This window comes from Dendropsophus ebraccatus, chromosome 1, assembly GCF_027789765.1.
Source record: "Dendropsophus ebraccatus isolate aDenEbr1 chromosome 1, aDenEbr1.pat, whole genome shotgun sequence".
NCBI classification, from domain to species: domain Eukaryota; kingdom Metazoa; phylum Chordata; class Amphibia; order Anura; family Hylidae; genus Dendropsophus; species Dendropsophus ebraccatus.
Window position 1 is genome coordinate 150,417,848 of NC_091454.1, and position 144,179 is coordinate 150,562,026.

At 42.2% G+C, this 144,179-nt stretch overlaps 5 protein-coding genes across 8 annotated transcripts in view; 3 read left to right on the top strand and 2 right to left on the bottom strand.

Annotated features, from left to right (window-relative positions):
- The first annotated feature begins 5,440 nt into the window (after positions 1-5,440).
- Positions 5,441-42,437, top strand: BNIP2 (BCL2 interacting protein 2). 3 transcript variants are annotated; one of them, XM_069981921.1, is made up of 11 exons: positions 5,441-5,644; positions 19,466-19,582; positions 20,879-20,940; positions 27,710-27,895; positions 31,214-31,390; positions 33,738-33,840; positions 36,873-37,004; positions 37,956-38,042; positions 38,171-38,269; positions 39,651-39,686; positions 41,591-42,437. In XM_069981921.1, the coding sequence occupies exons 1-11, from the start codon at positions 5,583-5,585 to the stop codon at positions 41,640-41,642; spliced, it is 1,113 nt and encodes a 370-aa protein (XP_069838022.1). In that variant the 5' UTR covers positions 5,441-5,582; the 3' UTR covers positions 41,643-42,437. The 3 variants fall into 3 exon arrangements, with proteins under 3 accessions (XP_069838022.1, XP_069838029.1, XP_069838036.1); XM_069981935.1 differs by lacking the exon at positions 5,441-5,644 and adding an exon at positions 8,853-8,919; XM_069981928.1 differs by lacking the exon at positions 39,651-39,686 and having other exon boundaries at positions 5,442-5,644.
- A 7,472-nt stretch (positions 42,438-49,909) lies between these two features.
- GTF2A2 (general transcription factor IIA subunit 2) lies at positions 49,910-54,379 on the top strand. Its single transcript, XM_069956537.1, has 4 exons — positions 49,910-50,181; positions 52,467-52,571; positions 53,806-53,932; positions 54,105-54,379. The coding sequence occupies exons 1-4, from the start codon at positions 50,110-50,112 to the stop codon at positions 54,128-54,130; spliced, it is 330 nt and encodes a 109-aa protein (XP_069812638.1). The 5' UTR covers positions 49,910-50,109; the 3' UTR covers positions 54,131-54,379.
- A 3,846-nt stretch (positions 54,380-58,225) lies between these two features.
- Positions 58,226-68,389, bottom strand: MPHOSPH10 (M-phase phosphoprotein 10). The gene is made up of 11 exons (XM_069981940.1): positions 68,237-68,389; positions 66,656-67,385; positions 65,596-65,762; positions 63,224-63,428; positions 62,973-63,114; positions 61,891-61,958; positions 61,247-61,384; positions 61,011-61,121; positions 59,823-59,930; positions 59,496-59,726; positions 58,226-58,525 (listed from the first exon to the last, which is right to left on the bottom strand). The coding sequence occupies exons 1-11, from the start codon at positions 68,317-68,319 to the stop codon at positions 58,376-58,378; spliced, it is 2,133 nt and encodes a 710-aa protein (XP_069838041.1). The 5' UTR covers positions 68,320-68,389; the 3' UTR covers positions 58,226-58,375.
- On the top strand, positions 68,193-88,518 carry FAN1 (FANCD2 and FANCI associated nuclease 1). Of its 2 annotated transcripts, none has more exons than XM_069981938.1 (14): positions 68,193-68,618; positions 70,077-71,210; positions 72,466-72,606; positions 72,966-73,167; positions 73,257-73,490; positions 75,178-75,309; positions 75,824-75,932; positions 78,588-78,707; positions 82,094-82,258; positions 82,345-82,510; positions 83,098-83,201; positions 83,366-83,560; positions 86,402-86,530; positions 87,866-88,518. In XM_069981938.1, the coding sequence occupies exons 2-14, from the start codon at positions 70,103-70,105 to the stop codon at positions 88,001-88,003; spliced, it is 2,943 nt and encodes a 980-aa protein (XP_069838039.1). In that variant the 5' UTR covers positions 68,193-68,618; positions 70,077-70,102; the 3' UTR covers positions 88,004-88,518. The 2 variants fall into 2 exon arrangements, with proteins under 2 accessions (XP_069838039.1, XP_069838040.1); XM_069981939.1 differs by lacking the exon at positions 68,193-68,618 and adding an exon at positions 68,894-68,954.
- Positions 88,519-100,376: 11,858 nt separating this feature from the next.
- Positions 100,377-144,179, bottom strand: part of MTMR10 (myotubularin related protein 10) — a 57,159-nt gene continuing 13,356 nt past the window's right edge. The window contains exons 3-16 of the mRNA XM_069956539.1: positions 132,255-132,391; positions 130,888-130,960; positions 128,346-128,488; positions 124,388-124,478; positions 121,788-121,944; positions 119,428-119,515; positions 119,136-119,224; positions 118,836-118,966; positions 114,530-114,599; positions 113,589-113,659; positions 109,706-109,875; positions 105,711-105,881; positions 103,338-103,520; positions 100,377-101,853 (exon numbers count right to left, since the gene is read on the bottom strand). Of these exons, the coding sequence (XP_069812640.1) occupies positions 101,251-101,853; positions 103,338-103,520; positions 105,711-105,881; positions 109,706-109,875; positions 113,589-113,659; positions 114,530-114,599; positions 118,836-118,966; positions 119,136-119,224; positions 119,428-119,515; positions 121,788-121,944; positions 124,388-124,478; positions 128,346-128,488; positions 130,888-130,960; positions 132,255-132,391 (2,177 nt within the window). The 3' untranslated portion in view covers positions 100,377-101,250. The remainder of the gene's footprint in view (positions 101,854-103,337; positions 103,521-105,710; positions 105,882-109,705; positions 109,876-113,588; positions 113,660-114,529; positions 114,600-118,835; positions 118,967-119,135; positions 119,225-119,427; positions 119,516-121,787; positions 121,945-124,387; positions 124,479-128,345; positions 128,489-130,887; positions 130,961-132,254; positions 132,392-144,179) is intronic.

The window sequence follows — 144,179 nt, forward strand, 5'->3', positions numbered from 1 at the left end:
AGGGGGACGTCTTCTCTGATCGGAGTTCTTCCCTTTTCATCTTCTTCTCCATTTGCCCTGGGCCGTTATGAGAACTTCTCCGAGCCACGAATCCACAGAATCTGCCAGACAGACATATTAGGCTCCACACTCTGGCACCATCCTCATCTATATACACACTGCACATCTGTATTGCCCCCTTTACACACTCCTTTAGTGGGTAGCCCTGACTCTATGTGACCCCCTAATAATATATGCCCCCCTCTGTGTATTCCCTCTCCCCCTATGTTGCCCCCCCCAAATAGATGGCCCCTCTCCCCCCATGTTGCCCTCCTTATAGATGGCCCCCTCTCCCCCCACCCTCCCTTATAGATGGCCTCCTCCCCCCTCCATATAGATGGCCCCCTTTACCCCCTCCCTTATAGATGGCCACCTCTCTCCTCACCCTCCCTTATGGATGGCCCCTTCTCCCCCCACCCTCCCTTATAGATGGCACCCTCTCTCCTCATCCTCCCTTATGGATGGCCCCCTTTCCCCCCACTCTCCCTTATAGATGGCCCCCTCTCCCCCCTCCCTTATAGATGGTCCCCTTCCCCCCCTCCCTTATAGATGGTCCCCTTCACCCCCCCCCCTGCCTTACAGATGGTCCCCTTCACCCCCCCCTCCCTTATAGATGGTCCCCTTCACCCCCCCCCCCCTCCCTTATAGATGGCCCCCTCTCCCCCCCCCTCCCTTATAGATGGTCCCCTTCACCCCCCCCCCCTCCCTTATAGATGGTCCCCTTCACACCCCCTCCCTTATAGATGGTCCCCTTCACCCCCCTCCCTTATAGATGGCCCCCTTCACCCCCCCTCCCTTATAGATGGCCCCCTTCACCCCCCCCTCCCTTATAGATGGTCCCCTTCACCCCCCTCCCTTATAGATGGCCCCCTTCACCCCCCCTCCCTTATAGATGGTCCCCTTCACCCCCTCTCCCTTATAGATGGTCCCTTTCACCCCTCCTCCTCCCTTATAGATGGTCCCCTTCACCCCCCCTCCTCCCTTATAGATGGTCCCCTTCACCCCCCCTCCTCCCTTATAGATGGTCCCCTTCACCCCCCCTCCTCCCTTATAGATGGTCCCCTTCACCCCCCCTCCTCCCTTATAGATGGTCCCCTTCACCCCCCCTCCCTTATAGATGGCCCCCTCTCCCCCCCTCCCTTATAGATGGTCCCCTTCACCCCCCCCTCCCTTATATATGGTCCCCTTCACCCCCCCCCCCTCCCTTATAGATGGTCCCCTTCACCCCCCTCCCTTATAGATGGCCCCCTTCACCCCCCCCCTCCCTTATAGATGGCCCCCTTCACCCCCCCTCCCTTATAGATGATCCCCTTCACCCCCCTCCCTTATAGATGGCCCCCTCCACCCCCCCTCCTCCCTTATAGATGGTCCCCTTCACCCCCCCTCCCTTATAGATGGTCCCCTTCACCCCCCCTCCTCCCTTATAGATGGTCCCCTTCACCCCCCCCCCCCTCCTCCCTTATAGATGGTCCCCTTCACCCCCCCTCCTCCCTTATAGATGGTCCCCTTCACCCCCCCTCCTCCCTTATAGATGGTCCCCTTCACCCCCCCTCCTCCCTTATAGATGGTCCCCTTCACCCCCCCCCTCCTCCCTTATAGATGGTCCCCTTCACCCCCCCCCCTCCTCCCTTATAGATGGTCCCCTTCACCCCCCCCCCCTCCTCCCTTATAGATGGTCCCCTTCACCCCCCCCTCCTCCCTTATAGATGGTCCCCTTCACCCCCCCCCTCCCTTATAGATGGTCCCCTTCACCCCCCCTCCTCCCTTATAGATGGTCCCCTTCACCCCCCCACTCCTCCCTTATAGATGGTCCCCTTCACCCCCCCACTCCTCCCTTATAGATGGTCCCCTTCACCCCCCCTCCTCCCTTATAGATGGTCCCCTTCACCCCCCCCCTCCTCCCTTATAGATGGTCCCCTTCACCCCCCCCTCCCTTATAGATGGTCCCCTTCACCCCCCCACTCCTCCCTTATAGATGGTCCCCTTCACCCCCCCTCCTCCCTTATAGATGGTCCCCTTCACCCCCCCCCCCTCCTCCCTTATAGATGGTCCCCTTCACCCCCCCCTCCTCCCTTATAGATGGTCCCCTTCACCCCCCCTCCTCCTCCCTTATAGATGGTCCCCTTCACCCCCCCTCCTCCCTTATAGATGGTCCCCTTCACCCCCCCCCCTCCTCCCTTATAGATGGTCCCCTTCACCCCCCCCTCCTCCCTTATAGATGGTCCCCTTCACCCCCCCTCCTCCCTTATAGATGATAAAAAACAAAACTTAACTCACCTGACAACGCGCTCCCACGTTGATCCTCACTCCTTCGGTCTGTCCCTGGCTGCTGCGCGGCTGCCGGGGGTGTTGCGTCTTATCCCCGGCAGCGCGCGCATCCCAGAGCTCCCTGCGCGCCGGAACCGGAAGTCAGGGCCCAAGGCGCGCAGGGAGCTCTGGGATGCGTGCGCTGCCGGGGATAAGACGCGACATCCCCGGCAGCTGCGCAGCAGCCGGGGAAAGACAGAGTCGGACTCTTGTGACCGCAAGCAAAACAATGCTTGCGGTCACAAGAGTGATTGAAAAGGAGGGCCTTGCGGGGCCCTGAGGGGCCCCCCTTTGTGGCGGGCCCGGTCGCGGCGGCGACCCCCGCGACCATGGTGGCTACGCCACTGGTATATAGCATGTAGTCTGGCTGGGACATAATAAGCCCGATGTAACACTTTCAGGGCTGTTTCAGTCAGAGATATCTGCCAACTCCCTTTGCTAAGAACCTCACTACTCAACCGCCACTGTAGTGGAGTTAGGGTGATGTGCAGATCAGACTCCCACTGAACCATATACAAACATACATTACACTGCATATAACACACCATACACCCCACATACATTACACTGCATATAACACACACCATACATACATTACACTGCATATAACACACACACACCATACACCTCACATACATTACACTGCATATAACACACCATACACCCCACATACATTACACTGCATATAACACACCATACACCCCACATACATTACACTGCATATAACACACACCATACACCCCACATACATTACACTGCATATAACACACACACACCATACACCCCACATACATTACACTGCATATAACACACACACACACCATACATACATTACACTGCATATAACACACACACCATACACCCCACATACATTACACTGCATATAACACACCATACACCCCACATACATTACACTGCATATAACACACACACACACACCATACACCCCACATACATTACACTGCATATAACACACCATACACCCCACATACATTACACTGCATATAACACACACACACCATACACCTCAAATACATTACACTGCATATAACACACCATACACCCCACATACATTACACTGCATATAACACACACACCATACACCTCACATACATTACACTGCATATAACACACCATACACCCCACATACATTACACTGCATATAACACACACACCATACACCTCACATACATTACACTGCATATAACACACACACCATACACCTCACATACATTACACTGCATATAACACACACACACCATACACCTCACATACATTACACTGCATATAACACACACCATACACCCCACATACATTACACTGCATATAGCACACACCAAACACCCCACATACATTACACTGCATATAACACACACACACCATACACCTCACATACATTACACTGCATATAACACACACACCATACACCTCACATACATTACACTGCATATAACACACACACACACACCATACAACTCACATACATTACACTGCATATAACACACACACACCATACCCCTCACATACATTACACAGCATATAACTCACACACCATACATACATTACACAGCATACAACACACACCATACATACATTACACTGCATATAACACACACACCATGCATACACTCACCTGCCACTTTATTAGGCACACCTGTCCAACTGCACGTTACCACTTAATTTCTAATCAGCCAATCACATGGCGGCAACTCAGTGCATTTAGGCATGTAGACATGGTCAAGACAATCTCCTGCAGTTCAAACCGAGCATCAGTATGGGGAAGAAAGGTGATTTGAGTGCCTTTGAACGTGGCATGGTTGTTGGTGCCAGAAGGGCTGGTCTGAGTATTTCAGAAACTGCTGATCTACTGGGATTTTCACGCACAACCATCTCTAGGGTTTACAGAGAATGGTCCGAAAAAGAAAAAACATCCAGTGAGCGGCAGTTCTGTGGGCGGAAATGCCTTGTTGATGCCAGAGGTCAGAGGAGAATGGGCAGACTGGTTCGAGCTGATAGAAAGGCAACAGTGACTCAAATAGCCAACCGTTACAACCAAGGTAGGCAGAAGAGCATCTCTGAACGCACAGTACGTCGAACTTTGAGGCAGATGGGCTACAGCAGCAGAAGACCACACCGGGTGCCACTCCTTTCAGCTAAGAACAGGAAACTGAGGCTACAATTTGCACAAGCTCATCGAAATTGGACAGTAGAAGATTGGAAAAACGTTGCCTGGTCTGATGAGTCTCGATTTCTGCTGCGACATTCGGATGGTAGGGTCAGAATTTGGCGTCAACAACATGAAAGCATGGATCCTTCCTGCCTTGTATCAATGGTTCAGGCTGGTGGTGGTGGTGTCATGGTGTGGAGAATATTTTCTTGGCACTCTTTGGGCCCCTGGGTACCAATTGAGCATCGTTGCAACGCCACAGCCTACCTGAGTATTGTTGCTGACCATGTCCATCCCTTTATGACCACTATGTACCCAACATCTGATGGCTACTTTCAGCAGGATAATGCGCCATGTCATAAAGCTAGAATCATCTCAGACTGGTTTCTTGAACATGACAATGAGTTCACTGTACTCAAATGGCCTCCACAGTCACCAGATCTCAATCCAATAGAGCATCTTTGGGATGTGGTGGAACGGGAGATTCGCATCATGGATGTGCAGCCGACAAATCTGCGGCAACAGTGTGATGCCATCATGTCAATATGGACCAAAATCTCTGAGGAATGCTTCCAGCACCTTGTTGTATCTATGCCACGAAGAATTGAGGCAGCTCTGAAGGCAAAAGGGGGTCCAACCTGTTACTAGCATGGTGTACCTAATAAAGTGGCCGGTGAGTGTACATTACACCTCACATACATTACACTGCATATAACACACTGCATATAACACACACCATACCCCTCACATACATCACACTGCATACACCTCACACCCACCAGCCATGCACACGTTACACACACACCACTAGCGCCTCTCACTTCCTTTTAGTCATATAACTGTATCATTTTCTTCCCTCTTTTTCCTCAGTACTGACTGAACAGTCTACAATAAGCGGATCACGTGGTACTGACATCAGGGTCATGTGGCCGTGACGTCATCAAGGTCCTTGTAGAGGATAGGAACCCGGGCTAGCCTGCCGGAGGCCGTGTGTGCGGAGGGGTCCGTGAGGGAGCCGCCCGGCCACTCCTTGCAGTGGTGTGCGCCGCCGGAGTCCGCTACTGATGACATGATTCATGGGGACGGACCCGCAGACATGTCTGCTGAGGAGCCAGACGTCCAGGATGCCGAGTAAGTGCTGCAGTGACCGTGACGGGAGCCCGGGGCGGGCGGCCGCCTGTGCCTGCTGAGCCGCGGGTCTTCTGAGTGGTGGCCGGATAGATTGGGCAGTGGGGTATGTGACAGGGCCGGGAGTCTCTGCTGCTGCCGCCAGTCCGCACCGGGCTCCTGATTGTTACTTACCGTCTAGTCTGCTGGGACTCCCGGGGTGTAATACGGCGCCGCTGCTCGGTGACATTTGTATTGATCGGTATATAGGGAATTCAGTGCCAGAGGAGCACGGGGACCTATTAGTTACAGTAGATGTCAGTGGGCAGATGCTACAGTGCACAGGTTGGCATACTTGTTTAGAGATGGTGGAGACCCGGTCACTATGCGCACGCTGCTCACCGGGAGACCCGGTCACTATGCGCACGCTGCTCACCGGGAGACCCGGTCACTATGCGCACGCTGCTCACCGGGAGACCCGGTCACTATGCGCACGCTGCTCACCGGGAGACCCGGTCACTATAGGGAAGATTTGTCAAACATGGTGTAAAGTGAAACTGGCGCAGTTGCCCCTAGCAACCAATCAGATTCCACCTTTCATTTTCCAAAGAGTCTTTGAGGAATGAAAGGTGGAATCTGATTGGTTGCTAGGGGCAACTGGGCCAGTTTCACTTAACACCATGTTTGATAAATCCCCCCCATTTGCACACTTCTCACCAAGAGTCACTGATATTTAGAGAACCTGCCGGATTTCTTGTTCGTACGAAACAGAAGTCTCGGCATCTGACTCCCGCTGTCTGCTGGCTCCGTGCAGCGGGTGGATACAGGCTAAGGAACTCCTAGCCTATGCCATAGGCTGTATCACAGTTTTCTAGGCGTTCCTTACGCTGTATCCACCCGCTGCACGGAGCCAGCAGACAGCGGGAGTCAGATGCCGAGATTTCTGGTTCGTGCCGACGTCCTCTCTGGCTTGCGGAGGGTACAGGGGGATGTTTGGGAAGCGTGCTGGGTGAAATACCAGCACGTTTCCTTATCAATGGGGGCAATTTCGGCGTGATTGGTTCCCTTTAAGGGATATCTACGTCAATAAATATTTTCTCTGCTTTAAAGGGGTACTGCGGATCAAACAAAAAATGAAATTGACTAGTACCAGAAAGTTATACAGATTTGTAAATTAGTTCTATTTAAAAAGTATATCAGTACTGTATGCCCTGAAGGAAGTGGTATATTCTTTCCAGTCTGACACAGTGCTCTCTGCTGCCACTACTGTCTGAGACAGGAACTGTCCAGAGCAGCAGCCAATCCCCATAGAAAACCTCTCCTGCTCTCCTGCACCAGAAATCTGAGGGTATGTCTCTGATTTCAGCTTTGGATTTCATGACTAGCAAACTGAACAAGGGTGGACAATTTGTTGTTAGTTGGAAATAATAAACAACATGAGAAATTAATGAAAGATTAGTAAATACTTTGAACAAACTTCCAGCTGATGTGGTTGGAAGATTTACATCAGGGGTAGGGAACCTCGGCTCTCCAGCTGTTGCAAAACTAAAACTCCCATCGTGCCTGGACAGGAAAAGCTTTAGCTGTGGCTGTCCAGGCATAATGGGAGTTGTAGTTTTGAAACAGCTGGAGAGCCCAAGGTTCCCTACCCCTGGCCTACAGTAACTAAATGCAAGCATGCCTGGGCACAAGATATATCCTAACGTTGTGCATGTCTGCTGATCGTGGCCTTCTAACATGTCCTATTACACAAAACAAAAGTATGGTTGATAATCGCTGTGTGTAATATAGCCTTTACTACTTCCGACGTCTGGAGCTGTAAGTGCAGCAACACTTGTAAACAAGGATGGCACAATACATTCTTTGAACTGTGATGTAGTAGTCTGTCGGCATACACTTTCTTTGGTTGTCCTTGTATTGCACTCACATATTCAGATGCTTCTGTTCCTTTTATATATCTACTTAATAGTGGGCTCCACTGCTAAAAGTAACGGAAGTCATGCAGTACTGTATATTCCCCTGCTCAGTTATGTGGCAGTATGCTGGTCTCTGGAACTAGGCAGTACTATGATGCACGACTGTATGTTGTGACTGCTGTAAAAGCAAATTTAATGTCACTTTGCCTTTCAAGATGCAGATATAACTGGTGTTTTACATTTGTTGCAGTGCATACCCTTATATTAGATCAGATATGTGGTCAGACTGGTTGCCTCCCTACCAAGTTGCGTTTGTAAGCATTCTTAGTATGTAAGCTGCCATTAGGGCTGACACTTGTTAGTGACATTGGGCTGCAGCACGGCCAGTCAGGCCGTCAGGTTCTATAGACTTACACAGACCATCAGTCGGAGCCCAACTGATCACGTGACACAGAGCTGGGAGAGCGGCCTTCTCCCGGGGGCTGAACACCAAAACTTTTGACGTGTCTTAGCTGACAGTGACACTTGGGCAGAGTTAATCAGCAAAGCGCCAAATAATTGATCAATGCTATGCAGAAGCAAAGTATTGATCAGTATGTGCAGGATAATGAGTAGGGCTGGGCGATTATGGCCTAAATCAATATTGCAGTTAATCGCACATGTAGCCGCGGTAACAATAATTGAACGATAATTATGACACGCACCATTTATAAGCCCCACCTGTTTTGAAAGCCACACCCATTTGGGCAGGCCAAACAGAAGAATTTTTTTCTTTTGTTTCATTTTCACGTCATGTTTTGCTGTGTTGCATCATGTAATTTGCTGCATTTAGAATAAATAGTGGTTTTTCACTTATCTAGAGTGCCATGGATCATTACGCTGCCTAATTATCTATATATCTCCTATCTGTCTATCTGACTCCTATCATCTACCCCTGTCACTGTCTGCTCCTGTTCTGCACTGGCCCCCCTCTCCCGGACATATGGTGGCTGTAGGGGGCAGGTATGGGTTGGCACTGGCTGGCACCTCCTTGTTCCCCCGGACACTGCTCTCTCCACACAGGAATCCTCAGCTCTGCCAGGACGGCTCTCTCCTCCTAGCTGGCGGCTCCAAATGCTGCACACAGTGTTATGAGGCACAGGGTCTGCCCAATGTGTGACACTAGGCCCAGGACACTGCCAACAAGAGAACATCACACATTAACGTCTCCTGCACAACGTGCTGTGCCAACAGACAGAGCATCAAACATGAGGCGGACCGTGCGGCATCTGGAGCCGACAGCTAGGAGGAGAGATTTGTCCTGGCAGAGCTGAGGATTCCTGTGCGGGGAGAGCAAGGAGGTTCCAGCCAGGGCCAACCCATACCTGCCCCTCTACAGCCACCGTATGTCAGGGAGAGGGGGGTCTGGTCTGCCCCATGTTTGACGCTTACTTTGTATAGCCCTCTGCTGCCACAAGTGTGACGTAACCGCACGGCTGCTTTCAGCGCTTCCATCCTGTGCCATGATGTCAGCTTCAGAAGACGTCTCTCGCTTCAGGCTGTGCCGCCTTCCTCCTTAGACACAGCAGTGTGCCATGCTCTTGCGATCAGCACTGGTCTGAAGAGGAGGGCGGCTAACAAAGAATAATCTGCTTTTTATGTGAAAGATGATTTCAGACATGGGAAGTGTAGGAAGCGTGCAGGGCTGCACAGGGGGAGGAAGATCCCTGAAGCTCCTATTGTTTACAAGGGGAGCATAGAGGCTGAACCATGTTGCTACTTTTCAATGTGTTGAAGTCAATGGGAGGAGGTTTTTGAGCAGTTACACCTTGCTGTTTTGGGTGTGGAAATCACAGTTTTTTCTACATGCAAAACAGCATGGCTTATGCCTGTGTGCGGGTATCCTACCACTTACGAGTCACTATGGGTCAGTTGACTTATTAGGTGACTACTTTCATGTCTAACACTGATATATAAAGACTTTTTTCATTATTCGTCTCTACAACCAGTTGGGTCGGAGTCATTTGATGGGGCTATTTTTAGTCGGCTATTTTGTCATGAGAGGTGAATGGAGACATAGAAGGGTTACATCTCCTGCACAGGGAACATGTGTTACATTTACCACCAAATGTCCCTGTCTAATGTCCTTAACTTTATGTCCAGTCCCCTGCTTGTCCTTAAACTATTACCCTAGCTTGCTGTTTTCCCAGAACTGAAAGCTTTGTACATGAGGAAAGAGTGATCTGCTATTGCAGGTGTTTGTAGTGACCAGGAATTGTTGAGGGACCAGTGCATAACAATAGATGTTTTATTGCTTATACTGGGACAAGAATCCGAATCATCTGAGCAGTGAGTCACATAAATGCAGAATTCCAGTGAATTTCAGGAAAGTGTAAGGGTACTATTACATGGAACGATAATCGGACGAATTGGCCGATTCGTCCGATTATCGCTCCGTGTAATAAATGCAACGATCAGCCGATGACAGCGATCATCGTCTGATCGTTGATATAGGTTAGACCCTATTTTTGTCGGGCGCCGACCGCGCACCGCTACGTGTAAAAGCGGTGCGTGGCCAGCGACTAATGATATACATTACCCATCCACGTTCCAGGGCTGCTCCTGCCGTCCGCTTCTCCCGGGGTCCCGCACGCTCTCTAGCTTCACATCGGCCTGTCAGCTGGTAGGCCGCTCAGCCAATCACAGGCCACGGCGGTCCCGGCCTGTGATTGGCTGAGCGGCCTACCAGCTGACAGGCCGCTGTGAAGCTAGAGCGCGCACGGGACCCCGGGAGAAGCGGACGGCAGGAGCAGCCCTGGAACGTGGATGGGTAATGTATGCCAGTTTAGCAAGGGCTGCAAGGACATCGATAACTATGTCCTTGCAGCTCTTGTCAAACGATTATCGGGCTGTGTAATAGGCCCAGTAAACGAGCAACGATCTAGCAGATCGCTGCTCGTTTACAGGTATTATCGGGCACTGCTCGGCCCGTGTAATACCACCTTTACAGTCACAGGGCTGATAGATGGTCTCCTGTCTCTTAGCCAGAAAATAGTGAAATCCTTGTAACTCAAATAGAAACATAGAAGATTGTTGGCAGAATAAGAGCACCTGCACCATCTAATCTGCACCTATATTACCTCCTTTATATTAAAGGACAAGTGCCATGAAAAACTTTTTCCCAGTAATTGAAGCACATTACAAAGTTATATAACTCTGTAATATGCTTCAATCACCTATCTGCCTCCCTTCCCTGTCGTTTCCCCCCTCCACCCCCCACCAGGAAGTGTCCTGACTCACACAGACCTGATGACTGTCGTCACCGTCACCAAGCTCTTCTCTCAGCTCCTTCTCCTGTTACACTAGCCTCCCCCCTCCCCTGCCTTGTCAGGTGACAGGCTTGCTCAGCTCCCATTGGCTGAACAACTGCAAGCCATCACTTGGACTGGGGAGAGGGAGGCTGGTGTAACAGGACCTAGACCAGCCCTCCTGCTGATGACTCATCCTCACAAGAAGAAGCTGCCTGGTGACGGCAGTCATTAGGTCTGTGTGAGTTAGGACACTTCCTGGTGGGGGTGGAGGGGGGGAAAGACGGGGAAGGGAGGCAGATAGGTAATTGAAGCATATTACACAGTTATATAACTTTGTAATGTGCTTCAATTACTGGGAAAAAGTTTTTCATGGCACTTGTCCTTTAAGGATAGCTACAATATGGGGAAGATTTGTCAAGCAGTGTTAGGCTGGGTTTACATACTGCCGTACTGGCCGGATGAACCTCATTTCTTTTGATTTGGAATGTGGGCACGTTTCGGTGTGGCTGCATTTCAAAATGCTGTAGCCGGCAATGTAAAGTGCGTCCAGAGCTGGACTTTACATTGTCTGTTCTGTCAGTCTTGTGCGTCGGCACAAAACTGACATGTCAGTTTTTTGTGTAGCTGCTTGGAATCCTATAGACTTGGATGGATTCTATAGACTTCAATGTAATCGGCAATTTTACCCGAGCGGTGATTAGTAACCTAGACAACAAGCTGCTAACAAGTGGAGGAAAAGAATGGATATATTAGGAGACTAAGGAAATGTTTGCTTATAGAATCCATTTGCAAAAATATTTAAAGGAAACCTGTCACCCCCTGTGCAGACCCATATACTCACCGCTTCGGAGAAGTCCCGCTCCTGGACCCACTTGCGCCGCCGAGATATCTCCTTACAAAGCCGTGCGCGCGCTCCCAGATATGAGTCGGATACCTATAGAGAATGACTGGAGCCGTCATTTTCTTTGGGCGTCGGACTCATCTCTGAGAGTGCGCGCACGGCTTCTGACGGAGATATCCCAGTGGCGGTAGTGGGTCCAGGAGCGGGACTTCTCCGAAGTGGTGAGTATATGGGTCTGCACAGGGGGTGACAGGTTTCCTTTAAAGGGGTTGTGCAGGATAAAACAATGATTACCTATTCACAGGAGTGGCAGTGCTGGTGTATCGCAGCCTCTGCTCCTATTCATTTCAATAGGATGAGAGTCTGCGTTAAATCTGCACCGCTGCTACACGGGTACCAGAGCCAACTACTTCTGGTTCTATTCTCACTGTAGTGCTGGTGCTGCGTGGACACCCAGTCTTATAGGCTATAAATTTCTTTCTACTGGGAAGCCTCTTTATAGAGAGATTTCTATCTCAGCTAATCTAGTTATACTTGTAGGACACGTCAATGTAATTATTTTAGCAAACACAATCATTTAGCAAACTTCCTTCCTGATAGATTCGCTCTTTGCCTCCCATTGTTGACAGCATGCTCTCTAGGTTAGGGTATGTGCGCACTACAGACTTTGCGCGTATAACTTCCAGCGGATTCCATGCACACTCCTGCTTGAAGTTTCGCCTGTCCCATAGGCTCCTTTCAATGCACAGGCAGATTCCGCCGTACGCCCAAGGAATTGACATGACAGCTCTTTGGGTAGACAGTGGAATCTGCATGTGCTTAGAATGGCGCCTATTAGACCAGCGGAACTCCAAGCGTGGGGGAATCGTGAGTGATTGAGTGAGTGAATCCGCTGGAAGTTAGTGTGCACATACCTTTACCAACAATCTTTCTGCTCCATAAGCAGTGGCCTGGCTGGTATAAACATAGCTAGAGTTTGTATCTGCCTCCTGGCCATGAATTCTCTTCATGTAAAAGGACCCCAGAAACTTGGAGTGAATACTCCTTTAGTTTTATTTATGGCTATGGTGAATAGCTAAGTATAATAATTTTAATATTGCATCACAGTATATAGTCAGGTAACCATCCAATCTTTAGACACAGTTGTAGAATACATATTTGCCATTTTCCCTATAGATTTCTATATCAGAGGAGTTAAGCAGAAAGAGATTGGAGCAGTTATAAAGGGATCTACATTAAAGGGGTTATCCAGCGAAAATCTTTTTCTTTCAAATCATCTGGTTTTAGAAAGATAATATATATATATATATTTGTAATTCAATTCCATTTAAAGTGACTCTGTACCCACGATCTGTCCCCCCCCCCCCTCCCCCCCCAAACCACTAGTACCTTCAGATAGCTGCTTTAATTCAATATCTGTCCTGGGGTCTGTTCGGCAGGTGACGCAGTTATTGTCCTAAAAAACAACTTTTAAACTTGCAGCCCTGTGCCAAACGGCCGTTGCCTAGAGTGTCTGAGCATTAAGGCCCTATTCCACTGAAATGATTATCGTTCATAAATTCGCTTCAACGACTGCTCGTTAACAATAATCGCTTCGTGGAAGAGGTGTAAACGAGCGAACGACAAAGGCGAAATCTTTATATTGTTGTTCAAAATTGTTTTCCAGCATGTCGAAAAAAAATCGTTGGTCTTTGAAAGATAACTCGCTAATCGGTTCGTAATATTAGAAATCTTTCAGTCGTTCGTAAAAAGGTTTTTAAAAAGTAGGTGTGTCATATGGTCATAATCACCCCGGCGAACGTTTTAAACGACCATGTAACAACCACAAAATAATCGTTACACTACATTTATCGTTCACGTTCCCACGTGTGTTGTGTTAACATTGGCTAAAAAAAATTTTGTGATCATTAACGAGCGGTCGTTGGAGCGAGTTTATGAACGATAAATGTTCCGTGGAATAGGGCCTTTAGGCTTGCACAGCTTCTCCGTCCCTCCTCCCCACCCTCTTCATCATTAGGAATGCCCCAGGCATTTTTTCTCCTATTCATCAGCTGTGTGAATACTGCACATGGGCTGGATCGTTAATGCACCTGTGCACTGTTCAGACTGGTGATAAATAGTAAAAAACCTGCCTGGGACATTTCTAATGATGAGGAGGGATGGAGGAGCGATGCAGGCCTAGGACATGGGTACTCTAGGCCACGCCAATTTGGCACAGGGCTGCAAGTTTAAAAGTTGTGTTTTAGGACAATAACTGCATCACCTGCCGAACAGACTCCAGGACAGATCTTGGATTAAAAGCAGCTATCCGAAGGTACAATTGGTTTAGGGGGGGGGGGTCAGATTGTGGGTACAGAGTCACTTTAAAAACCTCATGTCTTCCCATACTTATTAGCTACTGTATGTCCTTTGTGAAGTGTTTTTTATTCTTCCCAGTCTGACACAGTGCTCTCTGCTGACACTTCTGTTCAAGACAGGAACTGTCCAGAGCAGGAGAGGTTTTCTTTGGGGATATGCTGCTGCTTTGGACAGTTCCTGATATGGACAGAGGTGGCAGCAGAGAGCACTGTCAGACTGAAAAGAAAACACTATTTCCTGCAGGACATACAGCAGCTAATAAGTACTGGAAGGCTTAAGATTTTTAAATAGAAGTAAGTTACAAATCTACATAACTTTCTGAATGCCAGTTGATTTGAAAGAAAAAGATTTTTGCAGAATAAGCCCTTTAAGATGAGCCAAGATATCTGTTAAAATGGTGTGGTTGTGCAGACATAGAAGGCTGTTCCCAGTGTAGCTGGACAGTCCCTACCGCTTTCCTGCTTCCTCTTAGGCATACCAGTGCTCTATAGCTGTTTTCCTATTGGGGTTTCCTGTTTTACAGCTGTACAGCTGATAAGTGTGTTTGAAGCCTAAGTTCATTGTTTTGTCTTGTTCCCATAGACGTCTCTTCTTCTTCTGTCAGTATTCCTGGATGTCTTCTTACCATGCATGCCTGGCCTTTAGCTAAAATGAAATAGTGAAAAAAATAAAACATTTAGCAAATAGATAATTATATGTTGGGAAGATAAAAACATCAATCAATTTAGCCGTTTATTAGTTATATTTTATAAGGACTTATACTGTAGCTGTGGAGATGCTGTCTGATAATAGGGAGATGGTGGGCGCAGTAGTAGTATAGCAGGTAACAGCCATCCTGTCAGAGATCACACATGTCCTAGGAGTATAGTACATGATGGATTTGTGTCATTAGCATACCTGAGAGCTGAGAGAGTCATACCCTTGGTGCTGTGTAATGCATTGGTCAGACAGTACAACTGTGGGTGTGAAATGTCATGTCTGTGCTTGTGGTAAAGATTCTTTTAAGTAGTTTTTATTTTCCTTTCTCAAACAAAGACCTGCATTTCTTGCTTTCAGGTTGTGTCTTGATTAGAGATGTGCGAATCTTGAGCACGCTCAGTTCTGTGTAAACCTGAGCATGTGCCATTTGATTACTGGTGACTGCAGAAGTTGGATGCAGCCCTAGGGAGGCCATAGTCTGTATCCATGTATTCTAGAGAGCCTTAGGGTTGCCTCCAACTGGTATCAAATGCCAAACATTCTGGTTACGGTGGTTTTACACAGAACGATTTATAGTTCGAATTTGCACGATAACGGTCGAATTAGAACGATAATCGTACGTGTAAACGCAGCGAACGATCAAGCGACGAGCGAGAAATCGTTCATTTTGATCTTTCAACAACTTCTCAAATCGTCGTTGATCGTTCGCAAAAAATTTGTAGATCGTTCCATGTAAACAGTCTTTCAACGATTTCAACTATGTGTGAGATAGGCTTAAGCGATCGCAAAATGATTTTTCCGTACGATGTATCGTTCCGTCTAAAGGCTGATCGTTATTTTAAAAAAATTGTTCATTCAAAATCGTTAATCGTGCAATCGGGCAAATTATCGCTCCGTGTAAAACCACCATTAGACGGATACCTTTCCTGCACAAGGACTCTTGATTTCCCCCTATAGAGCCATTAATAATCTGGAATCTTTTCAGGAAGGCTTGTACGCAGCTCTGTGTCCTGTAAGTGATGACAGATCTATTTAAAGAGGTTATCCAGAATAAGAAAAAGCTCAGCTACTTTCTTAGGGCTCGGCCACACTAGCGTTTTTCTTTGTTTATAACGGATCCGTCTATATTAACTAAACGGATGAGCATAAACTGATGAGCAGACTGATGCAAACTGATTGCAAAATTTCATCTTTTTTTTAATTGTCCGTTTGTATTTTGGCTTAAAAAAAACTGACTTTTGTACATCAGTTTGCCTCAGTCAGCATCCGTTTTTCTATCCGTTTATTTTTCTTCTTTGGTTTCTTGCTGCTTCTGCGCATGCTCAGTGCAAAAACGGATGAAAAAAACTGATATGAACGGAAATACCTTCCGTTTTAGATCCGTTCTCATTGACTACAATGTAAAAAAAAAAAACGGAAGTGCACTTTCCGTTCGTGATCCGTTTTTTTTAAGCGGAAATAGAAATACTGCAAACACTTTTTTTCTTCCGTTCAAAAAAACGGATCTTGAACGGATTGCATGCAAACGGAGCACAATTAGGGCAAACGGAGCACACTAATATATCATGGGAATCTATGGGGATTTTAACGGATCTGATATTTTCCGTTTTGCTTACTCTAAAACGGAAAAGGTAGACAGAATGGTGCCGGATGGTCAAACGCTAATGTGAACGTAGCCTTACAAAAATGTTCCCCTGTCCTAAGGGTATATGTGCTACATTAAAGTTTAGCTCTATTCATTTAAAGGGGAACTTTGACATAAGATAAAAAACTAGTTGTAGAAGCACATAGCATTGATTACCTGGCTGCCCCATTTCTGAAACCACCACAAATCCATTTGTTTTGGGGGTCCTAGTTCTACTTTGTGCTGGGGCAGTTGCTCAGTACTACAGGTTCTGTCACACCCCATGATCAGCATGTTCAGCACCCCCACTACACTGTGAATGAGGCCGGAAGCGGTTATTTCCATTCTCCATAAATTAGTGAAAATTTACAGCAAAATGACATAACCAGGACATCTTAAAATACACAGCTTGCAAAACTGCATGGCCATTGCAGTCAGAACACTGCTCTGCCTGGCATGTTGGTGCAGTTTCCAGATGCATCTGTTCTGCATCTGGTAACATGACTACTTAAGCTGGGTGAGAGGTAGTAGAGGAGACCCATATGAGACAATCTATGATAAACAGGTTGACAACCTGAAGGGTGTTTAACTGCAGAAAGGGAACATTGACCTCTAGGGCTGGTTTCATTTACACAAGCCTGTGCAAAAAGTCCCTTACCCTTGCATGACTAAGACACATTTTCTAAATCACGCAGTCACTTCCTATGAGACCAAAATTACCTAGGCTCCTAAACTGAAAAAATAGCCAAATAAATATTTTCATCTAAAAATTATTTTGTTACCTTGTGCAGTGCTCCACATCTTCCTCCTCCTTGTGAGTCCTTTTTTGCTTCTTACAGCTGACGGTAAACTTTGAGATTGGTAACATGAGCTAGGGCAGGCCTGCGCTTTCTATTAAGCTATTTGGGCTCTGGCACTGACCTGTGCAATAGTGCATGTTACATACAGTATCGAATTCAAACTGAAAATTCTATGGTACTGAAACTTGGATTTTTGCTATGGATATACCAGTGGCTCCACATGTGGATTAGTCCTTGTAATCTGCTATTAGAGGTATATATTGGGAGTAATGTATACAGCCACCAGATGGGTCTGCCATATGCCATAGGTTCTTACTTTTAAAATTATTTTTTTAATGTAATTCTGTATAGTAAAATAAAAGGTATACAGACTGACAGAGGCAAGAATGAAGCTCTTCTGCCTTCTGTTGGGTAAATGGAGCCAGAAGATCCATTCAACTTATCTGCCCAGAGCTTGTCAAGCGCACATGCTGAAAGAGCATTTCAAACACAGTGTGAACAGCGCCTTAGGAAACAACAACTTATGTATGCTGCATTGTCACACTTATCATCTTGCCTATGGTTGCAACCTTCTATGCAGTGTGTAACCTGAGCACGCCATATGTTCTATCTGTGAATGCTCCACACATTGTTGGCTGTATCAGGGTGCGTTAACATTGAGAAATCCATGTGGAGAACATCCCGCGGATTCCGCTATTCGCCCCCATGCACTCTCACTTGCATCTCCGCCCTTGTCATAGACTTCATTCTAGGCTTGGATGAATTCCGCTGTCCGCCCTGTCGGCCCCCCTGACTCACCTGCTTGCTGCCGCCTATTACACACAGCAGCAGCGAGTGGGGAACGAGGAGGAAGCGCTGACAGCGCTCGTTTGCTCCTCAGGTCGCCCCGTGGAATACAGCCTTGAGGGACCGACAGAGATACGAGCGATAGAATCCATGGGATGTTCCTCAATGTTCCACTTATACCAAATCTGTTTAGCTTCATTAATTGCATAAGGACATGATACCAGCTCATGCTAGGCCCGTGTGTATAAAAAGGATAGGTGTTGACTGCTAGAAGGGTGTACTGCATCCTATTCCTGTTACATGTTATAGTCATTCTCAGTTCTTTCTTTATAGAAGCTTCAGTGAACCTTATTTAAATATTTCAATCTGAGTTCATCAAGCAGGAAACTGGGGCAAAGCACATATGTACACATTCTCTTGAATGGGGAAGTACGGCCAGAATTTGTTAAAATGTCAGTGTGTTTTGTGATCTCTGATCAGGTTGTCCAGCGAGATGAAATAAAGGGGGCGCAGTACTCTCCTCACCAGTTCTCAGATGGCAACAATCAAATGATGCCAGAGTATCCACTGATCCTGCTGATCTCCACTTTGTGCCAAGTCAGGGTAGTGGAGATGCTCCTACCGTTTTTTTAATGGTATCCCACCATACAACCCATTATTTCTAGGACAAATTCATATTCCTGATAATCAGACACTGTATTAGGCAATCTGCAATTTGAATGGGATCTTTGCTTTGAATTTTGAGAAACAGTGAAGTCCTGACCAGTCTGCATTGTTGCTTTTCTTTTTACTGGGCACCCTTTGGCCATTAGGTCACAAGAGGAGAGAATCAGTTGTACTGGATATTTCTCATCTGATCCTCTTTTATCTATCCTTTTTGCTTTTAGAAGGTTTTTATAGTGATGCTTTCAGTTCCAGTGAGAAACCAAAGAATTCCAGGGCAGTTCTCAGTATACTCAGAGCCATATAGCAGGAAAATTAAAGGAGAATTCCTATGAAACTAAAAAATGGCAGGAAGGCAGGAGGAGGCAGGAACGTAATAAGGTATACTTACCTGTCCTTGTGCCTATAGCGTCCCTCTCTGGTCCTTCTGACAGCCGCCACCCTCCGGCAGCTCCTCCAGCTGCACAGTCACAAACCCGACTGATCAATTGCCCGCTCAGCCAATCAGTAACTAATGTGGGACACCACTACAGCCACTGACTGGCTGACCGGACAATCAATCAGCCGGGCAATGACACTGCAATGGGCCAAGCTGGGTACATGAGGTACCCAGATGCTGGCGGAAAATGACAGCCGGTGGCCACCAGCAAGACCTGGTGCTCCCACCTTTCCTGCCTTCCCTTTTAAATTCCCATGAATGTGCAGGTGTTTCTTCTATAAAGCAGTCATTTTGTTTGGGCTGCCTGTATGATGTATCATTTCACTTTTTTTTATATTTTCCAAAAATTTTTATAGGAAAAAATGAATATATATATATATATATATATATAATATTATATTATGTTGTTTGTTTATGTTTTTATTTTAGCCAAGACACGTTTTCTGGATCCTTTGACAGGCAGGAATCTGTGGCTACAACTGAAGCAAGGCTTAGGATGGAGGGTGTAGAGCTGAAAGAAGAATGGCAGGATGAGGATTTTCCAAGGTAAATGCTTAGTTCTTCTTCTTGGTATATTATGTAGTTTGTCATTCATGAATGTTCATTTTGTTATAACTTAAAGCATTACTGTTTAATTAACTTTTAAAATGTAGTCAGATATGTCAAAACTTTAAGGGGTTGGCCACTTCATAGTAGAATTATTCATTGTACAGTATTAGTCAGTGTCCTCACAGCCCTTACTGACAGCAGCTCCCTGTGTACCTCACATTGCTAATATCATGCTCCCTTTCTGCAGGCCGTTCCGGCTCCCATCAGGGGGCTGATGCCGGGGAGCTGTTGTGCGTAAGGGCCCTATTACACCGTACAATTATTTTGCGAAAATCATTATATTGTTCAGTGATCATCATCGATCACATATTTTAAGCCGACCATAAAATCATTGTTAACTATTAGCTAAATATTTGATAGATGTACACATTGTTTGTTCTTTAGCTGGGATAAGAAGGAGTCAACTATTGTTGCAAGTTGCAACTATCATTCTGTGTGTTGTGGTAAATGATTTCAGGTCGTGCCAAAAAGCTCTAGTTTGATAGTTTTGTGTAAATCTGTGATGGTTAAAAATCTCTTTGTCTAATAGGAGCCCAAGTGCAGTGACTACACTTATTAATACTGTACACTAAACAATTTTACGATAAAGTGGCCAGCCCCTTTAAAGATTGCGCCAGGTTGGACTCCCAAAATCCACTACGATCAGACGCTATATGTGGTCACTTTACTCCCTGGTCAGCTATATTGGAACAAATTTGTCGGATTTGAATGATGGCCATACACTTGATCTGACTATATCTCATGATCGCAGCAGGCCTCCCCATTTACATGCAAGACACGTCTGACATCACCTTGGTAACAGGTTTCCTTTAAGGAACATGACAGTGTCTCAGGGCAGCATCTAGTAGCTAGACATGCTGCTATATTTTGCCTAAAGGACCAGTTTATTAGTTGATATGTGCACAGACTGATGTGAGCTAAAAGGCTCCTACTGCCATTGATTGACAGCTTCCTCTCTATTTCTATGCAGCTGGAGATAGAAGAGGGACTAATTTAATGTACTGTAAATATTTTGCTATAGTTATGTTATATATGAAATTATTTATTTTGTCATTTAGTATTATATGCTTCAGTTTTTCTTTTACAACCTCCTACTAGTTTTATCAGTTCACTTGTACACAACTTGATGATTACTCCATAGCTGACTCTTGAAGGTGTTTGTATTTGTACTAGAAAAATACTTGCCTTGCTTTTAGCTAAACATTCTTTGAGTTTCTTTATATTTTTCATTAGACCACTTCCAGAAGATGATCATATTGAAGGAGATTTCCTATGTGGAGCAGATGGCAGGCCAGGTAAGAGCATCCAGCAATAATGATGAGTCCTGTACATAAACATTCTGAAATGCTAATAGTGGTTCTTTTTTTAAAGGGAATTGGTCACCTCCCTGGAGTATAAACCGGATCCAGTACCTTATAGCTGCCGCGCACAGCTCTCCGATATTATCCTCGACAGTCTCCCATGGGGCGGCACATAAAACAAGGCAATCTTTATTTGTCGGCCCCGAACTCCAGTAACTAGGCATGAGGGCGGAGCTGCAGCAGCATGTAGTTATGCTGTCTTCCCCCCTCTTTTCAGCTACTAATGATTGATTGACAGTTGGGAACTTGAAGTGACACTGTCACCTCCTTTTTGCATTCTGACATCTCTACACAGGTGTAAAGGGTAAATTTAGCGTTTTTCATACCTTATTTTATCATACGTCATGGTGCTTGTTCAAGTAAAAAGTGATCTTTTATCAACTTCAGATTGTGGTAAGTGGGCGGGGCCTCGCGGCATTAGCGCCACGTAGCCCCGCCCACAATGCCACAGTTGGCCCCGCCCCTCGCCGGCCATTGGAACAGGCTGGCCGAAAGGTCTAGACCCCACCCCCTTTACGTCGGCCAACCAATGGGCGTCAAGGGGGCGGTGTCGACTGTGCCGTTGTGGGTGGGGCTAAGTGGCGCTAATGCCGTGAGGCCACGCCCACTGAATTCAGTCTGCAGTTGATAAAAGGACACTTTTTACTTGAACAAGCACCATGACGTATGATATGAAAAACGCTAAATTTACCCTTTACACCTGTGTAGAGATGTCAGAATGCACAAAGGGGGTGACAGTGTCACTTTAAATATAAAGCCTTTGCTCAGGCTGACAATCAAGTATGAGTGGCTGGGAAGAGGGCAAAGGCAGTGTGACTACCTGCCGGATACTGATGTGCAGCGCTGGAGAGCTGTGCGCAGCAGCAATAAGGCGCTGGAGCTCGTTCACACTCTCTAGTAGGGAAGTGACAGGTTCTGTTTAGGTGAATGCATATCAAGTGTTTTCCTTCTCCCTGGAATATTTCCGTAATCACTTTGGTCACTATGGCAGTTCTCTGCAGCTTACTTGTCAGCTTAGCTGTGTAGACTGTGGCAGAATCACAGCTGTTTCCATTATTTGGGCAGCTTCTCTGTTTAGTCCCCGTTAGTGTTTTAGGTGGTATGGGGTTAGGGGTTCACATTCTGGACATAAATTCAGGTCCCACTACTGTGGATTTACATAATTGTCTAACGCGTTGCTATGAACTAGTTAATCGCCATAATGGACAGCTTTTATGTACATCTCAGCATTTTTGTTTGTGAAGTTTTGGTGGAATTAAAATGCAGCATGGTCTAGTTCTGTTGATATATTTTTTTCTTTTCAGGCTTTTATTTCTCCATAGGATTTTTTTTTAGATTCCTATTTTGTTCATTTAAATAATACCTTAAAAATGTTTGTACGACATGTGACGTTATGAAAGTTATTAAAAACATGTGCTATAAAAAAGGCTTCAAAACCAGATGTTAATTACATGTCTTGTTGGTAAAAGAATGTCTGAACCTGCTTTTTAGCCTCGATTTAGCTAGATCTGCCAAGTCTAGGAGGAAGTGTCCGTGTTGCCCGTAACCAGGGACAATTCCTTTGCTACGTTCTAAATGGCAGTGTGCTATTCATCAATCAGTCGGTGTTGGTATAGCTGACACTGTTCTCTCCATCTCTTCTACTATGGATTGGCATGCTGTGGTGCTTTAGGCTGATTCCTTTTGAGCCTTCAAGAAACTTTCAAATGTATTGTTTCCTGGTATTTGAAATTTTTTGCATTTTCTGAAATTTTTATTTATTTTTTCGACTTTCAGTTAGCAGGTCAGCAAGATTTAGCAATGTCGGTCTTTTTAGGTGTTGAATCTCATTTATTATGTATCACTATTACTAGGTGATTTATACCTATGCACATGTGGTTGTGGAAAAAACTTGGAGTACTTACTCCTACTATAATATACGTCATTAAATGTCTCTTGTTTTGTGTCCCTTTATTGTCTGTGGACCCTGTCTGTCTGCTTTAGCTTGGGCATTCCCAGTGCTGGATCAGTCAGTTTACTGTACCCCTTACTCAGCATCTCATAACTCACGCAAGTATCTACCTCCTAGCTATATCTGCATGTTACTCAATCTGCCTGTCTGTGCCTGCTGCATTTACAACCATCTGTGGTTTTTCCTTTTGTCTGCACCTTTCTGACTCATTTCCTTATGATGGAGATTGACGACGACGTTTGTCAGCTTTTATAGACACACACCTGCACTCTGAATCCTATCGTGCAACATATATATGAGTGTAGTGTAGTATACATATATGTGAGCTGCACCCTGGCTAATCAGACTCCATATTATAGCTATAGTTCAGCCTACAAGCAAAGCTTCTAGGGGAGAATACCTTTCTATGGATGCTCTTACATGGTACAGTATTGCTGCAGTCCTAAAGCCCAAATCATGTGTGGATCATAAGGAATTAGATAATATAAGGAACGCATGCTGCTTCTAACCTTACTGACTTCACTCCTGGTGTGGAATTGATTAAAAAGAAGCAAAGAAAATGTAGACGTTGCATCTTTTCTTCATATTTATTTCATTATAATCCACAAATGGTTATGGCTTTAAAACAGCATCACACAACTGTACTGTGTAAGAGCACCCTAATAAGGTGCCGTACAGAGGCATCATCATACAATATTATGACGCTGCAGACCTTAAAGGGGTTTCCTGGGTTTTTAAAACTGATATCCTTTATGTTGGATAGGTCATCAATATTTGAGTAGCAGGGGGTTTGACTTAAAGGAGAAGTCCGGTAAAAATGTATTATTAAAGTCTTGTATTGCCCCCCCAAAAGTTATATAAATCACCAATATACACTTATTACGGGAAATGCTTATAAAGTGCTTGTTTCGCTGCACTTACTACTGTATCAATGCTTTACTTCCTGGATAACATGGTGATGTCACAACCCGACTCCCAGAGCTGTGCGGGCTGTGGCTGCTTTAGAGGATGATGGCAGAGGGATGCTCAGTGTCCTCCAGCGCCCTGTGTCCCTCAGTGTCCTCCTGCAATCATCCTTTCCAGCAGCCACAGCCCGCACCCCTCCGGGAGTCGGGTCGTGACATCACCATTTTATCCAGGAAGTGAAGCCTTGATGCAGTAGTAAGTGCAGGGAAAAAAAACGCATTTACCGTAATAAGTGTATATTTTGGTGATTTGGGGGGCAATACAATACTTTAATAAACATTTTCGCCGTACTTCTCCATTAAGGCATCCCCACGATCAGCTCTTTGAAAGGGCCACAGTACTTGTGTGAGCACCACAACCTCTCCAATGTTTGCCACTGCTCGTCTTTTCCATGCCATACTTTTAAATGTGTGATGTTGCAGTGTTTTAAGTTTAAGGGTACGTACACACTTACCGGATCCACAGCTGATTTTCTGCTGCAGATCCGCAGCAGATTTCATTTAAATAACTGAACACAGCATTAAATATGCAGCATCAAATCTGCTGCGGATCCTGTAGGTGTGAACGCACCCTAAAAGCGTCATGGCCTTTTATACAGCTTGGTGGGGATATTGCGACTTCCACTAATTTATTCAAAGAAATAAAGCAAGTTTGCAATTTACACTTATGTTTTTTTAGTTATCATGCTGTAAAACAAAGCTATACTTATATCCAGGTCCAGTCTCCTGAAGGCAGCTTTTTAGTTTTGTGCTGGTTGGAAAAAAAAAAAAAAAGAGACTAAACACAGGAAGTCTTGGTAATCTGAACGTTCACAGAGAAGGCAGTCATTTGATTGATGGACACATTGAGCCGTGACTCTCTGTACTGGCCGTGACTAACTGCCTTTATAGTTTTTTGTTGTTGTTGTTTTTTTTTTTTTGAATCAACCAGCACAAGACTAAAAATCTGCCTTCAGGAGAATGGACCTAGATTTCAGCTTTGTTTTACAGCATGATAACTAAAAAAATAAATGCAAATGGCAAACTTGCTTTATTTCACATCTACTGATGATTTAGATTTTAAAAGTTTTACGACAGTGACACTTCAAATCCTTGAACTTCTTTATGGCAGGGTTTGTGAAGTATAGAATTAGTGTTTTTCCAGTGTTTTTGCCCCAATCCTGGTTTTGGTTTAAAATACTCTTATTGGTGCATTGATTGTACTTCATGTTTCACAGACAGCAGTGACTTGGAAGCCCTGTGGATTCCCCCTCTCCCACACGACATCATCTACCAATATGATGCTAGGAGCGGGAATATTTGTGGCTCTGTAATGCAGCAGACACTCCACTACAGGGCTGCTAAGTCCTTTCTGTCTGTGAAACACAAAACGTGTGTATAAGGCCTAAAGCAATTTTCTGTTGTCAGAAAGACTACTTCTTAGCCATTCTTTATATTGATGTGTAACTTTTTTTTTTCCCTTTCCCCTATATTCCACAATATTGAACACAGATTACAAATTGCCACATTTACTATATCATTGTAATCTCCCTATCTCCACCATGTACATTAGTCAGTGTCACACAAAAAAATCTAGTTAACCTATTGGTATAACATGGTTGCCTCATGAATCTTGTTCATTACACTGTCGCTTCAGGATGACCCTGTAAACCAACATGGCCAGAACGTTTAAGGAAGCTGGAATGTTGTAGTATAATGCAGAAGTTTGTACCTGTTGAGGTGTCTTGGTGGCCTATTGAGCAGTCATCATTCAGGAAGCACATCTGTAAATCATCTTAAATCGGGCAATTTTAGTGTCTAAAAATGTATGTTGTATAGCGATTTTGTTGTCCCTTTCAGTTGGGGAGACTCTGACACAGACACAGCCACTTGTTACAATATTATCTAAAACTGTTTAACCTATATATCTAACAAAGCACTGACTGTACACTTCCATATATGTTCAGGTCATGACAGTTTGTATCCATTTCTTTGAACACAAAAAATTGCAACAGTTACCACAATCTCACAACCCAAAAGTTGTAAAATGGAGTGGAAAGAGAAACCTTACTATCTGACATTCAGCTCCATCATGACTGTTTTTTTTTTTTTTTTTTTTTTATTGTATTTTTTGTTTTTTTATAATAATTGTTGAAGTCGATAGATTTAAGATTCCAAACTTTGTCAATTTATCAGTTTTTCAGTCATTATAAAGCAGATACTACTGAAACATCAGCCAACCCTAAATGAAGGATGTTGGTGTCACTGGTAAGCCAGTAGGTCTTCATATACTTTTTCTGAAATCTCCTTATTTTTTGAACCAAAATATATTCTCTTTTAGAAATATGACGCCAGACATTTTCAGTAACACCCACAGTGCTCTTTCCTGACCTCCCCATACAAGTGAATGCTTTGGACAGCCAAATGTTTGTTTTCTCTATGCGGGAAGGGTTAAGCTGCAAATTAAAAATCCACCATGGCTGACCCTTCTCTTTACTGATTTTGTCTGTTGGTAGGCTGTCTGCCATACTACTTAGACCAGGGATTTGGAATCTTTGGCCCTCCAGCTGTTGCAAAACTACAATTCCCATCACGCCTGCACAGCCAAAGCTAAAACTTTGGCTGTCCAGGCATGATGGGAATTGTAGTTTGGTACAGCTGGAGGGCCAAAGGTTCCCCATCCCTACCTTAGACAGTTAATTGAACCCACCAAAGGTGAGCAGTTTGGGTGACTTTAGACTAAGGTGTAAGGGCTCCTTAAGGGTACAGTCACATGTATCATATTCACAGCAGATTCGATATTGCGAGTTTCGCCGTGAAATCTACTGCGATACTGATTACTATTAAAGTCTATGGCACTCCATACTCACAGTGAATTTTCATTCCGTTGTGAGAATATAGTGCCATAACCTTGTAAAAGTCAACAATTTATCTTCTGTGATGTTAAAAATAATCATGTTTACCTCTCTGTGCTCTCCCGGTGCACCCCTGTTTGCTTCTCTGGGTTCCCTGCTCTGTGACGGCCTGCTCAACCAATCACTGTGATGTCTATCCATATCCTGGCTTTGACTTAGCGAGCCATCACTGAGCAGGGAATCCGGAGAAGCAAGCAGGAGGGTGCCAGGGAAGCGTGGACAGGTAGGCATGGTCCATTTAATATTTTTAACATCACAGCAGCTATGTAGTTTAGGCTATGACAGTATGTGTTCTCCCATTATACCCAATCATAGTATCCTCAGAGGTCTTCAAACGACCCTTGACTGGCATGACAATTTAGGGTGGTGATGCAAAAAGTGATCTTACCACTTCAGTCAGCAGCTGATGGCAAGTGGCAACCCCAATTACGAGACAGGCTTAGCTCCTAAGCCTACTGCTTACATCATTTATTATCATCATTTTATATATTTTAACATCACCATGATATGTCATATGGCATTAAGGGGAACTGTAATTAATAAAATGTAGCTAAAACAGGGCTATTGTCCAAGGGCTCTGTCTGGTATTGCAGCTCAGCCCTAGTGAAGTGATTTAAGACTGAACTGTAATGTAATCCTCCTTGTGCTGAAGTAGTGTTTCACAAGCCTCTTCACTACAGAGGTGTCATGGCCACTGCATGCGAAGGGCAGTCATAAGTAACAGACTATGGTTCTTCATGAAGCGTTTTCATTCCACCGTTATTACACATGCACTTCCATGTTGTGATGCACATGTTTCAGTATACCACATGAGAGGATCAAGCATTTCATACCATTTATTATCCACTTGTAAGATGGCTGCATATATCACTTCTACTTATATTCTCTATTAGTTCCTAGTCCAGTGGAAATAAATGATGGTAAGAAGGCAAAGAAAAAACTCATGGCTCCCAACCTAAGCTTAACGCTGGATCGCAGTGACGGCTCCATCTTATCTGAAGATTTGGATGAAAGTGGAGATTTGGACTTAGATGATCTAGATACACCCTCTGAAAACAGCAATGAATTTGAATGGGAAGGTATTGGATTCATTATTTTATGTTGTGTATGTAATATCATTTATGTGCAATTATTTAAGAGTTAGTAGAGACTTGGCTGACAATACCCTCCATTTCTGACAAAAGCCATTAAGGCATCTGATATGCAGTATATAATGACTTTTAGATGCCGGAGGCGCTTAACTCATGAGCTGCATGGCTTAGGGAGACCTTGAATACACAGAGCTGGATTAGGCATAATCCTCTAAAGGCAGCTTGCTTGTAGAGAAGTCATTTTTTTCCCAAATAGAAAATTTATGACGTATAATTCCTAGTTAAACTCGCATGAAGCCAAATCAACGTTTATTCTTTATTTTGTGTCTAAATCAAACTACTAGCAGTAGTCCTTTCTGTTGTGATGGAGGAGCACTTAGACACTTGGCTAATGTCAGATACAGTAAAGGGAAAGACTGCACCTTCATATCCCCCACCCTATATTAATTTACTGTGTTACTGCAGAGAGATTTCTTGAGTTAAAGTAGGGTTAATGAATATCAGCAGAGCGGGTCGGATGAGTGCACTTGGGGCAGAAGTCCCACCCTTAGTGCACTCAAACATCGAATTAGCATAAATGTTAAACCCCCTTCTGTCACTTCACAGTAAATTAATGTCGCAGCAGCAACATTAATTTGCTTTGGGGGATGAGTGAGCAGGAAGATGAGAACCAGCCCTGGAGTTTGGAGACTGGTCACACAAAATGCTGGATTTACAGGTCAGAAAGGTCAGTGCTGGTGTGGGAACTTGGTGAGATAAGATTGCAGGATATAGTGTTTTGCAGAGCTGCCTTTTCTTCTGTCCGTACTCGCCCATTCCCCTCGGCCCCTCCTCCCTCCATAGAGCATAATGGACACAAAACCTTCTTCTGAGGGTTTAGGCTGCAAAATAGCTTTTTCACTACAGAAGGAAACTCTTTTGCTTAACAAAACATTTTTTTTTTAGTTTTCTTTTTTTTAACTGCTTAAATGACAGTTACACTTTAAAGTGTCCCTGTCATTATAACTTCCAAAATCTAAATCAACAGTAGATGTGAAATGAAGCAAGTTTGTAATATACATTCATAATTTTTTTTTGTGATCATGCTATACAACAAAGCTGAACTTACCAGAAATCCAGGTCCAGTCTCCTGAAGGCAGATTTTCTGGTGGAAAAAAAACAGACTAAACCCAGGAATTCCGGCCAGTACAGAGAGTCACGGCTCAATGTTTTCATCAATCACATGACTGTCCTCTCTCTGTGAGCGCTCAGATGACCTGGGAAACACTGGACTTCCTGTCTTCTGACTCTTTGAGAAAGAGAGTCAGAAAACGGGAAGTGCTGTTTTCTCCATGATAACTGAAAAAGAAAATAATGAATGTACATTGCAAATTTGTTTTATATCACATCTACTGCTGATTTGATTTTGAAAGTTAAAATGACAGTGACACTGTCACAATCATTGAATGAAGTGTCCCTGTCTTGAAAAAAAAAATGTTTTGGGATGTTCTAGAGACATTGTGGGGGAGATTTATCAAACATGGTGTAAAGTGAAACTGGTTCAGTTGCCCCTAGCAACCAATCAGATTCCACCTTTTCTTTTCCAAAGAGTCTGAGGAATGAAAGGTGGAATCTGATTGGTTGCTAGGGGCAACTGAGCCAGTTTCACTTTACACCATGTGGTAAATGGACCAACATGCCAGGTATTTCTTTCTCACAGGGCAGACAAAATGTTATATTAGATTAAATTCCAGTCCTCGGGCCTCACCAACAGGTCATGTTTTGAGGATTTCCTTAGTATTTCACAGGTGACATAATTATACTCTGTGCATCAGGTATTATCACAGCTGTTCTTTGTATAGGAAATCCTCAAAACATGACCTGTTGGTGAGGCCCGAGGACTGGAATTGAGAAGCACTGATGTAAACCTCAGTGTTTCCAGCATGAATGTTGGAGCAACCTACCAATAATAAATGTTATGTGGTTCCTTGTTTCCTGGGCACTTATAAATAGGAATACATAGGGCATATTGTGGAGTGGCCTGGTTCTGTTACTTGTGTGTTGACAGTACTCATGTTCTGAGCTGGTCAATGCTTTCCTGGCTGTTCTCCGGCACCCCATGCCTGTACGCCATTGAAGCCATTAACCAGCCGAGTGTGTTCCCTTCTTGTAAAGACGTTGTAAAGGGTTCCTGTCTATTTCTTTTTATTCATTTTCTATGCTGCTGTTTCCATTGCCATGGAGGATAGTTTCCTTTAACAGCTAAGCCTTGGAAACAGGCGTCTAACAGTAGGTCATTCTCTCCTGGCTTTGTGGTAAGGCTACAGGCTTCTTGGTTCACAGAAATCATGAAAACCTAAAATTAGCCACATAATCAACTCCAATATTGTGTAACCTTTTAATGGGATGCTTTGTCAGTGTATATATAGCTGTGATCTGGCGCATGTTCACGTGGTAATCCATATCTGATTGTATGCTTGCCTGCTACACAGCACCATAGTATGTCTTGTGCAGCTTCAGCCATCCAATCGGTAAGCAGCTGATATCCCCTGTCTGTGCAAGGAATCACTCTCTGGGAGAGGACTCTGGAAACAATAAGAATACAGCCAACACATCTTTAGACTTGAATTTGGGAGACTACACAATTAATATGCAATGCTAGGGCAGGGAAGTATGGAGGCCCCTTACCTCTCTGGGGGTTGGCATGTTTCCCTTCAAGAATTTTCTTATTGAAGAGATAATCCAATGTCAGCTGTATCTAGAAGTAGCCCTCTCCCCTATCCCAATTCAGCACACATGCTCAGGCCAGGTGTGTATGGGTATGTGGGAACTGGGAGGGATGATTGTCAGATGAAAAAGCATTCAGCTAACAGCTATCTAAAATATATGGCCAGATATAATCTGGACTGATATATAACAAAAAATATGCATTGTATATATATATGTATTAGTAATATAATGTTTTATTATTCTGTTCCAAATGGCTACTTATCATACGCCCACCTCAAGCCCTCACTATACTGGGTGAAGTCCATACCAAAAGGCTTCCACCTCTCCAGCCGTAACCTCCTTAGCATCCTGTTGTCTCCCAAAATCAATGCAATGACTTCAGTAATGATGTGCTGTTTATGATGCTGGAATTGTATTACAAATTGTCAATAGTTTTCCACTTTCATTAGTTACAACCATTCATCCTTGTTAACCAAAAAAGAAAACTGCTTGCAGAGTGTTGTTCCCAGAGATCAGCTAAAGGGAAAGTGGTTCAAGATCTAGGGTAACTAAAACCTCTGGAAGTCTGCATCTTCATTAAGTTCTATGTTTTGACAGATGACCTTCCAAAACCAAAATCGACTGAAGTACTTCCTAAAGGGTCAATCCCAGAGTACACTGCTGCCGAGGAGAAGGAGGAGAGCAGACGCTGGCGTATGTTCAGGATCGGAGAGCAGGATCATAGGGTGGACATGACAGCCATAGAACCCTACAAGAAAGTCATCAGTCATGGAGGTAATCTGGACAGCAAGCTTACCTGCTGTTGTGTGTAATAGGTTCATCATATTTCAGAATCAACTGCCGATTTTACGAGCAGTACATGTTTGAGCATATCTCTTACATAAGGAGATGAAGAGGCATATGCACACTAACCTTCTTTATGTACTAGTGTGTCATAACAAACCAGAATGTTTATTCAGTCTGATGACATATCATGTTATGACACCTAGCTTGGATAGTTTATTTCCGAGCTATGCTGTTGGGCTGTCAAAGTAGATATGGTCAGAAACATCTTGAAAAGTCTTCTCACTGTCATCGAACTTCTGTATTGACCTGAATGGATGGATCAGTCCTTTTAGTCAGTACACCAACTTTAGAACAGCCTTAGCCCTGTGCGTCTACAAATATCTTTGGGTTATTTATATTCCCTTCTGACCTGTGTGGAGGCAGCGGGTCCTACATTCCAGGAGAGGTCAAGAGAGCAATGCTGAGCTCAACCAATATGCAGTCATCTAAGACAATAGCCGCCTGATATAGAAGCCACTTACACACTTAGAACATTAGATACTCCCCTCTCTCAAAGTGGGCCTGTCACACAACACTAAGTAATTCCTGACTACTACTGATGTGTACTGAAGGAGCATGAAAAGGAATACCAAAGGGAGACTGTGCTACATATGCCATAACAGTGTAGAAAGTAAGCTAGCACACGGCCAAGAAGCCAATAGCCACTCTGTTAGCTCATTTGTAGATGCAGCTTTTATAAAAGTCTTGAAGACCATTGACGACAGGCATCTGTATGCTGCTAACGTATTTATGGAACAGCAGCATGCTCTATTAGGATGTGTTCACACTAATCTAATATGAAAATATTTTCAATTCTGTATTATGGCCACAAGTTCCAGCCGGCCTGATGGCCTGAACTGATGATAGATCGGGTCATCAGAGCCACAGTTGGGCCAGGACTTGTAGCTGTAGTATGGACCGTATTATGCTATGGTTTTTATCTGCACTCTCAGTGGACATATGCCTATAGGGCGTAATATTGGCAAAGTCTGGCAGGGTCAATATAAGCTTGGTCTTCAATACTGCTGGTATTTGTTTTTAGGGGAAATTCACATGGGCGGATCCGCCGTAAGTCTCACGCATGAAATCCGCAGCTAATCCGCAATACACGTATTAATAATAAGAAGAATAATACATGTATTGCGGATTTCGTGCGTGAGACTCCGGTGCATCCGCCTGTGTGAATTTACCCTTACTATGTTTTTACCTGTGTTTAGACACTTATTTATTTTTTTTTTTTCCCCTGTAGTACCAGGATCAAAGCTTTAGGTGCAGTATTCAGGGAACAGTTAGTTCCTATTTCTGCGTGGATAGGGGAACAAAGGTCAGAGCTTGTTACTGTTATTTCACCTCCTGTGACCTTATGTTAGGTGATACAGGATGCTGTCTTGTTATCACCATGAACCACTAGCCAATGTAAGGATATGTGCCCTATTACATTTAGGGGGTCACTTTAAGAAAAACATGGGTATAATTTTATATTTCAGGTTTTACCATTTGTGTGAACATTTATTTATTTATTTATTTATTTATTTTTAGAAACAATTGATAGTGAACAGTTTGGGCATACACTTTGCATATTTGTCTATGCATACCACACATTTCTTTGGGGTCTAATGACAATTATTGGGGTACCTGACTGCTGCCTATACCTATTGGGGGTATAAAAAGATCAGATTGGTTTTGTGTTAACCCTTCTTAAAAGGGGTTGGGTTAGCTGAGCGGGCTGTCCTCACAAATAAGACTCTGTCTCTGAAGTAGAGGTGGGATTGTTCAGGAGGGGCCCTGGAGACCTGTAGGAGGACACCTGATAAGCGTGGACAGGTAAGCATTTCTTTTATTTTTTTCTTTATAGTTGCAACAATATATAATAATTTTTCCCTTGCTGGATAACCTTTTTAACTTTTGTTTCCTTGAGATGGGTGTCACCTGGGTTATTTGGTGGCTACTGTATTCTTTTTTGGGGAAACATTTAAAATTCAACTCTGGATTTTGGAGAAAACTGCATTCAATGAAATCATTTGGCAAACAGCTATTTTATATGAATAGGGAGGGAGATTTATCAAACATGGTGTAAAGTGAAACTGGCTCAGTTGCCCCCTGGCCCCTGGAATCTGATTGGTTGCTAGGGGGCAACTGAGCCAGTTTCACTTTACACCATGTTTGATAAATCTCCCCCAGGGTGTTTACAGTTTGTCATGAAGATAACTTTCTACATTGAAAATAAGAACATTGTGGTCTCATACACAGCATCAGTTTTGAAAAAATATCTAACTTATTATATCCTGTTTTTTAGGTTACTATGGGGACGGCCTTAATGCAATCATTGTGTTTGCTGTATGTTTTATGCCAGACAGCAGTCAACCAAACTATCGATATCTAATGGACAATCTCTTTAAGTAAGTGTTCGTGAGTGCTGATGACATAAAGACTCTAGTATGCAAAATATGATCCATTTTCTATGTGGTAATGTTCTCTCCATACCTCAGCATGTTCCTTCTCATATTTTACCGCCATGCAAGATCAGACGCCCATAATTTAAAGCGAATGAATGTACCATCAGGTACTTGGTACATTGCTTTTTTTTTTTTTTTTTTTTTACTTTAGGTGCTCGGCGCCCAGTTCCCGTGCTCATCGCTGGTCTTTTCCCAAGCACTGGCTCAGATCACAGGGGGCAGGCCCAGGGCCGGCTCCAGGTTTTTGTGGGCCCTTGGGCGAGAGAGCCTCAGCGGGCCCCTTTGTATAGCACACCTCGGGGCACACCTAAAAAAACGTAATTCAGTAACTCACAGGTGACGTCTTCCTTGATCTGAGGCGATCGCTCTCCGTTTCCTCTCCATCTGGCCCAGACCTCCATGATGATTTCTTCCAGCTACAATTCATCTCTTCGGGACCTGCCAGACAAACATGTTAGGCTCCGCACTTTTCCAGCAACTTCCTTCCCTTTTTCCCACCCATAGGCTCCTATACAGTAGTAACTCCACTGTTTAGTGTCATGTGCAGTAAAGTAAGGAGGTTTGTAGGTCCCGTGCTGTGCCCCCCATATAGTAATAATGCCCTCTGTCCCCATAGTAATGCCCCCTGCTCTGTCCCCATAGAAATGCCCCCTGCTCTGCACCATAGAAATGCCCCCTGCTCTGTCTCCATAGTAATGCCCCCTGCTCTGTCCCCATAGAAATGCCCCCTGCTCTGCACCATAGAAATGCCCCCTGATCTCCCTCAGCACAAGAAAATAAAAAAAATAAAACATACTCACTAATCCGGGCGGGGGGACGGGTCCTCTTCTCCCTTGTGTGCACCTTGTGGATCCACCAGCAGGCGTGATGACGTCATCGCTCTGCGCCTGTTGGTGAGAGCGCATCCATACTAGAATGGAGGTGCTAGAAGGAGGTCGTCCCCCTGGAGTCTGTATTCTACCTTGTTCACCATAGAGCAGGCTAGAATGGAGTTACAATAAGAGACATTACATGACGTATACTAGGGGGAACTACAACTCCCAGCATGTCCAGCCTGTTATTATGGGATATCAGAGGACATTACAGGAGGAGATATAATAGGACTACAACTCCCAGCATGTCCAGCCTGTTATTATGGGATATCAGAGGACATTACAGGAGGAGATATAATAGGACTACAACTCCCAGCATGGACAGCCTGTTATTATGGGAGATCAGAGGCTATTACAGGAGATATGAGGAGAACTACAACTCCCAGCATGGACAGCCTGTTATTATGGGAGATCAGAGGCCATTACAGGAGGAGATATAAGAGAAGGACTAAAACTCACAGCATACAGAGGGAAGGTATTAGTGAGCCCCGCCTCCTCATGTCACATGACAATGATCACAGGTCCTTCATCCATATGCAGCCTCTCCCGTTCTCAGCCCCGCCCCCTTATGACGTCACCACAGGTCCTTCCCCAGTGCAGCAAACACGGCAGGTCCTTCCCCAATCCCCAGCCCCTCCAGCCCTCCCCTAGACTTGGGGTTGGCAGCACCCGCTCCCCCGGGGGTCGGTGATGCGGCGGGCTTCTGTCTCACTGCTTGGGCAAGTGTCGGGGGCCCCTTGGGCGGCCGTGGCACTTGCCCGAGTATGCCAGGTGCTGACGCCGACCCTGGGCAGGCCCACCCAGTGTGATGAACCTCCCCCCCCCCCCCCCCCCCCCCCCCCATCCCCTCTGTGATGCGGCTCAATTAGAATCATTGGAGCCGTGTCACAGAGGGAGGTGATAAGGTCACACTGGGGGGCGGCGGGCCTGCCCCAGTGCGCTAGGCCAGTGCTCAGGAAAACACCAGTGCCAAGTGTGGGAACCAGGCAGGGTTTAAAAAAAAAAAAAAAAGTGCCATGCCTCCAGAATTCCTGCACCGAACATCTAAGGCAAAAAAAAGTATATTGTATATTAGTATATATCTCTGAGAGAGAGAGAACTGGATTATGTGTGTGCGTGTGTATGTATATGTGTATATATGTATGTGTGTGTGTATATATATATATATATATATATATATATATATATATATATATATATATAAATATAAATAAAATATATTATATTTTAACTTTTTTAACTAGATAATGTGGTGGTTTTCCTTTTTTTAGCATGCTAAGGCTGACTTTACACTGCCTTAAACTTGGAAATACGCCTTGGCGTCTGGTGTTTTTGAGATGCTTTGGTATTTTTTTTTCCCATAGATTTGAATGGGATTTCTGGCGTTTCTTGTGGTGTAGCAGCTAGGTAATGCAATAGCTGAGGGGAAAAAAGCTCACACAAAAACGCCTCAACCATAAAAAAAATTATTCTCACATAAAGGCAAAAATGCTTCAAAAAACCCAAATGCATGAAAAAGAAAGCCATGCGCGCATTGGCGTTTTTTTTTTTTTCTGTGGCCTGAAAAACGCCAGAAAGTGTGTGTGAGGGCACCCTAAGTTTGACATTTTTTTATTGCCTACTAATGGTCATTCAGATTTGTATCTTTCAGAGGAAAGTATTTCTCTTGCATAAACTGGGCAAAGAGTGGAATTGCACTGGGCATTTTTGCTGAAAAAAAATGCAAGCTGAAAAAAATCCCAAATTGGTTCATATAATTTTTTGGCTCAGAATCTTTGCATCCAGATGTTAGCTATATGGACATATGTGACACGCTATGTTGATATGGACATATGTGACAATCTATACCCACGTGATATTTTTGTGTTTTGCCGCCTATACTTTTACACACTAGTTTACAAAAAAAAAAAAAAAAAGAAACGAAAAACTAACAGAAAGCAGTAAAAACTGCACCAAAAAAGACATGCAAAATTTGTTTGTGAAGGAAGCCTCAGATTCCAGAATCAATCAAGGTCCTGTTATTCAATACCCATATGAACATTTGTAGTAAATTCTGGTTTAATGTCTTCCATCATTAGAACCTGTTGACACTTGTTTTGGCAGGTATGTCATTGGCACTTTGGAAATGCTTGTTGCAGAGAACTACATGATAGTTTATTTAAATGGAGCCACAACCCGGAGAAAAATGCCAAGTCTTGGCTGGCTCCGGAAATGCTATCAGCAAATTGATAGAAGGTAAGACTGTAATAATTGAATAATTCATACACACACATTCTGGTTGTTTTGCATGGACATTTTTTTTATTTACATTGTTTTGTTTTGTGTTTTTAGCTTATGAAATGTTAGTTTTATGAAGAAGCATTTGTATTGTTTCAAGTACATATGACCAATATAATAAATAAGTGATAAATCTTAGGTATGACATTCTGCAATGTCAAAGTGATATTCTGTATTTCCTCCAGGGCTAAAGGTGGCATAATCACTGTCCCATGGTATGCAGCAAACCCCCACAATGAAACATGTATTAACTTTCCATAGCATAGGTTATAAGTATTACATAACCTGGAGCCCAATTGCTGGAGTCCTTTCTGATGACTAGGTTGCTATCTTGGCCTTCTCACATCATGCACTTTAATAATCCTGAATATGTAAAGAGAGAATGTGTGAGGCATTTTCTCTCTACGTATACACGCTTCTAGAAGTATTTGAATGATTAAATGGTGAGAGAGAAAATTCAGGGGGGGTGGGGGTGGTAACAAATTCCACAGCACTGTTTGTGATAATTCTGAAGCTGTGTGAGGGACTACTTTTTTACACAGGTTAGTGGAAGGAGACTTGAGAACAGAGCCTTGGTAACTAATGTTCAGTCTAAAAAGTCTAAAATGCAGTGCTGGGATGCTGCTTCGTTACATGATCACACTGGTGGTTGACCACAGAGAGTGAAGAGACCAGAGATGCTATGAAATGCACTAAAAAAAAGCTGAAAATGACTCAGGAGATTGCCCATTTTCACTTGGATAATGTTGTGTAATACTCCAAAGCTTTATTTTTCTTTGTCATTTTGTGGGATAACCCCTAAAAGCCATCTGGCTGGTAGCACTTGCCCAGTTCTACATGTAGTAGGTCCAATAAACTAGTAGCTATGTTTTAGTTTTGCTTTAACATAATGTGATGTTTCTGTTTAAGGCTACGGAAGAATCTGAAGTCTCTTATTATAGTCCATCCTTCCTGGTTTATCAGGACGTTGCTAGCTATTACCAAGCCCTTCATCAGGTAATGATACATCTGTTCTGATCCACCATTTTGTAAGCTGCTTGGTCTGTGTTTCCTAAACAATAGTTATTTATTTATTCTTGTTTCTCCCTTTTTGTTTTTGTTTTCATTTTTTCTCCACTCCCCAGCTCAAAGTTCAGTCAGAAGATTAAGTATGTCTTCAGTCTGGTAGAGCTAGCAGAGCTTATTCCTATGGAGTATGTGGTCATACCGGAGTGCATAAAAGAGTATGTAGTAATTTATTTATTTTTAATTATTATTATGATGCAGATTAGGGTTAACAGAGCTCACCATCCTGTGGATCCCTAGTAGAGATGAGCAAATATACAGTAATTCCACCCTATAGGAGTATCCATGTTTACAAGGCAGCCCTAGGGCTACATCCTTCTTCTCCAGCCACTGGGAGTCAATGCCGAACGATTGATGTTTTGCAAACTTGAACTTACTGTAAATTCGTTAGTCTCTACTCCCTATCCATTACAAAAATATAACACCCAGCATGCCATGGCAACAGGGGCTTTTCAGGGCATGCTGGGAGCTGCAGTGTGCAACAGATGGCAAGGAACAGGTTGAGGACTGCCATACTTGAGCCATGGTTAAAGACTGTACTTACTGTAATACACTGAAGCTTTTTTTATGTGCATTTGGTGTATATTAACTTCTTGTAACTCAATAGAACACTAATTAGTTTAAAAAAAAAGTAGAGATGACTGCAGATGTTATAAAAAAAAGGGTTTTTTTTTGTGTTTTTTTTCCTCTTTTAAGAGGACCTGTCACCCCTGCTGCCGGGGTGACAGGCTCCCGACCCCCCGCTAGAGCCCCATATACTTACCTGATCGCGCCGGGTCCCGCTTCTTGAGTTGGTCCGGTGACAGAGATTCTTCATCACCGGACCGACTCAAGAAGCGGGACCCAGCGCGATCAGGTAAGTATAGGGGGCTCTAGCGGGGGGATGGGAGCCTGTCACACCGGCACGGGGGGGTGACAGGTTCCCTTTAATTAGAATAGGGCTGATGCACAGAACTTGCAACTCAGCAACCATATCGTCCAGTGTGTATTAGTTTAGCTTATTTTAAGTTAAGTTTAAACTGCATTGTTGTTGTTTTTTTTTTTTACCAGTATTCTCTAGTAAAAAAATAAATTGTAGATTGTAGAACTACTTAACCTATGCACTGTACACTATACAGATAAAACACATGTAGATACATATATATATATAATGTACCATGACTAATCAGCCCTTGCACAATGCAGTCGGTGCTTTCTCCACACAACCATGTGACCTAAGAGATCATGTACTAAGAATATTGTATATGCATTGCCCTACATAGTGACCTACAGCTGCCCCCTCACTCTCTGATTTATGTGCTGCCAGCACTTCCTTGTATCATGTGATTGACAAGAACTTTAGAAATGTAGATAATCCTCAACCCTCCTCAGGATGTAGCTAATCAGTAAAGACTGTTAGAAATCAGGAAAGATCTTGCTTTATTGTATGTATGGATGATTGTATTGATTTATGTGTGATTCTAATCTACATTCTCCTCAGTCATATATGTTGTCTAGCAGTTGTTTCTGTTTACTGAACTCCGACTCTCTCCTACTAAGGTATGACGACGCAAAAAGTAAAAAGAAACACAAAAGGTATCTGCACACCTTCTGTGGGTTGCACCAAGACAAGTCCATCTGCTCTGCACAGACTAACCCTTTCCTTGTTGGTTGGCTTGGAAAATACCATATAGCATTAGTAAATACAAACATGCACCATATATACGTCCTATAACACTGTAATGCTATACATTGGTCAGTGTTAATAAATCAGTGTCTATAATTCTATCCACTAATAGTCCCAATAGCCGTAGCCCTGTTTTCTTTTAGTTAGTTTGATAGGGGGGAACCTAAATCAGTTTCTATAAGTATATATTTTTAGTGTGCTGTTCAGTAATGTAGAAGTATATACTGCATGGCCTGTTCTTTGCTGTCCTATTGCTTGTTTGCACCCAGAATAACCATTTATGTAACAGTTTTCTCCTACACCAGTGCAATGTTTGTATTTGCAGTGCCCAAGTGTTCAGGCTAACCAATACACCACAATGGAGAATGTTCCTGATCCCTACTATTCCTTCTTCCTCAGCTTTCATGCAGCTGATAGGCAGTGACGTGCACTTCCAGTCTGCATCATTTTCTCCTGCCTGTAATTGAAATGCTGTTTCTAAATTCCCACCACTTGCATGAATATGTTTTGTTAACTAAATATTTCCGCCTCATTTAATTGAAGACCGCAATCGATGCACATTATTTCACACCTATTACACATTTAAAGTGCTTTTAAAATTGAATTTTCTTTTTATTTGCTCACCATTCTCTTTATTAATTTTCCCATCTATCAATATACAATAATTTCTACAGAACTTTATTGCCACAAGGGGGAGCACAGTGAATATCGATTCATATGGCTCATTGAACTCCATTTGTCTCTACTGTACAGCCCCTAGTGAGCATGGCATAAAACGTAGTCTCTGTATAACAGAAACCTTGTTCATGGAGTTACAGTATAGTAAGTTCATCAGCGAAAACTAAACTAGAGCTTGCCGGGCTCCTGTTCCAAATGCACAGGACAGGCTCCATCCCAAGGGATCAAAGCTTTTTGACGAGTCTGTCTGACATGTCAAATGTTTTTTTCCAAATGACAGGTGCAAGGAATAGGTTCTGTATTTGAGACAAAAAGAGAATAGCTGTGTAAACTTTGGATAGCAAGGACGTTTTCTTGGTGTCTCATGGTAAAATATTGTGGTTTACAAATCTCAACTCACCTTAGCTGTCAGCTGTAATATTGCGGTAGGTTTTCTCTATAGGGGGTTTTTCAGCTACATGCCCAGTGGGTAAGTTGCAAACAGTAGTTTTCTGCTTAAATCCTCCTAAATTAAAGGACACCTGAGAGAAATCTGAGGAACCCCTGTCGCTGTTTTTGTGGAGTGAACAAACTCTGTGACAAAGGCCTCAAACAGAGCCTCCCATGCAGATGTGAACTCCTGCTATTGATCATACTGGCACAGTGCAGTTTTACTAGCTTATTATTGCAAGTGCAATAATGTAATCCTCACCAATTCAGATTGCATCAGTGACACAGAAAGTAGCCCCTGTCTCTATTGATAAAACTTTATTAAATTACAATATGTTTCCTTAGCTGTAAGCAATAGCTATCTGTGTAAGCCTTGTTATTCTGCTGCTTTCAATTAAATATTTTACCTATAGGTTTTAATGGAAAACTAAGCTTTTACAGCCTTACCAAGAAAGTCTGTTAAAGGTCTGAACTAAAAAAAACACAGCAAGTTTTTATGGTGTGTTTATGATCATTTGGGGGGTTTAAATGCTGAGAATAAGGAGTAAGGATGCACCTGTTTTCATTTAAACAGAACTGAAGAATCCTTTCTGACACGCCATAAAAGTGTACGAGCTGATGACTTCTAAATAAAATGTGTGTGTAAACTATATGTATATATCATTTTTAACAAAAGTAATTAGATGATTTAATTTTTTTTATACAGCGTTGATAAAGAACTTAACAAGAAGACAGAAGACCAAACCAATGAGCAATAAGATTGTATACAACATCCTTTAAGACTGTAGAACGTCCATCAAGATGGGGAAGACTGTCTACTTCTGTTTGCAGTATCCTGTTGTCAGATTTTTCCTATTCTGAAATGTGCCTTCTCAGATGTGACTATGGGTTTTCTTTGAGATGGAATCCTGATCCGTATGTTCATACTGTTACAAATATACAAGGCACTGAACAATTTGCAATAGACTGATAACCCATTGCTGGTGCCCTACCGTTGAATAGTTAATGTATGTGATAGTGACTGAAAGTGCCCACCCCTCATGGTTATATTGGAGAAGAAACTGTTTGTGAAATAGACCCTTTCTTTGGTGAGAATGGCACAATCCGTTAATAACCATGGTGTAGAAGTTGGTTGTATGCCACTGTGTAAGTGCTAAGCATTGCTGTTGGCAAGGAGCCTGTTTAAATTGTTCTGATGCACTTTTGCTATAATGGTTTTTATGTCATATTTAACTATCTGACACATCTTTTGGTGAAATACGTTGCATGTCCAGTGGATTATATTAGATGACAAATACTTTGTGCTTTGTCTTAGAAGAACATCTTATGGACGTGAAAAGCTTTGTTTGCCGCTTGGAAATTGTTATGGGTTTTATGTGCATAGAGTATCAGTTGTGGGAGTCCAATGGCTTGATGCTAGGTAACACACTAGGTCAGGCTAGGTAAGAGATAATTCTCTTGTCTGGTAGCTTACATTTCACTTACTTGCCATATTATTACAAGCATATCAGATATCCGCTTAACTGTTTTTGATGTTTGCAGTTTATGTAACAGTGAGTGAACACACCTGAAGTCCCAACATATACTGTAGTCTCTAAACCTGTTTTTCTGCATACTTCCTCACTAGACACATCCATAAACACCAGAATTACTCCCATTGCAGTAATGGACACCTGCAGATACATCAGTACTCACGGTTCCAATGACATTGACTAACTACAGGCTGTAATAAACAGTGGTATGGCTATCATTGTGAAGTGGAAGGATTCCAACAATTGCAATTTTAAAAGTTCCCTTATAACATTTTGCCTTCTTTATTTTGCTATTCCTGTATCTCCTCAGATAGTATGTGGTTGTTGCTCTGTTTGTATCAGCCATCTTCCTAAAGCAAATACGTCTTATGGTGCCATGAAAATCTGTCCTCTAATTTCCAAAAGTATATATATTTTTTGTTATAGTCTTATTTAGCCAAGTGACTTTTTGTCGCATTGTATAAGTTTAAGAAAGTTCATAAGCCTAGTAATTGTTTACAGACCGAATGTCACCAGTCTTGCAGTGGACACACATACCATTTTGCATGTGTTACTGCATCAGAGGTGAAGTTAAGGGCCCAGGTAACTGGCAGTGATGAGGAACAGGGCCTAGTATTTCATAATGTCTGCTATGAGACAAGTCTGCAGATTGAACTTGACATCTACTTACAGGAGGTTTCCAGTCTCGCACTGCATAGCTTCATTTAGGTGTGGACCTGTGGTGTAGAAAAATTAGCATTTTAGTACAAATTATTATACCAGGAAACTATTATCAATGAAAAATGTTTTGGATGTCAGTAGTCACCAACACAAACGATTGTTACGAGTCTTATCAAGCTGTCAACATGGCCGATTCACATTTCGTATTAAGCAAATGTGTCAGTATGTTGGTGAGATGATTTTTACAATGCAGCCATGAGTTTTAGAACATGACTTGCATATTGTTGTCACATGACAATGGTATTGGGATTTTAAGCTTAACCTTGTACAGTGGTGGCCTGCAGAAGAGGGCCTGTATGATCCCTGGTATATGATGATATTTGCCATAATGAGAACAGATTTATTATTCTGTCTGGGACAAAAATTCAGACTCATTATTATCGCAGATTGACTACTCTGGGCTCTCGTCAATCATCTGTGTGATCCCAATCTTTTATAACTTACAATATGTTTCACCTTCATGTTGGTCCTATTGAGACTACAGACACTATTGTAAAACCTGTAGCAGGAATATTCCCCCCCCCCCCCCCCCCCCCCCCCCCCCCCCCCCCCCCCCCCCCCCCCCCCCCTCCACAGTTAAAATGCAAGTCTGTTCAGGAAAAGAAAGGCCAAAGTTGGTGTTCCATGCGGTGAATGACCAAGGAAACAGTTTCATGCCGTACATACATGCTTTTAAGAAAAAGTCTAGTGTTATCCCATTCTAATGATCCCCACATTAACTGATCAGCCCAGAAGTTCACTCTTAATCTTCTTGGGAAAAGTATACTTTACAGAGCATTTATTGAGATACAGGGAAGTTTATTATCCAAGGCCATTACAGGTCAAAGGTGTCTTCTTTTCTAGAGCTCCCCACGATACTTATTTTTTTATGAGATCATTCCCTGGGTCATAAGACAACAGGTAACCACTGATGACTACAATGTTACAGGGAAATGACTGGCTATAAGAAGCCTAGATCCCAAAGGTATTGGAGAGGAATGTTGCATCTCTGAAGCTCTACTTTACTCTGTGGATGTTACGGGGAAACTCATCTTGGTTTTTATTTGTGTACCATAAAACCTACTGTTTAATATTGTATTGTATTTTCTATTTTATAATGTAAAATGTCAAACACATTTTTTTTTCTCGTTTGTTCTTTTATGTATATAGATTGCACTCTTGCAACTTTTACCTGGAGGATGCATGTTCTTTATTGAAATATTTAATATTCATAAAGATAAAATGACAGAGCTAATATATATTTTTATGACCTTTTTGTGAACAATATTTTATAATGTACTCACTACCCCCAGGCAAGTGCTCCTCTATGACTGTTAGAAAAAAATAAAACCCCCACCTACATAGCTGTACTGTACATGAGGGGGTATGATCGGACAATGTTGCTGTTCTTGTGCATTATTTGCAGATTGTGAAATTGCTCATTCAATATCTCTTGTTACTAGGCACACAATAATAAAATTCTGTCAGGAATACATTGTCATAAAGTTAATGGTAATATAGTGCATTTGTGTTACATAGTTGGTGCTGTTTTGTGGCCTAAGTTACTATTTACAAAGTTCTAGCTGAACACTATCTCACAGATACTTGGTGTATGGTGTCTTTAGTATCTCTGCGATATCTGATTTATTTTAATAGCTGGCCTTTTTTTTAAGATAAATAGAAACTAGATTGGGACCAAAGCTTATTTTGGTAATAAATCGTTTGGTTTTGGTGGAAAAGAGTCACTCCAGGCATATATATAATGCTGAGGGTGTGGTAAAAATAAGCGATAATCGCCTACCTCAATCCCTGGCAGCTTCCATTCCAGCTCATTCTGGTCACCCCTCTGGCCTCCACCCATTCCTACTTTTAAGACAAGTTGTCTCAGGAGGACTTGCCAGCCAATAACTGATTGCAACAATGTTTTGTCGAGTTAGGCAGGTCCTACTGCATTGTTGGAGTGGATGCTGTGTGGGACCAGGGTCGGTGAGTATCTTTTATTTTTTAAACCGTACCCTAGCCTAATATACAATTTACGTGACTGGAATACCCCTACGAGCATTAGAGTTTGTTGTCCCTAGGTGTAAGGTATAATGCCCAAGAGTAATTATGCTTACTAGGTCACCTACGCACAGTTCAAATAAAGAAGAGTCTCAGTCTTTCTCTTATACTTTTCTCTGATCAAAATTAATCAAAAACGACACCATACTGCTCTGTGTGAACCTTGCCTACAGGACGGGTTGATGGAATTTTCTTTGAACCAACAGTGCACGCCTGAAAAAGTCTTTAGCTTCTCTTCACATGACTTTTTTGAACATCCAGCAAGATATCGTTTCTAATTTGTGAGTTCCAGAAAAAAAAAGTGTTCAAAAGTTGACACATTTTAGACAAATTCATCGGGAAGAAAATACTAATACAACACACAGGTCCCTTCTCTCTCGAGGAGAGACAACAGAAGCAAGAATACTTCAGCAGATCATCGCTCTGTGTAATTAAGACAACTAGCATCGGCTGATCGTGTCTTTAGGTCTGATCTAAAATCAGCAGCTGCCAGGTGCATCGCTACGTGTAATAATAAAGTATATGTACTACCTATATGCAGCTGCATGGAGTGTAGAGAGGCAAGGTATTGTTATTACACTTTCAAAGCAGGGGCTGCATGGACCACGGTAACAATCTCCTTGCTGCATGATAATCAAGCCGTGTAATAGGCTCAGCAATCTGCTTGATCTGTGCTCCTTGACTATATCGATCTGGCCAGCTCCAACGGTTTATGAGCTTGCACCCACAAACTGCTTGTTTCAGGTCTGTAGCCCGAGATTTGTGAGCCTGACCTTAGGGCCTTTTCAGACTGTAATGGATGCTTATTTAAAGAGCTCTGAAAAGGCTAGATCAGTTGTGTGAATGTTTTTGCCAAGTAGTCATCATTGCTTGTTTGGGTTGCTCATTCATTGGATGATAAGCCCCCTTCCGCAGGGTCATAATGGCCTGTTTGTTCTTTGGGGCCCGCATATGTTAGTTTAGATCTCCCCAAAGTAGTCAGAATTATGATGCTCTCCTTAATTACATTAAAGTGTATAGAATTAGAGCAGTAGTTTATACACCCTGTATACGCTACGGCTGTGGTTCTCTATGGCCGTACAAAATAACTGACAGGTTTATTCAGTTAACAGCAGCCGAACAAGATAGCCTGTACTCACAGTTTAAAGTACAGCTCCCAGCTGTACTTTACATTGTGGGCTATGGCAAATTGGAGCTCGAGCACACCCGAATGTGCCAGCATGGTAATTAAAATAAAATGGTGATGACCCGGCCAATACTACAGTATTGTCCGGGTTGCACATGTTAGACAACGACCATTGTTTAGGCCACTTTCATGAATAATAATTTTAGTCAGTATTACTGGAGGAGCTATACTGTTATAGTATCTCTGTAGGTCCCATAGTATTTTTAGCTTAAAAAACTGAAGGGGAATACTGATCCCACACCACCATGTGAGAGAGGCCTACTGAAGTCTAAATGTCAGTGTGCACGGAGGTCATGTGTCTCACATGTACAGAGATCTCCTACAAGTACTGCTTCTGTTAGATGTGTACAAAATCCACCCTATAACATAGGAGATGTAGAGACACAACAGGACCCCAGGCACTTGTATTACTTTAATGCCATTTATAAAACCCAGAACCACTTTGGGCCTGGCTAAACTCTTTCGGGTTTAAAGCAGGGCATCCCTTTCTGTGTCGGCAGTGTGAGATCAGTGGGCAAAACGTATTTAACCCTTTGAAAACACCAGTTACTTATTTAAATTATTTAGACAACCTGAGGCCCTGGGAAAGACTGAAGTGGTGCTCCAAAAATGTATATGTATAGTATTTATCAAACAGTATGCTATACCATACCACAACCAAATATTATCCTTATGTAAAGAATTAAAGGGGTTTCCTGGCCACACAGAAAACATTGTCACACCTGGGATTCGAAGAACTGACAGCAAGGTGAAAATGTGTGGTCTTTTAGACTGTTTTTCCAAATGCGGCCTAAACTACATTCACAATTTTTAGCCAATAACCGTGTAATGTTGCCAATCATAGGGTGGCTATTTGGGGGAAGAATTGGGAGGGTGGTTTAGGCTGTGTTTTGAATGCATTTTGAACTCCAAGGTGAAAACACAGTTTAAGGCCATGTTCACATAACATATGTTATCATTAAAGAAAGGATAGAATGGAATGGAGTCTATGACACGGGCGGAGACGCGAGCAGGCCCGAGGGATGGATTACGTGATGGACTTTTCGTCTAAATTATTAAGTGTGCTGATACCCGGAGACAGTAAGAGAAGTTTTTTCTTTGCCCAGAATATCACTTTAAATTTTACTACTATAATAATGCCACTGAATTCTGCAAAACAGACCGCACTACACAAAAATCTATTTTACCAGTAATACCAGAGCACCCAACATCCAGCAGGTATTGTGCACATGTCCTATTTTATTTAAAGTAAAAAAAAATGTATACTCATCCATGATGATGACTTTCCTGGGGTGCTGCATTCTTTCAATTTTCTGACGCCGTTCAGATTCCACTGGCGACTGGAACTTAGGTTTTCCAGGCACCCGGAGTATTTGGCAGTGGATTTCAATAGGAGCAGCCAGACAAGCTGACGGCCAAGCGTAATAAATCACTTAATTTGCTTACAACTGTTCATCTATAATAAACAGATAAGAAAGAGAGATAGAAATGAGATGTGATAATTAGATAAATAGACATATATATTTTAACACATACATAAACACATTGTAATATAGAGTATTCTATACGTAGAACAATACAGATAAAATAACACATCACCCATACACTGTACACATAAATACAGTGTACTTACTTTTAGGTACAAAGAAAAAAAGTAAGATACAAAAGTAGAAGAGATATCACAAGCTTAAAAAAATATTTCAGTTCTCTGCATGGAATGATCTCCACTTAGATCGGTGTCGGTTTTACTGCCTAACACCAGCAAGGAGGAAAGACTTCCGCTAGTGCTCCTTCTCACACTTTGGGTAAAGCAGTTGATCACCGTCTTGTGCAAGGGATGGGAGTTATTCTGCAGCATGGAGCTCACCACAGACAGTATCCTTCTGTCACCCACCACTTGCATTGGGTCCAGGGGGTCTCCAGGTCATTGCTAGCCCTTTTTATCATCTTGTCAAGTCTATTCCTATCCCTGTGAAATACAGCTGGGGAAAGCAGGTGGGTGTGAACCTTCTTGAAGTAGAACTATTAGCATGTTAGACAAATCTAACCTGCTCATTGCTCCCTAGTGGGCACGGGGCACTGGGGATGAGGGTATGTCTGTTACTTTCACCCTCTGCGCCGTTCCTGTGCTGTTTATTCTTAAATTCTCTGGCCGGTCAGCAGTTAGGAGCACTGGTGATGGGGCTACTGTCCCTCAGAGCACTAATGTGGCCAGCCCCCTCCATTGATGATTATTGGAGAGGTGGGTCTACAACCTGCTTTTAATGATTATCAACAGTGCTCCTAACATCTTACCAGGCCGAAGATTCCAGAATAAACAGGACGGGAATGGCGCTAAGTATGAAGGTAACAGACATACCTTCATCCTCAGTGCCCCATGCCCACTAGGTAGCTATCAGCAGGTTAGATTTGTCTAATCTGCTGATAGTTCCCCGTTATGGCCTTATTCACATGTCCGTTATCACAATTTTATAGTCTATTGCTTTCTATTGGGCTATTCACGTGTTCTGTATCTTCATGCATCCACAATCCGTTCCGTCATGGGGTGTAGGATACACTGCAGAGTGTGTCACATTCAGCTCTGCTACATCTAAGGATGGCTGATGGTGGAATACATACTGGAGTGGGATGCCTACACATAGTGGAATACATCAGTGCATTAAAAACGGATGCATTATACATGGTTTTTCATGGATTTAGCTAGCGTCCTAAAATCATAGTCCATAAAAATCACTGAATGTGTGAATGAGGCCTAGAGGAAAACAGATGGAAATTCCAAGCTGAATCCGCACCGCGGACTCCGCCTGCCTCACTGTTATGTATAGGGCACCTTCGCTCAAAGTAAGGACTTGTCAATTCTTTGACTGAAGAGCCGCAGCGCCCTGTACATAACATTGAGACAGGTGGGATTTTCTGCCTGTTTTCTGTGGTGTACACAGGCCCTAAAGGTGGCACAGATAGCCCACGCTGTATGTAGTATACCTTGGCTGCAGGTTTACTTTTAGATGGTCCAAGCCCCTGCCCCGATTTTACACCCAGGCTGGACTGGGCTGCATAATATGGGGCACCTCTCTGTGTGTTAGCGGTGTGAGACCAGTTTTTATTATCACAATTTTGTGTTTTCACTGTGATGCCCACAGTTATGCTAACCAGTGGGTACCATTGGCCATTTTAAACTCCATTCTCTTCAAACCACTTCACCCAAGGGTTAATTATGATTAATACTAATCTTCTATAATAAAACATTACAAAACTGAAGTTTCATCATTGAGAGAAATCGGTGCACACAGCTCCAAGCAAGCCGTGGAGCGGACTGGACAGACGTGGCGACAGCAGAAAAATCTGCCGTAAGTGACTCCCATGACGGCTCAGTACACAACACTACAGAAAAACTACAGCGGTTTCTATGTTTCTTACGTTACGTCATTACGCCACAGGTTTACGTTCGGATCCTCTACGCACGTGACCACCTCCGGACGTTGATTCGCTCAGCTGTGAGCGCGTCAGGAAGTGACTCACCACAATAGCCAATCGCGCATGCGCAGGGACTATCATTCCTGCTTACACATGCGCAGAACTGCATGTTGAGTGCCGAAGAGCTTCCGGTGTTGTGTATTCCTAGGAAGTGCCGAGAGTTTTATACCTTACCTGGAACCAGAACCGTTTGTGTGGAGGAAACAGTGAGCAGCACCCGGACCGCTGGCAGCTGAGTAGCGGCTGGTCAACGGGGTTTGACCACCTTAAATCATGGCCTATCAGCTCTACAGGAACACCACTCTGGGGAACAGTCTGCAGGAGAGCCTGGACGAGTTAATACAGGTGAGTGCCGGCTGTTCAGGGTGGTAGGTAGCTGGGAGTCCGGCTAGTGTCACGTGATCAGTGACCCTGCTGCCTGTTAGCAGTGTCCTAGAGCTCCATAAGCATCGCTTGTGTGTATGGGGTAGAGGTCACATGACCTGCAGCCAGCACCCCACCCCCACTGTAATGTCCTGCAGGGATATGGCTGCACACACCTCTGCTCCATGTAATCCTGTATATGCAGCTTAGGGTCACCCAATGGATTGCATTACAGTCCATCTGGTCTCTAGGGATCCATAGGTGCCCACCATGCAGCAGACTGTTCAGTTGTGTTTACTTCACCTGAATGGTCACACCTGCACTTGTCTTCTCCGCCTGCTTTCCCTTTGTCTGATCCATCCTGGTATCATAAAAACAACAGATCCCATTCATTTTAGTGAACGTGAGTTGTTGTATTAGCCTGGGTTCACACTGCACTTTTGCTGTTTAGCATTTGTTTTATGGGGGAAAAAGTATGCACCTATGGATGGTAAAAAACGGATGCAGTTGTATGCTATTCCATAGGGTCCATCAGTTTTCTAATGACTTACATTATAAGTCATTAAGTCAACGTAAGTCATGTGTGTGAAATATATATATATATATATATATATATATATATATATATATGTGTGTGTGTCTTTTTTTTTTTTCCTTGGACATTTTTCTGTACGTTAAAGTGAAACATTTAAAAACCGTTAAAGTGTACCTGTCATTTGTAAAAACGTTTGATCGGTCCGGGTCTGAGTGTTCGGACCTGTACTGATTGTAACAACAAGCTGGGAGAAGACCGCGCTAAGCAGACTCCAACTGGTTTTCTATGTAATTCTATGGAGCCCAACTGATATCATGTGACACAAAGCTTAATGCAGTGTTCTCCTGGCTTGTTCTCTGAAAAGGTAGGGGGCTGACTTGCATAGGCAACCAGTTGGAGCCCGCTTAGCGCGGTTTTCTCCAGGCTTGTTCTCCCAATCACTACAGGTCCCAACACTCTGATCAAATCTTTTGACATGTCTAATATTTTATTTATTTATTTATTTTTTTTACAAATGACAGTGACACAGGGAAGCTTTCCACCTATTTTTTTTTGTCCTTTTAATTCCTCCCCCAGGCGTAGGCTGACATGTATACCTGCCATTGCTGATCGGTGCCCCGCGGTGCAGATTCATTCCGGTGGTACGGCTCCACTCAGATCTCGCTTGCGGTGACTTCACAGCTCTTCTGCCCCACTCCTTGCTCCTGTGTTTTTGAAGGCCGGAAGTGTCTACAATGCATATCTATTGGAGCGCTCTCACAGAGATGCATTGGAGAGTCTCACTTCCGCCATCCTGAGCTGCAGGCCAGACAGCAAACAAGTCATGTGGGCGCCAGCACTAAGTGGAGCCGTACCATTGATCCGCGATGGTAAGTGTACATGTCAGCCTGCTGCAGGGGGAGTAATAAAACTTGCTGCAGAAACTGCCAAACTTTGCATCTGTTTCTGTTTTTTGACAGGACAAAAGTGTAATTCTGTTTTCTTTCACTTTTAAATTAAAAATAGACAACAAACGACAAAATGTCCAAGTGTTTTCACTGAAGTCTACGGTGATGATTGGAAATAAAAGAGCTTTCTGTTTGTCAGTCATGTCATTTTTCATTTTTTTTTAGGACCATTCACCTAGATAAATGCATGGTTCCCGTTGGGTGACACTATGCAGATGTGAATATAGCCTTTTAGTTCTGCTTACTGCCATATATTACAGCTTGTAAAATAATTCCATAGATTCCTGGAAGGCTTTTTGGCTGGCACTTCCCAGGTCCCCTTGGGTCCATTCTGAAGTCATATAAGCAGTGACCCCTGTAACTGTGATGTGTTGCAGGTACTATTTTGTTTTAAAGGGGTTTTCTAGGCAAAATGTACTGATCGTCAAGGTGACAACACTTTGCGGCAGCACTATACAGTGAACGTAGTTTGCCTTTTTTCGTTGTGTAGCGGTGACAATTTGTAACCTCAGCTCAGCCTATTGCAGTTACAGGTTGCCTCCGCTACACAGTGCACAAAGACAAACTCCATTCTCAGTGTAGTGCGGGCATGGAAGAGCTGATCAGCACCCGGTCCATCAGTGACTGAGAAGCTATCCTGTGGATAGCTCATCAGTACATTTTGCCTGTCAAATCCATTTGTAATTATGCTCATGGCAGAGTAAAAAAAATAAAAAATACTAAGAAAAACAAAACAGTAATAATCATCAATTTCTGTATCTGAATTATCCTCTAATTTATTGCAGACTCAGCAAATCAACCCACAACTCGCCCTACAAGTGCTGCTACAGTTTGACAAAGCAATCAATTCAGCGTTGGCACACCGGGTCAGAAACAGGGTCAACTTCAGGGTAAGTCACTGGAGGGACTGGGCACCATCTTCTGTTTGTAGCTCTACTAGCCATAAAATACTTCAGTGCAGCCAGGATTTACTATGATTTTTATGGCAAATTCTGTCCTAGTATTAGTGCACTACTATCAGTTCGACAGGGAACCTACTACTACTTTCATGCTGCCTGAACAACAGGCAGCATGAAACACTGACAGGCTGCCTTATAACGGCGACTGACTCTGAAGTTTAGGTTTGTCAAGGAATGGCGGCTCTAAATCATTGTTTAATCTGGTATAAGTGATGAGATGTGAGCTCAATACATCAGCAGTCTGCTACAATGCCTCAGGCTGTCCTCCAGGGTGTCTAGCTTGGAGTATTGCCATTGACTACTGTATCCACTTCTCAGCTGAAGACACGGGTGGTTGTGGCTTCTAAATGTAAGAAAAACTGTTTTTATTTACCGACTGCACACGGATATCCTTTGAATGGTGAGGAACTGAAACACAGCAACCTCTGTATATTGGAGATCTGTATAACTTTAAATTACAATTCTTAAGAGGAAGTCCCACGAACGGTAAAAAACGGCAGGCAGATGGGGGCGGGTGAGGAAAAAACATACAAGTGAACTCACCCATCCCTGTGCTTCCGTTGCACCGCACTGGGGTCCCATTTATTGCTTCCAGCTGTCATCTTCTGCAGGAAAACAGGTACGTCATGTACTCCAGCAACATCATGTTGCTGCTCCTACAGCAGCAACATCACAACCCCCCCGGCTGAGTGATTGCCCGCTCAGCCAGTCAGTGACTGGGGTGGTGGCACCCTAAGGTAGGCGGGATTTTGAGCGGAGTCTGTGGTTGGGGTTCCGCTCGGAATTCCACCACTTTTGCTCAGTGTAAAGTATGTTCATACGGCCAAAAACCATATAACATCTAGGCTTAATGTGCAGTACATTTTGGTGTTTTTGATGTGACTTGTCACTACTTTCTGCACAGAAAATAAAATGGTATGTTTTTTTTAAAAAGGTTGAAGTTTTCAAATTAAATCATTGAGAGGTAGCTTTTAAGGGAAACCTGTAAGGTAGAAAACATAAACAGATACAGAGTAATGCATAGTGCCGGGGGAAGCCATTTCCGGCTATACGTGGTACTCTGTTCTGGCTCGTAGAGGGGACGTCATGCTAACCTCCAGTATATGTGCCCATAGGTATACTTTATATTATGTGCTGAGTCATCATACTTTTGTTCTCCATACAGGGATCTTTAAATACATACAGATTCTGTGATAACGTGTGGACCTTTGTTCTGAATGATGTGGAGTTCAGAGAAGTGACTGATCTGGTGAAGGTGGACAAAGTAAAAATTGTAGCCTGTGATGGAAAAAGTAAGATCCTGCTATTTACATTTTTACAGTTTTTAGTGTTTTTGCTTTATATATAAGAATCACATCCCTTAGCATATAGGTGATTATTCTAAAACTTCTGAAATTTCCTTTATAAATTTTCCAAATTATTATTTATTATTTATTTTTTATTTTTTTTTGTTTCCCCTTTTAGATACCGGTTCAACCACAGCAGAGTGAGCGGCACAAGACAATACTTTCCTATTTGTGTTGATTTGTGGCCTTCCTAAGAAGCCATTGACGAGACTGTTTTATTTATGACAATGATAATGCCCAGGAGCTGTCACATTCATACAGGATTGCAAAGATTTTGGTAGTCTTACCTTCTAGTACTCAAAGGTTGCTATACAAACTTTTTTTTAATACAAATGTGAAGTTGCCTTTTTGTTCTCATTTTTGGAAATGTCTAATAAAATTTTATTTAATAAATGTGTATGAAAATGAGAACTATTTTAATTCATTCAAATAGCTTAAAAAGTCTGAATGTAAACTAGTTAGTGGTTATCCTCTTCCTGACCCCCCAGGTACAGGGCTCTCAGATATGGCTAGACTTGTACAATCTGTGAAGTAACAACACTGGGGCTGACAGCCTCTGGTCCCACCCATCTCAAAATCTAGATGCATTTCTGTTTTTAAAAACCTATGGTTATGTGGGTGTCAGAGTGGGGAGTAGCTCCCATTCTGACATGACCTGTCCTGGTATTACAGGGATGGAGTACCTCTGAGGGCCAAAGGTCTCCCATCACTGTTGTATTACATCAGGGATAGGGAACCTCCGACCCTCCAGCTGTTGCAAAACTACATTTCCCATCATGCCTGGACAGACAAAGCAGCTTCGGCTGTCCAGGCATGATGAGAAATGTAGTTTTGCAACAGCTGGAAGGCTGGAGGTTCCCCATCCCTGTAATACATGAACTGCTACCACTGCAGGACCCAGCTGATTGTTGCATTCTGAAAGGAGTTGTCTCTCATAGAACAACCCCTCTGAAGGCTGGCTTCACACTGCCTTAAAATTTTGGAAAAATGCCAGTGGCCAGATGTTACCTGGAGGTCAATGGAAGTTTGATATGCCTAATGCCAATGGCTTTTTTTTTTTTTTGGTGTGGCATTTATCTCTCTTCTTTGGCATTTGCAGCATGCTGAGGGTGTGGCTTTTTTTCTACCTTAGACTTCAATGGGAATGTTCTGGATGTCTCAAACACCATTGCTATGCGTATGGCTCTTTTTCTGGCCTTTTTGTCACTTTTTGTGATCTAGCAACTAGGTCATGTGTTGGCAGAGGGGAAAAAAATTCAGCATACAAAAACGTCTAAACAACATCATTAACACTAAGTCAAAATGCCAAAAAAAACAAGTGCATGGGGAAAAAAAATGCACTGCCAGTTTTTCTGGCTTATTTTAGGGGCCTGAAAAACGCCACAAAAAAGGATGTGTGAGGGCATTCAAAGGTGGGTTATCCAGGCTTAGGAAAACATGGTTGCTTTTTCTCCAGGAATAGTACCACTCATCTTCAGTTGTAATATTGAATTGTATTACCGCACACACTCTGAGAACAGGTGTGGTGCAGTTTCTGCAATAAAGTGGCTGTGTCTTTCTAACACTAGAGAAGGCTGCTGTTACACATTTGCAGTTTTTAAGCCAAAAGGGAGCAGAGACTATAAAGAAAGGACTTATACTTCTGCATCCTAATGGATCCACTTCTGGCTTTGGCTCAAACTGCTGTGGCAGTTTTCCAAACAGTTGTGTGTGATGCCAGCCTAACCCCTTTAAAATGTCACTGTCGTTATAACTTTCAAAATCTAAATTACCAGATGTGATATAAAGCAAGTTTGCAATATACATTCATACATTTTTTTTATCATGCTGTAAAACAGAGCTGAACTTGCCAGAAATCCAGGTCGTCTCCTGATGGCAGATTTTCTGACTTGTGCTGGTCATAAAACAGATTAAACACAGGAATTCTGATCAGCACAGAGTCAAGGCTCAGTGTGTCCATCAGTCACATGAATCTTCCCTCCTTCTGCCACTTCCTTCTATGTGAGTGCTCAGATGACCTGGGATACACGGGACTTACTGTTTTCTTACTCTTTGAGGAAGAAAGTCAGAAAACAGGAAGTGCAGTGTTTTCCATAAAAAAAAATTATAATTGTAAATTGCAAACTTGATTTATATCACACGTACTGTTTTAGAAAGTTATAACGAGAGTGACACTCTAACCCTGGACTAGAGGTTTAAAATAAAAATGCCATTAAAGCTTTTTTTTTTTGGGGGGGGGGCTCAAACAGTGTGGCCAGATGTTAGCTGTTAGATGATATTGCTCCTATTCAAAAGATATGTTTTCTATATTAAAGGGGTTTGTGCAGTGGCATGCATCCATTTTTCTACTGGATACATTTCCACAGTGCTGTTGGACTACATATTTTTATATATTGTGCACAGAATTAGGAGAAAATGTTTAGTGCACACTTTTCCTGGCTTGTTCAAGCAGTCACGTCTGAACATCCAGACCAATTGGTTAAAACTTTTTATATGATTCTCTGACATGCAAAATGTTCTATGTAAGTGACAGTGTCCATCTAAGGAGATCTTATCAAGAGCCCAATGAGTTTTTGGAAAACTAAAAGACACTGCACATTTATTGGTGCAACATACACAGACAACCTGTCACTATGACAAAGCAAGTGATCAGGGTATTTACAAAATCCATAACAGAAAAAATATACATATATATGTCCTGAATTTTAACCATTTTGATATCAGAAAAAAAATTTGCATGAAGGACCAGGCCTGAAATGGCCTTAAAGGGAACCTGTCAGCTGGAATGACTGCGCCAAGCCCGCCTGACCCCCTGGTGGAGCCTCGGATACTTCCCCTTTCCTGTAAGTCCCGCTCCTGGGACGTAGATCTCGCCGTCAGAAGCTGTGCGCGCGCGCTCCAGAGATGAGTACGATGCCCAAAGAGAATGACTGCTCCAGTCATTATGGGCATCGGACTTCTCAGGTAATTACGCTCACGCTCACCTTTCAGCGACTATATCTCCGTCCGGGGACCAGGTCCAGGAGCGAGACTTGCAGGCAAGGGGAAATAGCCGGGGCTCCACAGTCCTCCCGGATAACAGGTCCTCTTTAAGGACCAGGCCAATCGTCACTCTTGCGTTTTTGTTTTTTTCCCTCCTCACCTTCCATGACCCATAACTCTTATTTTTCCACCTACAGGGCCATGTGAGGGCTTGTTTTTTTTCAGGAACAGATGTACTTTGTAATGAAGCTGTTCAATCTGCCATAAAATTCCGCAAATTTTGGGCAATTCCATGTTTAAGTAATGCGCTTTACGGTAAAACTGACTTTCTTATTACCCTATAGGTAAATCTGAACACAGCGATATGCATGTTTACTAGGTTTTTTAACGTCTTACTATTTTTATTAGTAACTTTTTTTTTTTGCAAATAGGTATATTTAAAATGGCCCTATTGAGATTCTTATTTTTTTTATATACATAAAATGTAATTTAAAAAAAGCAATCTCTGCTTTTTTTTACCGCTTCTTGTTCACGCCATTCACCGTGCAGGAACACTTGTTTTATTTTAATCGATCGGGCGATTACGCACGCTACGTTATATATGTTAATTAACTTTTTTTTATGCATTAAATAGGAAGGGGGGTGATTTTCACTTTTATTGGGGGAGGCTTTGGGACTTTTTAAAAAACTGACTTTTTTTTTTTTAGACTTTAAATCCCCTTAGGGGACTTTTACATTAGATTCCATACACTGATCACTGCTATGCCATATGCAGGCTCTATCAGAAGATCACAGATAACACTGTCACCGACTCTATCAGAAGGCTGAGATCCTCACTGCACGTCGGAAGGTAAGAGACCCCTGCCAGTCAGGCCATAAGATCGGGACCCCCGCAGACACGCTGCGGGGGTCCTGATCAGTAAGTGAAAGGAGATGCTCCTGTCACTTACACGCCGCGGTCGTGGCACGATCGCAGCGTTTAAGGGGTTAATGGCCACCTGCCATTAAGGGTAAGGGCCTGGCTGCAGATAGCAGCTGGTCCTCACCTGCTATGGAGCGAGCTCAGCTCCTGAGACCACTCCATAGCCCGGGACACCGGCAGGACGTACATTTACGTCCTCCTGCACCAAGGCCCGGGCTGCGGGGGTGTAAGTGTACGCCCGTGGTCCTTAAAGGGGTTAAATGTTCTCCACCAGTTTCTCCTGTTTATAAAAAAAAAATAAAAAAATACGAATGCAATCAGATTACACATAGAAGCAATATATAAAAACAAGCCTTCATACAACCTAAAATGTTTTATTATTTTTTTTTTTTTACAAAAAGGTAGAAACAGGGAGATTTCCATTCTCCAAGCCTTATAGTCTCTGACATAAATATGACAGTCCAATGAAAGAAAAACAGCATCAACTATAACTTGAGTTTATGAGCAGAAAGTTCATTTGTTTTCTTTGGTTTCTTCTGTGTAGTTTTGGCACCTTTGATCTGAACTTTTACTTGATCTTGGAGCTGGGAGAAGAATGCTTGAGAAGACTTCAAGGCTTTATCCTTGCCTTCATCCTATGAGACAATATATTTACAGTTACTCAGATGTTTACACCCGAAATACTATATCTGCTAGGCATTTCATTTAGGCAAAAAGATGATCCTTGTATCGCTTCTGGATCAAAACTCAAGAGCCCTGTCCATATACCCTAATACAGCAGATCAGCAAGAGGAAAAGTGAAGAGCTACCGAGAAAGACTAAGGCTGGGTAAGCCTGACTAAGACGGATGCAATTTGATCCTTTTTTTTTTTTAACGGAAGTCAATGAAAAAAACGTATCAAAACAGATAAACCCAAGTAAAAACGGATTAAAAAAAAAAAAAATGTGAACCCAGCCTTCGGGTATGTGCACACTATGGAACCCAGGAGGACCACCTGCCACTGATTCCACAGCTCATCCCGCTCGCATCTCTGCTGGTCCCATAGACTCCATTCTATGCACAGGCAGATTCCGCCATCCAATCGTAGGATGAACCAGTTCATTCTTCGGGGGGACGTCGGAATCTGCCTGTGCATAGAATGGAGTCTATGGGACCAGCAGAGATGCAAGTAGGGGTGAGCTGTGGAATCCGCGGCGGGTGCCAAGTGTGACAGAAGCTTAAGGGCCCTATTACACAAAGCGATTTTTAATGATTAACAACCAAGGATAAACAATCGCAAACAAGATTGTTTATCGTTAACCTGAAATCATTCACCATATTACACAGAACAATAGTCGTTACTATGATTGTTTATCTTTATCTGACCCCAGCAAAAACAATGAACCATGTGCAATTACACTGAACGATTGGTGAACAATTAACAATGATGTCAGGGTCAGATTTAAATCAATGACATGTTAACGATTTTTCGATCGTTGCTTGCAATTACACAAGACGATTATCGTTTAAATTTGAACGATAACGATTTTTTGCACTATAATAGTTTCGGGTAATAGGGCCCTAACTCTCTTTCTGGCAGACACGTTACTGGCTCATGATATTACCTTCAGCATTGTAGCTTTTCCTTCCTTGGCGAGTTTCTTTAGACTGGCTTCTGCATCTTGCTTGGTCTGTTTCTTCCCTTTTTCTACCCTCTGCTTTTCTGCCAATTTCTGCCTCTTCTCCCTTTCTTTTATCTTAAACCTCTTCATGGTCTTTTTCTTCCTCCTCTCCCGCCTCTTGTCAGTGGCTGTCTTTTCAGCATTTGTCTTAATGTCTCCAGCTTTGTTCTTTTCCTGTATAACGAAACAGATAAAAGCAGAAATCAGAGAGATGATGCTATTTTATAGTACACCAGGGATGTTTGTAGTCTGTAAATAAAAGGTCCATACTTTGACTTCTTCAGGAGCCAGAAGAGCCGCCTCACTAACTCCTACTGGGGCCACCTCTTCCATACTGATTGCAGGGAGATTAGAAACCACTTTAATTTCTGGAATTGCCTAGGAGAAAGAAAAAAAATCATACTGTGTTATCAATGGAAGAATTATACAATGTAGAACTATGACATCGAGGCACATCCCTATGTGTAAAAGGGATTCTCAAGAAGTCCAAAGGGGAAAAAAACCCAGATCTTTTGATATATCTCAGAGAGACATATCAAAAATATTTATTTGTCATTAAGTGTTCACACAGCGACTGTTAAGGAGAACAAGCCAGGAGACTACTGTGCTGCTGCTCGCTCCTCTCTCCGCTCTGGCCGAGACCTCGACAGCCCTATAGATCTGCAATAGAAGTCCATCCGGATCACATGTCACAGAGCCAGGATTGAACTTGCTGCACATGTTCTTTTCCTGGCTCATTCTCCTGGACAGTGGGGGTCTAAACACTCAGACCCTAACAAAAACATTTGATATGTCTCTCTGACAGGTATTTTCCCCAGAGTTGTGATGTCGTCATGACTTGGGGGCGGGGGGGAAAGGCCTGTCCTGGCTGATGGCCCCCACTGGGCTATGCGATCTCCAGAGCTGACACATTCCGCCCCTGTCATTGACTTGCTGAGCGGCCAGTTCATTATCTGGCTTCATGACGTGTCAGCTCCGAAGATCCTGGAGCACAGCGGGGGTCCTGCCGCTAACCACAAAAATGGGGAGAGGCAAGTTATCCGGCTGCTGGATTTTAGAATATGCCAGACTTCTCCTTCAAGACCGTATTATACGGCCTTACACAGAGAGATGTACGACCAACAGTGAGTGATTACATCTGATCGCTTATCAGCTTGTTCTGTCTTGATTTGTCAAATAATTGCACTATGTAACAGAGCCTGTAGTGAATCAGAAAAGTGTGTGTTGTTGGATTGGGTGGGGAGCTTTTTTTATCTAATAAGATATATTACAGAGTTGTTTGCAATGGCAGTCATAATTAAAACATTAATGACCTATCTGTGGGATAGATTATGATGTTATGTTATCATCTCAGTTATCTAAATATGAATGATGGGTTGCAGTACTATACACTGTCACCTACATAGAAGTGGGTGATCACACTAAGCTAAGATACATGATAAGAAATAACATTGTTACCGGTTTGGGTGTAAAATGAAAGTTTGATAAAGCATCAAGTTTCAGGAATAGGCTGTCCATTAATTTCTGAATTTCAGTGTGCTTTGGGTCCTCCTCCTCTTCTGTTTTTTTCTACAAGAAAACAGCAAATGAATAGCTGCAGGTTTTACTGATTCATATTTTTCAGCACAAAAAATTCCCAATAATTTCTAATACAGGTTTTAAGTATTTAGTTAGTGAGATGAAATTTGTGTTACCTGGTTGAGTTTTAAATACTCCTGTTCATAGACTTCTGCAAGACTCAATTTACTCTTATCATGGTCCAAGGTGAGTCGCTTCTTATACTCAAATGCATCTTCCTTTGGCTTCTCCTTGCGCACCACATCATCCCAAACCTTAGAAAACAAGCAGTAAATATGTCTTTGTAGTATTTGAAAAAACTTTTAACATGTCTTTGAAACATGTCAGGAGGTTTGATCAGTCAAGGTTCCCCCACAGACCCACCAATAGCTAGAACAAGCAAGGCAATGGGCCCCTCTTCCTTTCTCAATAGAAGTTTATGGAGCCTATCTTATACAGCAAAGAGAGAGATAGAAGGAGAAGTGCTCAGCCACACACTTTTTCCGGCTTATTCTAGAGATGAGTGGGGGTCCAAACATCGAGATCATGCTCGATCAAAACTCTTGACGTGTCTATGACATCTCCTAAGTTTTTTGAAATTATAGTATTACTACAGCTGACTTGCTTACTAGTTCTTTTAACATTAGCAGTAATAAAGATCAGCAAACAGGTAATGCTGTGTTGAAAGATAAAAGATTTTTAAATTGCTGACTTTAAACCAATAGTGGTTGGATGGATTGTTATCCAGTCACTGTAATTTGTGAAATAAGCAGTAACTAACCTGGTCTTTTATTCTTTGTTTGATAATGTCCTCCAGTTGAAGTGTTGTTTCTTCTGTAATTATGGGTGCTAAAATACAAAAAGAACACAATCTTCAGTTGACACAATTTCTAGATTAAGGAGGAAAAAAAACTGTGTATATGGCTGGGGTTGTTAAAAATAAACTACCAATACTCTCCTGATCTCTCTGTTCTGCTTCTTCTAGTGCCCAGTCCACACCGCTACTTATTCCTGATGATGCACAAGAGGTTACTACTCAGCCAATTACTGGCTGAAATGGGGCACCAACTAGTGATTGGCTGAGCATGGAAGATTCTACTGAGAACACATCAGGAGGAAAGAAGTAGCCGTAAAATCCGGGGACCAGGAGAGGCGAATATAATATATATATATATATATATATATATATATATATATATATATATATATATATATATATATATATATATATAGAGAGAGAGAGAGAGAGAGAGAGAGAGAGAGAGAGAGAGAGAGAGAGAGAGAGAGAGAGAGAGAGAGAGAGAGAGAGAGAGAGAGAGAGAGAGAGAGAGAGAGAGAGAGAGAGAGAGAGTTTTGTTTTGTTTTAATTTCCATACAACCGTCTTTAAGATGACTAGCCTTTTGAATTGTGTTTTAGGACTGTTTATTCTAGACATTTGGAAAAGTGTAAACTGATCCCAGAGAGAAGGATAAAGCTTTTTGTAGTTTATCCTTCTTGAGGGGGGGCTGCTGCATAAAATAACTGTCACTCTGAAGTCTAAAGATCTTCTAGTAATTTCAAACCATGTAACTTTGCCATCCATGCATAAACCAACATTCAGTGTTCAGATGAATCAGTGAGTTGCTAAATTCCAAGGTTAATACATCCAAAAACACCCAAAGCATACAGCAAACCATTGTCACAGCTAATGGGGTTGCCTGCTTGACATAATGTAGGCAAGTTCCTCAGTCAGCAATACCTCAATAAGGCCTTTATGCACACAGCCATGGAAGCTGTACGTTTAGAATCAAGAACAAAAAAAGATCCCATCCTGTGGGGTTGGGAGATCTATGTCCTCTACTGAAAACAACTTTAGTCTTTACCCATTCTGGAGGCATGGTCAAAAACCAAGGACTCTGATAGAAGACTGTTCTCTGGCCTGTTCTGTGCAGTAATCTCTCCACCCAGCTGCCAAGATTTCCCTTCCAACATTTGCTTTTGCAAGGTTTGAATCTTCTCAGCCATCTGCAATGCAAACATTTATAACAGTGAAACAGATGTTGTTACTCAAAGGTTCACAAAATTAATTTGCAACTTCTCAGCGTCAACCTGGAATATAAGCAATCACACTGACCTTCTCCTCTCTCTTTTCAAAGGATGATTTTAGTTCATTTGGTTGGTCATTTTTCTTTCCACCACCAAGTACATCCGAAACATCTTCTCCTTCACTATCATCAGACAGATCAAATGTCACCCGTTTGAAAGCTTCTTTGGCTTTTTTGCTCTCCTCTGTTTCTTCCATTACATATTCATCTTCCTCCTCAACAACATCATCATCACTGCAGGACGAAATTACAGACAAATAAATATGTAATTATCTAAAAAAAAAAAAAAAAAAAAAAAAAAATAGAGAAAGATGTCCTTATCTGAAACTTACTCCGACAACAATCTGAAGGTTCCTAATGCTGCCATATTATTAGGAACATTTTTTACAGCACGTCGTAAACCACAGCATGCAAATGATCAAATGAAACAAACCCACTATATACAAGCAACACATGTGAAATTCACTGACTACAGCAACTCCTTGCAACATCTACTATCTACCATACTGTTCCCTGATGAAGCTCATTTAGCGAAACGTACATAGGGACAGCTCCTTTGGTGTGCAGCAGTATGGGTGAGTGCATATGGACTGAGGTTGTGATAGTAAATAACCAGTTATAGACTCCTTGGCATTATAAAAGGAAATATATAGGGGGGCACTGTGAGACTAGTTATATTAGGAATCTCATGTAATAAGATTATGTGTATTCCTATTATGCCATCTAGCGGGAGGTCATGACAGGGTGTTCCACAGCCTCAGCACTGTTAATTAGTTATATTAGCTGACACAAATGTTTTATAATATTGTTTTTTTTACTTTGTGGTCATTTTAAAACTTATTTTACACATAATATATAATGCTTGTATTGGTATCTTTTTAATATATAATAAAAATAATAGATTTTTGTAAACTAAGCCCATTGTTTTTTTGTGTAATATCTTCTTAGTGGCTTGTTTCAGTATTGATAAGGCGACATCCAGTGGAGCAGTTTAACCTCTTAAGGACATGTGACGTACCCGTACGTCATATGTCCTCATTAGCACTTCAAAGCGGGGCCGCACAGCGACCCCGCTTTGAAGCGCCGCGGTCCCGGGTGCCGCGTGTAGCCCGGGACCGCCGCTATTAGCGGGCAAGGTCTGATCGCCGTGCCCGCTAATTGGAGGCAGCTGTCAAAGTTGACAGCTGCCTCCGATTACCGGAGGCAACCGTTCCCTGGTGTCTAGTGGGGGAGATCGCTCCTCCGGGACGTTGTCCCGGAGGAGCGATCTCCGTTACTGATGCCGGCCGGGGACTCGTCCAAGATGGCGCCGTCCCCGGCTCGGCACTCGTTTACTTCCGGCTGCAGCAGCCGGAAGTAAACGAGTGCCTATCTCATGGATCTCTGCAGCATATCTATGCTGCAGAGATCTCAATGAGAGATCAAAGTATATATACTAGAAGTCCCCTAGGGGGGCTTCTAGTATATGTGTAAAAAAAAAAAAAAAAAAAAAGTGTTGTTTATAGTAAAAAGCCCCCTCCCCTAATAAAAGTCTGAATCACCCCCCTTTTCCCAGGGTTTAAATAAAAGTAAACAAATAAATAAACATGTTTGGTATCGCCGCGTGCGTAATCGCCCGAACTATTAATTAATCACATTCCTGATCTCGCACGGTAAACGGCGTCAGCGCAATAAAATCCCAAAGTGCAAAATTGCGCATTTTTGGTCGCATCAAATCCAGAAAAAATGTAATAAAAAGCGATCAAAAAGTCGTATATGCGCAATCAAGGTACCGATAGAAAGAACACATCATGGCGCAAAAAATGACACCTGACACAGCCCCATAGACCAAAGGATAAAAGCGCCATAAGCCTGGGAATGGAGCGATTTTAAGGAACGTATATTTGTTAACAATGGTTTGAATTTTTTATAGGCCATCAGATACAATATAAGTTATACATCTTATATATCGTTTTAATCGTAACGACTTGTGGAACATGCATAATAAGTCAGTTTTACCCCAGGGCGAATGGCGTAAAAACACAGTTCCCCCAAATAAAAGAAATGCGTTTTTTTTTTTCAATTTCACCACACTTTGAATTTTTTTCTGGTTTCGTAGTGTACCAAATGCAAAAATTCAGCCTGTCATTGCAAAGTACAATTAGTGACGCAAAAAATAAGGGCTCATATGGGTTTCTAGGTGGAAAAATGCAAGTGCTATGGCCTTTTAAGCACAAGGAGGAAAAAACGAAAATGCAAAAACTAAAATGGGCCCCGTCCTTAAGGGGTTAATACTGCAGCCCAGGTTTTAGATCATCTCGGAACCTTTTTGTGTGTATTTATCTACCATACTGGCATAAGAGCTACTTCTAGATCTCGAATACCAAGCAGCGACAAAACAGAACAACCATGAGATTCTTACTTGTCAGCAATGTCAACTTCCTCATCTGCACCCTCCTCCGTTTCTTCTTCATCGTCTTCAGGGCCATCATCTTCCTGATCACGCCACCTTTTTTCTGTGCCATTCCTATCATCATCAACAGGGTCAAAGAAATCTTTGTACTGAAGGTCTCTGGAGCTTTTAGCAGTCTGAAAAACCAAGAACTGTTTAACCCCAGAACATTCCTGTCATTCTAGTAGAACATATAAACACATAAGATAAATGTCCTTTAAAACAAGTAGTTTCCATTAATTCCCATCATCATTATGTGCTATTATATTTTGTAAAAACCACCAATGTAAAATGATTTGCCTGAAATCTGATCTCTTGGCTTTAGCATATAAAAGGCCTTTATGATTTCTCCCATCATGGTCCGCCAGGTAATTAAATTACTTTTTCTAGGGTTCTTCATAAATACCGGGTATGAGTAATGTTTCTTTTCAACTGCTATAAAATTTGCCTGTTCTGCACACATGGGGCATGTCCATAGAATAATCACATCAATCTTGGAATTGCTTTTGTGTGCATATATAAAACATAGTGCATAATAATAATAAAAATATAGTTTCTTCATGCTGCCCAACCATGGCTAACATGAATCAGACACAGGAATCCTCACTACAATGCAATATGATGTACTCTGAAATGTTACAGTTTTTCAGAGAAATCATAGTTTTAAAGGTGTGCTATAAACGATGTTCGGAGTAATGGAGGCGACTTTCTGCTTATTTTCTTCCAGCCCTGGTGGGCTTGACCAACATGTCTCTCCCTATACACTCATTTGGGATAAACCCAGATGAATAGTTGAGAGAGTTGACCTATGATTTTCTGAGCAAGTACATCAATAGTGCATTGTAGTTAGGGTGCCCGTGCCTGTTTCATCTAAGCTATGGTTGTGCAGCATGAAAGAACTGACAGGTTCTCTTAAAAGAGAAAAGAGGAATTCTCAATGCAATAGTTTTATCTCTTCAATGCTCTCTTGGATCTGAATTTGAGAAAAATCTACTCAAATGTATAAAACCCATATAGACATCCATTTTACCTTTCTCAAGCCCTTAATCTGAATCTCTTCATCATCATCAAAAGAGTCCATGTCTTCAAAATAATCCACGTCCTCTTTATCATCATCTTCTTCTTTCTGTCTATCATCTTCCTTCTCAGCTGCCTCCAGGAAAGCTTCCATTTCTGACAACTTAAAGAACTTATCATCCACTATGGATTTCTCAATAAATTTTTTTGCAGCTTTTTTAACAGGATTTTTCTTTTGTTCTTTTTCTAGTTTGTCAATGTCAAAGTCCATGTCAGAGTCATCATCACTGTACCTTTCCAATGTGACCTTTTTGCTCCTTTTAGCAAGTGACAGTTTAGCATTTCTTCCTTTATCTTCACAAGACTTTGTGGTTGAATCTTCCTCTTCTTCCTCCTCCTGGTCAATCTCCGATATTCCCTCTCCTTCCTCCTGGTCAATCTCAGATGCTCCCTCTCGTTCTTCATCCTGGTCAATGTCCGATATATCATCATCTTCTTCCTCCTTTGATTGCTGGAAAATATAAATGCCCTTGTCCCTCACAGACTGGTTGACTGCCTCAGTAAAATGGCCGAGAATTGCTCTGTTCTGAAGCTCAAGCTGCTGCCAGATTTGCTCTTCATCAAAGTTTTCAATAATCAGTTCATTCAGGGGGCTCCCCCGCTTGAGGGCACCTTCTGCTTTATGCAGGTCATACAGGGCTTTGGTTAAATTTGACAATTCAGAAGCCAGTCCCTCCTGAACACTAAAAGCAAGAGAGAAGATAAAATCAACAAGTATACTTGCTAACAGGGTATTTCAGGACTTTTGCATTCATTACCTATCCACAGGATTGGGCATCATTATCTGATAGAAAGGGGACAGAAAATAAGACCCCCACTAAGCGATGCCTGTATACACAGAGAACAGAGCCAAAAGCAGAAAGCTATGTATTTTGTGTAATTACAGTGCTGGGTTACTCCATGAGCTTCCACTGAAGTGAATTACAATGACCACTACACAATGTACAGAGCCAAGGCTTGTGCGTCTGTTCTAGGCTGCATATGTGGGCACTGCAAAATTCCTAAAAAAAAAAAAAATCTGTAGGCACCAGCGCCCCAGTGTCAACGAGGCAGGGCCTAGAGCATCCAGGCTTGCGCTGTCTCTTCCTTCTTGCTGCCTGCTCTTCTTCCTATTAGCTATGTCCCTGGGGTGGGGAGGGGAAGCAGCAAGAAGACAGAGGCGCTGCAGGCCTGGGGCACCCATGGATGGCACCAGGAGCTATTTAGACCCAGCCACCGCCCATGGAATGCCCCCAGCAACACAACAGTATTGGTGGTTTTGGGTGGGAGTTACTAGGGGTGTCTACAGATTTGTTTCAAGCTGACCAACTGAGTTCCCTTGGTTCTCAGCATCCCTGACTGTATGGGAACATAAGCCAGAGTCTTCTAACCTACTGTCAGTATGACATTTCTATGTGCAGGTATGGACAGCGCCCCCTAGCGATTGAAAAACTGTGGGGGTTGAAGAACGTTACAGCTTTAGCCCACGTGCTCTTGATATGACTGTAAGTAGCCCTCCAGCACGGCTCCTGTCAGTGCCCTGTGTGGTGTGTACCTCAGCAGCTGCTCCGGGTGGGCATCCACCGCCTCCAGCACCCCCATACACTGCCATAGCTTCGGCCGCTGTACCTCCGCCATCTCTACACTGTACACAGCAGCGTAGGACTCTCACATGGACAGATTACACCGGAAGTGCAAGAACAACAAGTTTCCGGCCGAAACCCGTGACCAGTACGAAGGTTCCTATGTAATCGTTTACGCTTTTTCCCAAATTTTAAAAACACGCTGTAAGCCGCTTCATTGCTCCACCTTTGATATATTAATACTCTAGACGCTTTCGTCTTGCTATTTTTTAAAAGAGAGAACATTTTGTCAGTTTACATAAAGCTTCGTTTGAAGTCTGCACGCAAGATGGCTGTGACCATGCAGTGTGACAGGTGAGGAGGGACAGCTCCTTCATGCTGTATCCTATGCCACGTGTAATCTTACAGGCTGCCATGTATATTTCTATAAGGACATTATTATACGTCATAACAGTGATTCTCAGCTGTTAAGAAATTACAACTCCCCTGTCTGTGGCTGCCATGGCATGCTGGGAGTTGTAGTTTTGTAACAGCTAGAGAGCCATAGGTTGGGGATTACTGTCTTGTAATGTACTGACATGTCATGTGATGCCTGGGAGCATAGTCTATAGGGGAGGTGATTGACCAGGATTGTAGGTTGTTGTCAGTGGGGGAAGATAATGAAGGAGCACTGACTTCCTAGTTCCTTATGTAAGTGACAGTAAAAGGATATATTTCCATTCAATTATTGACATTGCACTTCATCATATAACTCATTTACATCATGACTGTGCCCTCCATGTAGCATATATGTCACCAAATTTTCTAAACAGGATGTTGATGTATATGTGCATGCACAGATAGGCGCCTATTAACTTGATATGTCACGTAGACTTGTGTACAGTTTGGATCAGTCAGAGTTTCAGTGCTGAGACCCAATCTAGATATAGACAGGAGAAGAAAATGTGTGCTTCTCCCCCCAGCTTGACACTTGAGCTGGGCAATAAAACACATATATCCTGGCTATATCTAGAGATTGGTCTCAGTACTGAGGCCCCCACTGATTAAGGCTGTTGAAATATTTGTGTGACATTCGCCAAATGAGAAGGTGTCTCACCTGTGTATTGTTGAACTGATAAAGTGTATAGCTCTGGCCTCATAACTATATAAATTCTCAACCATGAAGGAATATATTGGCTCTCTAGGACACCCAATACTTTGATCAACCAAGTGTAGTATTTTATAATAACAAAATATTTTTAATACAACGTAGTAAATGCCACAGTAAAATATATCTAATTGTAAAATACATACAACCTGATGCTTATGTTATTTTGCTACTTTGTATTAATAGGCTATGATCACACAGCGTATTGGACCGGCCGTTCTGTGACCCGGACGGTCTCTAAAAAGATCATCCTGCACTGCAGTACCGGCCAGATGATCTTTCAAGACGCAAAGTTCTGATGCGGGCGCATCCCCCAGCACACTATGAAGCTTGCGGACGGAGCCGCTCGCTCCACAGAGTGCACTGACATGGTTTTCTACGGTTGCTATTCACTGAATCGGGCCGCAGAAAACTGACATGTCAGTTCTTTGCGGTGGCGCGAGGGATGCCGGCCGGAGCGTATACTATGTGCATACACTCCACCCAGGATCCCATAGACGGCTATGTAATGTATATTTCCGTAATGATACGAAAATATATGTTGTGTGAACATAGCCATAGTGTGCAAAAAAAACCCCAAACTTTTAATATATTATATTTTTATCTTTACACTTCAGACACAGCCAACACTGTATGTAGCTACTAATTTTCTGTTTTATCTTTAGATGAAGCCAAGGATTCTCTTTTAATTATGTCACCAAACAAAACCCCTGAAAAGAAAAAGTCCCGTCTCTCCTTATCCAAAAACAGAAAAGGTTCTGTCACCGCATCGCCATCCAAATCTCCAGCATCTCCATCAATTGTTGCCCTCTTTAAGAATGCACCACCATCAAAAGTTTCCTGCCCCCTCTGCGGGCAGATGGTGCCAAGGTTTGGCGTAAACAGACACATTGATGAGACCTGTTCAAAAGCAAAGGAACAGAATGATGATGTTATACTGGTTGGTGAGACCACCTCTACATGTACAAGCTCTCAATTGCCACTAAAACCTAAGACCTCTATAGCCAAAGCAGTTAAAGCAAAGGTTAAAGCAGATTCAGGGTTAGTGGTCCAAGTGAATAGTGATCAAGCCAGCCCCTACTTTGTAAAAAATGTTTCTATAAAAGAAACGCCTAAAGATGTAGAAGTGGTGGCAACTGTACCACTGGGAAGTCTTTCATCCAAACTCTCCAGGAGGAATCAGAGTCGTAAAACTCAGAAAGATGTACACAGAGACTTGGTACCTGATAGTGTACAACCTAATGACTACAATAAGACTGACACAAGTGAGACCACAGAGCCCCCAGATCAAGGAATCAAGATAATACAGAAATGCAGTCAGGTAAATGGAGATGAAGCTGAGCTTCCACCTTCTAGTGCTGACGCTTTGCCTTCAGATTGTGTTACAGATAAAACTGACCCTTCAAAGCGTAAGCAAAGTGATGGGTTTCACAGCTTGAAGAAAAATCCTAAAAAGATAAAATGCAGCAATTTCTTGGAAACCAAATGTGAGCTTACTGATAAAATCCAGGAGTGTGGTGATGATGGAAGTGTGCCCCCTATTGGGGACAACAATGACATTCTTCCTATGGAAGATCCTAATGTACTTGCTGACTTTCTTAAACCCTTTAATGACTCTGATAGTAACCCTGAAGCTGGTCATGGTGACATAAAGGAAACTGTGCCTGACTGCAGTATACCGCCATACTACCTGAGGAATTTTCTAATGGTGCTGAAGACTGTAATGGAGAATGAGGAAGACATGAGTCTGTTCAGTGAAGAGGATACGCTTGTTTTAACCACATTTTGTCAGCTGTCTGGTACACTTTTTATATTTCTCTGTTTTTACTATAGTGTGTTAGAATGTTTTATTTTAAATTATTTTCTTTAGGCTATGTTAACACTACGTATATTTCAGTCAGCATTGTGGTCCTCATATTGCAACCAAAACCAGGAGTGGATTAAAAACACAGAAAGGTTCACACAATGGTGTAATTGAGTGGATGGCCGCCATATAACAGTAAATAACTGCCATTATTTCAATATAACAGCCGTTGTTTTAAAATAACAGCAAATATTTGCCATTAAATGGCGGCCATCCACTCAATTTCAACATTGTGTGAACAGATCCTTTCTGTCTTTTCAATCCACTCCTGGTTTTGGTTGCAATTTGAGGACCACAATACTGACTGAAATATACGTAGTGTGAACCCAGCCTCCACTTGAAGTTCCATAATGTCTCCAGGTTGCTGGTGTTATATTTTTAGTTGGCACTGTTTATTGAGTCAAAGAGCTGTACTGCCTCTGTGGTGGGCTTATCAGGCCATGCATTAGGTCTGTATTCCTCTTTGGATTGAATGATTAACCCACTAACAACAAACAGTTTCCAAACAACTTTTCTTTTTTTTTGTAACTTTTTATTAGATTGTATTGTAAGGCTGTGTTCACATTGGTCTTCAGTACCTCCCTAGGACCTCCCTATGGTGACTTTTGTTGGGAAGAATAGCTCTACATGCAACTCTGTTGTTTCTCGAATCAAGGAAAACCTTGAAGGACCCCAAAATATAATGGACCTGGCACAGCAGCATGGTTTCTGTTCAGAGGCCATGATGCCAGTGTAAACACAGCTTTAAGAATACAGAGTTGATAAACAGCTGTGTGATGTAACTTGTGAAATATGAAAAAGGTAATAAGCTAATATAGTATTTAGAAGCCAGATAGATAAATAGGTATAAAAACATTGGCCCGAATTTATCAATCTGCCTGAGATAAGAATCAAACACATTTGTGTCTCAGACAGATAGCAACTAGTCACATTCAATTTTAGGAAATGAAAACTGAGCTGTGATTGGTTGCTATTTGTCAAACATGTGTCCATTATGTTTAGCTATTGTACTTGTTATGTTACTTTGTATACTACAGAACTTCAGTATCTCTTTTCAGGTGTGAAACACTTACACATACATTCCTTGTACTTTAAACCATCCCTTTAGTACATGAACTTAGCTTTTGGTGTATTTTTTTTTGCGTTTGTCTGACGTTTATTTTTCTTATTTTTCTTTGTGAATGTTAAAGCTGGAGGCCAAAAACTGTATGTTCGGCTCTTCCAGCGCAAGCTAAACTGGATAAAAGTGGGCAAGATAGAATATTCTGAAATTGGCTCAGATATGATTCCCTTCATTGAAGAACTGAGTTGTCGTGGTTTTCTGCAGACAGGTACAACCATATAATATTATTTATAGTATAGCTTTATTATTGGCCTGCAATCCTTAAAGAGTTTGTCCAGGAAAAATCGACTTTTCCCCTATCCACAGGATAGGGGAAAAGTAGGAGATTGCGGGGGTCCAACCTCTACACCTCCCACTGATCTCCTTATCGGGCCCAGACGATTCTCTTATGAGTAGACCAGCGGCTGCATTCATTCCTATGGAGCAACGGAGCCGGATCCTGAGCCACACTTCTTGACACTTCAGGCACCCATATTTTTTTTTTTTTTATGCACAATAAAAGCACAAACAAAATAAATAAATATATTTATGTTATAAGAATAATAATAATTATTATTTTTTCTCTAGAAAGAGACTTGGAAGAGCTGTCTGAAGCGCTCGACCTTCTATCTGCACCAGAGTTAAAGAACTTAGCAAAGACTTTTCACTTAGCAAATCCCAATGCCCAAAAGCAACAGCTTGTTGAAGAATTCCTTAGACTTTCCAGGCAGCGTTCAATCTTCAGCATGAGCAAGAATCAGTCTAGTATTGGTGCCTCTATTCTTAAAAAGTAAATACTTGTCTAGTTCTTTTCTTATAAAGGTAGTAAATTGTATCTATTGTTTTTACAATTCATATAATTTTCTTTGTTCATTCCAGAGCAAAAGAAGCTGCAGGGAGAGCCATCCGTGTCTGCAAAGGTCCCAGGGCTGTGTTTTCAAGAGTTCTTCTCTTGTTCTCTTTGACAGAGTCAATGGATGTTGAAGAAGCTGCTAGTGGAGGGCAAACATTGCTTTCCACTGTTCTTATGGTTAATATGGGGCGTATGACATATCCACAATACACTGTGCAAAGAAGCACAAGGATATTTCAAGACAGAGAAGATCTTATAAGGTAGGGTCGTGGACTATGGCAATAACTGGTACATTTTGGGACGTTAATGAATAGATAATGACCATGATTTCAGTGATGTCCCTATTAGTGAAAAGATACTGAGATTGTTCTCTGTGTTATTAGGAAAGGGAAGGCTTGTATAACATCATCGCAGGTAAGATGGGTTCACAGCTCAGGTTAGTGACATGTAGAGATGAGCGAACCTTGAGCATGCTGGAGTCCATTCGAACCTGATTGTTCGGCATTTGATTAGCGGTGGCTGCTGAAGTTGGATAAAGCCCAAAGGCTACCTGGAAAACCTGGATATAGTCATTAGCTGTATCCATGTTTTCCAGACAACCTTAGAGCTTTATCCAAGTTCAGCAGTTACAGCTAATCAAATGCAGAACGATCGGGTTCGGATGGACTCCAGCATGCTCGAGGTTCACTCATCTCTAGTGACATATTGTACTGGCTATCATCATCGTGATTAGATGTGACAATTGGGTGCCAGGAAAGCATGTCGATGCTGCTGGCATGTAAGCAAGGAAAAGCAGGGGATAATGGAAACATCTGCCCTCAAGTTGTGTTGGATTTAAAGGGGCACTCCGAGCTAGGGGTATTTTTACTGTATGGCGGGGAGGGGGTGGATATAGATGCCACTGTCCACTTACCTCCCCGGTTCCAGCGACTGGTCCTGGATTGTCACGCCCCGTTCTCCTATCCCACTGCCGCTTCCTGGTCTGAGCTGCGGCTTGAGACGTTACATCTCAAGACACCCCAGCCATTCACCGTTGAATAGCTGAGCTGCCTTGAGACGTCGCGTCTCAAGCCACAGCTCAGACCAGGAAGCGGGACAGGACAACGGGGCAGCACAATCCGGGACCCGGTGCTGGAACCGGGGAGGTAAGTGAACGGTGGCATCTTTATCCACCCCCCTCCCTGCCATACAGTAGAAATACCCCTAGCCCGGAGTACCCCTTTAACCGATGGCTACTGGTATACTTATTAAATATTCTGCCTCCATATTTGTTTTTATATTCTATCCTTTAAATGGTCTCTAATCTAGCAAGATGCATTTCAGGATACGCTTTCATGTTTCACATCTCATCCTAGCCATTATATAACTTGTATATGGCATTTTCCAACATTTTCCCAACTACAGGTTCCATTTCCAGTTCTCAGTTGTCCCTCAGCTGATGAGTGGAGACTAACCTCTATGAGGTCTTCCATACATTGCGCACATACACAGAAGGTGTGAGCTATAAGGAAGCATAATCTCCTTATCAGTAGCTGTAGGAGCAAGGGGGACACTCCAGAGCAGTACTGAGTAGTATAAGCTGTGAACCAAGCAAGGGTGTGACATAACTACAATGTTAGTCTGCAGTATTTAAGAAACAACAACAACAACTTCTTCGTCATATGTTACATACACAATCACATAATTATGGTCGTTCCTACTAGTAATGAAGGAAGTCATGTGTCCTGAGCTGGCTTAGTGGGTGTATAAGGTTTGGGATAAGCTGTCTGGATGCATATCCCTCATTGGTGTCATGGGTAAAAGGGACAATTTATTAGATTATTTCTGTGTTCATTCTTGAGAGGTAGTATAAAGCTCAGCTCATATATGTTTATGTACAGATGTAAGGTGTGATTTTGACCAATTCTTTTTCTAGTATAATATCCTTCTATATCTGAATTTCCATAGGTATGAATCTGCTATGCATAAGCTAATAGATATTGTTGTCAATATGACCAATGGAAACTGGAAAGAAGCACATTTAGTATTTCAAAGTGCCCAAGAGAACTGGGATCAGCTAAAGAATGAGCCCACCTTAAGGTATAGTCGAAATCTGTGACTATGGCTGAAGAATTAGTGAATATATTCTGGGTTTTTTTTCCCAACCATAGCTGTATGTGTTTTCAAGGAAAGAGAATTTAATTTTATTTGGCGCATTATGTACAGTCCCTGGCAAAACATTATGGAATCATCAACTAAAACAATCAGTCAGTGCTCCTGCTGGCTTGATGGCCTGGCTAATTCAACAGGTGCAACATGGGAATGGACTTATATAATCCTTTAGATTGTTGTAGTTGGGGCCATGTTTTTGTTCAGTTTACAAAGTCCCACAGTAAGCACTTTCCCTTTAACTCAAACTTATGTGTGTTTTTAGAAATGTAGATTACAGGGTGTTTCCTTCGTTTTATTTTTTCCTTTGCTTGATCTAGAAAAACATTTGCCATTCATTTTGTGTGTTTGCTATGTTAACCATCCTCTAAAATTGAGGATTCCATAATTTTTTTTTTTTTAACCAGGGGTTGTAACTTGTAATAGAGCTGTGTTCAATCTGTAGGTACCATACAGAGCTGCCGTTGTATCTCCGTTGCTTTACTGTTGGCTGGGTGTATACAAGAATCTTATCACAAGGAGTAGAAATCCTGCAGAGATTACATCAATATGAGGTATGGGCGTCATCTTGTGCGGGTTTGTACATGTGACTCTACAGACAGTACTGGTTCCTGATCCACTGTCCTGTTACATAAAAGGAAAACAAGACAACTGGCACCCAAAAGGTGCAAGGCACATGTACAGAAGTATACACAGAGATGTGCAAACTTAGGTCAACAGCAAAGCACAACTGTAAATGGCTCCCATGAACTCCATAATACCAACAGTTGAAAGGGCAGGGAGTGAGCTAACGCTCATTACAGAAACCAAAGGAAAAAGGAAGGGAAAGAAGAGAGGGTGGCACCAAAAGAGCAGAGAGAAATAATAATAAAAATAGAAAAGGAGGGAAAGGGCGAGGGTAACAGACAACTCCTCACTGAGCCAGGAGAGACTTATATTCTGCGGTATCGGTGAATTGTTCCCAGTAATGCCACTTCCGAAAGAAACTGGAAGCACGACCATATAGTTGTGCAGTAAGATCTTCCATACGTTTAATATCCTCTACTTTAAAAAGCCACAAGAAGATGCTAGGAGGGTCGGGGTGTCGCCAGAGGGCAGGGATACAAGCTCTGGCAGCAATAACTAAATGCCGGAAGACCAAGTGACTGTAGCCCTTGAGGGACAAAAAGGAAAAATTGGCAGCACATCTATGCCTGTTCACACTGCAGGTTGCACGCTGCTTGTGGCTTAAAGGACAAGTGCCATAAAAAAACTTGTTTCCCAGTAATTGAAGCACATTACAAAGTTATATAACTCTGTAATATGCTTCAATCACCTATCTGCCCCCCTTCCCTGTCTTTTCCCCCCTCCACCCCCCACCAGGAAGTGTCCTAACTTACAAAGACCTAATTACTGCCGTCACCGTCACCAGGCAGCTCCTTCTTGTGAGGATGAGTTATCAGCAGGAGGGCTGCTCTAGGTCCTGTTACAGCAGCCCCTCCCCCTCCCCAGTCCAAGTGATGGCTTGCAGTTGTTCAGCCAATGGGAGCTGAGCAAGCCTGTCACCTGACAAGACAGGGGAGGGGGGAGGCTAGTGTAACAGGAGAAGGAGCTGAGAGAAGAGCTTGGTGACGGTGACGACAGTCATTAGGTCTGTGTGAGTTTCTTACACTTCCTGGTGGGGGGTGGAGGGGGGAAAAGACAGGGAAGGGAGGCAGATACGTGATTTAAAGCACATTACAGTTATATAACTTTGTAATGTGCTTCAATTACTGGGAAAAAGTTTTATCATGGCACTTGTCCTTTAAGTACAGACAAAAAAAACTAAAGGTGCAGCAGCAACCCACAGGTGCAAAAGCTTACCGTGTATACTCCTCCCAGCATACACACGGCAAACACCTGCTCTGTAGATATAAAAAAGTGAGGATCTTAGCAAACTATTTGTTAAAACAGAGTGTACCATGTCGCCACGTTAAGACGTCCTCGAGAAATGGTCCCTACTCTAGCATTTTCACACTAGCAATGGCCTCTCCTGGGCTACTGTTGCACCTTCTGTTTTTTTGTCGGTAGCCCTTGAGGGGCATGTCTGACATATGCAGGAGGAAGAATGCTGGAGAGAAAGGGAGTTGGTGAAGGTTGAGGCGATCCGCCAAACTTCCTTTCTAAAAGTGTCCAGTTTAGGGCAACTCCAAAAAGTGTGTAAAAGAGAACCTTCTCCACCACAATTCCTCCAACAGGATGGAGACACCTCAGGAAAGATACGATGGAGGCGGGTAGGAACCCGGTACCATCGGGTTAGAATTTTGTATCTCGCTTCTTGGAGACAAAAGAAATCAAGGAGGAATGTGTGCAAGAGAACAAGCGTTCCACTTGCGCCGAAAAAAGGTTAGTATTCGGGCCCTCTTACCTAGCAGTGAGGAAAGGCGAAGGTGGCTGCTCTGGTGGGGAGCCCAACATGGAGTAAAGGAGAGAAGGAGAATGGCTTAGAGGCCCAGAGTCCAGGCAGAGAGATTCAAATTGCAGGGCGAATGGGCAAAGCAGGAAGCATTAAGGAGGGAAAGAAGGTAGTGATGGAGCTGGAGTGACCTCCAGAACCCCAGGGGAGAGTAGTCCGAGAGATCCTTGAAATCAGAAAGGGGTAACCACGCCGAACCCCTGATAAAGGAGGAGAGTGTCATTTCCAGGCCAACCCATAACTTCGTGGATGCATGATGGTGCCAGTCTAATACTCTGGAAAGATGTGCAGCAACGTAGTATTGATAAAGATTGGGGAGAACCTATGTCCTATTTACCTAATTCACATAGCATGTATGGAAGTGTGAGCACCACAGGTGCAAGGTTGTCATTCTGCTTTTTAATATAAGAAAATAAACATTTTATCTTATTTTAAAAGGAAATAAGTTTATGGGGGGTAGGGGGGTCGTTGATAACATTCCTAACAGAAATCATTACCTTGCCAGATTTGTCATAAGACACATATTATCTGTGCGCAAAATACACCGTTCAGTCGTTTGACAGCAAAAATAGAGCTTTATGCATCATGTTATTCTATGTGTCATAATCTTGGGGTCAAATATGAGCTCTTACGTGACAGAAGCTCCAGATAGAACATGTGATGCAGTTACAAGAAGTTTTGTTCTTACCAACTATTAAATGTCTCTGAAGGATGTCTTATGTAACATTTTTCTTTCCATAATGTTGTGTAATGGAAAGTGACCTTTTTATTGCAGGAAGCTGTTCAGTTACTACAGACACTTTTATCCCAAGATGTATACTGTCCAGACAGTAGAGGGCGCTGGTGGGATCGACTTGTCTTGAATTTGCATCAGCATTTAAAGCGCGCACAGAAAGTAACTATACTGGTTTTATTACTAAATTCTAGATATCACCCTGGAAGTAGAACTGAAGACTAAAGGCCCTATTACACAAAGCAATTATCAGCCGTATTTGGCCAATTATCGTCCATTACGGCCAATAATCTCTTTTTGTAATAAAAGGCAACTTTCAGCCAACATGCGCGATGTCGGCAGATTGTTGTCTTTTAAAGGGAACCAATCAGCCCGTTTGGGCTGATATGGTTCCCCTGAGCATTGTATAAAGCACCTGGAGCGGCCCGGCACGTATCTAGTCACTGCGCTCTGCCTGTCAGCGCGCTCGGCGGGATGATTGACAGGCAGAGAGGCCAGTAACAGACCTCTCTGCCTGTCAAATCATCCCCTCTGAGCGCACTGACAGGCAGAGCGCAGTGACTAGATACGAGCGGGGAATAAAAGTCATTTTCTCCGTTATAAAGCACCTGCTGCGTCCATGGCCGGTACGTGCCGGGGCCGCTCCAGGTGCTTTATACAATGCTCAAGGGAACCGTATCAACCCAAAGGGGCTGATTGGTTCCCTTTACAGTTGAAAGACAAAAGACATCGATGGCAACAATCTGCTCCCGTCGCTCTGTGTAATAGTGGTGGTCTACTGTTGCCGCTCCCACCTGCTAAGGGCTGATCTAAAGAACGAGGAGCAAGCGAGCGCTGACCTGACAGGTCGGCACTTGCTTCCTCCCTCTGATGACTTAACGGGTGGAGAACTCCTACTGGTTATCACAATTCCGACAATTCTGCTTTAGTGTGTTAAAGGGTTATTCTAATCTCGTCCATACTCCCTTGTGTAAATGCACTGAAGGGAAACTGCAAGCTAGAAAATATGTCCCAAACTGTTTACATGGATACATTTCAGTTTTTCTTTATCTATTTAGTTCAGGTTCCGCTCATTGTATTTTCAGGACAGACACCAATGTGGTCTTGCAGCAATGGCCACACTTATGTAGATGCTTCTTCACTATGGGGGACATTTATCATGTCTAAAATGCTAAAATGCGTACTTTTCGGCGGAAAGTGGCCAGATGCAAATAAATTTATTGGCAAATGGCCGTTTTGCGAATAAAATATTCGCATCGGGTCACTTTCCTCCTGGTACGCCAGGGAGGCGGGGAGGGGGTGTGCAGGTGGGGGCGGAATAAAGGTCCGCTTAATTCATCATTTTTTTTTTTTGGCGTAGGTTTCCTGCCGCGTGCACTGGTGCGCACAGGATTTATGTAGAGGCAGTCCGCCTCTACATAAATCTCCGTACCGTCTGAGCTGCGGGGACATTTTTAAGTTCGACGCAGAAAACGCCAGACTTAATAAATGTCCCCCTATGTGTATCTGGCCAGGATATTGGGAGCTCACATCTCTTGAGCATGCGCAGGAGCTCCAAGCTATCACTCTGCACTTCTTTTGATGTGAATAGGATGGCTCCTGAACATGCGCAGTAGCCCGAGAACTGTCCTAGTCAGCGTCATATAGAACATAACTATAGTTTAGTGTGTGAAGTGGTAGGCCCTCTAGTAATCACCCTTTGTGTAAAAGAACTAAATTAAGTATGATTAATTTAACATTTATATCCTTTACTTGTAAAAAAAAAAAATGAATAAAACAAAGTTATAAATAGATTATATGCACATTGCACATTGACAAGGAGTATATAGCAATAAACTAATATAAGTATTATAAATTGTTAAAAACATGATAAATAAAATAATTATGAAAAATAAAATATATTAACGTAGAAAGTCTTGTGGTCAATACTGTATATATATAAATATAGATATAATTGTTGTCCGTTGGCGGCTTTGCAGGGCCCTTGCAAGCCGCCAATTGTTTAAATACTGTGCTGGCAGCAGGGATTTCAGCATCTACTGCATATTAAATGGGATGTTGGATAGTTGATCGCTCATTCAAAATTCATAAAAAAATTCATTAAATAATTCTCCGGTATTTGGGCTGTTTGTAATACATTAAGTGGAGAAAAAGTATGTTGGCGGAAGTCCACCTCTCTCCGGTCCTGTATTGTTGTTGAAGTCTATGGCCGTAGATGCAGAGGATACGTGAGATAGGCTGTGGCCTCCCCGCTCGTGTGTGAACACTGATGGATGCTTCCTCCTGCAGTTTGCACAGCGAAGCTTGAGCAGTGGAGGCTTACTGCAGCCAGGTAATTCAACCTTTTAGTTGACACCTAATATTAGTTGCAATATTAGTTGCAACCTAATACTGAGGAAAGAATAGAGGATTATTCAGAAACGCGTCTATTACAGTTGCAACTAGTGGTGATTACTTTACTGTGCTACTATACTACGCTAAACTCTCAGCATATATCCTAGCCTCAATCCCTGGCTTTTGGAGAATTTACCAACACTCCCAACATCTCCTCTACGGGAGGAACGCCCAACAGAGGTTGAATTACCTGGCTGCGGTGAGCCTCCACTGCTCAAGCTTCGCTGTGCAAACTGCAGGAGGAAGCATCCATCAGTGTTTACACACGAGCGGGGAGGCCACAGCCTATCTCACGTATCCTCTGCATCTATGGCCATAGAATTCAAGAACAATACAGGACCGGTGAGAAGTGGACTTCCACCAACATACTTTTTCTCCACTTAATGTATTACAAACAGCCCAAATAACGGAGAATTATTTAATGAATTTTCAATGAAAGATCCACTATCCAACATCCCATTTAATATGCAGTAGATGCTGAAATCCCTGCTGCTAGCACAGTATTTAAACAATTGGCGGCTTGCAAGGGCCCTGCAAAGCCGCCAATGGACAACAATTATATCTATATTTATATATTTACAGTATTCACCACAAGACTTTCTACATTAATATAATATTTTATTTTTCATAATTTTTTATTTATTGTTTTTAACAATTTAAAATACTAAGTTTATTGCTATATACTCCTTGTCAATGTGCAATGTGCATATAATCTATTTATAACTTTATTTTAATCATATTTTTTTTTTTTTTTTTTACAAAAGTAAAGGATATAAATGTTAAATTAATCATACTTAATTTAGTTTTTTTACACAAAGGGTGATTACTAAAGAGCCTACCACTTCACACACATTTATCCGGTACACAGGTGCTAACCAAGTAGTGCACTCGTAATATACCCACAATCCCATCTGCATTATCAGGTTAAGTTCTTACCACACCAAAACCATAACTATTTTTTAGACATTGCTGTACCTAGGGCATGAATGTTATTTAGGACATTTAAATATGTGAAACGTTTTGGACGTCACTGCAATGACAGACTACATTAGGGTTTTGGGAGCTTGCATATAGACATCACAGTGCCTCTGTTGTCTTGTCTTGTAAGCTGCCTGCACTAAGTTATTAAAAGAAAATTCTTTGTGTTGTTTTAGGCAATCTCCTTTATTTTGGAGGGCTTGTCAGACCCCTATGTACGAACAGGCCATCAGCTCTCCCTTTACCAGCGAGCAGTGAGAATGAGAGACTCTCCAAGCTGCAAGAAGTTTCGCAATATGTTCAATGAACTTCCCGAGATCAATGTAGAAGACGTCCCACATGTGAGCATAATATGAAACATTTCTGACGAGTTGGTAATGATAAAAGAATGTATAAGGAAAATGTGAACCTCTGTACTAATGTGCAGGTTACCATCAAAGGCAAGATGTATCCTCAGACTGGGATGGGAAAGTCTGTGTTCCTGATGGAGAACCTGGCAGAGGATGATGGGGAGGAAATAACACTATCCACTGTCATGTGTTCAGTTGAAGAGCTGGCGTTGGCACATTATAGAGAGCTTGGCTTTGATCAAGGTATGGTTTATGTTACATTTGCTCTGCACAGATACTACTTTAGTGAACAAGTGATTTTTTTTTCCCCTCTTAAACGATGGCCATTTAGACAAGAAGATAAATCGCTATGAAAAGTTATTAATAAGATGGTAATTGAATTTGTATATATTCTATGAATATGTATAATTGCGTTTGTATCTATATTCTTTGAATGATCAGTGTTTACTCTAAAAGACTTGAGAACGATTCACAATGATCAATCAGCTTTAAAAATTGCAAACTTTTTGTTTGTAGTTTGATTGTTACCACATTTATACAAGAGGATTATCACTTAAATTCTAAGGATTTAACAATTTTTCACACAATAATCGGCCTGTGTAAAAAGCTCTTTAGTTATATTCATCTTGTATACAGACAGAGTATTAGGGATTTTATTTTACATGTTCCTTACATTCCTGATGCCATGTAACTATATGCTTGGTGCCACATTTTGCCATTGATGTGACAGTCCAGAGGCAAGGTGGGATTAGATATCAATGAGATTCACATTATTATACCGACATGGTACAGTTAGGGTCTAATGTTTTATTATTTTGTTCCACTTTCAGGAATTCATGGAGAAGGATCCACTTTCAGTACTTTGTATGGCTTGTTCATGTGGGATATAATCTTTATGGAAGGTATCCCTGATGTCTTCAGGAATTGCTATCAGGTACTTACAGGGGTGGGATGGGTGATGCAGGCATAATAATGCTGCTGCAACATTCAGTTACCAGCTGTACTATCTACACATGGATCCAATACTAGTCACCCAAGGCAGGTTTATCACAGCACTGATTTTCTGTGTTGTAAACTGGACTGTATGTTATCTTGCAGGCATTTCCCCTGGATCTGTACACAGACTGCTTTTATGAGAATAGAAAGGATGCCATAGAAAATCGTCTCCAGCTGCTCCAGGACTCTCCTACTGATATCCTGCATGACATGATGGCTAATGTGTGGAATGAGCATCTAGGAGAATCAGCAGCATTAGTTGTTTGGGAGCGTTTCTCCTCTCTACAACAGGCTCAGGTACTCAACAGTAGGTCCCCACCATTTTCACATAACACTGGTATACCCTCAGATGACTTTTACAGTAAATGGAGACCTTTAACATTTTAAGACCTATTCATGTCTACAGATAGCTATGACAGCTACTGTAGCTTGCTCAGGGATCATACCCAGTAAACCAAAGTAATTTCTAAGCTGATTTTGAGAGTATATGAGTAGATGCTTAGCAGGAATGGGGAGAAAACATGCTTTATAACAGGAAAAAGAAGAAGTTATGTTTCTATGTTTTGACTGATAAGATATATTACACACTTTCATATGTAGGCATGTTTATGGTGGAAGTGGAGAGCAAAGCTACAATTTTTTATTCAGGCAACAGAATTTATGCTGATAATTATAATTGGGATAATTGTTACATTGCTGGAGGTCATACTGCTGGCACCCCACCTCCTCCTGTGATTTAAACATTGGGAACCCGAAACATCTTTTGGAAGGGATGGAGGAGTCATACATGTTCACAGCTGCCCCATTTATTATCTAACGAGCTGCCAGAGATGGTCTCGACTATCTTTGGCAGCTCAATGTACAATGAATGAAGCTTGGTTACTGTGGACACAACTAAATCCTTCCATACAGCAACATGCAGACTGCTGTTTTCTTTTTAAAATTGCGCCTTTTGTAACACATACACCCTGGCAGCCTTTTTTCTACAGCATTACTTGACATAGAACTAAATGCACACAAAATAAATAAATAAACTGGCCTAGATAGATCCCACTAAAATGTACGTATACAGGCGGTGTGATGAATATTCCCATAGAACAATCATTGGGCTTTTATTGCGTAGATCTGGTGGTGGTTTATTAGTGGATGTATTATTATACATTACTAGAAAATGTACCCGGCGCTGCCCGGGTATAAAGTGTCAGTGTGTTAATTAGATTTGTTCTAAGGTGCCCAGGAGGCCAAGCTAAAGGTATTGTTTCATCTGAGTTAATCAGTGGAATTAGTGTATACCTGTAGTGCATAGTTGGAGGGGTTCTGTATACCCACAATGTATAGTTTTTAGGGGTCTCGCATATCTGTAGTGCATAGTTGGTGGAGGTCTTGTATACCTGTAGTTTATAGTTTGAGGGTCCTGGATACCTGTAGTGTATAATTGGTGTATAATCAGGTCTGGTATGGCAGTGTTATCCAGTCACAGTATGGCGGTATTGGTCAGGTCTGGTATGACAGTGTTATCCAGCACAGTATGGCGGTATTGGTCAGGTCTGGTATGGCAGTGTTATCCAGTCACAGTATTGCGGTATTGGTCAGGTCTGGTATGACAGTGTTATCCAGCACAGTATAGCGCTATTGGTCAGGTCTGGTGTGGCGGTGTTATCCATTCACAGTATGGCGGTATTGGTCAGGTCTTATATGACAGTGTTATCCAGTCACAGTATGGCGGTATTGGTCAGGTCTGGTATGACAGTGTTATCCAGTCACAGTATGGCGGTATTGGTCAGGTCTGGTGTGGCAGTGTTACCCAGTCACAGTTTGGTATACCTGTTGTGCGCTGTATATACATGTACTGTATGGATGGAGTAGGGGGTCCTGTATAGATGCAGTAGGGGGTCCTGTATATACATGTACTGTATAGATGGAGTAGGGGGTCCTGTATATACATGTACTGTATAGATGGAGTAGGGGGTCCTGTATATACATGTACTGTATAGATGGAGTAGGGGGTCCTGTATATACATGTACTGTATAGATGGAGTAGGGGGTCCTGTATATACATGTACTGTATAGATGGAGTAGGGGGCCCTGTATATACATGTACTGTATAGATGGAGTAGGGGGTCCTGTATATACATGTACTGTATAGATGGAGTAGGGGGTCTACCAGTTATTACTGTGGATGTTGTGAGGCAGCTTCCCTAGCAACCATTGCTCCCTGTGAAAATGAAAGCAGTAATCCTATTGGTTGCTAAGGCTCCAACTGCCGTGTCTGCTGCAGCTAATTATATCACCTGTGTTTGCAGTGAGGAGATTTTCCCATTCATCTCTATGGGGCACCTCTCTTTCCCCTCCCCCTCCCCTCCTGTACATCTGGCGGGGACGGGACCTTCGCAATAACCTTCCCGGGCACCCAATGTATCTGTGTGCCAAATTTGGGGTCAAACGGTTCAGGCGTTTGGAAGTCTATAGAGGACAGACAGACAGACAGACTTTGATTTTTATGATATAGATATCTGGGGGAAGCCATCTTGCCTGAGCTGCTAACAGCATTAGAGATATGCTTTACAGCAGCTACATGATCGTAAGAACCTGTCACCTAAAGAACACTCGTTGTGTGACCTGTGCAGATGTCACTGTGCAATGAGAGGGGAGGTGAGCTGTGACCTACTGTCAGTGAAAATTATAGAAGGAGAAAAGTATGTTAAATGCAAAAATTTTATTGAAGTGTTTTGTTGAAGGTCATTTCCTCACAAAAGTTTCCCATTAATATAATGTACACTGTAGCTTTTATAGCAAAATTAATAGTGTTTCTCCTGGGAAAAATGACGTTTACTGTATGTGTGGTTTGCTTAGCATCAAAAAATGGTTAGTGGTTAGCATTATTGTGTTCAGTGCTGGAGTCCTGGGTGCATATATCTGCAAGGACTTTGTATGTTCTCTCTGTATTTGCCTAGGTTTCTTTTGGGCACTCCAATTTCTTCCTACACACCAAGCACATCCCTATGGGTAAAGCTTTATGTGAAATAAGGGAGTTTAAAATGTTAGCATCATAAATGGAAATGAATCATAAAGCCATGGTAATACATTTGGGCCAAAGTGTTTTGGATTTTTTTGTGAGATCTGTTAGTCTTCTTGCAGGGTCTGGTGTCCTGTCTCGGTGGACCAATACTAAGTGGAATATGCAGGAAAATGTCCAAAGACATCCGCCATTCTAGAGGAGGACTTCCTGATCTAGTGGTGTGGAATGCTCAGAAGAAAACATTTAAGGTAAGTAGATATTTGTGGGATAGTGTAGGAGGGCAGTGTCTCTTCTTATACTGACACCTTTACTTACTCATTGTTCTTTACCATGTGGATACTGAATCGATGCATCATTAAAGTGTGTTTTCTGAAATGTCCATTAACCTTTAAATGCAGGCAATAGATATCCAAAAATCTGCTGTGCCCCAATTGCTTGGGTGATGTCATGATAGAAATCAAAGTGTACCTCCAGTTATACAGTCCTACACATTGCTTAGCTTTACATGGAGAGACACAGCTCAGGCCACGCCTTTGGGTTGCTGAAGCAACCGTATGATGCCTTTTTGTTCATGAGCATTATTCTAATTAAAGGAGAAGTCAGGCTAAAATTTTTATTAAAGTATTACATTGCACTTCAACAGTTATACAAATCCCCAATATACACTTATGGGAAATGCTTATAAAGTGCTTTTTCCCTGCACTTACTACTGCATCAAGGCTTCACTTCCTGGATAACTTGGTGATGTCACGACCCGACTCCCAGAGCTGTGCGGGCTGTGGCTGCTGGAGAGGATGATAGCAGATGGATGCTCAGTGTTCCTCCAGTGCCCTGTGTCACTCAGTGTTGCATGTTTTTGACAGTTTTGCAAGTTTTCTATGTTTAAATTAACGTTATACATATAGCCACTAGGTGTCTCCCTTCACTGCGCATGTATACAACTGCTGCACGTCCACACACAGCAGCAGAGAATTCTGGAGGTGCTCGCATTGTGTGGTCAGCTCTCCTGTCGCACAGCACCAAAACCTCTGTAACCACACAGTGATATTATGCTGACTGAATTTTTGCACAATAAAGATCATTGTCTCCTAGTTAGCCTGCAAAGTTGATAATAGAATTGGGAAATGTTAATAATATAATTATTCCTTAATTGCCCTCGGTTGATATACAATCTGCATAATGAACAGGTGAACAGGTCTTTCCCGTGAGCACACAAAGGACTCATGATTTCTAAAAAAAGAAAAAAAAAAGTACATTCACACATACAGAATCTGCAGAATATTTGATGACTAATCTGCAGCAGATCCTGCATGTGTGAATGCACAGCTGGGCAGCTTAATAAGAAACTGATACAGCCCCCATTTATCAATCTAACTTTTACAAAAAACATCTGTCTTTGCTCATAGATCAGCTTTCATTTTACCAAAGCTCGGTAAGATATAAGAGCTGAGCTGTGATTGGCTGCTGTGGGTAAACCAGACAGATGGATAAATGCATACAATGTGATCATATGATGCCATTTGATAAGATTTCCTTCATACTTTTGGAAACAGCATTACTATCAATAACTTCTTGTCTTGCAGCTGGTGGAGGTAAAGGGACCCAACGATCGCCTGTCACATAAGCAAATGGTTTGGTTGCATGAACTGAGGAAGATGGGAGCAGATGTAGAAGTGTGCCATGTGGTTTCCATAGGGGCAAAGGCTAATAGACTGAATTGATGACCTTACTGTATGAAGTATATGGTAACTGACACTTTTCTTACAGAAATAAATTTCAACACTAACTTTCTCACCTGTGTCGTCTAGTAGCCATAGGTAAAGGCTGTAGGCACTAAGCAGAAAGTGCTGGGCTCTTCTTTTTATTCTTGTGTCTATATAGGAGACACACATAGACCTCATTACTCCATGGACATTGTGTCATTTGCGCTGTTATATTCTTCCTCACAGAAGGCATGTGAGAGGAGAAAACAGAGATCCTCCATCATTAGTCAGCAAGATGGTCACCCACAGTTCCTACCAACAAACCAGTACTAAAGCCCTATTACACGGTTACGGCCGATAATCATCCCGTGTAACAGAAGGCAGTGATCAGAAGACATGATCGATGTCGGCTGATCGTTGCTGTCATTTGTCTTTCAACATGTTGAAAGACAAACGACAATGATAGCAATGATCTGCTGCCTCGCCCGGTGGAACAGGAGCGGCGGCAGAAGACCGACCCTATCCTCTATGGGCTGCCCGGATGATCACCCGGGCAGCCCCCCCCGCACCTCTCTGTGCAACCCCCCCCCACCCCCGGCTTTAACCCACTGGCTGCTGCCGGGGCGTGTAATAGCGGCAGCAGCGGACAGGGAACGAGGACCAAACGAGCGCTGACATCGCTTGTTTGCTCCTCACAGTTGCCCCGTGTAATAGGGTCTTAACCAAAATTGAGATCCTGCCAATAGGAGGGTGCTTTAGTCCTTGTATATAACGTCAGCCCACCTTGGCCTCCTTTGTCTCTGTGTTATTCCACAAAAATTCTATAAAACTGAAGACATGCCCTCAGTATTCAGGTACCGAAGCTGCTTAGATCATTTCCTTCTTCCAATCATCTCTCTCATATTCTTTAGAGATGTTAGAAACTTAAGTGGTGCTGTCTTTGTCATGTTTAGCTAGGCCTGGATAACCCCTTTAAGGGGTTGTCGTGAACGTTGCAGAGATTATAGATGTGGCTTAATTTAGCCCTGAATAAGCCTTAGGCTGCTATCGCACACAGCAGTTTTTTTCTAAATTGCAGCTATTGAGCCAAAGCCAGAAATGGATCCAACAAGATACAAGTCCATTCTCAGCTTTGTTCAAAAACAGCAGTCACAGTTTTCAAAAAGAAAAAACTCTGATGTGAAGCCAGCCTTAGTGTCGACTAGACCTCCAACCCCCACCCCCACCCCCACCCCCACACACACCCAATAAAAAGCAAAAAACAGCAAAAATTGGTGCATGACATTTGTCTGGCTCAAAAACTTTGGAGCCAGATGTTAGCTGAGAGTCAGTAAGAAACTAGAATGATGTGCCATGTTTTTGGGTTTGGTGTTTTTCAGCTCCTTTGGAAAATCATTTGAGCATTTTTTTCCCCCCAAAGACTTAGAGGGGTGAAAGCATCAGAGAAAAATGTCATGTATATATGCATATTCGTGTTTTTTGCCCAATACTTCAATAGAAATCCTGGAATCTTGTGATAAAAGCAAGAAAAAGTCACATCAATAAAAATAAAATCCAAGGAATAAAAACACCATATACTAATTTACACTAAAACGAGAAAACTGCCTGAAAAAAACACACCAAAAAGCAGGGAAAACTACTGATGGTTTTAGCAGTGTTTTCCTGGGCTGAGGGGAAGTCTTATACTTGTTGAACCCAGAATAGTTGGCTGATAAAGACAGAACTGACCTTGGAGCAGCTTTTCCACAAATTTGTCCATGTGGTGATCTAAAATAAATTGCTTCTGACTGGTCCTCCTGGTGGTTACAACTGGTTTAGGCTATGTTCATTCACGTTACATTTAGAAGTTAAGAACAATGAATTACTGACAAGTGGGTATCGCAAACCAAGTGCCACGAATACGTTATTAAAATATGAGAGTTACCATCCAGTACACGTAAAAAGATCAGTCCCATACGGGCAATTTATAAGATTACGTAGGATAAATAATACAGACACATTGTCTGAGGCACAGGCACACACACTAAGTCAGCTATTACTCACTCGTGGATATCCACAAGATGTTATAACAAAAGCTTGGGATAAAGCTCGTAACATCCCACGTTTGTCTCTATTGAGAAATAAAAGTAAAAAGAAGGATGCCTCTCCTAGATTTGTGTTCACCTTTGTCATTCACCCATGGACGATATAGTGAGAAGGACAGCACTTTAAACATTGGCGTTAGTTAGAGAGTGACACTGACTTGCAAGATCTGACTGAACAGCGCCCCCTTATATCATTCCGGCGATGTAAGAACCTACGGGATGAAATTGTAAAGGGCAGATTTGTGGATACAGGGCAAACAGAACGTAAGAATCTATGGTTGGGTAGAGCCACTCATGATCCAGGTAACTATAAGTGTCAGCATTGTAAATATTGCAAATTTCTGAATGATGAGAGAACTGTTCAGTTACGCCCCATTAAATGGGAAGTAAGGGATTTCATCACGTGTAAATCAAAATACGTAGATTATGCGATTATTTGCACGTGCGGGTTTTATTATTTGGGTAAAACCATACGCCCGATGTGCGTGCGATTTTCGGAACATATAAGGTCCTTGAAAACAGGTAAAGGCTGCCAGAAGTTGACTGCCCATGTTCACACGGTGCATAATGGTAATGCCTCCGATTATGTTTTATGGGTCTGAAACAGGTAAAATACTCACCAACTGGAGGCGATCGTCAGTTGCGATTACTCCAAGAGGAGACTAAACTTATACTGAAAACGGAAGCTATCGGACCGCTAGGTCTGAACGATAGGTCCGGTATTCATGGAACCTGATGGTAGAGAAAGCTCTCTTTGTGTACACTGTGCAAATATGTATTACATGTCAATGCTATTAATGTCATATGTTATGTCTAGTGTTACTTTGTATATGTGATTTTAAATATGCTAATTACTTGAACGTAATGTTGTATATAAATGACCGTAATACGTGATGACGTCAGGGCTGTGAAAAAGCGTGGTTAACGTGAAACAGCTGTTGCCTGATCTGTGTTCATCCACGCCATGTAAACCCGTTTGGTGAATAAAGATACCTTTATATATTTTTGCTACCTGGGTGAGAGCCAGACTTTTTCTTTTTTTTTGGAAAGATTATTGCAAGGACTGTGTATCTTTAGTCTGTGCACCACCTGTAGCACGCTCCGAGACATTGACTACAATACACACTGGAGGATGGAATCCGCTAGCGGTTGTGAGTAGTGCCGAGAACCTTGTTTGTGATTAAGGAATGGCCATTGTTCATACGGCATGTAAACATAGCTTTATAGCTAACCATATAAAAATACATTTAAATTGCACTAGCTGCTTCCCAGGCCATCCAGAAAAACGCCTCCCTACAGATGTATGCCTACTGTCACAAGGTACGTTACCTTTTTGGCTGTTTTCGCAAATTGCATTTTTACTGCGATTTGGGTGAAATCACAGCAAATATTACAGTATTTGGCTGGGTTCACACTACGTATATTTGAGGCTGTATTTTTGAGGCTGTATAGCAACCAAAACCAGGAGTGGATTAAAAACACAGAAAGGCTATGTTCACATAATGTTGTAATTGAGTGGATGGACGTCATTTAATGGCAAATATTTGCTGTTATTTTAGAACAACGGCTGTTATATTGAAATAATGGCAGTTATTTACCGTTATATGACGGCCATCCACTCAATTTCACCATTGTGTGAACAGATCCTTTCTGTGTTTTCAATCCACTCCTGGTTTTGGTTGCTATGAGGACCTGACTTGCGGACCAAATACTGCCTGAAATATACGGAGTGTGAACCCAGCTTTTAACTGTAATTGCACACATTTTGAAATGCAATTTTTCTGCAATTTAATCAAAAAATAAAATAAAAATGCTAATATAGGAACAAAGCCTTAGGTTACAGATTTGAGGGGAACTCCTAGTTTAAAAAAAAAAAAAAAATTACAACTTCCAAACAATGCACGGTTCATATCTATGTTTCCTCCTTACACTCCTTATGTGGTTTTCCAGTAGTCCCGCTCCTCTAAGGCAGTTTTCTGTCTGCTCTGTATCTCTTGTTGTTCCTCTTCCCATGCACTGCTGTCAGACTACATTTCCCAGTAGTCTTTGCAGTGCTCGCACACAACATCCTGTTTCTCCCACCCTCTTCCACGTCTGCATCCTCAGTCTGTGCTCAGCAAACAAACTAAATGTTAGACAATGGTCACATGATCTGTCAGCCGAGGGGAGATCAGAGGGAGAAGGAGACAGAGTGGACTGCAGTGATGTCAGTTTTCTTCACTTTCTGGATGTCAATTAGCTACCAGAACTGGGTGGACACGCTAATACATTATAGAGAGATCTCTATATAACTTTCAATTTATTTTTAATAGAAAAGTTTTCCTACCTTAAGTTTCCCTTTAACAGACTAAATTCAAACGAACCATGTATGCTGTGGTTATTATTCTGCAGATTTTAGGCTGTGTTCATTGATTTACAAGGGGCAGAAATCCTCAGCAAACAGGCGATGTGTGAATGTACCTATAGGCTAGGTTCACACAGAGTGTAAAATCTATGTTGTGAAACCAGTCTTCCCAGTAACACAAATGCAGCATTCCTAGAATCCACTGCAGGAGTTTCTTTTAGCCCCCATTCACTAACATTGTGCAATACTTAATTGTGAAATTTCAGTGCAGATTCCACAGAAAATCTGCAATATGTAAATTCACAGGATGTAGAGTGTGGGAGAATCCCGTACAACCAGTGGCCTTTTCTAGCTGGGCTGTAACACTGTGTGTTTGAATCCTATCAGGTAAAACTATTGGCTGGGAGCTGTGCTTCCTATAACCATAACTACCCGTATCTAGTGGGGAAGATTGAAACGGATGCTCCCACTAGATCATCACAGGCATACACCAGCCTCTATTGTATAGAGCTGGTGGTTTTTCTCTCTCTCCTCCTGTGTCTCTGGTAAATAAATTAGCAATGTAGGCTTAAAATGACACTGTCACCCCTTTTTGCATTATGACTTCTCTACACAGGTGGAAAGGGTAAATTTTACAGTTTTCATACCTTATTTTATATCATACGTCATGGTGCTTGTTCCAGTAAAAAGTGATCTTTTATCATCTGCAGATAGGGATACCTTCACGGCTGAAGCACCACTTAGACCCGCCCCCTTCGTGATGTCATCGCCGCATTGGCCTAGACTTTTAGGCCGGCCCTTCCAATGGCTGCCGATGCCGTCACAGAGGGGCAAGGCTAAATGGCACTGGGGGCAGGGCTAAGTGGCTCTTCGGCTGTGAAGCCCGCCCAGGTATCCCAATCCGCAGATGATAAGAGATCACTTATTACTGGAACAAACACCGGAACGAAAACTGCTAAATTTACCCTTTACACCTATGTAGAGCAGTCATAATGCAAAAAGGGGTGACAGTGTCACTTTAAGACCTGTTTTCATAAAAGATGTGCTGAAGCCTGCAAGTTTCTCCAGGTAACAGTAAGCATGGAGTGTGGCATAGGAAATTGGTCCTATCCAGTGCCACCAATGTCTGCCGGTGCCAGACGCCTTTGACCTGCAAGGTATGTCTTTATTTAGAGGCCTCTTAGCACCAAGGCTGATAACACATACATCAGGAGATGCCATGAGTTTTAGTCATCTTGGTGCTCTTTCCCTGTCTGACAGACATTGCAGGTTTCACTACGTAGACAGGTGTTTGTGCCTGTGACTTTTACAGAGAATGAACTCTGCAAAGCTATTTTTTTTAATAAAACCTCAGCCTGCTCCCTGTTTTCTCTCGCAGAATTGTGGCTTGGGGTAGTCTGCATATGACGAAGTGACTAGACATTCTGCATCATAATTAATTATTTTGATGCAGTTGTGCATCCAATGATGTTATAGTACAGGAAAAACACATCAAATTCACACTAGAGCAAGATGAAACCATAGGGGGAAAAAAATCTAAATAAATATAAGGCATTACAATGTCCCAGTACAGGAATGATGCAGGGATGTCATAGCAAACAGATGTAATGCTGCAGAGAACAGTTGATGTGCACAGCAATGGCAACCATGGAGCGCCACTGAGATGAATATACACCAATAATAGGCCCAAAACAACTATCAATGTCCCTCTGCATGACTACTACATAAAATACTACAAATAAAAAAAAAAAAGGGCAAAAAAAAAATAAAAAATTCATATTTCTATTTTTTTCTCGGGTTTATATGTACAAGACACAAAAACACCAGTACGTTATACAGGACACCATAATGGGTATAGCATACAAAATTTATAATAAAGAGAATGTACCATCAGGTACACTCTCTTTAAAAACTGCACATGGGTCGAACGGCCCCGGCATGGAGGGCCGGGCCGGCCCGGCCCGGCCCGCCCCCTCCATTAGAATCAATGAAGCTACATTCTCTTTAAAGGGGTATTCCCCCCAAGAGCTAAAAAAATAAAATGCTCCCAAACCTAGCTGGTCTTACTCACCAAGTCCCCCTGAGTATTTTGAGCAGTCTTCTGTCTTTCTAGCTGCTTCCGTTCCTGAGTTACAAGTTTTTCAGAAAGCCGATCTATATCTAACGCCATGTTTTCTGGCTGGAGCCATTCCAGCCAGAAAACTACATCTCCCATCATGCAATGCTTACATCTGATTGGTCCATGATGTAGCAGAGCTGATATCCACAAGATATAACAGAGTTGTGTGCGTTGCATAGCAGATTTGAGAATGTAGCATAGCAGAGTTGTGTGCGTTGTATAGCAGAGTTGAGAGCGTAGCATAGCAGAGTTATTTAAGTGAGGGGGGCCGCAGGTCAGCCGGTGAGCCGTGCGTGGGGGGGGGGCACAACGTCAGGGGGCACAGTGTGAGGGCCACAGGTGAGTTCAGGGGCGAGGGGGCACACAGGTGACCTGGGGGGAGGCAGTCGGGAGACAGCAGCAGCTGTCAGTGTCCTCCCTCACTTCAATAGGCAGGGTTAGAAGCCAGCCCATTGAAGAGACTGAGGACACGTGATGCCGTCTCGGAGGGTGCAGGCCAGGAGCAGGGAGCGTGTTGGGTTGGACAGAGCTGATGATTCTATGCAAACGGTGGGGGTGAATGCACCTAGATAACAGCAAAACTGTGCAGAATCCATTATAACTTTATATTGGAAAGATGGAAAGCTACGGGTGGGCAACATATTAATACAAAAATAATTTTGGGGGGAATACCCCTTTAAGGCATCAATACCCCAATTGTCGACCCTGTTGTAGAGCTATCCCATATCCACTGAAAACACTTACAGAACAGAAAATTGTAAACTGTCTTGTGGGGGCTCTATCTGACTTGAGAATGGGTGAATGGATAGATATTAAGTAAAAGAGTGTACTGCTTGTCTCTCTTGATTAAAAAAAAAACAGAAATATAGCAGGTGCTAAAGAAATTCTTACTCAAAAGTATACGTATAAAACCTGAGATATTTATTGGACACCATGTACAGACAATAACAGTCAATTAAAATATAATAAAATAGACCAAAATGTTGAATGTTGAGCAGAGAGTGCATAAATCCTTTCACCAGTTGTGATTGCTGAAATATTAATTGCTTTTAAAATGGGTATGACTAGTGCCATGGTAACAGAACAATCCTTAGTAGTTAGCATCCATACCACTGACTCAGCCAACACGTTTTCGCTTTTTCTAGGCATTGATAAAGCTAAACACGCATTGGGGAGTAGGAAGTATGGATACTAACTACTAATGATTGTTCTGTTAAGATTTTACACTTTCTGGTACTTTATTTGGACTGTAAGTGTATTCAGTGGCTATGGGATTATTCTACAACAGAGTAGACGATTAAGGTATTGATGCCCTAACATTATAAATTTTGTATGCTATTTATTTCCATTTGCCTTTAAAAAGGTAAACGTACCTCCTGTGCATCACTTTTAGCTTTAACATGAATAGACTGGCGCAGTCCTTTTTTTGCACCATGCACAGCACCGGGATATTTCCGAGCACAGGCTGGGAACAGCCCTTAGTGTGACTATTTCCCCTCCCCTCTGTGACCAGGCTTCATTGATTCTAATGGAGCCGGGTCACAGAGGGGAGGGTGCCCCCAGTGCTTCATGCCCAGCTGGTGCTCAGTCTATTCATTATAAAAAAAACGGATCCGTTTTTTTTGGCGGACCAAAACGGACCAAAAAACGTTGCTGACCCTATTTTTCTGGACGTTAAAAAAAACGGATCCGTTAAACGGATGCTGAAAACGCAGTGTGAACCTAGCCTTATCAAATCTAACAAATTTCAATAAAACAGGCAAACTATAGTACCTACAATACTGGGACTATTACAGAAAGACAAATTTGTTAACACATGTTGTTGTACAAGTGTCCAAAATTGGAAAATCACAATTAAAGAAAAAAAAAGCAATCATCCAATTTCCTCCTTAGACATGGGTGGAATAGCGGTGGAATATCTATGTTCTCCCAGGAAAGCAGTGGATATTGGTAAATGAGCGGCAGAAAGTGACACTTTCACAAATTTTTGGAAAACAGTAGGAGTGGGGTGCCAGCACTGATTATGTAAGGGGCACGCTCAGTTAACTAATGAAAACTGATTTTTAGAACAGTAGGAGTGGAGTGTAAGCACTGGTTATGTAAGGTGCACACTCCATTCACTGATTGGTATAACTCAATAGGAGTTTACAGTGCCCAGTGAGTGAATAATATGGACTGTGTCTTCACCAGTCCAAGTGAATTCCTATAGGCACCCAGTTACTTGGTAAACTGGGCACTTGGTTGGCAGCTACAAAAAAACAAAAAAAAAAAACAACTATCAGCCCTTCTATCCTCTCCTCTCTTCATCCCTATATCGCTCTGTTAGTCTCTCCCTGCTTTGCTCTAACTGCTGCTGCCATCCCGTTGTCCTCCACACAAGGCAGACTGGCCACCTCTAGAAACGAACCACCTTATGTATAGGGGGAGGTGCTGACATCACAGAGGGGCCTGCAGCTGATTGGACAGAGACTAGGGATTATGGTTAATCCTTTTCTCCCGCCCAGTGATGCTCCAGACAGCTAATATGTGCAGCCGCCATGGTTTTTTTGTTAATTTCTTAATGAATCCGCTTGGTAGAACAAAGCAAATTGACAGCACGATTTGCAGTGAATATATTTCTATTACTTTTTATCTATAGGGGATCTGGCACACCCCCTATAGTTCCACCCCTGGGTCTGGATGCAGAAACCCACTATTAAGCAGTAGTATGTTATAGGTCATGCACTGGTGTACAAGAATGAGTGCATGCAAAATAGCTACTATGAACCACTAAGTGATATTTTCTTGAAAATATGAATCATAAAAATGTTAATTATTTTTATAAACAGTCTAATGTAGTGCAACACCTTGATTCAGAATACCATAGGACTATAGAGACTATATGCTGCCATTACATAGTCTGTATAGATCATTCAGAAGAGAAAGATTTAAAGGTAGTGATCTCTGACATCATTAAAATAAATCACTAGTGTAACCAGGCGGTAGGGAAAGCTAATGGTATGCTGGGCTGTATAGCTAGAGGTATAACCAGTAGGAAGAGAGAGATTGTGATCCTGCTGTATAGAGCTCTAGGGACACCACATCTGTAATACTGTGTCCAGTTCTGGAGACCTTACTAGACTGATAAAATAGACAGGTACAAAGACAGACTACAAAAATGATGGAAGGTCTTAAGCAGAAAACATATCGGGAAAGCACCATGTGGAAATATTATTTTATTTAAAGAGTTATAAATTAAATTGAAACAAACTTCCAAATGTGGTGGGTAAATACACGGTAACTGAATGTAAACCTGCCTGGGAAGAACATACACTACTCACTAGAAATATTTGGCTTGCGGGTAAAATTTCAGGATAATCCTAAAATGCACTCTAACCTTTACAGGTGACTTTCTCTAAATCTTTCAATGCACACATCCAACTGTTCAATGTTTAAGTACTTTTTGCACAACTGCAAGGAGCCTGTTAGGTGGTGTCCTAGTGTGGCCTGGTGTGTCTAGTCAATATAGAATTGCCCTACACTTTGTGAATGGTACAGTGACAAGGTCATACTACTTTAACAGCAGTCATTGTGCCTCTGCATGAATGACAGGCCTAATTTCACCTTCATGGATAACAATGCTTCAGCTCACCAAGGTCACATCATTAGGGAACAGCTGCTGGAGACTGGGGGACCTCAAACGGAGTGGCCTGCACTTTCTCAACTGAATCCCATGGAAAACCTATGAAATTAGCTGAGTCACCGAATAGAGGCACGTAACTCTGTACACCAAAACCTCAGTGATTCAAGGGCCAAGAGTGGGATGCCATGTCTCAGCAGACAATAAGTCAAGCATGAGATGTTGTCAAGCTGTAATTTATGCTCAGGTTATTGAGACAGTGGTGTTTTTGGTTGGGGTATATCTACCACTGTTGGCTTTTGTTAAAATGTATTATTTAAGATGAGAAAATCATCATTGCATGCTTTTACTTACATACACTTACTTTCATGATGTAAAATGTTCATGCTTCAGCAATACTGTATTTTACATGAATTGCACCTGCAAACCAAATATCCCTTACTTTTTGCAAGTGGTATATATCAATATATATATCTATAATAAAGGAAATAATTTAAGGACAGACTACATGGATCAGGTGATCCTTTTCTGCTATCTATCTATCACAAGATCTATCTATCTACAGGAGCACAAGATGACTGGTGAACACTTTCTTGTACTATAAATATCGACAAGCTTCCAATCTTCTCATGGGATCTATCCATACGTTGTCACCATTAGACTTTTCACATGACGTTTTTTCTTTCATTTTTTTTTTTAAATGACATCCTTCATTTTGAGTTCAAAATTATGTCAGTCATTTCATGTTTTGGCACCCATCATTACAACGATGGCTGTTTGTACATTATTCTAGTTCAGGTGGACTGATTGCCCTTTGGGTGGGTCTTTAATTGAAAAGTCCATTGAATTTAATAGTAAAGATGGTGAAAGGACGGTGAAAAAAGAAAAACTGTGTGTAAACATCTAAAAAATAACACCTGTTGCAAAAGACCACGTATAACTGTCAATCATTATTTTGACGTCCACCCACTGTGTGCATTGGGCGGCCCTTATTCCATTGACTACAATGCATTCCATTAAGGTCAATTAAAATGCGGTAATAATGAATGTCATTTTAAAGCATAGGTCGAAGGAACAGACACAATTACAATGTTGTAATTACTATAAAGCTGACAAAATGGTACCGAATATGCTGCTCTCCTAGGATTGTCCCCATTTTGCTGCATCAGAAGAGGGTCAATTGGTGTGTGTATTGCCGTAAAATTGTGGGATTATTGGAATTTGCACAGGACCAAAGGAAGTCAAAGATAGAGTGGACATAAATTGTGCATTAACAGTAAGCGCTTCTTCCCAGAAATTTGAGTAAATGATGTTCAGTCATACTGTGTTGCAATTCATCAATTGAAAGTCTTTAATAAAAGCAAAAAAAAAAAAAACAATTTCTACCAACATTTTAAATAAGTCACATCTATCCTTTAGTAAGCCGTCAATGCAGAGAGTACCAGAATTAAAACTCCTGTTAACTAATATTCTGAACTATATACAACTTTTAATTTACAATTGTAAAGGCACTTCTACAACTAGAATTCTGTAACTTAAGATTTATCTACAATTAACAGTGCACATCATGTTCATTTTACTCCTGAATCGGATACAAGACGTAACATACCCACAGGAACGGTGACAGGAATAGGGCAAAAACCTTTTGTAAAATGTAAGATGAGCTGCATGATTGCTTCTGCAATCACATTACATTCACCCACTTCCCTTAAAAAAAAAAAACACAACCATTCTTAATACAGTATTCCTTTAGATGTCTTCAAAGATCATAACTGGAAAAGATCTTTTCCCCTAAAGAAAAAAAAACATTGACACATGTAACCTGAAGCTGATATCCGTACAGCAAGAAATCTATAAAAATAGAAATTGAAGTCAGTGATCTGATCCCTAAGCTTCTACACTTGGACGTAGGACTGTAAGAAATAAATCTGTTAGACCTTTTGGTTAGTTATACAGCTTTAGGCTGGGTTCACACTATGTATATTTCAGGCTGTATTTGGTCCTCATGTCAGGTCCTCATAGCAACCAAAACCAGGAGTGGATTGAAAACCCAGAAAGGATCTGTTCACACAATGTTGAAATTGAGTGGATGGCCGCCATATAACGGTAAATAACTTCCATTATTTCAATATAACAGCCTTTGTTTTAAAATAACAGCAAATATTTGCCATTAAATGACGGCCATCCACTCAATTACAACATTATGTGAACATAGCCTTTCTGTGTTTTCAATCCACTCCTTGTTTTGGTTGCTATACAGCCTCAAACATACAGCCTCAAATATACGTAGTGTGAACCCAGCCTTACCATAGAAATCTTGTGCGTAAATTTGAAATCTGTCATTTTATATGTGCAATATAAAAAAAAAAAAAAAAAAAAAAAAAAAAAAAGGTCAGTGTATGGCTAAAGATACAAACTGCAGCACTTCATACTATCAGTTGAAATATCACTGTTATCACATCAATCTGCTACCTTTAATGCATACCTGTCGCAATTTTTCTTTTCAAGACATCCACTGAGATTCTGATTGCAAGTAGATTTACAATAAACTCGCTTTATTATTTTTTAAGTTTTCTAGTTTAGTTTTAAAACAATGTTATACATTTGGCCAAACTGTGGTCCATATTCCCTCAATGCCGATATTGGTCTTTTTTTCTGTAAAAGAGAGAGACCAAACAAAGGAAGTTCCTTGCACACTCACGTGCCTCTTCGTCGTGCAGGTTGTATATCAACTGAGGACAACTAACTTAGGCTACTTATATTATTACCTTATGGCAATTATATTATTAACTGTGCATGCTTACCAGGTGACAATGCTCTGTTATGCAACAATTCAGTCAGTATAATGTTACTGTGTCAGGAGAGCTTACCAAACAATGCGAGCTCCCTCAGGATTCTCTGATACCAAATGTGGACATGCAGCAGCTGTAGACATGTGCAGTGAAGAGAGACACCTAGTGGCCATATGTATAACATTGATTTAAACATAGAAAATTAAAAAAATAATAAAATGAAAGTATATTGCAAAACTGCTTGCAATCAACCCTTGTTGATTTCTTTCTAAAAAAATGTTTGTGACAGTGCCTCTTTAAATAAACCTTAATCCTCGTTGGCAAGTGTTTCAGTGGATAACCAAATTTTGGCACCATTTAGAAATTTGCTTAAAGGGGTGCCCATTATACTTCGCCGACAAAGGTTCCCAACTGGAGAAAAAGGGAAAGAGGAGGAAAGAAAGTCTAAGCTCTCATAACTGCTTTGTAAGTCATCAGCTCTGAAAAACATTCTGCTTTGTTCACTTTCGGGGGATGTAGCCTGCGACAATGGAAAACTCCGGTGCTGACGCAGACTTGTTTGCAGCATTTCAATCTCGTCAGCCAACAGGGAAATTTTGTGGAAGGCAGTGATGAAGCCACCATGGTTAATCTGCGCCTCAGGAATCCATCGAAGGTATAAGAGTTTCCACAGTTTAATGTAGGGACCATTAAGCCTTGGTAAAATCACTCCATGCAAGTCCATCGGCTTAGAAAAGAAGTTACTGAGATATTGCTGTAGTCCATTGTTCTGGATTTCTGGAGCCTGATGGACCAATTCAGGTCGTAATCTCAGTATTAGAGAGTTCCTGCGTGGCATTAACTCTGGCTGAGGGATAATCCCATTCTTCAAGGAAGGAGGTATTCCCCGTAACGTAGAACTATAGTTTTTCTTTAAATAGAATAAAATGGAAAAAGAATTATCAACTTAGGCCTCCAGACACTTGCTGCTAAGGAGATATTCCAACATACAGTAGAGAACTTACTTTGAAAAGGAGCCATGTCCAAGCTGTAATACTTTTCACACATTTGCACCATTACTAGCTGCCTGAACGACCGCTGCGAGTATGTAATTCTGCCGGCCCCTTAACCGCTTCAGCTCCCGCTCTGCTGGTCTGTATATGCATTACCTGTCTCCTGCACGGGGTCCCGGCGTCCTGCTCTCCTGCCCGGCCAATCAGTGTGTTGCCCAGCCGCAGCCACTGATTGCCTGGGCGGGAGAGCAGGACAGCGGGACCCCGTGCAGCGAGGACAGGTAACGTATATACAGACACAGCGGGGCGGGAGCCGAAGGGGTTTAAGGGGCCGGCAGAATTACATACTGCTGTGAGTATGTAGTGACAGGGAACTGCCAGGACCTGACAGACTCGCAGCGAGATTTACGCTGCGAGTCTGTACGTGTGGACAGACCCTTAAGGAGAATTCGGTGTAGACCTCTTTTTACACAAGTGCCGGGGAGGATAAAAGAAATAACATGTTCTCACCTCTACCGCCAATCTGGTCCCCGGACACTTCTTGGTCTGACTGGGCACCTAGGACGTGACGTGTCAGGTCCGCTCAGCCAGTCAGCAGCCAAGGCGGAGCCCTGTTACGGCCGCTGACCAGGGACAGGATTGGCGGCATGCGCTGGAGCAGGAGGGTTTGGGGGTAATCGGTGAGTGCATTCCATGGTATTCAGAACTCATTCCAAACTCATAAGTGGAAAAATACCTCATCCTGTGCTTTCCAATATCAAAGATATTATGCATTATGGTTTGTTACAAAACAAAATCACTACGCAGTGCCAGATCACACTTATAATGTGGTCCATTGATGTGTTGGCATGCAAAACTATTTCCCCATCAAAAACTATGAGGAGATGTGCAAAGAAGCCTCCAACAAAGATGTGAAGACAACGTTAGGCATGAATAACATTACATGAAACCAGTCTTTCCTTATGTGCAGTATATGCAACAATTGAGTCTCGAATGGTATATGAATAGAGATGAGCGAACCGGGTTCGAGTCGATCCGAACCCGAACGATCTGCATTTGATTAGGTGGGTCTGCTGAACTTGGATAAAGCTCTAAGGTTGTCTGGAAAACATGGATACAGCCAATGACAATATCCATGTTTTCCACATAGCCTTAGGGCTTTATCCAAGTTCAGCAGCCACTGCTAATCAAATGCCGAAAGTTCGGGTTCGGATCGACTCGAGCATGCTCAAGGTTCGCTCATCTCTACATATGAACAATAAAAATATGCAGTTCAATCCAAGCCATATTGCTCAATATATTTCCACTAGAGAACAGTCAGAAATACATAGCTAAATATCCCCTTATATGTGGGCTGTGGGAGGAGTAACAACAGGTTACATTCAGCACTTCTTCACTGTACCTTTGTCCTCTTGAAGCTTTTATTAATTCCATTCTGAACACTCGGCACACTCTTTCCAATATACAAGGGATTGTTAAATAGTGCACGATCCTTCAATGAAAACTGCAGCGTCCAATTCCAAACAGATGGAAATTTCAGTCCTTTTTCATCCCCTAGCTGAATATTTTTACCAATTGCAAACTCCTAAGGATGAAAAGAAAATAACTGATATGTAACAGAGCAAAAATAAATTTTTATATTATTATTATTATTATTATTATTATTATTATTATTATTATTATTATTATTATTATTATAAGGCCATGTTCACACAACGCAAGTTTTGTATTTATCACGGCTGTTATTGCCGATTTGCAACAACGGCTATGATTAATACAAAACTTATGTTGTACTGCAGTCAGAGGGAATCCTGGCCGGAGTGTATACACACAGTATACGCTCCAGCCGGGATCCCTAGCGGCCGCACAAAAAACTGGCATGTCAGTTTTGTGTGGCCGCTATTCATTGAATAGCAGCCTGAAAGGTCACACAATGGAGTGCGCGGCTCCGGCACACGGATGTGCCCGCATCCCAATTTAATAGAATTGAAGTTTATCCGTCTGGTACTGATAAACTTCACTAACACCGGCTGTTCTATGGCACAGCCGGGTTACAGAACGGACAGTGTCTTACGTAGTGTGAACCCGGCCTAAATATGGATAGCAAAATGGAAAATTAGGAAAGACCTCGCCAAAAATTCTTAAATCAATAACTTTTTTGCTGATTACACATTTTCTTATAAAAGGGTTACAATTTTTTTTTCGCTGACATAAAATAAGGTAACTTTTATAAAGGTTCAAGATACAAAGGTTTTATTGCAGCAGCCAGTAATATGAGGTTTTTATTTTGAGGTTGCCATAGCTGTGGACAAAAACGTCTCTGTTGTAATACGCTGGATATATATTGTATAAGCAACAGCTGGCATTAGTAATGATGTTCCGTACAATATAAATATCTCTGTAATTAACAGGTTTTTACCAGAGGCGTTTTTTTTGCAGAAGTGACAACAGGACATGCTGCCAAGTTGGTTATCACATATGAATAAGCTTCCTGATAAATAGTCACTTTGCCTGAACAAACTTTCAAGTTTTTGAGAAGCAAATGTAACAGTAACAACCATTGTGGCTGCACCTCTTTTTATAACATTTGTTGAAATAAACACCAAAACAAGTGAAAATTTCCACTCTCTGTAATAACCCTCATCCAGTCTGCACTTTGCCGATTCGCCGTTTAGAAAACCATGCTCACGGAAACGCCATCACACTTGCCTGAATTTTGTGTGTTTTCCAGCTTAGTTCTATTGACGTTAAGTGGAGCTGAACTGTATTACCACACACAACCCGATGACAGGAGTGGTGCTATTTTTGCAAAAATGTACTATGTTTTTGTATTTTGTTTAAAGACGTGTTTTTCATCATCGTTCTTGTTTAACCCTTAGAGGACCTGGCCAATTTCAATTTTTGCATTTTTGTTTTTTCCTCCTTGTGCTTAAAAGGCCATAGCACTTGCATTTTTTCACCTAGAAACCCACATGAGCCCTTATTTTTTGTGCCACTAATTGTACTTTGCAATGACAGGCTGAATTTTTGCATAAATTACACTGCGAAACCAGGAAAAAAATTAAATGTGTGGTGAAATTGAAAAAAAAAAAAAAACCACACATTTTTTTATTTGGGAGGTATTTGTTTTTACGCTGTTCCCCCTGGGGTAAAACTGTCATGTTATATATGTTCCTCAAGTCGTTACGATTACAACAATATGTAACTTGTACAACTTTCAACTACAAGCGGAACCCGGGACCGAGGCGGTTCAGGGCTTTGAACTCCCCTAGTGACACCAGGACGTACAGGTACGCCCTGGGTCGTATAGGGGTTGATGGAAATTGAGCGTGTGATATGGAAGTTTCAGAAAGTAATACAGATTTGTAGAGACTGTGAAGGGCAGTAGCAAATACCCACAGAACACTTCTCCTGCTCTGGACAGACAGAGGTAGCAGTAGAGAGCACTATGTCAGGCATACATCACTTCCTGCAGGACATACAGCAGCTGATAAGTACAAACCTTTTTGGCATCAAATGATCTGAAAACATTTAAACAATAGATGTGATATAAAGCAAGTTTGCAATTTTCATTATTTTCTTTTTTTTTAGTTATGATGCAGCTTAACAGATTACCAGACACTTAAAGATGTGTCTATTAGCACTTGATGTGGAATATATACGTGTGTGTGTGTGTGTGTGATTATATATCTTATACAATGAAAGGTCTGGTTAACATCACACTAAATGGACAAACAGAAAGCCATCATGCATGTCTACGTGGTGTATTACTTACAGTACTCTGCTGAACTCGCTGGTGTGGACAGTTGAACAGAAATGTCCCAAAGAGTGAGATGCAGGTGCTGTCTTGTAACACAGTTAAGTAGGTCTCAGTAAACTGGAAAGCTGCCGGGTATTGCTCCAGGAGCTGCCAAACACAGTCTAGGAACAGCACAAACAGGGGACACTGGGGGAAAGAAACAGATGTTTGACAATATGACATTACCAGCTTTGACATAAAACAGTGCACGTCTATGCTGCTAAGCTATGCAGCCGAACACTGGGTAGACTTATATAGTTAGACCTAAAGAGAAGGTATGGAGCTTTCATCCTGTCCCCATATGCAATACCATTGCTTTTAATCCTGCCTTATGCACATAGCCATGTCACATATTATTCTTGATTACTGTATGTATGGAGGGTATTCTCTCCTATAAGCATTGCTTCTAGGGTAGAATAGCTGTCTATGAGCAGGGCTGTGGAGTCGGAACTAGTTTTGGCTATAGAATCCGACTCCAGCTTTAAAAAAGATCTTAGAACAATTTAAAATTGAGCTTTGATATGAATGTTATAAGTTTTGCTCATCAATATATATTATGAGCAACATTCTATTAGGGCGCTGACCCTATTAGATAGGGGGGGGGGTGTCGAGGAAAAGTTGTCGGTCATAAATATTTGGCAGTTTGTTTCTGTGTGTGTGTGTGTGTGTGGTGCTGTTTTCTTCCTGCATGCTGGATGACTGTATATGAGCAGCTGTGTAATATAGAGGAGGAGAAAACATAAGTAGTGTAGCAGTAACCTCTGTCCTCAATGTGGTGTTTTTCTTCAGTGTTCTATGGCTGCAGCTGTGTGTGTGTGTACATGCGCTATAGCTGCAGGTGTGTGTGTGCTATGTCTGCAGCAGGCTGTGTGTGTGTGTGTGTGTGTACGTACGTGCGTGCGTGCGTGCTATGGCTGCAGCAGGCTGTGTGTGTGTGTGTGCTATGGCTGCAGCAGGCTGTGTGAGTGTGTGCTATGGTGTGCCCCCACACTCACAGTGACCCCTCTATATCACTATGTGTGACCCCTTTATAATCACAGGTATCTGGCATTGTTAGCAGTGTTTCTGTGTGTATGGTGAATATTTAGTTAGAAACATAGAAGACTGTCAGCAGGAAAAGACCACCTGCTCCATCTAGTCTAGTTGTGAGTAGTTCAGGACATGGAGGCTGGAGACTGTCTGCATCCCCTGCACACACAGGAGAAGTTGCTTTATATCTTTCCTCATTCCCTCAGAAGTCGCCCCAGGATCATGTAGGACATTAGGGAAAAGCTGCTGAGCCAGTGTGATATATAACTCCCCTGGTATATGACCGGCCATTTATGAAGGAGCAGGAGTCGGAGCTGTGGTTTACTGACTCCACAGCCCTGTCTATGAGTATGGTCACATGTACTGTATATGCTGCAGATTATATGCTTACTATACTACCTAGTACAGCGGGTGGGATAAAATCCATTAAAAATGTAACAAGCTACATATACAACATACATCCCCCAAAGTGATGTGGCCACCCCCTCTGCACCCCACTTTTCCTCCAAAGAACATATGACCAGTGGATCTTAGGTTTTCATAGATTTCCAAGACTAAAAGGGAACCATTCTAACTTTACTGCACTTTGGTACATGGCATTACATTAAAGGGGTTGTCCAGCGAAAATCTTTTTCTTTCGAATTAACTGGTGTCAGAAAGTTATATAAATTTGTACGTCTAATATGTCTAATAAAAAATTTCAAGTCTTCCCATACTTATTAGCTGGAAATATCCTACAGGAAATGTTTTATTTTCATTCTGACACAGTGCTCTCTGCTGACATCTCTGGCCGAGACAGGAACTGTCCAGAGCAGGAGAGGTTTTTTATGGGGATTCATATAGAACTGAGACAGAGTTCCTGTCTCGGCCAGAGATGTCAGCAGAGAGCAGCGTCAAACTGAAAATAAAACATTTCCTGCATAACATATAGTAGCTAATAAGTATGGGAAGACTTGAGATTTTTTTAATAGAAGTAAATTACAAATCTATATAACTTTCTGGTATCAGTTGATCTGAAAGAAAAATATTTTTTGCTGGACAACCTCTTTAAAGCCATGCCCCTATTAAATAAGGCTCACCCACTTGACAAGGGAGGCAGAAAAACGGTTTAAAATGTGGGGCAAGTCATGTATTCCAGGTATTTTGTGTTTTTTTGCTGAATACCTGCTGACTGCATATTCCTAATGTTACATAAAGGTACAGCAGGTCTTCAGACCCGCTACATGCCATGTGATCCCGGGTACTTATGTGCACAGCGCTGTCATTACACAGGGCGCAGGACAAGGCCAAACTAAATATTTATGGAAATGTCAAAGCAATAATGAGCAGGAATAAAGCTGCTGTAACAAATGCCTGTGTATTCTGGAGAAGGGAACTGCAGGTTAGTTCTGGGAATAGAGCTTGTATACAAAGTAGGCCAGCTCCTGGATAAAGAAGAAGCAGAGAACACAGAATTGATCTGGACCAGACATTAAGACTCTCCTCTGTTTGTTCTTATGCTCAGCAATAAATAATTCAGAAGTATGCGGAAGGCACACAGCTTCCATTATTCTTGGCACAAGTTATGACACTTGAGCATGATTATTAGAGGTCACAGAATCTTCTGGATCTCTGCATGTGCTGAAGACATCAAGCAACTGCAGTTAAGGGGTCACATAGCTACATAATAGTGACTGCCACCATCTCACATCCTAGGGGGACACAGTGCACAATTACACTTTGATGTGTCACAACATAACGGTTTACTGGCTACTTAAAGTGTCACCCCCTTTTTGCATTCTGACTTCTCTACACAGGTGTAAAGGGTAAATTTAGCAGTTTTCATAACTTATTTTATATCATACGTCATGGTGCTTGTTCAAGTAAAAAAAGATCTTTTATCTACTGCAGATTGTGTTAAGTGGGCATCATAGGCACATAGGCCCCGCCCCCTCGCCGACCATTGAAACACGCTGGCCTAAAGGTCTAGGCCCCACCCCCTCTGGGTCAGCCCATACCAATGGGGTCTGTGTGTCGATGGCATCACAGAGGGGGGGCTAAGTAGCGCTGTTGCTGTGAAGCCCCGCCTACTTAGCACAATCTGCAGTTGATAAAAGATCACTTTTTACTTGAACAAGCACCATGACATACGATATAAAATAAGGTATGAAAACTACTAAATTTACCCATTACACCTGTGTAGAGAAGTCAGAATGCAAAAAGGAGGCGACAGTGTCACTTTAAGCTTTCATAGTAGCTCTGACATCGTCCCCAAACCATTACGGGCTAACCCTGAGGTCATGTGATCCCTCCTCCTGTTAACTTTAGCTGCATGGTAAAGTGATTTTAACAGGTTTGGTCAAATAGAACTATCTAAGGTATGAGTTTGTGCTGAACCAAACTTTAAAGCCAATTTACTAGTTAAATCACTTAGTATTTTTTACATAAACAGTCCAGCGCTGGGATGCTGGTGCCGCAGTCCCGGCATGAAGCACTGAGGTCTGGCACACTGGCCCCAAGTGTGAAACGGTTCCATTAGAATCAATGGAGCCACGTCAAAGAGGGGAGATAGTCAAACTAGGGGGCGGTGGGCCAGCCCCAGTGCCTCATGCTGGGCCCGTGCTCAGGAATAGACTGGCGCCATGTGTGGGAACCAGGTGGCAGTTCAAAAAAGAACCACGTCACTGGCATCCCTGCACTGGCGCCGGTTTGTTCATGTAACAAACACAAAGCGATGTACCTAGTCGTACATTTACTTTAAGCAATGTTTTGATGGGTTCGGTTTGCTAATCTCTACTTAATACTGCCTATGTTTCAGTACCCATGGGCACATTACAGCATTTCTTTTGTACTTCAGTACTGAGTGTTACATGTTGTGGCTCAAACATGATGTACATACATCCTAGGACAACCAATACATTAGCGGAAGAGCCGTTAGTTTTCATGGCATATTAGTACTATACCTCCTTCTCGGATTTCTTTAAGTGGTTGCACCTATCAAGAAATGGATATCCAGCCATAACCCACTCCTTCTGGATCAGACTCTGAAATCCAACAATGGTCCTGAAGTACGGGTCCGACATCAACTGAACAAGAGAGGCCACGAGGCAACTAAGATCCCGGCCTTCTTCCTCTACAGAAACATAAAGAATGTAAGTTCTAATCCACCCCAACAATGCACTACAAGAGCAGTTACAATATTTACATTGGTAAACCCGGGGTTGTCTTAGGTGACAAACCTGCCTATAGGTCCTGTTAGGGTACATGGACATCACAGAAGAAGGTTCCACCACACATCTGAGACAGAACTAAGTTCAAATCTGGAAACTCCTGGTGGAACTTGCCTGCTTGCAGGGGGAGCTAGTAGCCAAACCTGCAGTGATCAGGTCCAAACAGAAAACTGTGCCAGATTAGACAACCCCTTGTGAGAGCATTATATAATAATAGGACAAGTGGTGAGGACACCACAGACACTAAAAACTTTATAAGAGAGAAGAATTGAAATGTCAAATGTCCCTGAATATTTAAGCCATTGCACACTATATATAATAAATCAGAACTACTCATAACTCTAAGCACATTTCCTATTATATAAGATTTCTTTTTCCAAATAAATCCTATATAGAAGCAATCTTCAATAAAGTCACCCAACACGAGCATGAACCTGAAGTCATGTATTCCGTCCTCCTGTTCATATTACCATGCGGCTAATGCTATTTTAGCAGCTTCGGCCAAATATAACCTTCTAAGGTATGAGTTTGTGCTGAACCAAACTTTAAGCAAAGTTACGGCTGCTATAAGCAGTCAATAAGTAAATGTATAATGATATGTAACTGCTTACAACAGACACATAGAGATGAGCAAACCCCAAGCACGCTTAGCTTCTTCCAAACCTGAACACTCTGCATTTGATTACCGATGGCTGAAGAAGTTGGATGCAGCCCTATGGAGTCCTGGAAACATGGATCGAGCCTATGACCTTAATACTGCATCCAACTTCTTCAGCCACCGGTAAACAAATGTGGAGCGTTCGAGTCCAGAAGAACTGGAGCGTGCTCGAGGTTCGCTCATCTCTAGTAAGGAAGCATAACACAACAACTAGAATGTAAAGAATGTTAAAGCGGATCTACACATTCAGAATATATGTGTAAACATCTCATGGAGTGACATCACATAAGGACTATGTTTATTTAGCTGTAAAATGCAGATGTTAAAAATACCCCAGGACACACCCTTCTAAATGAGCACATCAGATGGTAACCAAGGGGTGGAATCAACCTTGGAACTGTGTGTCTTATTTATGGGAGGGATGGGACAGACATCACGGCAGCTTGGAACAGAGCTTAAACTGAGTATTTGGCCGCAGATGCAAAACACTTTCACCAAAATAGTAATTTTCTGACTCAACAGCTGGACGAGCCCCACCGATCAGCTGACTTGGCACGTGGAGGGAATGAGTCACAAAGACTATCAGTATGTCTAAGAGGGAAATCCCTCTGTATTCAGCAGAGGTCTAGATTCCCTTCATTACAATATCAGATGCTGTCTACTCTCTGGAACAAACATCTGCATTTCATACATTACGTTTAAAGGATTCTTCCACTAATGGTCTATTATTAGGATAGGTCTTCAATATCTAGTTGGTGAAGTCGGACAAATCAATGCAAGAGTCTCATATAAAGAAGTGAACCAGAAGCAGACAGCTCTGTACATTGAGTAGTGGCCATGCTGGGTTACTGCAGCAGCAAGTCCTATAGACGCAGAGTAGCAGTGTGCACACACAGACACTTGTGATCACCTATTTACCATTCTGTGGATAGCTGTTAAGGTCTTGTCTATAGGTGTCCACATTGTCATTGTCTATGTAGTAGACCAAAAACTTGTGGTCACCAAAAGTTACTCCACACCACAGAGTCGTCCACCCATAATACAGAATGAAAACAGCAAGATGGGGTCTGGTTGTTGCAAAAGCTAGGAGGATAGGTGCTGACGATATTGATCAAGATGAGGATGAAAGAAATAATGCAATTATTAAGGGCAATGACGATATTGGGGGATGAAAGAAGCTGACACATTGGACCCCCCCCCCCAACAAACACATGGGAGAAGTTTAGCTTGCAGATTTATGGAGAAGCTGTAGTCTGTGTTAAGTTGAAATACATCTATTGTTTATGGCCAGCAATAAAGGGGTTATCCAGGCTTAAAGTGTCACTGTTGTATTTATTTATTTTTCTCAGAAATCAATAGTACATTGCGAACGGCGTAAATGAAGAGCGCGAAAAAAAGAGCCAGGATTGCCTATTTTTTTGCTACACTATATATAAAAAAAATTAAAAAGTGATCAAAACTTCCGATCTACACAAATATGGTATTAATAAAAACTAGAGATCATGGCGCAAAAAATGACACCCCATACAGCCCTGTAGGTGAAAAAATAAAACTGTTATAAGCGTCACAATAGGCCCATTTTAATATTAATTAATTGTAAAAAAAATAAAAGGATTTAATAAGAAAAAATATATAACATTAGAAAATCTGTGTAACCTGCATATGGTTGTGTTCGGGCTGACCTATAGAGTAATAATATCATGTCACTTTTACCGTATAGTGAATTACGTAGACACAGGAACCCCCCAAAAGTTACCATATGGCATTCTTTTTTACGATTTCACCAATTTATATCTTCATAAATTATATTTTAGGGGTCCATCATACATGTTATGATAGAATGAAAGACACCATTACAAAGTACACTTATTCCAGTAAAAAACAAGCCCCCACATGGCTTTGTAGATAGAAAAATGAAAGTGATAGAGCTCTTAGAAGGGGAGGAGGAAAAAACTAAAACACAAAAATGAAAATTTGCGCGGTCCACTGGGTCATTTTGGGCTTGGTCCTCAAAGGGTTAAAAAAACACAGCACCACCCCTGTCCCAGGTTGTGTGTGGTATTACAATTTAGAGCCATTTACTTCAATAGAATTGAGCTGCAAAACCACACCTAAACTGAGGACAATAGAGGTGGTATTTCTAAAAGAAAGCTGCCATATTTTACAAAGTCTGGATAACCCCTTTAGGGTGCCTTCACACCTAGCGACTCGCAGCGTAAATTACGCTCCGAGTCGGGTAGGTCCTGGCAGATCACTTTCACTACATACACGCAGCGGTCTGAACGACTGCTGCGTGTATGTAATTCTTCCGGCCCCTTAACCCCTTCAGCTCCCGCTCCCACTCCGCTGTATACATTACCTCTCCTCGCTGCACGGGTCCTGGCGTACTGCTCTCCCGCCCGGCCAATCAGTGTGTTGCCCTGCCGCAGCCACTGATTAGCCGGGCGGGAGAGCAGTACGCCGGGACCGGTGCAGCAAGGAGAGGTAATGTATATAGCGGAGTGGGAGCGGGAGCCAGGAGGGAGCTGAAGGGGTTAAGGGGCCGGCAGAATTACATACACGCAGCAGTCGTTCAGACTGCTGCGTGTATGTAGTGAAAGTGATCTGCCAGGACCTACCGACTCGCAGCGTAATTTACGCTGCGAGTCGCTAGGTGTGAAGCCACCCTTAGGGTGCCCATCCACGTTCAAGGGCTGCTAACTGAACATTCATGCAATTGTCTCCTGTTCACCGCATGCACATAAATGTTCAGCTTAATAAATGGGGAGCGGGGAGGTAAACCGCTGCCAGACTCCTGTGGCAGTGGCTTTTGCCCCCGAAAACAAATGGGTCAGGCAACTGAAATCCAACATGCCTGGCCTTTCTCTCCCCTCAGCTGGGCCTGCAGGATTAGCCAACTTTCCACCATTATTATTCCACTTTATGTGAGACACAAGGAAGAAAATCCGATAAATTTACCTTGGATGACAACGGAGAGACGCTTCGAGTCCAAAACATAGACAAGGTCCACCGCTTGCTTCAAAAATGCTCTGCCAAAGGAAAAGTGATCCAGTCGTTCATTCAGCTTATTTTAGTTAAATAAAATTTAGAGCAATGAGATGACTTTGCTTTTGATAGATTTATTTTACATCTGGAAGAAAACTATCACAAGCACAATAGCAGAAAAACACATACTGGTAATATCATCTATTCACATTTCCATTCAAAACGGAAAGGTGCTCAAGCTTAGGTTTTGTAGTCAGTGACACAGATACTGTTATATTTCAACCTTCCAGTTTTGCATGGGGGAAGGGATAGGGTTTCATAAATACACTCTACTAAACACATTTTCACACAATTCCCACACATCCCTACTAGAAAACAGGGGCACAAGTCTACCGATGACCTTCAAAATGACCCCTAGTAACTAGACAACCTAGTGTCTTATCCTGCACTGATGTGAATGGAGCCAAATACAACCTCATGCAGGAGCCATATAGTCAATGCTAAAACATGCACTGGATCCTGCTCCTGAAATGCAGGAGGGTATCCTGACGTATACCGGTAGCAGAAACTTGAAATGTGAACAGGTCCTTACTGAGATATAAACATAATGTAACCTAATATTCATAGTGTATATTACACCCTCTCTGAGTGCTTGGGAGCGAGAGCAATAGGAAACAACCACCTCCCCATGTGGCCGCAGTCCTCTGTTGGTGCTGGGCCCCATAGCAATTACATAGCCAGCTACAGCAGTAGTTATGCTCTTGCAGTCTGCAATTAGCCTTTCAGGATGACTATTTTAGTCTTACCACATTAAACATTTTGTTGCAAGCTCTTTTATTCTTTTAATTCCACGTCTAGTTGGCTTTCCTAGATATCCAGGCAACAGAAGTGTCAACAGGAAAGAGAAGCTGTACCTGACATACTCCAGCCAGCGTGTGTTTTCAAGGGATGAAAGCCATCGATCTTCTGTTTCATCAAATAGTTCTATGGGGAATAAACATAAAAGATATTTTATCACTATTCAAATATAGAGCAGTTGCGATCCAATATAGGAAAAACTAGTCCACCGATACCACACTCCAATAAGCTTAACAGTCAGCAGTGGCCCTCTACATCTGCAGAGGTTTATATGTAGTTAGATAGTTGTATGTATTTCTTTAAAGGGAACCCGTCATGACGTATGCTGCACAAACCATGGCCAGCAAGAACCAAGGACAGGCTCCTTTAATAAAATAGTCTATGATTTGTTCTGAAGTGCTGCACAGTTGACCTGGAGCCTCTTTTGATCAACTTTCAAAGGGAACCTGACACTTTGAAAATACCACCAAACCTGCAGGCAGCATGTAATAGCACAGAAGATGCAGACCCAATCAATACAGAGTTGTGTGATATAACTTCCAGGATAATGTGGTCATTTATTTGTTTAAATCGCTGCTCATTCTTGATTAGGTAGTCAAGTGGGCGGTCCTACTCACTGATTATCTCCTACCTGTGTATAAGGGTGCATACTGGGATAACTATCAATAGTTATAGTTGTAGGCCCATCCACTTTACAACTTAGCCTAGAAGGAGCAGAATTTACATGAATACAGTGGTGCCTTGGATTACAATCATAATTCGTTCCGTGCTTGTAATCCAAATCCACTCTTAAACCAAAGCAAATTTTCCCATAAGAAATCATAGAAATGCAGACAATTGGTTCAACACCCCAAAAATAATAATTTATTATTCTGAATAACATGTAAAACTAATGAAACAAACATTCAGAAACAGCAGAATATGTGATATTATAAGTTACTGTACAGTAATGGAGAGGATGGGAAACACAAGGGCTGACAGAGACTGCAGGGAGTATAAAGGAATGAGCAGGGCAGATGTGGGCACATAAATGCAGAGCTCTCTGTCCGGGGAGAGAGGGGTTACAGCTATGAAGAGATTACCTCCACAGTCCCGTCCCCTGATGTAAGCCCCAGCCTAAAGAGGATCTGCTATGATTTGGAAGGTGAGGGAGACTTCCTGGGTCAGAGTACAGTGCTGTAGACCACACTATGCAGACCATGCCCCTCCTCCACTCGCGCTCCCACCCAGTACAGGGAGCTCTTAAACCAAAGCAATGCTCTTAAACCAAGTCACAATTTAGAAAAACTGTGAGCTCTTAAAACCAAAACGCTCTTAAACCAAGGTACCACTGTATATATGAATGATAATTTATCCTGGAACTTTTCCCACACATCAATCCAGTCAGCGCCTCCTGCTCTATATCATGCTGCCTGCATTTTTGACACGACACGTTCTCTTTAAACTAGGACTTCTCTGAACCACCACAGCATTTCACAGCAAATCACAGGCTGTGGCAATAAAGGAGCCCGTTTCGTGTAGTTTATTGTTTGGGAAGTATGAAACAGATGACAGTTTCCCTTTTAATATATCATAGCTGAGAACATTTTGACCTATTTTGCATCAAATTAGCAAGAATAAAATAGCTGCCATTTTAAACTAAATTTACATTAAAGTATGGATAGCAATACAATTGGCCACATGAAGCTATGGAGGCCTCTCTTATTATAAGGTCTGTGGTTTAGTTCTGGTTATGATTTCCAAGTCTTGACACCCGCAAACAACCTTATTACATGACCAGGGTGAATTATCATCCCCCAGAAGTAGACAGTGAACAGTCCAGTTGATATCACTACAAGTTAAACAAGCTATTACAAAAAGGAATTGAGTCAAAAAGTTTAACCACAAAGTTGCAGAACTTTTTATACAATGAATAACTGTTTTGCTGAACAAAAAAAAAACAAACCTTGATTTAATTTAAGGTGTTTTCCAAGTTTAAACAATAAAACCTAAAACAGCCCATAGGCTGTAACTGGCAAAACAACAAAACATTTTACGTACCCCTAAATCTGCCGCTGCTCTGGTGTCCCCCCACTGTTCATGTTGCACTGCAGCCAATCATAGGCCTCTGTAGTCTACTATGTGACCACTGTGACGGTTCATGAAAAGCTGCAGACAATCACAGGCCACAGCAAGCTTGGTGGGTGGGGGGTAGACACTAGAATTTTGTAGTAAGGACTTTTGTTAGCTGGTTCCAGCCTGTAGGAATTTTTTTTTTTAATCCTGGATAACCCCACTGAATAATACTGCTCTCACCAAACACTCCAATATCCATGGGACTAGTTCCTACCTATATATTTTTGCATAAAGTGCAGTCAAGAATAAACGTGCTCTTTGTGTAATTACAATGACATTTACAACTACTTAAATGACAAGCACCTATAAAATGAATCCTATTATGTCAGTAAATTAAGCTGTAAATCCAGTTACATCACCCTATAAATGGTCAAGAATTACGTTCTGCGCTTTGGATTTGCCTGGCCTCTAGTCATAAGGAGTCATGCCTGCAGCCAACATTTAATGACTACATATAGAGTTAATAACTTAATAACTACATATAGAGTTGTTGTAATAGGAAAGGGTTAAATAAAAATCTATTAATGCCAAGTCTAAAGGAGCATTTTAACATTGTCAATGTTTCATATCCTCCTTCTTCGTATGTTCTTCCCTTTCTGTTGACTTCTTATTTCTTGCTTCTCCCTTACACAGAAGCCTTTGCCTACAACTTCCAAGGAAGGTGTTGCATTCAAAGTGTACCTGTCACAGAAAAAAACTTTTAATATGTCAGAGAGACATGTAAAAAGTTTTAATTGGTCAGGTTTTGAGTGTTCAGACCCTTACCCATCAGAGGAATGAGCAGGAAGAGGACCATGCTGCCGCATGGTCCACTCCATGCCATGTGAGGAGACCTGCCCCATAGATTTCCATTATAAGACCATCTTTTCATGTGACACAAAGCCAGGAGAGGAATGCGCGGAGAACAACTTCTCCCGTCATTCTCCTGAACAGTCATATTCGGACCGTCAAAACTTTTGACATGTCTCTCAGACACGTCAAAACCTTTTTTTATTCCGTGACCACACCTCTTTAAAGCCAGCTACTGTAGGACAACAGCAGGTCGAGCACATTGTAGACCTTAGTCAGAATAATATAACAGAGTGTGCTCTGCAACAGGATCAGGTTGCCCGGGGGCCTTTACTGGCTGATTCCATCTACTCAGCACATTGCTGTGCAGTGAAACAAGTCACGCTGAACAAACCTGTGTATAGTATTCCAGCTGAATAGATGAGCTAAGTGACCTGGTGAAAATAACCTGGCACAATCACTTGTAAGGCTTTACAGCAATAACACACAAACAATCAACCTCTCTGTGAGCTCCCTGCAATCAATATACATCCAGGCACATGTCACCCACAGCAATGGAGGTCACATTATGTTCTACCCCCAGGACATGCTCACTTTAAATACACTAAGTAGGAGCAACCACGCTGCAGCCATAATAAAGCACATTATGCTGTATAAATATTGGCTCTACCATCAAAGCTCGACACCCCCCACCCAGTCCATCTCTATTTGGCTGCATAGAATTGAGGACATCAGGTGAATGGAAGACCTTAGAGTTCCTCCCGAATTTGGTATTATTGGGCCTAGGTTCACTGAACCTACCGAATACCAAACTCTCTTGGTACAGTGAGGTTCACGTAACCCCTTCATTTTTTAATCCTTCTTCCTCTGTATATATATATATATATATTCTATTCCAGTCTACGTACTGACTCCTTATAAGCTGGGTCCTGTCCTCTGAGTGTTTCTCTTTAAATTTACCATCTGCCTCCTCTATGGCTCGTTGCCATATGTTTTAGATGTTGAAAATGACAGACATCCTATTTTTACCTAACCATGCTCTCCCAGGATCCTCCAGGGGTATCTTGCTGAACACAAAAATTTAAATGGCTGGAGAACCCCTAAATTTCCTTGTCACACACAGCTTTGGAAGTACACAAGTTAATTAGGGAATGGCATTATAAGTTATAATTACAAATTTGCTTCTGCTTATAGTAGGATCAGAGCAGTAAATGGGGAAGCTAATCCTTTATTGTGTCTTGATAGTCTGTAATTTGGCCAAATATTCTTTTGTAGTAGTATATAACCTCAAAACAACAACAACGACAACAAGAACTACGACAACAACTACGACGACAACAACTACGACAACAACTATGACAACAACGACATATTAGACCATCCAGAGGAAATTGAGCTAGTACAAATATATAAGGAATTTTAGGTGTCAAGCAAATAAGTTCATAAAAACTCACTCACCATTCACACACAACTGCTTGAGTTTTGTAAAAGCAGTCTGTATATCCTGAAGAGTTGGGAGACCGTGATCCAAGTCACACTTGTAAACATCGCTCCTTAAAGGATGACTTCGAGTGATTCCACCACAAATCCTAGCCAAGAAAAGTAGCAAATATTTTACAGAGGTCTATCAGCGTGGCAGGCTAGGGGCTGAATATTACAAATGTGACGATTATGAGCTAGGAAGGTACACAACACTAAACTGGATATATGTGTGTGCTTTCAGAATATACCACCACTGTGGTCCTGAGCACTACTTACCGTTGATCTATCTTGCGTTGCTGTAACAGGTCTTTGATGTAGGACATTCTCACCAGCGCACTGCCATTAGAATGATTCCAGCACCACAGCTGTACAAAGTAAAGACAAAATCATTCTCCTTAAATCATATGGCTCATGTGACATTGTTGGTAATGTATTTCCAGTACAGATTTATTTAATTTTTTTTTTTTCATTCAAAAAGGTAACTCATAAACATACAAGTACACCATCAGCAGCTGTAAATAAGTTTATGTTATCGCCTGTTATTGGCCATCACTCATTACATACTCACTGGCATTCGTCGTCCAAAAAACGAATATGAATACTGTTTAAGATCCGTATCTGCCAAAGATGACGGGACGACAAAATATTCTGGAAGGCTAAAAGGAGATACAAATATTCCACAAATTAACTTTTTGCCCATTGCTATTAACCTCTGCAATCTTAGCGCTAAACTGTGCTGAATAAATCAAAAACAAAAAGGTAATCTGAAAATCATTCCTTACAGGGTCAACAGATGAATGAGGTGGATTAACCTTCAATGAAAATCATGATAGAAAAAAAAATAGCAGTGCTAGTTTCAGAAGTAATAGTCTCTGTACTGCACCTTTAAGATATCAACCTTGGATTTGCTTTGGTGTTAGCACACTAATTCATAGAATTCAGAAAGATAAGATGATAAAATTGCTGTTTAAATGTCCTCCTGCTATTTGCAGGTGGGTGTAGTCAATCCATATCTATATTTGTGTGAGACTCAAACTTTCCCTACCACTATTTACTAGCGTGTCCATAGAGAATATGATAATAACATGCTTCATATCAAAATGCTTACTTTCCCCTCAACCTATTCATAGGTTGCACTGCCAGTCAGCAGAGAACTCGAAAGGAAGGCTACAGCCTGCAAAACTAAGAACATAATCCCACAGCAAGAAATAGCCTCAAACAATAGCCTCAAAAAATGCTTCTAAAACAACCCCACCAAAATAAGTTTCCAGTTCCCATTTACTTCAGTGTGTAATCCTGTGTCCACTAAGGCAGTTTAGCACACTGGGGGCGGGGCTATCTCCCCAGAGCGCTGATCCGCCATTTCTAATGGTTATCAGTGGAGCTAGCAGGCTGGATTGGTGCTCTGAAGGCTGTAGCCCTATGCACAATGGGGAGCTATTGACAGGTTTGATTTGTCTAACCTGCTGATAGTTCCCATTAAAAAAAAAAAAAAAAAAACACCTGAAAAAAAAAGCATCTTTATATGTAAAAAAAAACAAAAAACTGATTTTTACAATTGTGTGTACCTATCCTTAGGCTCCATTTTCATGCCTTTTCACTCCTTGTAGGTCGCTTAATGTGAATTAGTCCCACTGAATATGTATCTAATAAGGCATAGTAAACTAAAATATGCAGCAGAAATCTGGAGGAATTAAAGTCACGTTAAGCATTCATAAGACTAACGCTGCAGCAGAGATCATTGCACCAATGAAAACCCAAGCATAATGCTCTAGGAACTATATACTTAGCGTGGTACATTCAGCTCTATTTTGCTATTTAGTACATGATCATAGTTATATTTAGACAGGTAAAATCAGACAATAAAGGAGGTGGGAAGAAGACGGCCTTATGTTGTCCCATTAAAGTCACTATAGCCGGGGTGGATCTTAGTGTAGAAGAACGATAAGCTCCACATCCCCGAGAGAAGGATGCCGCTAATTAATTCCTAACACAGAAAGCTGCCAATAACTGTCAGAGCAAATCAGATTGTCTTCTCTGCTGTGTGACTATGTGGGAAGGAACCCAAGAGTCAGGAATCCGTTCTGGATTCTGTGTCATTTATTCATGTAAAGGAGCATATGGCAGAAACAAAGGAGCTTAAAATAGACATCCTTAAATGGCTTAGCTTTAATCTGCTTTACAGAGCAATCTTCATGGGTACTGGGTGAAGACTGTGAGACACAATCCTAAAGCAATGCACCATGTTGAAGTTGTAAAGCTACCTGCTTTGTGCAGTTGTACCAGAGAAAAGAGAAGAGTTGGCTTATATCTTCAGCAATTTTCATCATCAAGGCTCACTAGCAATATTTGTGAATTTCTCCTACAAAGGTGTGGAGTAAATTCACTAAGAGTACCCCCATGATACTATAGGATATCTTAGAACATGTAAGTCTCCACTATACAGAAATTTACTAAACGCATGAAAGTTGATTATGCCAGTATACATTTTTAATTATGTTAAAGAAGTCCCACAAACTGGGAGGTGAAAAGTGAACTCACCCCTGTGCCTCTGTAGCGCCACTGCCAGGTCCTGTTCACATAAGCGGGGTCCTGCAGCTCTGCTAGTTGCAACATTCCGATCCCCGCTGAGCAATTGCCGTCCCAGCCAATCAGTGACTGGGGTGAGACACTGCCCCAGTCATGGACTTGCTGAGTGGTCAATCGCTCAGCCAGACTGCGCCGTTGCTGCTGCAGGGGCCAGGTGTGACGTTCCCGGTTCGCTGCAGATGACAGCCGGCGGTGATGAACTCCATTGGAGTGGTGCAATGGAGGCACATGGATGGGTAAGTTCACTTGTTTGATTGTTTTCTCACCCACCCCGCTTGCCTGACTTTTTTTTTTTACTGTTCGCAGGACTTCCCTTTTTAATCCGGAAGGTATACAAACCTTTTTGAAATCATATAACCTTCATTTACTGAGCAAACTCTCCATTCAGAGGCCCCAGTTCTTTTGATCTCTCTGTCCCAGTCAGAATAGGTTTCAAACAAAGGAGTCTTTGGACCAGTATCTCCTCCTCCAGGATCTATTCCGTTAATTCTGTCTCCTGTAAACAGAGTTTGACATTTTATTTCAATAGACTGTCCAAGACATAAATAGGGTGTGGTGTCATATAGGTGCTGCTAAAGTAAAGGGTAAATCAGGAAATGTCAAGCAGCAAGATTCAGAAATACACTGACTGAAGAATTTTTTGAAGAAAAAAAAAATTAAAACAGACCTTTAAAGGGAACCTGTCTATAGGTTTATTCTGCCTTAAATGAGGGCAGAATAAACTAGTGACAGAAATGCTGAACAGATCTATGTATTACTTACATCATTTTGTTCATCAGTTCACCTAATATGCAGGAGAATAGGATTCTTGCTACGCCCCTCCCCCCCCACCCTCCAGCTGCCGATTGACAGATTGAAGGCCATGCTTGGCCGAAACGCATTCTCTCTCTACCTGATGCTTTGTGCACCACAATAAATTAGCAAGTATCATCTGGTGAGTGCAGAGTCTTTTCTACTATTTTGCTAATTGACAGTCGACTGCCTATAGACAGCATGGATAGATAACAGCCAATCAGCGGCTGGTGGGCAGAGTTTCTGCTTCTTGTGAATTATGAGGACTACTGGGCTCACACACATAATGGAGAGGACTACTTATTGTTCATGTTATTCAGTAGGATCTCTCTGAATTAGCTGCATAGAACAATGTAAATGATACATCATTCTGTCACTAGTTTATGCTACCCTTAGATAGGACAGAATAAACCTACTGACAAAATATCTTAAAGAATATGGAGGCTGTGAGGTAAAATCACGGCCATAGCTTCCCACTGTTCTGCCAGAAAGTGTCACTGTAACTAAAAAAAAAAAACTGACGTGAAATATTTTGATTACTTGGTCTGGGTTGTTCACACTTTTACCAATTGCTACAACAAGCCAAAAGAAGCCCTCAGCTGAGTACTTCTATCTCTAAATCATTGCTCTCCGTGTCTCTCTGCAAAAGACTCCATAGACTTACTATAGAATCTATCTCTTGCAGCAAAACTGCAGCTGTGAGCAGGGGACAGAAGTTCTCAGCCAAGTGCTTCCCCCAGCTTGTTCTGGCATTTGGTGGCGAGCTATACACACAGATACTGACTGATGTTCCTATAGCACATTCCAGTCTCTTATATGACATTCCAGTCTTCACACCCTCATGATGAATCTGCCATGGTCTGAAACAATGGCAAGTCAGATTTGGCATGGTTTCTTGACATTTTTTTAACATAATAGGCAAGACTAAATATCTGTAACAATTTAGAAACTTTGTGATGCTGAAGTTACAAGAATACAGCATACAGATGCCTGACAAAGATTACGAGTTAAGAATACCTATTCATTTCTCATCAGCTTATAGAAGAATTTAGTTCATACTACAGACCAACTACAGCCATTCTATATAAGCATGCCTTTCGTTATTTCTATATAATAAGATTACATTTCCTATATTTATAAATACATTATGGAAATTACTGCCCCAGATCACTCTATGACTGGCAAGGAAAACTTAATTTGAACACCATGACTTTTGAAAAAGAAGAGTAATCAATATAAAAAATGCTGAGAAACTAAATGCACCTTCAAAACAGCCACCACAGCAGAAAAAATAGATACAGAACGGCATCTGCTGGCACAACACTAGTCTGCAGTGCTTGTGGATGTTTGGCATTAAGCGATTTATAATACCTTAAAAAGAATGCCATTACTACTATCTGTATGACTCTATTGACACTAGTAACAAAGAGAACAAATTATATTTAACCCTAATGGTTTAAATGTAGCAGATATTTCAAACACCTTTGCATAATTCACTACTACACTCGAATATAAGAAACTCTATAATATATCTTATCAGAGAAACATAGCTACTTTGCAGGCAAATTGGAAGTACCAGCCATTCAGCATGCATCCTCTCCTCTACTTTCTGGCAAATGAATCTGATCCCTGGGTGCTGTTGGACTTTACATTTCTCTGTTATGTCATAGTCAAAAGTTTTGATTGGTCCGGGTCTGACTTTTAATGGAGCACAACTCTTTTTTTCTATCTCCTGAATGATTTATCTGAACACTCTAACATGTCAAAAGTTTTTTGTAAGGACAGTGATACTGTAAATTGTTTTTAAACAGTTATGTCTGATATGTCAAAAGTTTTGATCACTTGGAGTCTGAATGTGCAGACCCTGCCTGATATCACTAGGCGTTCGATAGCACGCTTATCCTGGCTGACCGCGATCTTGGTCAAGCTGCACTAGACAGGCTCCATTATATGTATATGCAGTGCAGCTGAAAGGAGACTGCAGCAGGCTGAAGAGGGAAGCGCTTGGCCATGCTTCTCCCAGTGTCAGAGAGAGATCAGCCAGGGTCTCAATACTCGATCAAAATTCATGACATGTCAATATTTTTTCCAAATGCTAATAATACTCTAACCAAGACAGCCATACACAAGCTGCTACATCGTAGTACCTTGATTGTGATACATCTTGGCAACATACTCAAAGGCAAAAAGTAACTGAAGATCTGTCGGCTGTGAATAGTGTGCCAATGCAAGACAAACCTAAGACAAAAAGATATAAAAAATGATCAGTAAGGTAAATAAGTAGAAGAATCCGGACCTATATAGATTACACTAGGGCAGAGCAAATTCTGTCATCTTCAGAAGCAGACAAAATCAATCAATCAAATGGCAGGGTTTCCTATAGTCTCAATACATTATGTATCTATAAGCATCAACTGAATTTAAACAAGCTGTATATTCACTGTAAGCTCCTAAAAGGCAGTCTATCAGTTCAGCGTCACCTATTAAGCTACAGGCAGTGTTGATTAGATGCTTGACAATGTAATTTATGCATCTCCTTGTTGCAGTATATGGGACTCATCTTTTATGCACAGCCCTAGGAGTCTAGGAGGTGCGGCTAAGCTGCTCAAGTGTTGCAGCATTGCTAGGCCCCATGCTCTTCACCCTTCCACCAGCATGATTGATGCCTCGGGCTTAGCTTCTGGCATGAAATACTCCAAGTCCTAAATCATGTGATCAATAATCAGTTTTGAGAGTCAGAGGCAAAGATTGGGGAGATAAGCCATGCTGGGGCATATGAGCCATTCAGCCTCATCTCCTGGACAATTGCGCCTGGGGATAAAACATACATTTTCAAAAGGCACTTGATGCATTACACTGCGAGCATCCATGGAACACTGCCAGTAACTAAGCTGCGACAACATCAAGGAAAAGAAGGATCCTTTGTTCTCATGGGAGAAAAGATGCTGTCAGTGGAGTCTGGCAGAATCTGGCCCATTTAAACAACATGCACATTCAGCCAAGTTAAGTGTGCACGTGTATTGCACAGTTAGTTAGAAAAGCTGTTGCTGAAAGTGGGTTTGGTGACAACCATTGAAGCACTTTTCATTTTAGCTTCTATTTAATCTATCTATCTAAATATAAAAATATATATATCGTATGTTTTTACCCCTGTCTTCAGTATAAACTGTATACATTAAATGTAAACTCAAACACTGTGTGATCAAACATAGTATTTTGGGCACTGTTTTTGTCAGTATTTGTAACCAAAATCTGAAGTGGACAGAGAAAAACTATAATGAAAAGATGTGCAAAGTTTCTGTCTTTTCTGTTTCAATAGTTGTTTTTAAGATTTTTAGAAAATTATTATTATTATGAACAAATACAGAGCAAACTGTATATCCAAATACTGAGAACAACAAAATATCATTAATGACAAAAAAAATATAAAAGACAACCAGAAATAAAAAAAAAACATAAAATCAAGTAACTTAGGTGTCCTTTTAGTTACATAAAAAATCTCCTGGTTTTGGTTGCAAAAATACTAAGTGAAATACTGTATGAACATAGCCTAAAGCTGATTGTGCCGAACTCTAAGGAGAACCCGATTGTTCACAAATTTCCAATAAAACCATAGTTGTACAAGCTAAAATGTCACGCCAGATTGGATGATTGGAGGATTTCTGCTGGAATTTACTATTACTACAAGATGGAAACTAACACTTTTGACTAATGAACAGTTTATTGGGCTTAGTCACTGTGAAAGAGCATTTCCACCCAAATCAAATATATATATAGTTCACTATTAGCAACTCAGGAAACATGCACACAAAAAATATATAATTTTCAAGATCTAGGCTCGTATGGAATAGAAGTCCTTAATAAAGTGGTTCCAAAGGTGAAGCTTCACATAATGAACATGATAATCCTGACGGAAAACATGGGACTAGTGCAAAGTGTGTGCATCTTGAACCATCTTATTCATCTGTGTTAGCTCAGTGGTTGACACTTAAGCTTTTTATGGCTTTTTAAACTCTAGTACTAGGTCAACATCTTTGCAGAGTTGGTAAGTTCATCGCAGTTATGTGGGTTTCTTCCACCCTACTAAGAAAAAACGCTTACCGACTTACTATAAGCCATCCTTTAGGCTGTGTCCCCACATAAAACACTTAAAAACCAAATTGCAAAAAAAATAAATTTTTTTAGAAGACCACCCCAAATTTAATTAAAAAGTTGTCCTCTAAGGAGGTGGTCTCCAAAAAGATTTCCTGTCACAGCAAATCTGGTCTGGATAATCTGGTCTTTTCAAGGAGAAGATTTCAGTGCAGAGGCATAACATCTAAGGCATCTCCCAATGTATTCAAACGCATGCAGAACTGCGATATGAATTAAGCCATAGGGTGTGTTCACACGTACAGGATCTGTAATCAGATGTGACTAAATGACTTAACGCAGCATAAAATATGCACCATCAAATGCTGCAGATCCTGTACATGTGAACGCACCCTTACGGAAAAACAATTGTAATTTGCTCAATGGCCGGAGTTATTTCTGCTTGTAAAGAAAGGGAGTCCAATATCTAAATCACTAGGAAACTGCTTATAATGGAACTCTCTAATATTACAAAAGTAGAGCCAGTTGTATGGTTGTTGTAAGCGAATACTACATGAGAGTACTGTACTTTATAGCCAGAGTTCACTTGGAAGAAGATTACTGGCAAAAATATACGTCTTCTATCCAGATTAGTTCTGGGAATAACTCATTCATTCCAAATCCAGCCCGGTTATAGTGAATCAGTGCTCTCAAGCCATGTGTGATGTTTGCAGGAAGTGCAGATGAATAATTCTGTTGTTCACCCTTTTCTGAACTCCAAAACACCAGTTTGGCAGGTTGGATTGAGCAAGGAACTCAACGGTACTCTGCTGCCAAAAGAAATCTTGTGCTACGCAATTTCCAGGAGACAAATACAGATTTTACTAGTCCATGAACGAGTCTTATATGTAGCTGGGAATGAAAGTGAAATCCAAAAAGGGAATTGGCAGAAACGTGGCTTCTCACACCATTTTAAACTTAGGTGCAGGTGTTCACACTCCAAGCACATACATAGAGCACTATGAACAGACAGCATTTACATCTCACAGATCAGTTGCCTGTCTGCAATAGACAACCACTGGTCAACACTTCATTAGGGTATACCTGGTAACAGAGTAACATTCAGCAACAGTCGAATATGTATTGAAATCAACTTCTCAATGCTGAAATCTATGGCATTTAAAGTGGTCATCCCATGAATGAAGAAGTGGCCGAGTAAGCGTGCGGCTGCGTCATTTACTTGGGAGTCGGACTCATTACTTATGACCAATCCACAAGATAAGTAACAGATTGTGAGAACCCTCTGAGGTGCTGTTTAAATTGTGCGCATGGGCCATAGTAATCAGTGCTTCATAGAAGAAATCCTCCCCAGAGGCCATTGCTAAGGAACGGGAAGGTGGAGGGGGAAGACCAAAAAGGTGTCAGAGGCGTCGCAGGCCTACAACAGGGATGTTATAGGCCCCGCCTCATTGACATTGTGTCTTCCCCATTCCAAAATAATACAAAATCACAAAAAATGTAATTGAATGTTTAGATAACATTAAAAGAGGACATCCAGAGAGTAGGAAAAGTCCTACCTTTTCTGCTCTCTGGCCGCTCAAACTCCTCCATCTGTCTGTCCATACCAATACTTATGCAAACAAGAGGGGGGGGGGGGAGGCAGTAGATTGTAGACAGTAATCAATAGCTGTCTGATGTTACAGCAACATAGGACAGCTACTAGACATTGCCGGCAAAATGCCCCCACCCCCCTTCACCTACGGAATATACCAGCACAGATGGGCAGAGAGAGGGAGTGGAGCGGCCAGAAAGCACAAAAGGTGCTTTCTGGATATCCCCTTTACTGGTTTTCAACTAAGCACCATACATGTACAGCACAAAGTCCTTAGTGTCTTAAAGCCTCGCTATTGTATATAATGGCCTAGGTTTAAACATGTATGCTATACAATGAAGGTTCGGCAAGGTTTTCTTCCAAAAAAATAGTCAAAGTAGATATTTCCACAATCCAAGTGAACTATTTTTAGGTAAATGTACCTTTTTTGCACTTTCGGGGCCGGATTCATCAAACCGAAATCGAAGAATGCGGAAGTCTTTACAATAAATTATCAACTCTGTGGGGTTAAATTTCAGTTTCTTGTTGGACGAGAGGATCTTCTGCTTTCTCTTGGTGTCATTTACTAAAGAAAGCAAACAAACAGCAATGTGAAGTTGTACCTGCACAGTCAGTCTAGTGATGTGCAGCCTTTGAACAGTGGGGACATAAAGACCTCATCTTCGTGCTCAGTTCCCTAACTATAATAAAACCAGTTCTTACAATACACAACTGGAAAACTACATGCTGTCCTTTGGACTAACGGCGTGCGTATTTATATGAAATGCCTATAAAAAAAGAACGACAAATACTATAGCACAGGACAAGTGCATAGTTGCCAACAGTCCCGGTTTTGCCAGGACTGTCCCGATTCTGAGGAGACAGCTCCGGCAAAATCATGTCCCGAGCATGTCCTGAGAAGCTCCGCCCCTTTGTGGTAAGCCCCGCCCCTTCAGATCGAGCTATGTCACTCATGAAGAGCAGGGAGAGGGGTCCCTGGGGGTACTGGTATGATGATCACGGGACAGGAGGAGGATGAAGGGGGAAGTAGTATGATGATGGGGAGGCAGGAGGATGAGAGGGGTAGTACTATGATTATGGAAGGGCAGGAGGATGAAGGGGGTAGTAGTATGATGATGGAAGGGCAGGAGGATGGAGGGGGTAGTACTATGATGATGGAAGGGCGGGAGGATGAAGACTAGGTAGTAATATGATGATGAAGGGGCAGGAGGATGAAGGGCGTAGTAGTATAATGATGGAGGGGCAAGGAGGATGATGAAGGGGTAGTAATATCATGATATGAGGTGCAGCTGCATCATATGAGTGGGGTGTGTAATATACTGGGGACCTAATACTGGGGTGTGTAATGCTCCTTTTGTGTTGTTCTGACTGTAAATTCTAACTCGAAAATGTTGAACCTACACCCATGATAGGCCACACACCACAGAGACCACACCCACAACAAACCACACCCTCTTTTAACGCTAAAGTGTCACTGGAAAAAAAATTTCAAATGTTGGCAACTATGCAAATGCTATGCCATTGAAATTGCATGACCCTACACAAGGATTATAGAAGACAACTAGTCACTGATCCAGCTGCTAGCCACAAAATGCAACAAGCAATGTCTAGAGCTGAGAGGGACGTCACATACTGAGGAAGTATGCTGGGGTAAATAATAATACATTGTCAGCTTGCTTTTTTCCCTTCCACAAACTACTTCAGTCCTTTTAATACAGTTTTGTCTACTGACAAGTAACAGAACGTCTACAGCATTACTTGGTGTAACTGAGAACTTGGTACTCCTCAAAGGCTTGTCCAGTTTAGAAAACCATATTCCTATATCCTATTAGGAAATTCTCAGTTAATAGATGGGGTTTTATGTTTAGGATCCAAAATGGACAGCTGCCACAAAGAGATTATCTGGCCCTGGAAGACCTGTACTGTCCGGCATTACACTGATTTGAATGAGAACTGTGTAAGGGTATGTGCACACTACAGAATCAGTGCGGATCACCCCGTACAATAAAGGAGAAGTCCGGCGAAAATTTTTATTAAAGTATTGTATTGTATTGTCCCCCAAAAGTTATACAAATCACCAATATGCACTTATTACGTAAAATGCTTATAAAGAGCTTTTTCCCTGCACTTACTACTGCGTCAAGGCTTTACTTCCTGGATAACATGGTGATGTCACGACCCGACTCCCAGAGCTGTGCGGGCTGTGGCTGCTGGAGAGGATGATGGCAGAGGGACACTGAGGGACACAGGGCACTGGAGGGACACTGAGCATCCCTCTGCCATCATCCTCTCCAGCAGCCACAGCCCGCACAGCTCTGGGAGTCGGGTCGTGTCATCACCATTTTATCCAGGAAGTGAAGCCTTGATGCAGTAGTAAGTGCAGGGAAAAAAGCACTTTATAAGCATTTCCCGTAATAAATGTATATTGGTGATTTGTATAACTTTTGGGGGGCAATACAATACTTAAACATTTTTACTGGACTTCTCCTTTAATAGATATAGTTCGATATGGTAAGGAAGATACCTTGGCCCTCTTAGTTAATAAGAGACTGCATAGTGGAACTATAAAGAAGGGTGGTAGCTGGGTAATGACCTATAGGGGGGGTGAACAGTCTCTCATTACTTTAGCAAGGCTGGGATCACACTGCGTTTTTTTAATCCGTTTTTGCAAAAAAACTGATATAAAACGGATTGCAAAAAACGGATGCATTTGTGTGCATCTGTTTTGATCCGTTTTTCCATTGACTTCCACTATAAAAAAAAAAAACGGATCAAAACGGATCACTTTTTTTTGACGGACACAAAAACGTTGCGGACACTATTTTTTTGTCCGTAAAAAAAAACGGATTCGTTAAATGTATGCTGAAAACGCAGTGTGAACCCAGCCTAAGTGAGAAGAAAAAGCCACATAATAATTAGAAATAATACTGAAGACTTGAGTTACCCAACAATAAGTATACATACCTACAACAATCTGCTCAATACAAGTCAGTGGGACATCATGCTCACCAAAGAGGTGATTTTTATAGTGGAATTTCTGGAAAACAAGATAAGATCATGTCAAACATTTGTAATACAATGAAATTCAAATATTCCATCATGGTATTATTGAAGAAAAGTTAATTTTGTATTATAACTAGTCTCCAAAAGGGTGCTCCATAGTATATCTACAGTATGAAAGCCCAATATGTGTGGCCCACACAGCAATACAGTGGACAAATGGGGCAGGAAGCAGATTGTGAAAAGGCTCATAATGTTTACTGTACTAAAAAGTGAATGGGTTAGTGTATAGTAATTTAATGTTTATGACCATGTATAACACTGATACCAATTCTTATGGTCTTAGACATTATGTGCTTGTTCTTAACAATATTGTAGATAATGCAACCTAAATGGGTTTCCAAAGTTGGGCCATGTCCGTCAACAAATTTTCTCTTTCCTCTACCTCTTACTGGGGACTGAATAAAGAACCTTATGTGACCACATGTAGGAAGAGGAATTGTAAATACAAAAAAAAAAAAAATCAGAAACGAGACAAGAGGGTAACAACTTCACCAACAGGTTATGACGGACATGAAGCTGGATTAGAAACTGATAAACAGAAATGTCTTTATCAGCCCGAGAAAGTTACAGAGAACAGAAAAAGAGAAGAACTGCCAAGAAGAAATTCACACAGTGGCTGCTACTAGGTGGGCATCTAGAGGGCTGAACCTTAATGACAATGTTCACTGTCTGTCTATGCAGGGCCGGCTCCAGGTTTTTGCAGGCCCTAGGGTGACATAGCCTAAGCATCCATCCACTGTGCACAATCACTTGAGACACCACTAACATATGCACACACAATTACTGACTGACAAACACATGCACTACTAAAACATACATGTTACTGACACATATACATATACACACACAGAGCACTTACAGCTCAGTCTTCTTCTCCCTCTTACTCTCTGTTGGGCTAATCTCTGCACTGTAGTATTGAGGACCTGTGGGTCATGTGATCAGGTCCTTCATCCCCCTCTCTCTGCAGGACGCTCACAGGTCCTGCCCTCTTCTGATGTTCAGCCCGCTCACCCTGCACTACAGTGTGTGTGTGTGTGTGTGTGTGGGGGGGGCTGAACATCAGAACACCGGGCCCCTCTTCCTGTCTAGGCCCTGAAACATGTCCGGGTAAGCCCTATGCTGGCGCCAGCCCTGTGTTTATGCCCTGAAAATCACATTTAGCAAAGGTGGCAACAAGTTAACATATAACCTGAGACAGATGAGTTGTGCAAAAACATCTCTAAAACTTTCATATGCAATAAAGATCGGTCAGAATATACAGTGCATACCTGGAAGGGCACAGGACTATCGGTAATAAATGAAAGCTTAAAGTTAGTGCAGGTCAACTTCCCCCATAGGTCATAGATGCTTGTGTCCGATGCAATGCACTTTCTGACAAAGTTCACTTCATTTACCACAATTTCACCTAAGGAGGTAAAACAGTAACACTTAGGGTATATTCATACACAGCAGCTCTGTTGCAGAAATTTTTGCAAACCCCTTTCAGATGTAGAAATGTCTGCAGTAAATTTGACACCCGTAAATATACCCTGATAAAGCTGACAAATAACAGTGCTATTACATAAACACATTTATCATGTATAATCAATTATATGGCAACTAATATGATCGATTAAAAAGAGTAATAAGATCAAAGACTCCAAAAGCAGGAAAGCATGAAACGAGTAAAACACAGATCATAATTAAAACTGGGCTTAAAATATTACCTCACCAAAACCTTTGACAGACCAAACATATTCTACTAGTGACTGTAAACCTCAAACTTGGATATTTAAAGGGGTTATCCAGCGCTACAAAAACATGGCCACTTTTCCCCCTACTGTTGTCTCCAGTTCAGGTACAGTTTGCAATTAAGCTCCATTTACTTCAATGGAACTGAGTTTTAAAAACCCACCCAAACTGGAGACAACAGTAGGGGGAAAGTGGCCATGTTTTTGTAGCCGCGGCTGAGCACAGTTATGACGTGGCGGAGGGGAGACAGCGGCAGGGATTGGGCCGTCCGTCCGAAGATGACGTTTGGCACAAGATGGCGGACGGCCTCGACACGGATCAGGTATGTATAATGCACCACACACTTCCGGGTACACGGGCGGGGGTGGTGGGACACGGGGAAAGGGGCGATTCACAGACATAACATACATTACAAAGTTGTATAACTTTGTAATGTGTGTTATTCTATGAATAATGATTTAGCGCCGCACTACCCCTTTAAAGGATGTAGGGCACAGGTGTCAAACTCAGGCCCTCCAGCTGTTACAAAACTACAATTCCTATCATGCCTGGACAGCCAAAGCTTTGGCTGCCAAGGCATGATGGGAATAGTAGATTTGCATCAGCTGGAGGGCCTGAGTTTGACATCCCTGATGTAGGGATGCAGTCAACATAATCTGAAGAAATCATATAAATATATATATTTTTTTCATTACCAAGACACACAATTGGGCTGGGCTAACAGGGACAGTAACTATAAAGCCAGTAAACCCCAGATTAAAGCATGATATTCTGATCTATATTTTGTCTATATGGATATGTACTGTGACTCTTGTAAATCTTTATACAATAGTTTTAAATAGCAGGAGGATTACAGGGTTAATAAACTTATATACTATTTATTATTATGTGCAAAATTTTTCTAGTGTGCTTTATTGATTTATGTACCAGTCCAGAAGAGGCATGGAGGGGAACACTGGTCACTATTGGCACTATTTTCTCTCACATCTACAAAGTTCCTCTTCCCTTAGGAGCTGGGAAGATCTGTTGTCAAGAGCTACTAAAAATAAAGAAGTAGAACAACAATGACACCATATCAGCAGCGACCACTGCATGGCATCCATCTAGAGTATTTACAGTAGATCCATAGCTCAGCGTCCAAGACTCCTCTCACCTTGAGAAGTTGGCAATTGCTCTCTGCTCCAGTCACCTAAGCATTTGCAGATGTCATGCCTCTCTGTTTCACCCTGTTTCCCAATATGTACTATATTGTTTGCAGGCTTCCTTTTACAGAGGAACACTTTAACCCATAAAAACAACAACTGCAAGTGGAAAGCGTCTATGTGCTCTTACACATTTCCTATAACAGCATATATTTGCATACAGTACATCCACATACTGACATGATATCATCACTAGAAGGCAGAGCACCATAACAAACAGGACATGTAGGAGTGTACACGCGCAGATTCAGTGTCCAAACTGTTAACTTTCCTGCATAGTTTCTGCATTATACAGGATCTTCCCAAACACTACCCATCACAGGCACACATTGTTCTGCTTAACAAAATGGTTACAATGTGTCCCAGACACTGGGCTGTAGTCCTGACATGTGACTAGTAACAGCAACACATCCATCGCTGCCACTCTCCAAGAAAGCATTGTTTATTTGGTGGGCAGCAGGGAGTTTATGGCCTTTGGGAAGAGGGCGACACATAGGACAAGAATCCAGGGCTGTGAAGGTAGTCAAGGTGTCACATACTGAACAAATATCCACTGGACAATACAGTTTAGAAGATAAAGTCATACTGTCCCTTTAGATATTTTGTAATAAAATTCTACTCCAGACACCATAACAGAAAGGTCAGTAAAAGTTGTCACAGGTAACAGCGGTTAAAGGGTTAGCACTGCTGTTTTGCAACACTTGGGTCATGGCTTTCAATTCAAAGGCAAATGCAATATGTGCCTGGAGTTTAGATGTTCTCCTCATGATTTTGTGGTTTCCTTTGGGTACTGTGGTTTCCTGACACACTGTAAACAGTGAAGGTAAAAGGGTATTAAAACTGGCCCTGGCGTGTGAAATAGGAAATTCAGATGAGGACTATCAAGGTGTCATACACATTATAGCAATCTTCCGCTCCCACTGCTGGAGACTTCCTAACATTTTAAGAACCAATACAAAGTAGAGGCTTAAAGCAAATCTGTCTAAGGGTACATGCACATTATGGAATCGCGAAGGAAAACCTGTTGTGGACTGTGACGGGCATGCGCGTCTCCGCGCCTGTCATAGACTCCATTTTATGAGTCAGTGAGCGTGTGCGAGCTGCGGAATCCGCAACGGGTTCTCTGTCGCAATTCCGTAGTGTGCGCATACCCATGATGATGATGATGATCATCATCATCACTGCCAACTACAGCACACTGTCATGACCCAGGTGCTGACAGATTCCCCCTAAGAAGAAAATCTGCTCTTGAAAAAAATAATTATATTAAACACAGTTCATATAAAAGCAAACTGCATGATTGCTTGGGGTCCATTCACACATACAGGATCTGCAGATATCAGTGTATCTAAAGCATAAAATCTACACCATCAAATATGCTGCAGATCCAGTATGTGTGAATGGACCCATACAGCAGGATCACAACACCAATGACATTAAAGGGGTTATCTGGTGTCCAACTCCTGGCCCCTTCAAGGATCTGCTGATTGAAGAGGAGTAAAAAGGACAACACAGCAGTACCTTGCACCACCGCCACTAATCATTGTACTAATAGCTCGTCTGAACATTGAAGAGTGCTCCTGCTAATCAGATATTGATGACTGATCTTGAGGCCAGGCCATCAGTTTTTACAGCCTGTATAATCCCTTTAATAAAATATATATATGAAGCATATGAAGTATGCCAAAAGGGCAGTTCCTACAGTTCCTAAATGAATGAAGTCTCTTGCTATATACCGTTACTTTAGCATTTATCATTATCATCAGACGTCATTCCCCCAATATGAAAACAAATAAAAGGAGTTCTAAGCAAAATGTGACTTGTCCTGGAATATCATCATGTACAATCTGTTAGAGGCAGAAAACACAAATATGGTATGAGCCACGATAAAATATAAGAGGGGAAACAAACCTCAGTCTTGTTAAAGGATCGGACTTGAAATTCCTTGCATCTTGGCAGGCAGAACGGCTGACACATACATGAATTCTTAGTCATCCTTACAAGACTGCGCCAGCAACATTCCACTTTGTGAAAGGTCCAGGAACACACAATTCATTGTCTGACCTTGGCCGAGAGCACAGGATCCCAGAACAAAATAAGTGATTAATTCAATGCAGAGGGAATTGGATCAGCAGGTTACATCTCCGTGTGTCCACCACCACGTATGGAAACAAGGACGGAAGCCACAAAACAAACTAAACCTTTATTTACTACTATTATTGTTTAACTGTTACCCAATGTGAAGAAAGTCTTATGCCAATGACTACAATGACCCAGTCAAGAGAACAGCCAAATAAATAAGGCCTGAAAGGACGGTGACTCATCTCTTGCAACACAGACCCATGACACAACAGACATGGAATCACTTCCAGACTTTACCAAGCTCCTAGGCAACCAAGAAAATCCGCAGAACGTGGAAAGAAGGGGTGTGGTGGACAAGCTTCTGATATAGGGACCACTATAACTTTCACTACAAGTTTATTCATCCTTGAGGGTTACCTAAATGTCATATGGGATACTGTGCATATAGGAAACAAGCTAACCATGACTGCTCACACACCTATACAGAGCTCTGGTTGGGGAGTCCATACATACCTAAAAGATAAACATTGTTGAAGGTCCCGGCCCCCAATGCAAGTGCCCAGGGGGTAGGATTTTCTTTTTAGTTGCCCAAATCTCTATGTATTCAAACCATTCCTGGTCCTTCCGGTCAGCTTTGATTGATGGCCCTAGTATCCAATCCGGACATGGCTAGAGTCTGGCAGAGAGCAGGGACAGGGAACACTCTGAACGCAGAGAGATCAGAGCAATTAGGCACTTGGAGAATACAAAGAAAAAAAAACAACTGTAATTCCATAAGAAGTCAGAAGCATATAGAGGGAAAAAATGAACACTTGGAAGTCTACGTCACTATATTACTTCTTAAATGGGACCTGCAACAGTGAAAACTGTCCCAATCTACTAGCATGTATTAGGAGCGGGAGGAGCTAAGCAAATTGATATATCTTTTTAGAAAGGAACGATATGGTATCACTTATTACTTACTGATAGAAATCTCTGCTTTTAAGTTTAGGAGTCTAGGAGGCGGTCCTACTCAGTGATTGACAGCCATGTCTGTATGCATACACGTAGAAGGAACTTTGCCAATCAATCTGTGACACTGCCCACTGGACTCCTATTTATCAAATATTTTTTTTACAAAACGGTATATTAATCTGCTCAGCTCCTCCTGGCGGCATATTGAGCAGCACTTCCATGATGACTGTTGCCCTACGTGGGACATGTTGGCTATCAGCAGAATAAAGTAGCAGTCCAGATGTTACAGCCATGCACATGCTCATTACACAAGCCACAGAACTTCTCTTTCCCACTTAACACTAAACAGCAAACATGTGTTTTATGTAATACACAACCTTCTGGCATTGTAGCGCCCCAGCTGTATCGTGCACAGTAGTAAACAAACTGTGTTCAGGATTATTAGTATTTCTAGGAAGAGCAGCTCCCCCTACACAGGCCTGTCACCCAGCAAATCAATAACAAGAACCCTGGGCTGCCACAAAAAAAGGAGGAGGAACATGGATTATGCTGCTGTCAGATTCAGCACACGTGGCCCTTAAAGTATGCTGATGTCATCCAGTTCAAGGTTGAGTGACATCAGAGCATATACAAACACAGCAGCAGCCAGCCAAAAAGTAACCACATGAAACAAGTCACTCAAAAACCAGCATTACGTCCACTCTTTATAAGTGCAGAGTTGTTTCCATCACGATCCTGCCGGCACATGTCCTCCACACTATCTGAAGATAATCCGTGACATCACTTGTTTGTAATGTATTTAGAGAGATTTTAATGCAGAAACCTTGGAAACAGCCCCTAGGTCAGAGATCTTTTCAGTCTCCAAAATGTCCACACATATATACCAGAGAGATCAATCCACACTGACGCCTTGCTGCACTGGCATCTAACAACCAGCACAAGTCGGGGAAAGGAAGGGTTTATATTGGTGGTTATATGAATGTGACTGTGAAAATACCAGACCCACCATTTAAATGCTGTGATGTCACCAGGGCTGTTATACCACAACCGCTTCAATTAGCTGTCATCACTAGAGGGAGCCACAATCATTAGCCCTGCAGATGTAAGCCCAGACAGGTCTGCTAAAGTAAAGGCTGTAGTATATGGCCGGATCACTAACATAAGCGAGCAATCTGCTAGATCTGAGAGTGGTCTTACACTTCAGACACCGGCTTAGAGAATGCGGGCAGAAGAAGACCGGAGTGTATGTATAAGGATAGATAGATTTTTAAAATGTATTTATTTTTTACACAGCCATCAGCAGTAAGCAGTGCATCGCTATTACATGTGGCAATGCACGCCTGGCGGCCTATGATTTTTGGGGTCCTATTAAGACTAAGCGATTTTTTGTTTTCTCTAACAATATACATATACAGTCTGCCGATGATCGTTTCATCGGCTGATAGTTGTCTTTATTACACAGTGGTGTAATCTGCCGAATCAGTCTGATTTGGCAGATTATCGCTCTGTGTAATAGGGCCCTAAGACACACCTTTATGACATCCACGCCTTACTACAGCATATGGACTCACTAAGCATTAGTTTAGAGTAGAAATGTGCCATGAAAAAATTTCTGGTCTAGGTCCTGTTACACCAGCCATCCCCTCCCCTCCTTGTCAGGTGACTCTGCTTGCTCAGCTCATCTTCTCTAGTGACATGACTCCTTCACTAAGTCCACAGCAGCAGGAGAGAGGGTATGAGGGGAGGGGGGAGCTGCCTATGTGCCGGAGTCAGTCGGAGGGAAGATAAGCAAGTAAGATGTGACAAGTGATGGCTTGCAGTTGTTCAGCCAATCGGAGCTGAGCAAGCTGAGTCACCTGACAAGGCATGGGAGGGGGGAGGCTAGTGTAACAGGAGAAGGAGCCGAGAGAAGAGCTTGGTGACGGTGACGACAGTCATTAGGTCTGTGTGAGTTAGGACACTTCCTGGTGGGGGGTGGAGGGGGGGAAAAGACAGGGAAGGGAGGCAGATAGGTGATTGAAGCACATTACAGAGTTATATAACTTTGTAATGTGCTTCAATTACTGGTAAAAAGTTTTTCATGGCACTTGTCCTTTAATGTAATAAAAGTGAGGGGTGACATGGCCCTGTCTGCTGCCACAAGGTAAATCAAGGGATACTGCAGAGGACATAGAACACTGAACACTACAACTTTATAACCATAGTAAACAGAGCAGCTAACACTTAGATTTATTTTCCTTAAAGAATTCAGGATGAGGCCTGCTAACCTCCACTAACCAGTGTTTATCTAGCCAGGCTTCAAGGAAGTATCTTCTTAAAACTCTATGGTTTTAAAGCCGCCGTATTTATGGAGGAAAAAGATACTTTTATTTATATTTGGTTACAAGCTAAACTTGGAGCAAAGCAAATAGACACAACCCATGCAGTAACCACAGATCCACACCCTCTGCCTGAAATAGGCCCAACTCTGGAATACATCTGGACCTTTCAACCAAAGCCTGCTCCAAAAGCCAAGACATTTCTGTCCACATTATATACTTTATAAGTGAACATTTTCAGACCTCAAAGAGACGGATTTTTGACAACAAGCCAAAAAAAAAAATAATTACCAACACACATTTAAAGGATTCCTGACTCTACAATCCCAGCATATTCTACAGCCATAAATACACAAAATCAAGAATAATCCATAACGTGTGACAGCATTACAGCTCGGGTCAAGCAATTCACAGCAGGTCCAAGTATCTGTGCATATAATATTACTGTCTGCCAAAACTACTCATCTGACAAACAAACTACTTGCATTTCAAGGTGGAGGTCAAACAACTTAAGAACACACATCCCTATAGAGATCATTCCACAGGGATCTACTAAGCATCCACCCACCATCAGTCTGAGGGGCTTGTAAGAAACCAAGGAAAACAAACACTGGGGTAGATTTATTACCACCAATGTGCCAGAAGTCTAGCGGATGCAAGGAGTGAAGAATAAACGGTGGCACTTACCGAATTGGGGTTATCCGGGTAACAAAAACTATATTTTAAACAATCCCCCTTTCCAGTACCATTTTTTTTCCTTCTCATTCTTATCTACTATGGACGTCTAAAATCTTCTACTCTGGGTCCACTCTGACCAAGCTCAGCTCCCTCTTCCTCCCTCCCTGTCGTCACAGGAGATGTGATCTCATCTCTGGGGGCCGGCATAGCTGTCTATTGACTTGGTAACCCGACCACAATCAGACACTATCTGCATCATCTCCATGCACCTGTGCTGCTTCTATAGACTTACATGTGTCCCCAAGCCTAGTTTTCTGTAATATGAAAATTTATTGTAATATCTCTGCTTGCTGTCAGTGAATGCAGGCATATGTACCAGTCTTTGTGTCACAGCTTTGTATATCTTAAGTGTTATGGATGTTCTTAGAGTCTGGATGGAACTAGAATGTTTTCATTTATAGTCAGCAAGCAGAGATCTCAACCTACACTACACCCCCACACCCGGTAAACAGATGCCCGTTATGCAGCACATTGCTACATCATGCGCACGTCAGCTCTGCTACATGGTCAGCTAGTATAGAATACATATTGGGGTGATGTGATGCAAAATCACTCCTCTCTTCACGCTGAAGAATGAAAATGTCCATTCTTCGATGAGGAGAGAGGAGCCGCGTGAGCCTCCCATAGATTGTCATGATCACATGGAGGCTGGCAGGATTCTGCCAGTTTTACTTTGTGTGAATAGTGCCTAAGGCCATGTTCCCACTGCGTAAGACACTAGCCGTTCTGTGACTCAGCCGGGATGATCTTCAATAACACCGGCTGTGTCACAGAATGGCCAGTGTCTTACGCAGTGGGGACATGGCCTTAGGCACCTGCAGTACTACAGATGATCTTCACTTCTGATGAATTGGGATGCGGGTGTATCCATGCGCGCCCGCATTCCAATTCGCCGCTGCACACGATGGAGCGTGGGTCCGGAGTCGTACACTCCATTGTGGGAACTGATAGGTTCTCTGCAGCAGTTATTCAATTATTATCAGCTAAGGAAAACTGACATGTCAGTTTTTTGCAACGCCGCTATCTATCCCGGCCAGAATGTATACTATGGGGGCGATTTATCAAACATGATGTAAAGTGAAACTGGCTCAGTTGCCCCTAGCAACCAATCAGATTCCACCGTTTATTTTTCTAAAAGTCTGTGAGGAATGAAAAGTGGAATCTGATTGGTTGCTAGGGGCAACTGAGCCAGTTTCACTTTACACTAGGGATGTCACGATACCAGAATTTTGAGTTCGATACCGATACCAGCTTTCTTATTTCGATACTCAATACCAATTCGATACTAAATAAAGTTTAAAAAAAATAAGTAACAATACAAATATAAGCGATATACTTATTTATGTGATTTTTGATAACTTTGTTACATTTTATAGTTCGGACAATTACGCATGCAATGGATGTTAAACATGTATGTTCCTTTTCTTCCACTTTTTTTTTTTTTTAAAAAAGCAAAAGGGATTATTAGAACCTTTTATTGTGATTTTTTAAATTTTTTAATAACACTTTTTAATTCCCCTCTACCCTGCAGCATAACTCCCTGTGCACAACAGCATACCTCCTTGTGCACTACAACTCCCATCATACCTTCTTATGCACTACAACTCCCATCATACCTTCTTATGGGGATTTGTAGTGAACACGGAGGTATGCTGGGAGTAGTAGTGCATAAGAAGATATGCTGGGAGTTGTAGTGCATAAGAAGATATGCTGGGAGTTGTAGTGCCCAAGGAGGCATGCTGGGAGTTGTAGTGCCCAAGGAGGCATGCTGGGAGTTGTAGTGCCCAAGGAGGCATGCTGGGATGTTGTGTCGGGAGGCTTCTGCTGCACAACTGCAACTCTCAGCATACCTTCTTGTGCACTACAACTCCCAGAATACCCCCTTTGTGCACTACAAATCACCATAAGAAGGTATGCTGGGAGTTGTAGTGGACACTGAGGTATGCTGGGAGTTGTAGTGCACAATAAGGTATGCCGTGATTTGTTGTATCAGGAGGCTGCTAATGCAAAACTGAAACTCCCAGCATACCTCCTTGTGCACTACAACCCCCAGCATACCTCTTTATGCACAAAAAGGTATGCTGGGGGTTGTAGTGCACAAGGAGGTATGCTGCTGGGAGTTGTAGGGCATTAGCAGCCTCCTGACAACAACTCCCAGCATACCTCCTTGTGCACAACAACTCCCCACAAGAAGGTATGCTGCGAGTTGTTGTGTCACTGTACCCGGGGGAAGGGTGGTGGTGGGGGATCGGGCAGGTGCGGGGGACCATGCTGCACGGGCGGCACTCCTGCTGCATATGGAGCGGCTCGGGAAGGGTTAAATGCTGCTGTCAGTTGTGACAGCGGCATTTACCCTGAATAGCCAGCACTAGCGCTCGCTATGTGCCGGCTATTTGAATTTGCCGCCGCCGGGAGCGGAGACCACGTGGGCGGAGGAGGGGACACCAGGGGGCCGGGGGTGGCACACAGAGAACACGTCCGGCGCTCAACTAGCCGCTGCCCGTGTTCTCTGCTCTATACTTTATATTAAGCTGCTCTATTATGCAGCTCTATTATTGGAAATCCTGGTACCGAACCGTTTTTATGCCCGAAATATCGATAGTAGTATCGATATTTCGGTGCATCGTGCATCACTACTTTACACCATGTTTGATAAATCTCCCCCTATGTGTATACACTCCGGTCAGGATTCCCTTAGCTGTAACAGTGTAAGTTCAGTAGTAATCACGGCCGTTGTTGAAAATCAGCAACAACGGCTGTGATTACTACTGAACTTACGTTGTGTGAACATAGCCTAATGCTGTAAAAGGTCACTTTACAGTATACCCTATGTATTACAGACAAAACAAAGTCTCAGCTTAGTTTTAGACCTAGTGATAAGAATAAAAGCTGCAGGATTATTTTACAATATTGAAAATTCTTAAAAAATATGTTTAACAAAAAAAAAATAGGTCAATTTCTGATAATACTGGAAACTGGCAAGTGGTTTGCAAAGGCATCAGGCTCACTAAGGTATCGCTGACAGTTTATCTTCACACATTCTAGCTTATCACAGCGGAACAAGTGATTACCACCACAGCACGTTGAGCACAGACAAACTAATGTCCAATTCAAGAGCCCACAAAACCCTTCAAGACCATGTGATAATCGGCAGCATACATGCGCCACGTGCCAAATTCCTCTAAAGGTTTATCAGATGAACATTAACAAAGAGCTAATAGCATCATGTCAATATACAGAAGTGCATGTGTACACACTGACAAGACCAATGGTAGAGATCAGCGTTTCCCAACTTTGGGGCTCTCCACCTGTTGCAAAACCATGGCTCGTAGAATGGCCAGACAGCCAAAGGCTGTATACATACCACATATCACAAGGTTTGCCAGTCTCGCTTGGGCAGAGTGGGGGTGCCAGCTGTGCACTGCATATGCAATGTGGAAAGGTTCATAAAACAAAACCCTGCCCACCAACCAGCAGCTGTCAGCAGACATACACTATGGGGGAAATGGCGCATACTCTATGATTAGAAGCAACATTTCCACCATTGTTCACCAGATAATAATAATAATAATATACTAAGTGTCTTCGGATCTGGCAGATCTGTATAGAAAATATTTCCACCTGTCACCCTTTACCTACTAGATAATTTATGTTAGTGCAGCCCTTATAACAATGCTCTGTGTCCCTTACGTCAATCATGGTTCTCAGGAGACATATGGCAACATATAGTACTTCACAGATATCACAGCTAGTGAAGGTAGATTACAGCATCTAGACTACAACCCCTGACCGCCTCACCCGTATTACACGTGTGTGAACCTGGCTTAAAGCTGGTCCCACACTTCAGATGATGGTTGTATAAACTAGCAGATCTCATTAGTCTCATCTGCCGTCAGGAGAAATCCACCATCCAGAGCACTTGCGATGCAGGTTTCCAAGCCAAGAAATGTTGTGGGTAATGTTTGGGGTTTGGCCTTTCTGCACGTACAAGCACACTAATAAATCATATCCACTTAGAGTCTATTACCCAAGGAGATTAGCAGCTGCCAGCGAAGAACCTTACAGGATGCCAAATATAGCTCTCACAACCTGCTCCTTATAGCAATAGGAAAGCCCCTTCCTTTACACCTATAGTCTTATGCTCTACAATGCCATGATGAAAAATACT

What these genes read in the sequence shown, in the direction of transcription:
- BNIP2 (XM_069981921.1), top strand. Translation starts at nt 5,583, where the DNA reads ATGATTCATGGGGACGGACCCGCAGACATGTCTGCTGAGGAGCCAGAC. An exon ending in CAATGAATTTGAATGGGAAG is followed by an intron (nt 27,896 to 31,213) that starts GTATTGGATTCA and finishes ATGTTTTGACAG; the next exon opens with ATGACCTTCCAAAACCAAAA. An exon ending in ATTACCAAGCCCTTCATCAG is followed by an intron (nt 38,043 to 38,170) that starts GTAATGATACAT and finishes TCCACTCCCCAG; the next exon opens with CTCAAAGTTCAGTCAGAAGA.
- GTF2A2 (XM_069956537.1), top strand. Translation starts at nt 50,110, where the DNA reads ATGGCCTATCAGCTCTACAGGAACACCACTCTGGGGAACAGTCTGCAG. An exon ending in GAAACAGGGTCAACTTCAGG is followed by an intron (nt 52,572 to 53,805) that starts GTAAGTCACTGG and finishes TTCTCCATACAG; the next exon opens with GGATCTTTAAATACATACAG. An exon ending in TGTAGCCTGTGATGGAAAAA is followed by an intron (nt 53,933 to 54,104) that starts GTAAGATCCTGC and finishes TTCCCCTTTTAG; the next exon opens with ATACCGGTTCAACCACAGCA.
- MPHOSPH10 (XM_069981940.1), bottom strand. Translation starts at nt 68,319, where the DNA reads ATGGCGGAGGTACAGCGGCCGAAGCTATGGCAGTGTATGGGGGTGCTG. An exon ending in TTGAAAAGAGAGAGGAGAAG is followed by an intron (nt 63,115 to 63,223) that starts GTCAGTGTGATT and finishes TTTGCATTGCAG; the next exon opens with ATGGCTGAGAAGATTCAAAC. An exon ending in TGGCTCCTGAAGAAGTCAAA is followed by an intron (nt 59,727 to 59,822) that starts GTATGGACCTTT and finishes TTCGTTATACAG; the next exon opens with GAAAAGAACAAAGCTGGAGA.
- FAN1 (XM_069981938.1), top strand. Translation starts at nt 70,103, where the DNA reads ATGTCACCAAACAAAACCCCTGAAAAGAAAAAGTCCCGTCTCTCCTTA. An exon ending in TCGTGGTTTTCTGCAGACAG is followed by an intron (nt 72,607 to 72,965) that starts GTACAACCATAT and finishes TTTTTTCTCTAG; the next exon opens with AAAGAGACTTGGAAGAGCTG. An exon ending in AAGAATGAGCCCACCTTAAG is followed by an intron (nt 75,310 to 75,823) that starts GTATAGTCGAAA and finishes TTCAATCTGTAG; the next exon opens with GTACCATACAGAGCTGCCGT.